Source organism: Culicoides brevitarsis, chromosome 2 (assembly GCF_036172545.1).
Source record: "Culicoides brevitarsis isolate CSIRO-B50_1 chromosome 2, AGI_CSIRO_Cbre_v1, whole genome shotgun sequence".
NCBI classification, from domain to species: Eukaryota; Metazoa; Arthropoda; class Insecta; order Diptera; family Ceratopogonidae; genus Culicoides; species Culicoides brevitarsis.
The window spans coordinates 32,586,217-32,725,801 of record NC_087086.1 but is presented as its reverse complement, the minus strand read 5'-3'; the positions used below and the strand labels follow the sequence as shown (position 1 = coordinate 32,725,801).

Genomic DNA, 139,585 nt, shown 5'->3' with positions numbered 1-139,585 from the left:
AGTGTTTACGGCGAATTTTGCTCAAATCATCGATCGGCGCTGAACGTCTTCAAGTGCTACCTGACGGAAGACGGCAGTTTTGCCGACTGGTATAAACATTGCCAACAAAACCCTTTGCTCAAGAAGAAAGGCATTCCCGAGTGTATTCTTTTCGTGACGCAGCGTCTCACCAAGTATCCGTTGCTCATTGATCCGTTGCTGAAGTCGTCGCGCGAAGACAAAATCGAACAGGAGAAACTACAAAAAGCAATGTCTTTAGTTAAGGAAATACTCGTTGAGGTTGATGCGCGGGTCGCAGACAAGGAAAAGGAAGACCGGCAATTGGAGATTTTCAAGAGAATTGATGCCAAATCGTACGCCGTTTACAAAAAGGAGAAATTTAAGAAGTCGGATATCATTTCGAGTAACAGGAAATTGAAGTAAGACCAGAAATTTTAATTTTTCGAAAGTTTTTTGATGAATTTCTTTTTTAGATTCGAGGGAGTTGCAACTTTAATGCAGGGACGTTCAAAAATGCAAACCGTTATGGTTGTCGTGCTGTCGGATTGTTTGTTTTTCTTGCAAGAAAGCAATCAGAAATATACATTTTTCACACCAGAAAATAAGGTAAGAGTTTTTTTCGTTAAGTTTTTATTAAAAATTTAGAAAATTTGTCGTCAAACGAAGAATTTTAATTTTAAACCACGTGACCAATGAAAATTTTTATATATTAACCCAGTTTACATTTTTAACTTTTGACCCAATGCACATTTTAATTTTTTTATCCCAATATAAATTTTAAGTTTTTGTCCCAAAGAATTTTTTAAATTGTTGTTTTGATTGAGTTTTTGAAATTTTTAACCACGTGACCAATTTTTTTTTCAAAATTAAATAAAAATCATATTTTTAGGAAAAAATTATCAAATTTTTGTATGAAACCTATTTATAAATCCAAAAAAGTAAATTTAAATAAAAAATAAATGCAAATTTTGTGATTTTTCGAAAATTTTTTCCATCAAAATATTAATTTTTAACACTTTAAACTTGGAAAATTGATCACGTGGTTAAAATTTATTTTGAACAACAGAATGTATATTTTAAATTTTTGACCCAGTGAACATTTTGAGTTTTTTATAATGCAAATTTTGAAAATTTTCAACCACGTGACCAATTATTCTTTTCAAAATTCAATCGAAATGATATTTTTAACGAAAATTTCAAAAAAATTTTAATTTAATGTTTTTTAAAAATGCAAAAAAAAAATCATTTTATCAAAATTTTGTGAAATTAATCAATTTTTTCTCATAAAATTATAAATTTTTAACCACGTGACCAATTCTAACTACAAAATGTAGTAAAATCATATTTTTAAGGATTTAAATTAAAAATTTTTTAAAAAAATTAAATAATTTTTTTTTATTTTTAACTTTTGATGCCAAAATTATAGAAAAATTTAAGATTTCATAAAAATAAACAAACCATGTGACAAACTTTCCTTCAAAATTTGAAGAAAAATATTTTTTTTTTTTGATATATTTCTTTTATAATTTTAAATGAAATCAGAGAAATTTTTGATAAAATTTCATATAAAATTTAAAAATTTTCGAAATTTCGACATAAAAAATGTTTATGAACTAAATTTTATATTATTTTTTAATCAATTTTCTTTACAGGCCGGTGTCGTTTCACTACAAAAACTCCTGATCCGCGAGAAAGCAGGCACGGAATCTCGTGGCATTTACATTATCTCATCAAATCCTGCGTATCCCGAGATGTTTGAATTGAAAGTACAAAGTCCCAAGGACAAAAATGTTTGGATTCAGTCAATTAGGTAACGATTTTTATCTAAAACTTTCTTTTCAATCCCTTAACTTTAAAATTTTCTTCAGGAATGCCGTTGTGGATTGTCCTTCCTTCGAATTTGAACTCGAAGATCAATTATCCGCTGAAGAAAGACAAAAACTTTTAGAACAGAAACATCAAACGATGCGAGAAATCATAAGTAAGTAATTTTTCAAGCGTTTTTGCTTCGCTTTTTTAACCCAAAATTAAGAAAAAACTGAAATTGGCGCTTTTTAACACAAAATTTTGTATTTAATTGCTTATCGCTATTCAGCAGCTAGTGGAACTAGTGAGCTAGAAGGTAAATTAATGCAGTAGAAGAGCTTTTGACTAACGAAAAATTTATTTTTGAACGTTTTTTGATGAAATTAAATTTTTTTTGTAGGCAAGATGCGTATCAAGGACTTTGAACAGGCGATTTTGTTGGAAGAGAAGATCGCGTTGCAGCTGAATTTACTGCTGGAGCATCGTGCCAACAGCGGAAACACCGCAACACCCATAAATGTCGACACTTTGCTCGAAAGTTTCGGCACTTATCGTGATCTCGTGACAGACGATTGTGATACGGTCGAGATTTGGCGTCGTGTCTTGACGACAATTCACGATGTGCAGATGCTTGCCTCCTCGCTTTACACCGCAGCAACAGGTTTGCAATTCGCACGTTCCTTCAGTTCGGTCGGGGAACGTCAAAGTGAGCTTTATGTGTCGCCGACGCTTCCGAAACGCGCCGAAACGTTTGGCGGCTTCGACGAAAGACGGTCTCGGTTGTCGCGCGACGCCGTTTTAACCAATATTTCGTCGAATCCGTATCAAACGTTGGTCGCCCGGAGCGATCACGACAGTGCTCTGGACTCGTATTCGTTGAGTTCGACACGCACGAGCAACGACACGATCAACCAGGAGATGATTAAGGATCAGAATTATGCGGCGTTGCAAGTTTCGCATCATTTGCAGACACTTTTGTGCATAATTTCGCAGCAAATGACGACAATTGGGAGTTTGCAGACGCAACTTACGACGTATCGGGAGAACCCGAAGAGCATTTATCGGCACAATGATCAGTTGGAGGAGTTGCGGAACTTGCAGGATAAGTTGACGGAGGAGAAGGCGGAGTGGTTGAAGCAGCGCGAAGAGCAACAACGCGAATTAGACGAGCAACGATTACAACAGAAGCAATTACAGGAGCATTTGAGGAAGGATCAGGAGGATATCAAGGAGCAACGAGAGCAGTTGTACCGCAAAATGGAGTTGCTGTCGAATCAAGGACTCCTGATCTCACCTAATGTAAGAAAATTTTAGATTTTTTATCGATTTTGCCTCATTTTGAGACTTTTTCTTGAAATTTTTAGTTTAATGTCGGAATTTTGTTAAGAAAATTTTCAACTTCTTTAAAAAAATATTTAAATTTTTTCAAATTTTCTCATTTATAAATTTTTTCTTAAAAATTTTGATTTTTTTAAATAATTTTTTTTTTTAATCTTTGATTATTTTTTTTGATTGAACTTGAACCTGTTAATTTAAAAAAAATTCTGAAAAATTTTAAAAATAATTTTATTTTTATTTTAAATAATTTTCTCACATTTTTTAAAATTTAAATTAAATTAATTTTTTTTTTAATTTAAAACTTTTGTCTCTTTTGAACATTTTTTTGTGAATTTTTAAGATTTTTTTTGACTATATTATATTAAAATGAATTTTTTATTATTTTTTTTAGAAATTTTCTTTTATTAAATTTTTTAAAATTTTTATTTTTTATCAAAAAAAGTGGAAATTTTTTATAATATAATTTGCTATTTTCGAAAATATTTTTATAAATTCAAAATTATTTTAATTGTTTTATATTTTAGATTTTTGCTTAAAATTTTCTTAACTTTTTCAAATTTTTTCTAAAAATTTTTGAATTTCTTAAGAATTTTTTTTTTCATTTTTAAAAAATTTTTACAATTTCTTAAAATTTCTTCCATTTTAGACTCAACTTCCCGTACAAAGCAACGCAAACATCACTCAAACCGACGATTCTCAGCACGGGCATGACGAATCTCATACGGATTCTGCCGCATCTCACGTCATGGATCGTCGAAAGGAGAAATGGAGAAGTGCGAGTGGTAAGAAATTTTTTTTTCTCATAATTTTTTACTAATTTCATGTTTTTCAGTTCCCAAAACTCCTCCTGTGAATCTAATTAGCGCAACAAATGCGCCAAAAGTGACTCCCGGTCAAATTCCCAAACAAACGATACCGTTGAAGTTGAGTTCTTCTTCAAGGTTGGTCATAAAAATTATTTTTTTTTAGATTTTTTTTGATAATTTTTAACATTTTTAGTACGAAATCCAATAGTAGTGGCTCTGCTAGTAGTATTCTATCTCCAATATCTGCTGTTTCGCAAATGTTACCTTATAAGCTTGCTGACAATAAAAAGGTATGAGTGCTTGATGCTTTTTTAATCCCATTTTTGTCCCTAAAAAAATTTTTTTAAAATTAAAATTTATTAAAAAAAATATTTTTTTAGGGTTCTTCGTCAAACCAGCCAACAATAATTCCGCATCATTCGCGAACGGGCAGCAGTCCTGCTGTAATTCAACAGCCCGCGCCGCCTCTGAATCCGGCAACAAGGTAAATTTTTAAAATTTTTACAAAAATTACAAATTTTCAAAAAAAAAATTTTTTTTTAGGACAAACACTTACCCAAAACTCCCGGAACGTTATCGCCTACGCAGCTCCGACGGATACCCGACATCGTCGAGCAACATGCCTAACGCTCATGCACACGAAAAACGAAGTGCATCGGTTGTCGGTCAACTTCCCGTCGATATACGGCAAATAACGGAACACAATACGGCAGCGAATGCAGCAACAACAACAACCGTGACAGTAAACAAAGGAGCTAATGTGACTGCGACAAATAATAAGCAACCGCCAACGTCGGAGGAAGAAGAGGTGATTTTCTTTTGATGACCTCCGAATGTCGAGATACAAATTTAAACACATCAAAAAAATCATGAAAGGACAATCCAACTACTATATTTACTGTTAAGATTAGAGAAAAAACACACACAAGTCTTTTACAAAAACCATTTGCTAAAATTAAACAAACAAAAAATGTTGTTGTAGAAAATGTAACCTCAAGGAAAAAAAGGAAGATTTCTGTTTTTAAAACTAGTCCGCGAAATATTTTTTTAAATAATTTTAATTTTTTTTGTATTGTAATTTTTTTTTAATACGTCCAATGAGTACTTATGATTTACTAAAAGTATTTATTTTTTAAACGAATTTTTTTTAGGTAATTTTTTTATGATAATCAGCTTGAAGCAATATGGAAAAATGTTTCAAAAAAATAATTTTTGAATATTTAAAAAAAATAATTTTTTTTTTATTTATTTTTTAACGGTCAGTTTTTGAATTGACAATTACAAAATTTGTATTAAATTTGTCAAATTATTTTTTTTTTATTTAAATTAAATTGTAAAATTTCTCATGATTTTTATTAAAAAATTAAAAATAATTATTTTGAATTTTCAAAAATTAATTTTAAATAATTAATTAATTTAAAAAAATAATATTAAAATTAATTAATTAAAAAAAAATAATTTTAAATAATTAATTTATTTAAAAAAATAATTAAAAATAAATATTTAATCCAAAAAAATTATTTAAACAATTATTTATAATAATTAATTATAATAATAATTATTTAAAAAATTATTTAAATAATTTTTAAAAAAAATAATTATTTTTTTTTTAAATTATTAAATTAAATCTGAAACATTTTTCCTAATTGCATTGACCTTAAAAATAAAAAAAATATTTAAACAATTTTTACTCAACTTTTCTTTAGTTTTTAATTTTATCACGTGCTCCTGTAATCAAACTAAAGGTAGGCCAAACAAATTGTAAATAAAAAACTATTTAAAACAAATGTTACTTCAAACAAAAAAATATATATTTAAATAAAAAAGAAGAAGAAAAGGAAAAATAAATAAACTAGTTTACAGAATACAAAAAAATAATAAATAAAACAAAAAAACTACTAAACACTGTGACTTGTCAGGTCGTTGTTTTGACCTCATATTAAACAATAAATAATTCTAGAACGTAAAAAAATATTTAAAAGTGGAGATTTAAAACAGACAAAAAATATTTATTAATAATTAATTAAAAAAAACTATTTAAAAGGAAAAAAAACAGAAGAAAGACAAAAAACCTGATTAACTGTTAAAAATTTAAGAATTATTTGAAGTGAGATTATTAACTCCCTTCAAGAACTATCGTGATACTATCTTTAAATAATTAAATAAAAAAAATAATAAACATAATAATTGTTACTTAAAACTAACAGTTACTCGATTTAATTCTGAAGAAAAAAAATAAATAAATAAAAAAGAAAAGACTACACTCTATTTTTAGTGCTTAGTTTATGAGAAAACTATTAGAGAGTTGTTACTTACTATTAAGTGTGTACTTAAAAAAAAACAAAATAAAAATTAAATTAAACAGAACAAATAATAAAAAAAAATCATTAAAAATTAAATAATATCAACTTTAAAAAAATAAATACATTAAATTATATATTTGTATTATTAAAAAAAAAAATAATAATTAAAAAATATATATTAAAGAAAAAAAAACTGAAAACTGATTGTAAACTATTTTACTGAATAATTACTTAAAATGTTGAAAAACTGTTGATATATTTAAAGAAAAACGTGCAGTTAATAATATTTAATATATAATTAATAATATTAAAGTTAAAAAGTAATAATTATTAATTTAAAAAAAAATCATAAATAAATAATTATTCGAAAAAAATGTATTTATCCATCACTCAATTTTATTCAACTTTTCTCCAAATTTAAAAAAAAAATAAAAATTAAATTAAAATTCCCTCAAAAAATTATTTAATTTAAAAATTGAAACCTAAAAGTTGAAAAAAAAATCTTGTTATTAAATATTTATTAATTGTAAAAAAAAAATAAAATTGAAAGAAAGAAAAAAAAATAAAAAAATATTTAGAGCTTGATGTAAAATGTTAAAAACATTTTTTTTTTATTTTTTCAAATTTTTAACAGCTCCCATGAACAACGGGGTCTCAACGCCTTCCGCTACAATGGCGAACATAAATGGGCGATCTGCTTCCAATTTCACACTTGGACTTGCCATGCTTGATCCTAACATAAGAATAGCTGTTGCTGCCCCGGCTTCCGTTCCATACTCGTCAACTTTGATAAAAGCTTCGTGAATGACGTCAGAAATTGGCACTTTTTCCTTTGTCACAAACATTTTCGAGAAATCAGCATCACCCGATAAGGCTGTTGGCATTCCAATTTTCTTCAACATTTTACCGAGATCCAATTTTGTCTTGAACTCGAACTTGGGCATCGCAAAATCGATGAAAGTTGATTCCAATTTTTCGTTGAGCTCCAAAAATTTGATGGGAGTTTGTTCGATTTTGGCAAGTCCTTGTTTCTCGTCGGGAATTATCACGAACATGGACATGTTTGTGGAATATTTGTACGGAATTTTGACGATGCTGGCGGATAATTTGGCGTCATGAGTGTAGGGGAGGTGAAGACTCTTTCGGATCCATGGGACTTGATTTACGGTTTGATCGTGATTTGTAAAGTCGTGAGGTTGGGCGTCGTAGAACTCAGTTGCCCAGTTGGCTTTGAAGTAAACGGCGTTGATTAAAATGAGATTTGTGAGTTCATCGATCATGTTTGGTTGGATCATGTCTTGGATCTTGTTGTTGGTGTGTTCTTCGACCCAGGCGCTCATTTGACGGGCAGCGGATTTTTTGTCGGCGAAATTGATCGATTCGATGCTGGATTTGAGGAGATTTTTGACACTCGTTTCGTATTCCGGGCTCAATTGACTGCCGGTTTTGACGTAAACTTTATTGGCGACTTGAAGAACTTTTAATGCTTCGAAGTCTTCGAGTAATTTTGCGAGACTTTCGTGATTGAAATGACTCGAGTAACCAATTACGTTGGCAAGTTCGTCGGCAGTCACTCCTGAGGCACCCAAATGAGCGAGAGCGAGACATGCTTGGATCGAAAATGGTGAGTAGATGATGTTGTCTTCGGCGTTTTTGGCAACAATTTCCTGTTTAAAAAATTAAAAATTCATGATTTTTGTGAAATTTTGGCAAAAAAAAAATGACAAACCTGATACAAATTGTTATGTAAGCCCTTATCAGTGGCCTCTGACACCAAAAGTGCACAAAGAGTGATCAAGAGAATTTTTGTCAATGGTCCGTTCATGATGATTTTTTTCGAAGAACTGATCTCATTTGTAGTTTTTTTGTGTTTTATATACAGAAATTTCTAATCTTTGTGAAATTTCGAAGAATTTCTTATCAAAGTTTGACCAATGATGATTTTTTTTGCATTAATTTTTGTTTTCTTATTTTTTTTATTAATATAATATAATTTTTTTTGTAAAATTTTAGGTTTGAAATTAGTTAAAAAATGACTTACGAAAAACCATCAAAAATTATAAATTTTCAAAACACCATATAAAATTTAAAAATTTTGCCAAAACACCAAATAAAAATTTTTCAATGGTGTTTTTAATTTTTTTTGTTTCATCAAATATCGACCTAATATGAACAGAAATCAACTTTAGAATGAATATTTATTCAATTTTAGGCTTAAAACTGGTCAAAAAATGAATTTTCTAAATTTTAGTTTGCGCAAATTGTATTTCTTGACCAAACAACTTTAATTTCTTTATTTTATCTTTTTCTTTCCTTGATTTTGTAAATCTAACTGCTACAGTTTAAAACTTCCAAACGCTGATTTTTTTGTTTCGTCAAATATCGACCCAATATGAACAAAAATTATCTTTAGAATGAATATTTATTCAATTTTAGGCTTAAAACTGGTCAAAAAATGACATGTAAAAAAATCAGCGTTTTTACTTCCAAACGCTGATTTTTTTGTTTCGTCAAATATCGACCCAATATGAACAGAAATCAACTTTAGAATGAATATTTATTCAATTTTAGGCTTAAAACTGGTCAAAAAATGACATGTAAAAAAATCAGCGTTTTTACTTCCAAACGCTGATTTTTTTGTTTCGTCAAATATCGACCCAATATGAACAAAAATCAACTTAAGAATGAATATTTATTCAATTTTAGGCTTAAAACTGGTCAAAAAATGACATGTAAAAAAATCAGCGTTTTTACTTCCAAACGCTGATTTTTTTGTTTCGTCAAATATCGAGATGAACAAAAATCAAAAAATGATTTTTTAAGAATCCGTTATTTCCAAAACTTTAGGGACATTTATTTATGAACAAAAAATCTTTAGAATGAATATTTATTCAATTTTAGGCTTAAAACTGGTCAAAAAATGACATGTAAAAAAATCAGCGTTTTTACTTCCAAACGCTGATTTTTTTGTTTCGTCAAATATCGACCCAATATGAACAGAAATCAACTTTAGAATGAATATTTATTCAATTTTAGGCTTAAAACTGGTCAAAAAATGACATGTAAAAAAATCAGCGTTTTTACTTCCAAACGCTGATTTTTTTGTTTCGTCAAATATCGACCCAATATGAACAGAAATCAACTTTAGAATGAATATTTATTCAATTTTAGGCTTAAAACTGGTCAAAAAATGACATGTAAAAAAATCAGCGTTTTTACTTCCAAACGCTGATTTTTTTGTTTCGTCAAATATCGACCCAATATGAACAGAAATCATCTTTAGAATGAATATTTATTCAATTTTAGGCTTAAAACTGGTCAAAAAATGACATGTAAAAAAATCAGCGTTTTTACTTCCAAACGCTGATTTTTTTGTTTCGTCAAATATCGACCCAATATGAACAGAAATCATCTTTAGAATGAATATTTATTCAATTTTAGGCTTAAAACTGGTCAAAAAATGACATGTAAAAAAATCAGCGTTTTTACTTCCAAACGCTGATTTTTTTGTTTCGTCAAATATCGACCCAATATGAACAGAAATCAACTTTAGAATGAATATTTATTCAATTTTAGGCTTAAAACTGGTCAAAAAATGACATGTAAAAAAATCAGCGTTTTTACTTCCAAACGCTGATTTTTTTGTTTCGTCAAATATCGACCCAATATGAACAGAAATCAACTTTAGAATGAATATTTATTCAATTTTAGGCTTAAAACTGGTCAAAAAATGACATGTAAAAAAATCAGCGTTTTTACTTCCAAACGCTGATTTTTTTGTTTCGTCAAATATCGACCCAATATGAACAGAAATCAACTTTAGAATTTAGGCTTAAAACTGGTCAAAAAATGACATGTAAAAAAATCAGCGTTTTTACTTCCAAACGCTGATTTTTTTGTTTCGTCAAATATCGACCCAATATGAACAGAAATCACCTTTAGAATGAATATTTATTCAATTTTAGGCTTAAAACTGGTAACATGTAAAAAAAATCAGCGTTTTTACTTCCAAACGCTGATTTTTTTGTTTCGTCAAATATCGACCCAATATGAACAGAAATCAACTTTAGAATGAATATTTATTCAATTTTAGGCTTAAAACTGGTCAAAAAATGACATGTAAAAAAATCAGCGTTTTTACTTCCAAACGCTGATTTTTTTGTTTCGTCAAATATCGACCTAATATGAACAGAAATGAGCTTTAGAATGAATATTTATTCAATTTTAGGCTTAAAACTGGTCAAAAAATGACATGTAAAAAAATCAGCGTTTTTACTTCCAAACGCTGATTTTTTTGTTTCGTCAAATATCGACCCAATATGAACAGAAATCATCTTTAGAATGAATATTTATTCAATTTTAGGCTTAAAACTGGTCAAAAAATGACATGTAAAAAAATCAGCGTTTTTACTTCCAAACGCTGATTTTTTTGTTTCGTCAAATATCGACCCAATATGAACAAAAATCATCTTTAGAATGAATATTTATTCAATTTTAGGCTTAAAAGTGATCAAAAAATGACTTGTAAAAAAATCAGCGTTTTTACTTCCAAACGCTGATTTTTTTGTTTCGTCAAATATCGACCCAATATGAACAGAAATCAACTTTAGAATGAATATTTATTCAATTTTAGGCTTAAAACTGGTCAAAAAATGACATGTAAAAAAATCAGCGTTTTTACTTCCAAACGCTGATTTTTTTGTTTCGTCAAATATCGACCCAATATGAACAAAAATCATCTTTAGAATGAATATTTATTCAATTTTAGGCTTAAAACTGGTCAAAAAATGACATGTAAAAAAATCAGCGTTTTTACTTCCAAACGCTGATTTTTTTGTTTCGTCAAATATCGACCCAATATGAACAGAAATCATCTTTAGAATGAATATTTATTCAATTTTAGGCTTAAAACTGGTCAAAAAATGACATGTAAAAAAATCAGCGTTTTTACTTCCAAACGCTGATTTTTTTGTTTCGTCAAATATCGACCCAATATGAACAGAAATCAACTTTAGAATGAATATTTATTCAATTTTAGGCTTAAAACTGGTCAAAAAATGACATGTAAAAAAATTTTTTTGTTTCGTCAAATATCGACCCAATATGAACAGAAATCAACTTTAGAATGAATATTTATTCAATTTTAGGCTTAAAACTGGTCAAAAAATGACATGTAAAAAAATCAGCGTTTTTACTTCCAAACGCTGATTTTTTTGTTTCGTCAAATATCGACCCAATATGAACAGAAATCAACTTTAGAATGAATATTTATTCAATTTTAGGCTTAAAACTGGTCAAAAAATGACATGTAAAAAAATCAGCGTTTTTACTTCCAAACGCTGATTTTTTTGTTTCGTCAAATATCGACCCAATATGAACAGAAATCATCTTTAGAATGAATATTTATTCAATTTTAGGCTTAAAACTGGTCAAAAAATGACATGTAAAAAAATCAGCGTTTTTACTTCCAAACGCTGATTTTTTTGTTTCGTCAAATATCGACCCAATATGAACAGAAATCAACTTTAGAATGAATATTTATTCAATTTTAGGCTTAAAACTGGTCAAAAAATGACATGTAAAAAAATCAGCGTTTTTACTTCCAAAAAATCGACCCAATATGCTTTAGAATGAATATTTATTTTTTAGGCTGGTCAAAAAATGACATGTAAAAAAATCAGCGTTTTTACTTCCAAACGCTGATTTTTTTTGTTTCGTCAAATATCGACCCAATATGAACAAAAATTATCTTTAGAATGAATATTTATTCAATTTTAGGCTTAAAACTGGTCAAAAAATGACTTGCAAAAAGAATCAGCGTTTTTACTTCCAAACGCTGATTTTTTTGTTTCGTCAAATATCGACCCAATATGAACAAAAATCATCTTTAGAATGAATATAAATCCAATTTTTATCTCCGTTTTTTAATTAATAATTAATAAAAATTATTAATAAAAATTCTTAATAAATTTAAATTATTAAATTTAATAAATTAAATTTAATTAATAAAAATTCTTAATAAAAATTTTAATATTAGAAAAAATAACATAATTTAAATAAAAATTAAATAAATTAAAATTCAATTCAATTTAATTTATTTATTTAAATTTAATAAAATAAAAATAAAATTTTAATTAATAAATTTGTATAATTTTTTAATTTGAATGAATTAAGTTATTTTTTTTTTATAAAAATTTAAAAAATAATATTATTCATTATTTTTTTTAATACCTAAATAAATGTATAAAAATTAAAAGAATTTAAATTTTTTCTTTAAAAAATTAATTCAAATATTTTTTTGGCGAGAACTTTTCTTCTTTATTCTATAAAATATTTTTAAAAATTCGTTTTGAAAAAAGAAAATAATAATTTTTAGCTAATTGTAATATTTCACTAACCAGTCGTCTCCATTTTCCCCCCGAACTTCAGGTATTCCTGCCTAAAGGATACAAAAACAACCAAAAACAAGGAGCGATTCTGCGCAGTAACGATCCTTGCTCTCTCCTTCGTCAACGCTACGCTACAGCGCCATACAGACGCCTTAAAAGTCTCTCTACCGCCACAAAAACATCACAAATTGTAATAAGATTGTACTGATTGGCGATATCACAAGTTAGTAGCAAAGTGTCGAGACAATTGAGTGTACCTCGTGTAACGCTAAGCTTATTATCCTTGAAATTTATCTTTTGAAATAATTCACTTTTTTGCGTTTTCACACGAGAAAATTCGCAAAGAAAAGGCAATTTTGCGTGAAATTACGCGGAAAAATCGACGTCGAATTCAATGAAATTCGAAAAATGAGTCATAAAACGATGGGAAAATCAGTGCTACTGCTCCTACTACAAATTTTCATATTTACACAGAAGGATTTCTGTCATGCGAAAAATGTAAGTACCTACGAAGAATGCAAAATAATGTTTTAAAAAAAACGAGGAAAAAAATGCGAACAAGATTAGTGAAGTCGTTAGCGTTAAATGATGTTAAGCAGCATCGCCTAATGATGAGTTAATGATGATAATGGGTGTTTGTGGTGAGTTAGTAAGGCAAAATTAAACCATCATTAGGCGGATGTCGAACGAATATTAATGATGTTCGTCTTTTTTTTCTTCTTTTTGTGGCAAACGGACAATAAATTTTAATTTCCTGTCTTTCGTCGCAGATCAACATTACCAATTCATGGACATTGCCAGGTCTCGGGTATCCCGTGTTCTATCGATATTTCCGCGACAAAATAACGTGGTACGAGGCAGATGCAGTTTGTCAATTTCATCATGCCAATCTGGCGACAGGTAAAGCCAATTTTCGTCTCTTTGCCTTAAATTTGCTGCGACGCGTGCATTTCCAGTGAATTCTAATTATAAACGACGAACGACGACGACGACAACGAGAAATGAAGCAAAGTAAAGGTAGAGTCGTTGTCGTTGCTAATTAGTCAAGGACGTGTATGTTGGTTGGGTGTGTTGCGAATGCTCCATTATGTCTGTTACAGACACAAAAGTTGCCGTTGCTACTGCTCGTCAAATAAATGAAAAAGTTGTGTTGTTGTGAAAACTTTTTTTTTTTGCAAGGGAACACTCTGTTAGTTAGATGTGAAATGGGGGATTTTGACGGATTATGTAACGAAATTTTGCTTTGAAGAATTTTTTGTTTAAAATTTTGTCTTAAAAATTTAAAAAAAGACTAACTTTAGGTATTCATGAACCCAAACACTTTCAGAAAAATTTTTTGTTGACAAATTGAAGAAATTTAAAAAATATAAAATATTTTCGATTTCATAGATCTTCAAAATATAAAAAAAAGAAAAGTTTATCGAATATCAAAAATTACAATTTTTAATAGAATTTATTAAGATTTTGGTTATATTTGTAAATTTACCAATATAAAAAAATATCATGAGGAATGAATATTTTTCATTATAAAAATTGAACATTTTTCACAATAATTTTAAAATAAATGAAAATATTGAATTTTGAACTGATTTTAACGAAATTTTTGAACTTATTCAAAATTTTGTTAAAATTAGTTCAAATTTCAATATTTTTAACTTTTTTAAATTTTGAGAGAAAAATGATCAATTTTGCAAAGAAAAATATTTACCTAATCCTCTTGATTAAAAAATAATGTATAAAATCTTAAGTAATTCTAAAAAAAATCAATTTTAATATTCGATATGAACAAGAAATAACCGCTTAAAAACTTAAATTTTCCCATTTAAAGAATTTTTATAATGTTAAAAGTCACAATTTTAAAGAGAATTCCTCACTTTGAGAGAAACAACAGACATATTAAGACGTATTTCTTTTATTTTCTCAAAATTAGGTACATGAAAAACAGAAACTTTGTGACTTCAAATTAAAATTCTAAAATTATTTCTACATTAAATCAGGCTCCAACTTGTATTTTTTGGAATTATCAATCATCTTTGACATCCCCCATTGTATCCACGATTTCTTCTATCTAATATTTGAAAGGTCTATCTACGAAATCAAAAGCATTTTTAATTTTTCTAATTCCTTATTGATGGAAAGTTATTCAATTTCATCTTTAAATATTTCATAATTTTTTATTTTTCTCTTTCTAACTGTTTCTGAAATTTTGCTTGAATAGCTTCAAAAAATGTTTAGACTTCAAGTAACATTTTGAACATTTTTTAAGTCATGAACAAAAGCTTTGAAATATATTTTTTAATTTTTTTTAAATATTTAATTAAAATTAAACTTCGGAGAAAAAAGTTAAATATTTTTTAAAAATAATGAATTTAAATAAAATATTTCAAAGCTTCTGTTCATGACTTAAAAAATATTTAAATTAATACACTTAAAGTCTAAACATATTTCGAAGCATATTCAAAGTTACGTCATCCCTTTCCGCCTCAACATAAAAATTCCTCTTTGTGTAAACGAAATTCCATTATAATTATAATGGCAGACATACCACTCCGGCAAGCAAAACACCTTTTGCTCTACATCGCAAAAATCCAGTTGCCACAAACAACAAATACACAATCGCAAACAAACGAACGAGAATTTTTCATGCAAAAAATTAGATTTTGGCTTGATGATTGTGTTGTAAATAAAATAAAATTTATGGAATTATGAAAGAGAGAGAGAGAAACGATGCCAGATGAAGAAGGATCTAATGAATTTATGATTAAGGTTTCACATTTCGGTTTGCATGGCAATGATGTGTGTGCTTTGAAACTTTTTTTTCCTCATCTCTTTGCCTTTTTTTTTGTATGATGAATAATGTCCCAAATTAGGTCCTTTTTATGGATTCATGATTGTTTTGAAAAATGTCATGAACGAAAAAAAAAATGAGAAAGATTGATTTCCGGGATTTGCTATGTTAACCGACATTGACAAATTTACTCAGATTTTTCTTTTATGGAAAATTTTTCGAAATTTTTCACGTTTTTCGGATTTTCCTTTTATATGACTTCATTGTCACTCAAACTCAAAGGAATTGGCTTAAAAACCTTTTTCCGTGACCCGTGTAATCGACTTAAATGTCGTAAAAAGGTGGAAAACGAACCTTTTTGCATTGAAAAAGTTGAAAGTGATCCGAAAAAACACCCGTTAAGGAGCTTAACAATTCATGAAATGAAGCTTATTGTCGATGTTCAGGCATCCGCAAAAAGTCATTCACACAAGTTAAAAACCCCTCAAGGTAAAATATGTATAAATTTCTAATTTTTCCTTCGATAAGATCGCAATTTAAATTTATTTCGGTACCTTATGGCCCGAGAAAAACTTTAAAAACCCCTTTTTTGCTTGTAAGCAAATAAAATCTTTCGATCAAATAAACACGACATCGACAAATCCTCATTTTATACGGAGGAAATCCACGGGAAATATAGTATTACACACATGAATAAACATTCAATTTTCCAGAAGCGAAAAAAAAAGTGAACAAACCTCGCTTCTGGCTCTTATGCAGAAACTCTTCATAACGCTTGAGCGCAATTTTTTAATTAGAATTCCTTCTGAAACCACAAGCATGTTGTTTCCCAAAATGGCGAAAAAAAATTCGCGATTCCTTTTTAAACATTCAAAGCCTGCCAACAAAAAAAATCTTCATCTAAGTTCATACCTCACCTTTTTTCGCGTTGTTGTATGTCTTCGTTATTTTTTCATGATTTCCATTTAACGTGCGGAACATCTGTCGTCGTCATTTAGAAATATTCCGAAACACCTTTGTTGCTGGAATGCGGATCGTTTTACTAGCGAGCAACATGCAAGGTAGAGCAAAAAAAAAACAGGAGAAATTGACAACCATATAAAAAAAAAGTACACAACACAAGAAGCTAAAGTGGCAATAAAATGACAAAGATGACAAAATATGTGTGTTGTGTTCGGTTACAACATTTTCCGCCTCTGCCTCCTCGTTCATCGTTTGTCGAGCGCCGCTCATTTAATATGATAGATATTTGTCTTTGCCATTGGGTGTGTGTCGTTCTTCGTTTTTTTTTCGTGCAACGCATTTTGATAAATTTTTGATTAAAATTTGCTCCACGAAGTATTCAAGGTCTGTCTGTTGAGTTTTTAGTTTTACTAAGATTATTTGAAGTTTTAATAATTTGGTAGTTTTATTAAGATTATTTAAAATTTTAATAATTTGGTCAAAGAGTCTTCTGAGTTTAAAATAAGTAGGAATTCACAATATCAACTTTTCAAATTGTATGTCAGTTCAGCAGTTTGAAGCAAATAGTTTTCAAATTTCCCTATTGGTAGAGTATCAACTGTTAAAATGTTCTAATGTTTTCTTGATGGTCATAATTGATTGTTACTCCTTAATGAATAGGGCTGAACATCTCCGACATGTGCTATGTTGACTCTTAGATAATCAGGCAAGAGACCTTTAATACATTGGAATAATAATTTCAATGACTTCAATTCTTAAGTCAATTCGCACTTAACTGCTTCCTAATTTCTATAACAACTAAATTTTTTTAACTGGATGGATACCAAAAATAAACTGGATCTTTAGGACAAAATTCATTTCTTGGCAGCTGAACTTTTTATGATACAGGATTGTTTCTATCTAATGCGAAATTTTTGTTGCATATTTTTATTTCCTCCAATTTTTGTCTAATGGAACCTTCTTTGACAACTTGTTGTGAAGAATAAAGGCGATCGATAGTTTAAAAGAAAGTAATAATTCTGAAGTGGTATCATCATATTGGACAAAGAATTCATTATTTTTATAGTAATTAGATCAACCAGAAGTGGGTAGTATAGAATCATTAAAATTCAGGTCGAGCTGATTTCATTGGTCCTTGGTATCGGTAGTTGAGTAAAATTATTCATACAATGTCTATCGCCTTTTAGATGTACCTATAAAGTATTTTTGTGGTAATTTTATTTGAACACCTGTTTAAGCTTATTTGAACTAAGTTCTAAACAAGTAAGTTCAGAACAACCTGAAATAAAATTTTTACTTTTTAATTGAAAAAATTAATTAATTAGTTAAAATTAAGAAAGTCTAAAAACTTACCTGAACATTTTTTAAAATTAGAAATACGCTCAAGTCTCTTAACTCATGACAGTTACTTTAATTTCCATTTGCCATCCTTTGAGTGAATAAATATCCAACACATTTCCTAACTACCTAATGATATGTCGAGAATATGCCGAGAAAGAAGGTTGGCAGCATTTTTCTTGTCTTCCTTTTGTGCCTCATTTTCTCATTTATTATCCATTAACTTGTAAACTTGAACTACATTTTTTTTTGCTTCTGTTTTTATGTTTTGTGTGTCTTGACTCTCGCACTCTTCGGGGAGCAGCACACTGTTGTCTGTTTTGTTATTACATCAAGTATTTTGTTGTTTTATTTGCACAATTATTTGTTGTCGGAAAAACGGAGAAAGGGTTGTATTGCAGCTGTTGATTAATGTCTGTTGTCTGTTTATTCCGAGACTTTGGAGAGTTTTTGTGACGTGACGTAAGATTTATTTTTATTTTTTTTTTTTATTTTATTCATACGATCATTTTGCTGTGAGTAGAAGTGTGTCTGACAAAACAAATTCAATCAGAAAATGCTTTCAAATTTAATCGTCCATTAGCTAAACATCTCCTTCCTTCCGATCGATTCAATTCGATTCGCATCCATTATTATTGCACGACGTCGACTGCACGAATTTTGCTCTATGAGGAGAAAAATCTGCTCAAATATTGATGTTACGTAACGGGGTAATAAAATGAGTGAACGAGTAACAACAAAACTGCTGCGATGCATAATAAATGCAGGAAGATAAACGTCAGCAATGTTTGCAAGGTAGATGCAAGCATTTTTTTTTGTTTCGCCATAAATATTCGCAAAAACCGATAGAAACAAAAATTTTTCACAAAATGAATATTTAAAATCAATTTGAAATAAATTTTACCTTTTATCTTGGGGGAATTCATTGGAAAATGCCGAAATTTTTTGTGATCGCCTTTTGTTAATTCAAGTTTTTTTCTGGTTCTAGTCAACAATGGTGCGCAATTCGATGCTGTTCATGCATTACTAAAAGAGATTGATGTCAGTACAAATACGTGGATTGGACTCACTCGCCCGGAAGGTAGTGAAAGATTTAAATGGACGTAAGTTTTACCTTTTTTTGTTGGATTTTTCCATCAAATTTGATGTTTATGCATATTTTCAGGAATCATAAAGAATCCAGCTTGAGTACTCCATATTGGGCTGAAGCATTGCCAGTTGGAGGGGGATCCTTGTGTGCTGCAATCGATCCTGCTCAAGACTTCCGATGGCATGCGATGCATTGTGGAGGACCCTCAGCAGCGAGTTTTTTGTGTGAAATGAAAGGTAAGGTTTAAAATTTTTTTTTTAACGAAAATATTTTTTTAATTTTTTTTTGTGAAATTAGTTACGCAAATTTTTACCCAAATTTGACGTAAATTTAAAAAAAATTATAAACGTCAATTCAAAAAAGTCCGTTAAAAATTTGAAAATCGCATTTTTTGCTAATTCAAATAAAAATTAAGGAATGAATTTCAAAGAAAATAAAAATTTCGAAAAATTTGTCAATTTTCATAAGATTTTAATTGGATTTTAATCAAAACTTTGTAAATGTAACTTTAAAAAAAATAAAAATTTGAAAATCGCAATTTTGCCAATTCAAATAGAAAATTAGGGAATAAATTTCAAAGATCATAGAATTTAAAAAATTGTCAATTTTCGTAAGATTTTAAATGGATTTTAATTAAAAATTTGTAAATGTCACTTCAAAAAACAAATTTCGTTAAAATTTGAAAATCGCAATTTTGCTAATTCAAGTCATAAATTCTTAAGTTAATAAAAAAATTTTAACCAAAAAAAAAATTAAAAAATTAAAAAAAAATAAAAATGAAAATTTTTATCAAAAAATTTTATGAAATTTTTTTTTTCAAAATTGGTTCAAAAAAATTGTTTCAAATTTTCTCTTTCCTAAATTTAAAGAAAAAAAATATGAAATTTATCAAAAAATTCTAAATGTCAATTCAAAAAAAAATTTCCGTTAAAAATTTGAAAATCGCATTTTTGCTAATTCAAGCAAATTTTAAGTCAATTTTATTCAAAATTTTAATTCTTACCTTTCCAGTTCCTGATTGGGCCTTTAAATGCACCACAAATTCTCTTTCGACAACGACATATTACGACACGGAAAGCGGCAAAATCCACTTAACTCACATGTGTGACAAGGACACGATGAAAATGGCGGCTTGCACAAGCGAAACGAAAGCTGCCACGATTGAACGCGAACTTAACTGCGATGCCATTGAAGAAAGTCCGTTAAGTCCTGAACTAGCTGCTGAATTCAAGGAATTTTACGAAGGAAAACCCAAGAAAAAGACTTCGTGGAAAAAAGTTTCGGTAGCTGACAAAAAATATTCCAAAATTCCCAAATTCGTGAGTCAATTGATCGATGACGACGAGATGATGCAAGGAGACGAACCGATCAAATCGCAAGACGCGACAACCGAAAGCGCTTCCACAACTGAAGGAATTTCAACTTCCACAGAACCTTTTTCGAGTTCTTCCTTTTCTGGATCTTCCGATGGCGACACGGATTCGTCTGCCGCTTATTACACGGATTTCACCGAAGATTCTTCCTTTGATGATCGCACGAAACGCGAAACGGTTCCCGAATCTTCCACAGTCTCGATGATGCTCCCGAATGGCGTGAAGAAACACTCGAGCAGCAAACACGGCTTCAGCACAAATGACTTTGCCAAGCATCGAGGACGTAAATTGGGCAAATCCAATCCGCAATTATTCTCGCCGCAAGTGATGCGAAAGGAATTTGATCGTCCCCGCATCTCGAACATCACGACGCAAAAGAGCGACAACAAGAAACAACAAACGGGTGACATGTTTGTGCCTCCAATGTTGCTTGTCAAGTCGAATTTCCCGCATCACACGATCGAAAATCGCCCAATTGCCACGACAGAACCCACTTCGCATCACTCCACGGAACAAGGTTTCACGGATTTTGATAATTTCAACGAGACTTTTGACTCGGAAGTTGTCACGGACGACATTTTGCTCGAAAATTTCACTCACAGCACGGAATCGCCGAGCATCGAGACCACAATTGGCACTGCGATGAATACCACACGCAATAATACCGCCGTTTCTGACGGGGTTTCGCCCGCTCCGACGACTCCCGCGCCAATTACGGTGCCCGAAAAGATGAAACCCCACACGGAAGCATTGAAATCGCACGAAGTGACACGAAAACCAGGCAGCGAAGAGTCCTCGGCGGAAAATCATCTCGAGAATCACGAAAATAACGGGCTAAATGGCGAAGATGCGGAACCTTACAAGCCAAATAGACATCGCGTTTTGACCGAAGGACCGAGTAATAATTACATCAAGAAGGTTTTGGGTTAGAAAAGTAGATTTTTTTCAAAGAAAGCGAAATTCGAATTTACTAAAAACTGGGAAAAATCAAAAGAATAAATTTTGTAAACCTCTGTGGGAGGTCTTTTAAATCGTCGAACTCGTGCAATTTGCGAGGAAAAACATGCTTAACCTTAAAAAACTTGAACAAAACATATGATAGAGTTAATCCAAGCCATCCAATATTTATTAAAATTAATTAATAATTGCAATTGTGAACGTGATTTTGTCACGTAATGATTATATTATGGTAGATCGAATAGCAAAAAACCGATCAATTTTTAATGAAGTATGCCTAAAAATGTCTAAAAATCTATTTCTGTAGAGCAGGATCCTGATATTTTCTGCTAAACTTAACGAAATGAGCACGTAAATTAATTTAAATATATTAAAAATTAATTACTTATTTAAATAATTTAAAATTAAATTTATTTAAATAATTAATTAATTTAATTTAAACAAATAATTAATAAACTTTAATTAATTTTTCATATAAAATTTTATTTAAAAAATTACGAAATTAATATAAATTTAAAAAAATAAATTTAATTAATTTTTAAAAATTTTATTATCCATTTACCCCGTAAATTAATTTAAATATATTAAAAATTAAATTTTTTATTTAAATAATTTAAAATTAAATTTATTTAAATAATAAATTAATTTAATTTAAACAAATAATAAATACTGATAAACTTTTTTTTTTAAATAATTTTTTTTTAATTAAAGATTTGCCAAAATTTAATTAAAAATAAAATTGAGTTATAAAATGTTGTTCAAAAAAAAATTTTAATTAAAAAATTAAAATTAAATAATAAATTTTAAATTAATAAATAATTTATATAATAAAATTTAATTAAATATTTATTAAAAATAAATTAATAATTAAATAAATATTTTAAAATATTTTTAAATTAATATTAAATTTTAATTATTTAATAAATTTTAATTGTTTTTAAAATTATTGTAAAAAAATAATTAATTAAAAAATTATTAAATTAAATTAAAATAATAATTAAAAAATTATTAAATTAAATTTTAAAAAATAATTAAAAAATTATTTTAAATTAAATTAAAATAATTAATTAAAAATTATTTTTTTTAAGTACTTTATTAATTTTTTTTAATCAATAATTTTTACGTGCTCCATTAGAAGTAAAAAAAAATTGTAGAAAACAAAACTTGTAAATGTCTATCCCTATAATACAAAAGTATTCTACTCAACAGATCGTAGTATTTATCAGTATTTCCAACTTCTAATAAACCTTTGCAGCAATTTTGTTCCCCAATAACCGCGTACAAGTCAATTATGCGTCCTCTACAAATTAAAACATGTCAAAAAATATTTTTCAAAAAATATTTGCACAATAAACAATCAAGTTCCTTTTTTATTATCATTAAACATCGCACTATTTTCTAATTTTTTATCAAATATTTTAAGCATAAAAATCCAATTTTAATAAAAAAAAATAAAATAATAAAAAATACCTTTAAAAAATAAAAATAAATAAAATTTTAAAAAGTGTTAAGAAAAAAAAATAATTTGGAATTATTTATATTTTATGATTAATGAAAATATTACCAAAAATGAAAGTTATAGACAAAAAAAATGTATATTAGTCAAAAAATAAACCTGAATAAGTATGAAAAATAATTTTTTTTTTTTTTTTTGAAGCCAAATTTACAAAATACCAGACGTCTCCACACCAAAAATTAAATAAAACTGCAAAATTTATTGACTCAAAAGGCATCTTTTGCTATATTTCATCTCATGAATTACATAAAATATTTAGATTAGGACAAAGTTTGTGCTTTCATACTTAAAAACGATAAGTACTGGTCATAATTTGCGAAGAAACATCAACAAGGAGAGTTTTCTTACAGGCTAAAAAATAATATTTACGATAAAAAAAATACTTTTAAGTATCTTTAAAAGTCTCTTAAAGCTAAATTTCTTCTTCTTGGAACATTAAATAATCGAATTCACATGTTTTCTCAAAAAAAATATTTCTCTTCCGTTCAACCAAGTCCAACATCAAGGCACATCATCACGACGAATCCGAGAATGCATCCCCAAGTCGCTAACAGGCCATTTCCTCTGAAAATTTCATCAAAAATTAATTTTTTCACAATAAAAATTAAAAATTTTTCTTACTCTGCATGAGCTTCCGGCAAAATATCGTCGGCAACGATGTAAATCATCGCGCCAGCAGCAAATGAGAGCGCATAAGGGAGAATCACGGTCGCTATTGTGACAGCTACTGCTCCTAAAATCCCAAAAATAGGCTCAACCATGCCCGATAACTGTCCGTACCAGAATGCCTTGCCAAGACTGAAGCCCGCAGCATGCAGAGGCAAACTCACAGCGAGTCCTTCGGGGAAATTTTGGATCCCGATGCCAACGGCGAGGTTTCTGGCAGCTTCAAAAGTCGCTGTGGGGGTTTTTCCGATGGCGCCGAATGAGACTCCGACTGCTAAGCCTAAAATTTTATTTTTTTTTTTAAGAAATTTTATTATTTTTAGTGAAAAAATTTTTTACCTTCTGGAATGTTATGCACCGTAATCGCGATAACGAGCAACATTATCCGCTTCCATTGCGAAATTTGATGTTCGGCACGCGTTTGTGTCGCATCTGTGTACGTATTTCCGTCCTTTGAGTGATCCGTGCTGCCTCTCCTTCGTTTTTTCGCTACCGTTGTGTGTTGCGTCGTCAAACAATCCGCAAAACTGTTCATTTCTACTGCAAGTCCTTCTGCGCTTCCGTTTTTTTCGTCGCCATTTGCTACAAAAAATTAAATTTTTCAATATTTTTCATTAAATTTCGCTCAAATTTTCTCACTTTTTCCATGTTCCGCCAAATTTTGGTCATCCAGTGCGATTTCTGCCTTGTCCTTACTTTGCGTCGTCAGCTGGATCATCATCGAAGACGTGTTGATGCCCAAAAAACTGATTAATTTGTCGCAGCCAAAGACGAAAATCGCTCCTAGCAAAAAGCCGGCAGCAATGGGAATAAAGGCAAATTCACCTTTGTTGCCATACGTTCCGGAATCTTCCGCTAGTTCGATTGCCGGCGCCAAGAGAGACCAAAATGAGGCAGCTATCATGACGCCAGCAGCGAATCCTAACGCTGTATCGAGTGTTTTGCGTTGATTGCCGTTAATGAAGACAACGAGACCGGCGCCGAGTGCCGTTAAGCCCCACGTGAGAAGTGTTCCGAGTAGTGCTTGTGTGACGGGACCATATCCTTGGATCATTTTGAACGAAATTTAGAGGAAATCTGAAAAAATAATAATTAAATTTAAAAATTTTATTTAAAAAAATTAAAACTTACGTCAGAAATTGTTAAAAAATTAAAAAATTTTTTTTTCTGGAATTTCGTGCAAAATTTTGTCAAATCTGAAATAAATAAAATAAAAAATGAATTAAAAAAATATTTTTTTTATCTTACGTCAACTTCATCAATAAAAAAACTTCAAAAACGTCTGTTTCTTATCAAAACCCGGCAACGAAATAATTTTCCCCTACCAATTGTTAAGTTTTCAAAGCCACACGAAGCAATGTCAACAATTTCAAGCCATTTAAGTTCAAATTTATTATTTAATACTAATATCAGGCATGAACGAACACAAAAAAAAAATCTTTATCTTTATGACACTTGGCATCGCACTGTTTTCTGCACTAAATTATCGCTGAACTTAAAAAATATTTTTGTTGTTTGCTCAGTGAGAAGAAACGCAAACAAGGATTTTGGTTTAAATTTAAGGCTGAAGTGAGATGGATCTTGATGGCTTGACGAATGGTTAATAAAAAATACTTTGTAATTTAATTTTTAAATACATTTCGATAAAAAAATAATTTCAAGGAGAAATTTTTTTTCTGTGTTGAAAGAATTTTTAAAAAATATACGAAAATATTTAAAAAAAAAATTAGATTTTTATTTAACAACTTGAATTCTGAAATTTTTATTTAAAAATTTTAATTTAAATTAAAAATAATAAATTAATTTAAATTAAATAATTTATTTAAATTTAATTTAATATTTTTAATTAATTAATTTTAATTTAAAAAATATTTCAATAATTTAGAAACACACCATTTAATTAATAAAAATTTTAAATAAATTTTAAATATTTTGAAAAAAAGCAAAAATTGAATAAAAATATGTAAAAATTAAATAATTTGAAAGCAAAAATTAAAAAAGAAATATATATTTTTTTTAATAAATTAAAAAAAAATATTTTGAAAAATTAATAATTACATATTAAAAATAATTTATTTGAATCAAAAAAATACAAAAAAATCAAAAAGGAAAAATTTTAAAAAAAAATTTTTAAATTAAAAAAAATATAAAAAAAATTATTTAATTAATTATTAAAAATTATTTAATTAATTATTTTTTTATTTAAATTAAGGAAATAAAAAATAAATTAAATTTGTTTATTTAAATTTTTAAATTTTATTTTAATTTAATTTTTTAATTAATTTATTTATTAAAAACTACAAAAAAAGCGCTCAAGCCATTTCATATTAAAAAAAAAAAATTTTGTCTGAATGATTGAACTTCATCACAAATTTCTTCAATGCAAAAAGTTCCGTATGATTAAATGCGACAGCTGCGAACAAATAAACGCGACATGGGTAAATATCTCAGCTGTTTACTATTTTGTCATGAAATCAACTGATAACAAATTGCGTTGATAAAAAAAAATAATTTTTTGAGCACAACGCGATATTACGACGTCCCTTTTTTTACAAAATCTCATTCTCGGCAAATTTTAAAATTCCCTTATTCACTAACCTTGAAAAAAATTTTTTTTGTGAGTTGAAAAAACTCATTAAAATTTTGTTAGCATCTAAAAATCTTAAGAATTGATTTTTTTTCTAAATTTTTTGCTTGCACTTTGAATTTGGCGTGACTCATCTGCTCAAAACTAAACAAAAGGTAGAAAGCAAGGCCATTAGCAACATAAGAAGAGGCATCATCCGAGTATCATCAGAACAGCATAGCACGACGACGACGACGATAAATAACTGGTTTGACTGGAAATCTTCTTTTTTCATTCATTCATCGATTTTTATCGCGACTTCAATACGATTCAGATGCAAATTAAAACAAAAAAAATTGTAAAAATGTCAAAAATTCAAGTAATTGAACTCACTTTTGCAAACAATCATCAATTGACTTAATCAATTCAATTTAATCTTTAAATTCTTATCACTCACTTGTTACGAAATATTTTTCCTGTCGCGATTTTTTTTTGTTGCTTTCCTTTGTTCAACTTTTAATTTTTGATTTTTTTCACTATTTCACAAGTCACGATCATGCAAAATGAGTTTCAACATCTGTCGTGTTCTACTCACCCGGTATTTTTGCTGTTCTATGCACTTTTTTGCATAAATTTACTTGAGGAAGTTAATTAAGCACCCACACAGTCCAGAAAAAATCTGAGTTTTCTCAATGAATTTTGATAATTTTGTTTTTAGCACCGTTAACAGCTCTTTTCACGTCGTCCGAAGAGCTTTTTAAAACTTTATTTGTCTCATGTTTGCTGAAAATTCGATAAAAAGTCGGAAAGACACGTCTTTGTATTGAGATTTCTTGCTTTGGAATGAAAACGTAAACAAAAGCAACTTGAATTAGCGTGAAGGCAAAAGATGATAACCGGAAATGCGGCGAGTAGCTGAACTAATGAAAAGAAAAGGCGTTGCTCCAAATGGATATGTCATATGTCAGATATGTCAGAGGGCTCTAATTTATCATTTTTAATCATTTTATAACTCAAAACTGCCAAAAAAAATTTAAATTGAAAAAAAAATTTTTTCTTTTACATAGTTTTGTTTTGAAAACTAAATCAAGAGCAAAACTGTGTCAAAAACTATGTCAAAAACTGTGTCAAAGCAATTTTTGTCAAATCTTGCTCCAAATGGATAAAAATTTGTCAGAGTGCCCTAATTTATCATTTTTAATCATTTTGCAACTCAAAACTGCCAAAAAATTTAAATTGAAAAAAAAAAAAAAGTTTTGATTTGAAAACCAAAAAAATTGAAACTGTCAAAAAAAAAATTTTTTTTTTCTTTGACATAGTTTTGATTTGAAAACTAAATCAAGAGCAAAACTGTGTCAAAAACTATGTCAAAAACTGTGTCAAAGCAATTTTTGTCAAATCTTGCTCCAAATGGATAAAAATTTGTCAAAGGGCTCTAATTTATCATTTTTAATCATTTTATAACTCAAAACTGCCAAAAAATTGAAACTGAAAAAAATTTTTTTCTTTGACACAGTTTTGATTTGAAAACTAAATCAAGAGCAAAACTGTGTCAAAAACTATGTCAAAAACTGTGTCAAAGCAATTTTTGTCAAATCTTGCTCCAAAAAGATAAAAATTTGTCAGAGGGCTCTAATTTATCATTTTTAATCATTTTATAACTCAAAACTGCCAAAAAATTGAAACTGAATTTTTTTTTTTCTTTGACACAGTTTTGATTTGAAAACTAAATCAAGAGCAAAACTGTGTCAAAAACTATGTCAAAAACTGTGTCAAAGCAATTTTTGTCAAATCTTGCTCCAAATGGATAAAAATTTGTCAGAGGGCTCTAATTTATCATTTTTAATCATTTTATAACTCAAAACTGCCAAAAAATTGAAACTGAAAAAAAAATTTTTTTCTTTGACACAGTTTTGATTTGAAAACTAAATCAAGAGCAAAACTATGTCAAAAACTGTGTCAAAGCAATTTTTGTCAAATCTTGCTCCAAATGGATAAAAATTTGTCAGAGGGCTCTAATTTATCATTTTTACTCATTTTATAACTCAAAACTGCCAAAAAATTGAAACTGAAAAAAAAATTTTTCTTTGACACAGTTTTGATTTGTCAAATCAAAAACTGTGTCAAAAACTGTGTCAAAGCAATTTATGAAAAATCTTGCTCCAAATGGATAAAAATTTGTCAGAGGGCTCTAATTTATCATTTTTAATCATTTTATAACTCAAAACTGCCAAAAAATTGAAACTGAAAAAAAATTTTTTCTTTGACACAGTTTTGATTTGAAAACTAAATCAAGAGCAAAACATAGTTTTGTGAAAACTAAACTCAAGAGAATTTTTTTTCTGTGTCAAAAACTGTGTCAAAAAAAAACTGTGTCAAAACCATTTTTGTCAAATCTTGCTCCAAATGGAAAAAAAAAATTTGTCAGAGGGCTCTAATTTATCATTTTTAATCATTTTACAACTCAAAACTGCCAAAAAATTGAAACTGAAAAAAAAATTTTTCTTTGACACAGTTTTGATTTGAAAACTAAATCAAGAGCAAAACTGTGTCAAAAACTGTGTCAAAAACCGTGTCAAAGCAATTTTTGTCAAATCTTGCTCCAAATGGATAAAAATTTGTCAGAGGGCTCTAATTTATCATTTTTAATCATTTTATAACTCAAAACTGCCAAAAAATTGAAACTGAAAAAAAAAATTTTTCTTTGACACAGTTTTGATTTGAAAATAAAATCAAGAGCAAAACTGTGTCAAAAACTGTGTCAAAAACCGTGTCAAAGCAATTTTTGTCAAATCTTGCTCCAAATGGATAAAAATTTGTCAGAGGGCTCTAATTTATCATTTTTAATCATTTTATAACTCAAAACTGCCAAAAAATTGAAACTGAAAAAAAACTTTTTCTTTGACATAGTTTTGATTTGAAAACTAAATCAAGAGCAAAACTGTGTCAAAAACTGTGTCAAAAACCGTGTCAAAGCAATTTTTGTCAAATCTTGCTCCAAATGGATAAAAATTTGTCAGAGGGCTCTAATTTATCATTTTTAATCATTTTATAACTCAAAACTGCCAAAAAATTGAAACTGAAAAAAAAATTTTTCTTTGACATAGTTTTGATTTGAAAACTAAATCAAGAGCAAAACTGTGTCAAAAACTGTGTCAAAAACTGTGTCAAAGCCATTTTTGTCAAATCTTGCTCCAAATGGATAAAAATTTGTCAGAGGGCTCTAATTTATCATTTTTAATCATTTTATAACTCAAAACTGCTAAAAAATTGAAATACGAAACAAATTTCCTCCCCCCCCTTTTGACGAAATCCATCGTACTTGACGCCACTAATGAACGACGCCTAAATAATTATCACTTTCATTCGTCTCATTTGTTGAATCAGCATGAAAGCAAATTATTAAAATCAACCGTTGAACCAAAATAAACCGCAATTTCTGCAAAAAATGTCAGCAAACGAGACAATTTTAGTAGATGAAGCCGAAATTCTTGATCTCATCAACGAAGCTAACACCGCTGTGGACAAAGTAAGTCATAAATTTCATGAAATTCTCGAAAAAAATCAATTTTCATAATTTTTCAGTTAAATTTCGTCACTCTCACGGAAGACTACGAGAAAAAATGTCAAATAATTTTCGCGGAACTCGACAAAGACCTCACAAATTGGAGCAAAAACATCACAAAATACATCGAAAAATTGCGGGAAGCGCAACAACTCGAGGAAGGAGTAAAATATGACTTGATTCAACGTTTAAGTTTGAATTCCGGATCAATTTCCGACGAAATCAAAACATTCGAAGGTCGCTTGAAGCAACTCGAAACAATTTTACGGGAAAATGGAAAAGTCGTTTGTGGCGAACTCGTTTCGAACGAAGAACTGGCGCTCGTTCAGAAGCTCGAAGATGAAGTAGATTTAATTAACGATCTGTTGACAGATACAAACAAGGATTTTTCCGAAGTTGCCGGCGAATACAAAGAAGGCGTAAAATGCGCCAAAGTCTTGGGACGAGCTCAAAAGTTGCTCGACGGAATTGATGGACTCGAATCGCAACTGAACAAAATTCAGCGAAAAATCATCAAAAATGGCGTGAAAAAAATTCAAATTGAGGAAATTTAAACAAAAAAAAAATTTCCCAGTGATTTTTTTTATTGATAACGTGCAAAAATATCCTTAAAATTATTAGTTTTTTGTTGAAATAAATTAACGTTCCTTAAAAAAAATCCTACTTAAAGCTACTTCAATCACATTTCGCGGCGGCGGCGGATAACTTCTCACTAGAAGACGTCTTATTTGGTGCTCGGTAGTTCAGCAACTTGCAATACGGCATCTCAAAGGACACGGAGAACAGCAACGAGAGCGCATATGTGACAAAACAAACACCCAGCGTGACAATAATCTAAAGAAAAAAACGAAAAAAATGTTTGTGTTATACAAGTTTCCGGTAAATATTTTTTTAGAAGGTCAAATTTTACAACTTTTTAAAAAAATATTTGTTTATTTATTTTTTTTTTTTGTTTTTGGTGAATCACCAAAAAGTTGTAATATTTTCGCACGAAATAATAATTTTTGGCATTGAAACTTACTCCCATCGCCGTATCAGAATGCGTTCCAGCGTCGGCAAGACCATAAATCATCGAGATGAGTAGCGGGTTGATCAAGTAGAAGCTGTACGTTGTACGACTGAAGTAAATGAAATATTTGTGGGATAAGAACCGCGTGAACCAATCTATTGAAAAATTGAGAAACAAAAAAAAAAATTAAAAACAGGAAGAGGAAATCTGCATAAAATTTGTGCTTTAGATTATCGTTAAAATCGTAAAAAAATATTTTATTTTTAAATTTTGGGTTTTTTTAGGCTGAAGCAATGTTGGAAAGTGTTTCAAGTCACAAAGAATTTTTTAAATTTTTTTTTCTGAATTTTTCTAAATTTTAAACAATATTTTAATATTTTTAAATTCTTACTTTTTGAAAGCTTTTCACTTTTAATTTTAAAAATTTAAGTTTTTTTTCAAATAAGTCTTTAAATTTTTAAATTATTAAAAAAATTATTTTGGATGAAAATTTTAAACTTTTTTTTTTAAATTGACATTTTATTTTACAAAATTTTTCAATCTTTTTAATATCAAATTTGAAAAAAAAAATAAGTTTTTAAAATTTTTCTGATATTTTGTAAATAAGATGTTAAGCCAAATTAAATTAATTAAATTTAAAAAATTCTGTTTTAAATTCCACAATTTTTAATTTTCCAACTGTCATTTTTTGAACTGACATTTTACAAATTTTAGGAAAAATGTCAAATTTGACAAAAAAAAAATCAAAAATTATGATAAAATTTTAATAATTTTAAGCTTTTTGTGAGTTTTAAGGCCAAAATTTATCTTATTTAATCATTTTCTGTTAAAATTTTGCAAAAAAAAAATCATTTTCAAATTTTTAACGGTCAATTTTTGAATTGACATTTCATAAATTTTTGATCTAAATCTTTCAAAAAATAATTAATTATTCGAAATTTTTTGATTTTCAAACATTTTTAAAAGTTTTTAAACAATTTTTCACAAATAAAACTAAAAAATTAATTTTTTGAATGTAAAATTAAATGAAACTTGAAACATTTTTGACATTTGCATCAGCCTAACAAAACAAAAGAATACAATTTACTCACTTCCATATCCCAAACTGCTTGCTATTAGCACCCATGCATTTGCAAAGGCGAACAACCAACGTGCAAAGACCAACGTTAATATGGAAATAAATTCCCCTGGTCTCCGGAACGTCGTTGAATGCATACAAAGAACAAATGTGAGAACAGCGAGGCACCAAACGATTTGTGATTGTGACTAAAAATAGAAAAAAATTCAATTAATTTCGATTTTTGGCTCAAACCTAATAAAAAATTTACCTTATTAAATATTTGATTGTTTCGATAGAACATCACAATGTACCCTGACATGATTCCGACGAAATATGGAGCTGCCCGTGTCAACGACGAAATGTAGAGATCCGTGCCCGAAGCGTAAAGAACATCAAAAGACGGTTGAAAATTATGTTTAATTGTGAAATAACTCGCAGTAGCGAGGGCTGAACCAGCAGCAAGGAAGAAAATGCTCTTTCCGACTTTGGGATTTCTGAAATTTTATGTCAAAATTTAGTTTAAAATTATTTTTTATGAATTTTCAAGGAACTCACTTTGCATAAATGAAGTAAATAAGCGTAAAAAAGACAAAATATTGCATTTCGCATGCCGTGCTCCATGTCCAATTAGCACAAAGCTCCTCGTGCGGAAAGAAATTCTGAATGTACAACATGTTTCGCCACCAAAACCGTTGGCAGGTGAGATCCGTGCGTTCGTGAATGCGAAAAATGCTGACGTCAGCCACATACGAAGTGCCAATTTCCGTGAGGAACATGACAATCAGGTAGACTGGCGTCAAGCGAACGTAGCGTTTTGCCACGAGTTTCAGGAACATTTTTACGTTTTGGAAGAAAGAATTTTCACGTATTTGCGCATTTTGTTTGGCATTTTTGAGGTAATTGTAGCCCAGCAGGAAGCCACTGATGACGAAGAAGAAATCGACCAAAAGTGGGGCATTGGCGATCCATTGATAATGCACTTGTTCCGCGTTATGGAAGAAGATGTAACTGAAAAAATTGTAAAATTATGAAAAAATTAAGTTTTGGCGGGAAATTGATATTAATGGCGGAAAAATCTAATTTTTGGCGGGAAATTTGAATTTTTGAATAAAACTTGATAAAAAAAGGGCGAAATTGACGAATTTAAAGGAAATAAATTAAAAGGTAAGAATTTTGCTTTTTAAAACTTAGAACTCTATATTTAAAAAAAAAATCAATTTTTGGCGGGAAATTAAAATTTTTGAAGAAAAATCGATTAATAGGTAAGAAAAAATTTGAAGAAATTTGAAAGAGTTTGAAGTTTGAAGAGTTTGATAATAATGGCGAAAAAATCTAATTTTTGGCGGGAAATTCATATTTTTAATGAAACTTGAGGAAAATGGCGAAATTGACAAATTTAAAGGATCTTTTATAAAAGGTAAGAAATTATTTGACTTAAAAAATCTAATTTTCACGAAATTCTTGAAGTAAAATAACAAAATCATCTAAAAATATAATTTAAATATCTCAAATCATAAAAAAATCCTGAAAAACGCATTTGAAGGTTAAGTTACCATTTTAGATCACGTCGTTTAATTTATTCTGATTTTAAAAAAATTATCAGACGATCGTTTGAATTGTTGTCTATGAACAAAAAAAAAGTAAAGAACAACCAAGTTTGATTTTTTAAATATTTTGAGTAGGGTTGGGTAACTCGTTTCATCCAAAAAATTCCACATTTCCTGCAATTCTCCGGAAATTGCGATACTTACGGATTGTCTAATGTGAAAAATTTGAACCACTGAACGTGAAACACGACAATTACCAGACTGCAAATCGTTCTGTTTATCGGAGATAAATCGTAAGTTAATTTGTTATTTTTTTTGTCACGCAATTAGATCGCTAATAGTACTCACTTAAGTCCCCCAATGACGGGAAATGTTTCGCGCTCCAAATTGCTATTGAAAATTGTTTCGAGATTTTTCTCGATATTGAATGACGTCAAAATCCGCTCTTTACGTGATGTTTGTGCCAATATCCTCTCATCGTGCTTACTTTCGGCGAAAATGTCCATGTTATCCTTCAACAAGTACGACAAGTAATGCAAAAGTGCCGTCACACCGAGAATTGTCAAAAGCATCACGACACTTCGTTTCCACATGAAATTCTCCCGAACCTCCAAATCTTTGACTTCGAGGACATCAACTGCCATTTCGTAGAAAATTTGAAAGTCATCTTGGCGCGCATCGAAATACGTTTGAGTTAGATTAAAAATTTCATGTTTTTCGCAAGAAATCGGCAAACAAAGTCCTAATTGCAAAATATTCTCTTCCAGAAATTTCACTTCGAATTGCCATGGACTCTGATGTTTCGCATGAACGACAAAATATTTCATCGGAAATGGCGCAACGGCATCTTTCAACGTGGATTTAGTGATCCTTGGAAAATGTGACGCCAAAGTCAACGAAAGAGGCTTATTAAGACTCTCACATCCTTTCTGCGAGCCAAACCAGAAGTTGTTGCCCCAGATGAAGCCTGAACTGGGTTTTGCGGAGGCGTCAATAGCTAAAAAAAAAATTAAAAGGAGAGAAAAAAAACTTGAATCAGAGAAAACAGGTTTCGTAGGTTTTTTATTTATTTATTTGGTAGTTTTTATGCACCGGCATGAACGGATTGATTGTTGTCTTTGTTCGGACGCGTGTCGTAAAACATGATCTCGTGACATTGACCAACTAAAAAGGTAACAAGAGTTTAATGATTTTTGTCTTTACTCATTTTTTTTGCTGTGCAGCTGTTTTGTAATCTTTTAATTTTTTTTTCAGTTTTTGCTGCTGCTAGATTTAGACAAAAGTTATGGCGCCAGAGTAACTAAAGGTAATTTCTCTTGTAAAAAAACATCAAATCCGTCTTTCAAGGTTTATTTTGACCTTTTTTGAGGATTATATTGCTAGACGAACTTTTTTTATACAAAAATTAACATTGAATTTTAATTTTGGTAAATTTTTGTAAAAATTCATTTCTCATCTTTTTTTTATCATTTTACAAAAATATTTTTTTTTTACAAAATTTACAAAAAATTATGTAACCGAAATTATTAACTTTTCAATAAAATCACACCCTCACGATCCCAAATTAAGAAACATTCAGAGAATGGTCACAAATAATGCAGTTATTCGATTTTTTTATAAATTGACTTGGTGGCAAGAAACCATTCATTAAATATCCTTTCTCATATAAAACAATTAAATTTTTCTCAAAACTCATAATTAAGATTAATTATTTCGATTTATTTTTATTACATGTCAATTTTAACTGTTATCTGAATTCTTTTTATTTTAACGCAAAAAACGAAAAATCATCACTTTTCAAAAATATTTTTTTAATTATTTTTTTTTTGTTCGAGAAAGGGTGTCAAGGTAAACATCGCGTTACTCCAAAAAGACATCGTTCGCAAGAAAGAGAAACCCCGTTAAAAAAATATGATTTTGAACTTGAAAAGTGTTTTAAATTTAGCTTTTTGATTGTCATGTTGCATAAAATAAATACAGTTATATTTTTATTCGTAATTTTTTTTTTAAATATTTTTTTAAATAATTATCGAAAGAATTTAAATGTATTTTTTTCATTAACGAGTCAGTCTCTTCAATAAAATTTATTTTATTTAAATTTTTATTTTTTTTTTACAATCTCTTGCATCTTTTTTGTCTTTCGCAGAATTACGGCAGAAAGAGAACGGGAGGAAATCCACTAGCTAGATGGACAACTTGATTGAGAAGCAACAAAAAAAATTTATTACAAAATAGGAAAGACGTCATGCCATTACAGCAGCATATCCAAGGACCTTAAGGTAAGTTCATTCCAGTCCATTCGAGCCCTTTCTAAAAAGCACGGACATTCATGAACGATAAAAAAAAACTTATTTTATTACTATTGGCATTGACAATGACAACAAATAATCTCGAATGCATAAATTTTTTCTCAAGAAATTTTTTTGTCGGGTTTTTATCCGAATTTTTGAGTGTTAAACGTTAATTTATGTATGATTTGTTTTTACGAAATAGATGCAAATTTTTTCGAGTCAATGGTCCATTGTCACAAGCTCGATTTTTAGCAAAACTTGTGTAAACAACAACTTTTTGGAAATATGTTTATATTTGATCAATCGCGAGTTATGCAATCGAGTTCAAGTTGTGAAGTTGTTAAAGTGACAAAAAACTGACTAAAATAAGGTAAAGACAAGAAGTAAAATTGTTTCATGTTTCGTCCCACAGATTTTTTTTAAATCTTTTACGTGGGAATAAGGAACAACTTAATTTTTTTTCTAAAAATATTTTTTTTAATTCTAATTTTTTTTCAGATAACAAATGGTCAACTTTATATAACTTTTGCAGGAAGAATCCAATCTCTTCAAAATGAGAACTAATTAAAAACTTAAAATATTAATCTGGAAGAAGATCTGCTGAAAGATACAGAAAAAATATTAGTCGTGGTTGAGTGAAATTAAATTTGAAAGACTTCAAAGATTATGTGATAAAGAGTAATAACTTTTTATTTATTAATCGTTTACAATTAATTATGACTCATGAATCACTAATTATCGAATATCTAAAACGATACATATTCCGGAAGCAAAATAGTGATAGAACACTTCCCAACCTTCATTATGGAGAGGTTAACTATCGCAATGGAGTACTTTTAACAAGGTTACATTTAAATGGGATTTACTTGCTAATGATTTCTTAAGAAGCTGAACTGATATGAGTTCAAAGAAAACATTCAAGATGCACAAGGATAGATGTATAAAAAGTCAAATTTATTGCGATAGTGTTTATTCACTCCAATGTTAAATATTAAGGAAAACATATTTTTACGTCAATATCTCATTGATTCAAACTTAAGTAACTCAACAAAACTTAAAAATGTAACATGAAACACTTTCCCTCATTGCCCCAACCTAAGAACTGAAACATTCGATTTGAGTCGGTATACTTTTTATGCTGCAACTCGTCACTTGATTAGCTTTAAATAGGGCATGACATATCCAAAAAAATATGTTGAACAAAAAAAAATGTAGGAGAGAGATATTTATTAGTTCCATTAAGTATCACACACAATACAATGGAATGCGATATTGTGACATCTTTCACTTTTCATGAGATCAATTGAAGTTGTGGCTTGCACGTGTTAGTCACGTTAACACTTTTTTCGCATGTTCAGGTCGATTAGCTTAAATCGATTCTACGGTATTTTATTAAGAAATTACATTGTATTTTTTTTTTCGCAGTATTTTTCCTGTGCGAAATTGGTCAATAATCTCGGTTTGAAATGCATGAAAAATGACATTGTAAGTAAGTGATTGCTGCTGAAAAAAACACGCAAATATGGTAATTTAATATTTTTTAATAAAAAGGGCATTAAAATAAAAAATTAACTAATGATTGATTGACTTGGTGCGTAATTACTTTTTATTACTTGTTAATTTATTTTTATTTTTTTCTTAATTTTTTTTTCGGGTGTATTTATAAAAAATTAAGTAAATCGGGATCAAATTTCCCATGATTTTTTTAATTCGTTTTTTTATTAAATAATAAAAAAGATAATTTTTTAAAATTTTTTTAACGAAAAAATTTTTATGACTTCAGTTTTAAATGATATTTATTAATTTAAAATGCTACAAAGTCATCAAAAATTTGCGGAATTAAGATTCGCATCTTATAAATATCTCATGAACCGTAAATTCGGCAAAGAAAAAAAAAGTTTATTCTTATTTATGAATTAATGGGTTACTAATTAAAGTTTAATTACAACCCAGAAAGTAGTTTATAGCTCTTTCTAATAAACAAAAAATCTTTTAGCTGACATGAAGTCATCGTCATGGTATCAAGCGTTATTTATGAGTTTCTTGGCGTATCGGACAAGAGTTAAAATTATCTCAGCCAGTTGATAAATTGTCCTTTGGATATTTCTTTTATTCAATTCCTGTCGCAAAATTGCATGTCGATAAATTAAGTAGTAACCTCTGCGTTATGAGTTAAATAACCTTGCAAGGTTTTAACGGTCGTTCACTTATTCACATAATTTTTCACTTTTTTTATTTCTTTTCAATTAAATCTCATAAAAAAATTAATTGATATCCCGAAACTGATTAAAACTCATAAAAAAGTCACATTGTATCAGATTTGCGACACTGATAAACTTTTCCCACAAATAAATTTTTACAAGATTTCTTACCTTTCACGGCCCAAATCTCCTTGGTATTAACACCATGTTGAATCATTTCCAATTCATTGTGACACTGCTCGTTTACGTCAGAATCTCCTGCGACATTTATAAGCGCATAGAGCACGGATAACTTTCGATAATCGCTGAGCGAGATACTTTTTGCACGATTTTCGTCGTTTTTGATGCGAGGTAACGGACTGACAATTATGTCGTCCGTGTCTTCGAAACACGTTGGTCGCTTGCAGATGCGTTGCGATTGATTGAGTCGCTGGTAAAATGCTTCATTGGATTTGTTTCTTTCACTGGTAACACTGCTGGACTTTACGGTATTTTGTATATTTTGCCCGATGAGAAGGCAGAAAAATAACACTTTTTGGAGCAGTAACGACATTTTTATTTATTTATTTATTTTTTTATAACACAAATTATTTTTTTTAAACTGGATTTTTTTTTCGTCACTTTTTATTGCATTTTTTTCTCAATATTTTCTATTATTTTTTTTTTTGTGACACACTGCACCAAAAATATTTCAGTCAATTAACATTGATTAACGTTTAGAAAGCCCTTTCATTCATTTATTATTTTTTTTTTGGGTTTACACTTCCAATACACAAAAAAAATCCAACGCATTAATTTAAATAAATCCAATAAATTTTTTTTTTTCGGGTGCCGCTCCGCGTTGATGTCGACCTGTCGCTGTCTCGATGACTTCTGTAAAACAAAACGAATGCTGCGTTGAGAGTGGTTTATATTTTATTAAAATATAAAAATATTTTTATGTGTGTGACGAAAACAAAAAATCTTTCATAGGGCAACGTACATATGTAAATGCATTTTGCCATACTGTAACATGCTAGAAAAATACTCAAAAAATAGTGACGTCGTTGTTCGTGTATCTCGAAAAAAAATTTATGTAAAATTATTGTTGGAGGAATGGCTTGAGCGCATTTAATTTTTTTTTCTTTAGATTTACGTAATTTTTATTTTATTTTTTTTAAGAAAATTAATTCTTTTAAATTTTTTAATTATTTGATTAATTAAATTAATTATTTTTTTTAAAATAAAATATTTTATTTTTTTTATTAAAAATAATTTAAGAAAAATAATTTAAAAAAAAATTTCCATAAGAATTTTTCTATTAAATTTTTTTTAATTTATAATTATTAAATTATTAATTAATTAAATTAAATTATTAATTAATTAATTAAATTAATAATTATTACTTATTAAATTAATTTTAAATTATTTTTTTGATCAGATAATTTTGTTAAATTAAAAAATAATTCTTAAATTAAAAAAAATTTATTTAATTTTTTGTTGAAATAAATAATTTATTTTTAATTTTTGTTTTAAATAAAATTAATTATTTTTGATGAAATAATTATTTTTAATTTAATTTATTTTATTTAATTTTTTTTAAAAATAAAATTAATTTTAAAATTTTTTAATACAATTTTCGTTAATTTTGAATAAAAGAAAGACATCAAAAATCGACCCAAAAAACGAGTTTTCTTCTAAAATTCATCAACATATTGTAAGAAAACCATTTTTTCTCGCATTTGTTTAATTTTTTGGTTGCCGTTAGAGATCGTGCGCGTGTTAGTGGTCAATGTTCGTTAAATAGATTTCATTTTTACTATTAGAATGACGTTAACTGTGGTAGGAAAAAACCCAGGTTCACTATCAACAAAAAATCAGTAAAATTAGAAATTTATGCGAAACTTTTTTTTTTGCCTCTTCAGCTGCTGGGGAGATTGGCTCGAAGGTCGACAGTTACTCGAATGAAAGTTAAATAATTAGTTTTTTATGTGTCTTAATTGATTGATTAATTAATGGAGTGAGCAATCTCTGCTAAAATCGGAACAGAAAGGAAGTTGAAGTTTTTTGAGAGTTTGAAACTCGTTAAACGAGGTCTTTTGTTTCATCTTCCTTATGTTTTGTATTTTTTTTTTTGTTCACGTGACTCATGTTTTAATCTAAATATTTCAAGTTCATCCAATATTTTTTAAATTTTTGGCTTAAAAAATTATTTTTAATTAATTTTTTCATAAAAATTTGGATGAAAATTGAGAAAATTATCGAAATTTTTGTCAAAACAATAATTTTTGATGGAAATTTTTAAAAAAAAAATTTTTTTTTTTTTATAAATTAATTTTTTTAATAGAAATTTAAATAAAAATTGAAAAATTTCGGTAAAAAAAAAATTTCATGAAAATTTGGTTCAAATTCAAAGAATTTTTTAAAAATTTGTTTATTTTCTCAATAAAATTTTAACAAAAATTGAGGAAAATTTTAAAAATATCATCCAAAAACGATAAATTTTTATATAAATGCTTCATTTATTCCATATTATCATTAAATTTATAAATATTTTGGTGTATTTGTGATTTTTTTACATTTCATTTCGTTTGCAGTTCATCAATTTCATTACAAAATCTAATTATAGTACGCGAAAAATTTCAATTTTATCATAAAAAAAGCTCCTAGAGCTCAAAGTACTTCATTTTAAACTAAAACTAATCAATATTGGTAACAAAAGTGGAAGAATTTCATGCGTCAACGCATTCCAGGATGACTTCCGACGACAAGAGATCAATTTTATCGAAATCCACGTGCGGTTTTCTCACAGCATCCAGTTTCGGCATCGCATTTTCGTGAATTTCATTCGTCGTTGGCGACTCTGGATGCCCATTCGGTACCAAATCTGTCGAAATTTCATCTTCTTTCGTCTCTTCCAGCAGCACTTTGAGATCTTCGGCGACTTTGTCTGTCGTATCGGAGGCAGTATCGTCATTATCTTCCGTTTCCAGCAGCAAATCTTTGGATTTTTCCTCATTTTCCGCATTTTCCAGCAAATCCTGTTCGATTTTCTCCTCATCCTGGTCTTGCAACGTCAATTCCGTGGCAGAAGTCGAAGGCACTTCATCCTTTACCGCCGCCGGCGATGGAGATTTCACCAAATCTTGCCGGTGAACTGTCACTGTTGTTCGTACTTTGCGAAAATAAACGGGATTTGACTCGGGACTTTCGTCCCTTTTTTGTCTTTTAACTTCGACGACGCAATTTCCGTCCCACGGATCCTCGTCGTCGTGCTTTTTAGCCGCATTTTTGAGCGAATTCTGCCCGTAGTCATCCGCAATGCATCCGAATTCGTCAACGCAGATGCCAAATTTCTCGAAATTTTCCTCGTCTATTTGCCGTTTTCGGCTGCGGGTCATCCGTTGTGACATTGCTTCCGGAAATTTGAAGGAATTTCAGTCAATTTCGGGGAGGAAATTGACAAAAAATGCAATTTTGTGCTGTTTGTGTATCAAAAAAGCAGGTTTGACGTGTGTTGGTGCGATTTGACGTTCGTTTGACAGGTTTTTGTTTACCAAAATAAATCAGTTTTGCAGCGAGAAATCGTCTTGTGGCACGAAAATCATTGAATTAATTTCGCCAAATGGTCCCTGCGCCAGTTGTAACCGGATTATCACCCAAAGAAGGTCCGTATTTCTTGATTTTTATGCAAATTTTATTTTTTCTCGCATTTTCGAGGCATAAAAATCGATTCTTTTTGAATTTTGTTACGCCCCAATTAATTTTTTTCTCTCGTTTTAGGGCCTCCTGGCACAAAAGTGACGATCCGCGGTGAATTTTTGGGCACAAAACCTCAGGATATTGTCGGACTCGAGATTTGCGGCATCGATTGCTTGCTTTCGGCGGAATGGAAGAGCCCGAATAAGATAATCGCTCGTACGGGAGCCGCTAAAGGCAAAGGTGACATCATCGTAACAACACGTCTCGGCGGAAGAGGAACGTCAACCGTTCAATTTCGGGCGTATCACGAAACAATCGGCCCGTTGAAGGAATCTGCGGTTTGGGTTGAGGAAACGAGCCCGACAATCGCATGGGGACGACGTGTCTTGACCCCCAACACGAGTGACGATCCGCTGGGACTCTCAATTGAGGGCGATAAAAAAATCCCCGACGATTTGAGGGAAATTTTTCCTGATGGCACGGGCGACTTGACACAAGAAAATTTCAATCCTGCCTGGTTTTTGCTTGAAAATCACCTAAACACGAGTTTTGAAGACCTAAAAGCTGGATTGTTGCACTTGAAACGCAAAATTGACTCACAAACACAGGGAAAAATTTACTTTTTGAAGGAAAATTCGGGCGCTGTCATCGATCAACTTGACACTCTGATGACTTTACGCGAAAAATTCCAGCAAGACGTGAAGGAAGTCGGTTTGGAACAAACAAAAACCTTGGAACAAGCGATTCAAAATACAATTTCCTCGAGTCACACGTTATTTAGTGACGTTTTAGCACGTCGCGAAAAGGCGGATGCCACAAGAGCGGCTCTCGCAGCGTTATCGCGGCATAAATTCCTGTTCTGTCTCCCGAATTCGATCGAAAGATGCGTCAAAAGTAACGATTTTGACATAATTTGCAACGATTATGCCCGAGCAAGGAACCTTTTTGGCAAAACTGACGTTCCTATATTCAAACAAGTGTTGCAAGAAGTCGATAATCGCATCGTAAGCGTACGGAAAGTGTTACACGAGAAGATTCGTGAAATGCCTCAAGGCGTGGAAAATCAGAAAAAACTCGTAAAAGCCCTAATTAACTTGGAAAATCAACAAAAAGAGCTCCCGGGGATGCTCGAAGGGTACAAAGTTGAAGATCCGGCATGGGATGCGATCGAAGCACGTGCAAAATATTTGGAAAAAACCTTCAAAGAGACCTATGAGGGGTACATGGCACGAGAAACCCCTCAAAACACCTCAAGAAGCACAAATAAAGAGACAACTCCCAATCGTCTGCTGTTCTGTGAGGAAATGAACGAGATCGGCACGGGTCAATTCCCGGATTTATGGCGTCTTGGACAAGCTTACTTCTCTGGGGAGCTTCGTGGCATGAGCGAACCCAAAGCGAAAAACTTCAAAACGTACATTTTAAGTACAATTGAGCTTTTTTGCTCGTATTTGAAGTGTGCCCTCCTGCCAAATGCTAAAAATCACGACATTCCAGCGTGGCCTTCGACGGCTTCGAGCAACAATTTGTTCGCGATTTGGATTCCGCAGTGCTTGAGATACGTGCGAGTGACATACGCGACGCTAATTCGACTGGATCTCCCGAACGAAGCACTTGATATTGTCTCGAAACTCATAAATGACCTTCGACTTTACTCGTTATCGACGATTTTTAAGAAGACGAATGAAAAAGTCAAGAAATTGGTTGAGAGGGAAATGTGGGAGATTAAAGTGATGGAATTTCCGGGAGCGACATTGTTGCCGTCGAAGTTGGAGGAGTTGTTGAATGAAGCGTTGGAGGAAGCGCAAACGGTTTGTTTGACGCCAGAGATGAGGGAAACAGTGCTCATTGAACCGCAGAGTGATGGGCAGAGGGAAATTGCGAAACGGGTTCAGGATATTTTGAATACTTTTTGTGGAGTTGTTGAAACGCTGGCGATGCAACGGACTGATGAGGAGTCACAAGCGGCGCCAACGGTGTCACAATTGATAGGTAAAATTTGCTATTTTGATAGAATTTTTTGTTTGAATTAACAAAAAGGCGATTTTCAAATTTTTAACAGTTAATTTTTGAATTGACATTTACAAAATTTTGGTCAATTTTTTTTTAATGATTAATTTTGATCAATTTTTTTAAATTTAATATAATTTTTTATAATTTTTGAGGTAAAGTAAAAAATTTTTAATTATTTTGACTTGAATTAGCAGAAAAGCGAATTCCAAATTTTATATTTTCATTTTTTTGGGTTGAAATTTTTGAAAAAAGTATAAATTTTTATTAATTTTTTGAGTTTCAAAAAAATTTTTATTGGATTTTGAGATAAATTTAATATTTAAAAAAAAAAATTTAGTTGAATTAGCGGAAAAGTTAATTCCAAATTTTTAACAGTAATTTTTTGAAATTGACATTTACGAATTTTTATTAAATCTTCTATAAAAAAAAATTAAATTAGAATTTTATGAACAATTTTTAATCATATTGAACTAAATTAAGTAATTTTTTAAATTAAACAGCAAATTAAAAAGAAAATCAGGCTTGAATTAGCAAAAAGTAAATTTTCCAATTTTTGAACTGTCAAATTTTAAACTGACAATTACGAATTTTTTAATAAAAATTCAAATTTTTATAAGAATTTTAAATTTTTATAAAACTTTAAATTTTTTGAAAAAATAAATAAAAATTTGGAAATCGCTTTTTGCTAATTCAGCTTTAAAAATAATTTTGAAATTATAGAAAATCTTTTAAAAATTAATTTTTTAATAAATTTTAATATTTTTTCATCTCAAATAATAGGTTTTCCATCAGAAATGCAAGCATACGAAAGTGTCACTGGCATGTCTGACACAAACTGGGCTGACTTTTTGACGTGGGAACAGCGACTTTTGTGTTGTTTAGCTAATTGTGCGTATTGCAACAAAGAAATGTTCCCGAAAATTGATCAAACATTCGCAAAATACGGACTAAATCACGTAAAATTAGCGATCGAAAGCGGAAGAAGCAACATTAACCAACTTTTTTCGAGCCTACTTGAGATTTACGTCGAACACAAAAGTGATCCGTTAGTTGGAACAATCGAGCCTTCGATGTATATCGGGCACTTTCAATGGGATCAAGTCGAGGAAATTGGAAAATTGAGTCCTTATGCGCACGAATGTTGCGACAATTTGGTTGGAGTTTATTCGGAAATTTTCTCGATTTCGCCATTTTTGTTGAGACCAGTATTAGAGCCAATTGTGCAAACTGTGGCGGAGGAACTTGCACGATTGATGACTTGTGTGCAGAAATTCAGTGAAATGGGAGCGATGCAAGCGTACGTGGATATTAAAGTTATTCAAGATGCTCTCAAAGTTTATAGTAATTCCGTGGCGAAGTAAGTTGTATTGATTTTTGGAAAAATTTCTCATCTTGAATTAGCAGAAATGCGATTTTAAAATTTTTTAACGGACATTTTTTGAATTGACATTTACGAATTTTATTGTCAAAAATTCAATTTTTGATTAAAAATTTAAATTTTTATAGAATTTTTGATAAATTTTGTTTAATTTTTATTCAAAAAAAGAAAACTTTCTTTAAAAAAAATAATTTTTTGTTTTAATAAAAATTTAAACTTTTTTTTCAGAACATTTTTCAACGAGGCCTTGGAAGCAATTCCAACATTAAGTCCCACAGATCGCAAAGCATCCGAAGTCGTTATCGAAGATGTCAAGAAAAAAATGCGATTGCAGGTCATTTGCTTGTCTGTCGTGGATTATTAAGAAAAAAAAATTGTTAAAAATAAACTAAAAATTACTCAAAATCACTTTTTTACGTTTTTTTTTATTGTTTCTCGTTAACCACACGTGTCTCTTTCAAGATAAAAGTAAAAACGCAACGCACGAAGAAAGAAAGAGAAAAAGAAAGAAGAAAAAAGTCGTTGGCATTATTGCATAATATTCAATATTTTACGACGTTATTTCTTTTTTTAAAGTAGGAAAGTAATGCGAACTGCAAAAAAATCATCACCAAATTATGTTATTGAGGTTAATTAAATGGTAATTTTCTCGTGTGTGTCTTTCTTTCGTGTTTAACGTGCAAAAAATGCGAAGAAAGGAGGATACGAGAAAAAAATAAACAACGAAGAAATTCGATTTTTACGAAATTTTGCGTCATTGATGTCTGGTTTGCATGTCAAGGCATGTCACATTCGTCGTTGACGGATTGTTTCGTTTTTTTTTGACGAAATTTTTAAGAAATCAATTGAACAAGCAATTATGGGGTTAATTTAATTCTGTTACATGATTCAATAAAGATGGAACACGAAACTCTATTTTAAGAGAATTTAAAAAAAAATTATAAAAATTATTTAAATATTAAATAAATTATACAAAAATGCAGTTAATTTTTTTTTGTTATAAAATATTTTAAATGGGCCTAAAAAAGAAAAAATAAAAATTAACTTAAAAATATTTAAATAAAAATCATAAAAAAATAATTCGGCAATAAAATTGACACATTGTCTCTAATTTTTTAAAAATATTTAAAAACTCATTAGTTGCAAATTTTATGAGAAATTGGGTCAAATATTTATATTTCCCATATTAAAAAAAAATTAAATAAAAATTAAAAAAAAATAAGTTTAATTTAATTTTAATAGAACCCTAGAACAAAAAAAAATCAATAGTAGAAATTTTTCAAAAAATAAAAAAATATATTTTTAATAAAAAAAATAAAGTTTTAAATAGCTTTTTAATAAATTTTAATTATTTTTAATAAAATATGTATTTTCAAAAATTTAAATTATATAAATTAATATTTTTTTTTTAATTAATAATAAAATTTATTAATTTTTTTTTTTTAATAATTTTATAATTAATTATTTTTTTTAATTATTTTTTAATTAATAATTAATTATTAAACTATTTATTTTTATTAATATAATTTTTTTTAAAATTAAAATTATTTTTTTTACCATAAAAAAATCGTTTAATTAATTTGAATAATCAAAAATCAATTTAACATTAATTGCAATTTTTTTTAATTAATTAAATTTTTTTTTTAATTAAAAAAATATTTTTTTATTTTTTGAAAATTTTAATTAAATTAATTAATTAAAAAATGTCTTAAAATTTTTAATATTTTTTTTTTAATTTTTATTTTAAATTTAATTTTTTAAATAATTTCTAATTATTAAATAATTCAAATTACTCAAAAAAATTTTAGTAAAAATTTTAAAATCACATTAAAACCGTTAATGATATCAATCATAACAAAATGAACTTAATGACGTTGCAATTTCAGTTCATAAACAAAAAACGTCGCAAAAAAAAGAGCTTTCATCAAGCGCCAATTATTTTCCTTCCGGGTCTGATTCACGCTGTTTTTGACTTTCTCTGCGTTCCGCGACACTTTTGACCTTTTTTCGTGGTGTGACGTGACTTTTTGTTATTTTTGGTCATTTAATTGGGGGATCATTCACGTGTCGCAAACAAACGCTATTTTTACATCAGACGCATTTTTAAACGAATTATTTCCGCCCCTATCTCTCCAAATCTATCGCGCGATGTGATAACTCGCGCATTGTTGCGTATTATCGACTCTTGTTATGTTTTTAACAATGTTACAACATAATTTTTTTCGTATCATCTGACGTCGAGATTAATTTTTGTTTGTTTGAAATTGTAACAATGACACATTACATTTATGAAAATTTTCCGTTTTTTGATATTTTGTCACATTTTTAATTTTTTTTTATTAAAAAATTTACATAAAAATATTTTTTAACCTTTTTACTGACCGATATTGGTTAAAAATCACCAAAAAAATTTAAATTTTTTCAACAAATCTTAAGACGCGGATTTTTCAAGATAATTTTTCGACCGTTTTAACTCGAGACACCAGCATCAACTGATCCGATCGCATAACAAAATTTTATCACAAACCCAAAATTTTTTTTTCGGTTTTTTCGGCGGCCACACAGCTTTACCTGAGCTCAGCATGTAAAGCCATATTGCACACGATAACTGCAAGTTCCATTCGTCGTCATCTCTCGCGTATGATCTCGCAGATGATGATGAACATGTTTACACGTCGTCGCTTGTGAACGAATGAATGAAAAAAATAAATAAAAAAAAAATTGCATAATAAGTAAAAGTTTTTTTTTTTTTAATTTTTTTCTGTTTGCTCTCGTGTCGTTTTTTGAGATTTTTTGACATGCGTATGTTATATGCGTGTCTCTCTGTAAAAAAAATAAATCTCTGAAAAAAAAATTTTTTTTGAACGCATAAAGTGTCAAGTGGCGTTCAAGAGATAATTGAAAGTGAAAATTCAAATAGAAAAGATCGATTTTTTAAAGAGAGAGATGAACTTTTTGATGTCGATTTAAAAGAAAAAAAGGTAAGGCAACGACTTTTTTTTATGTTTTGTTGATAGAAAGAGATTTTTGGCAAACATTTTTTTGTTTTTGATTTTTGTTCGTTGTTTTGACAAAAAATCAATTTTAGAGAAAGTCACTTAAATTGATGTAGAGACAGCAATTGAAGGTTTTGAGAGGCTCTTGTCTTAGTAAATAATTAAAAGTAAATTAATGATTTTTTTTGTAGAAAATTAAAAAAAAAATATGATTTTTAACGGAAATCAGCCAAATATTTTTTATTGTTTTTTTTTTAATTAATTTTTTTAATTTAAATTTTAATTAATTCAATAATTTTTAATAAATAAATTTTAAATAATAATAATTTTAATTATTAATTAAATTTAAATTAAATTAAATAAATTACAAATAAATCAATTAATTAAATTTTATTTAAAATAATAAATAAATAAAAAATAAATAAAAATGTGGCAAATTTCCGTTGAAAATCATAATTTTTTATTAACAAAAATAAAAGAAAATTAAATAAATGTATTTTTTTTAAATAATTAATAAATTATTTTATTTTAATTTATTTTTTTTATTTTAATTTATTTTAATTTAATTTATTTTTATTTTAATTTTTTTAAATTATTTTTTTTAATTAAATATTTTTCTTTTGAATTTAAAAATTTATTTCTGATAAATAATTTCACAAAAATTTTTAAATATTTTAATTTTATTTATTTATTTTTTTTTGAACAAAACTACCAATTTATTTATTTTATTTTAACTTGTTAATTTTGAAAATTAAAAAAAAAATTAATTTTGTCTTAAATTTTATTAAAAAATTATTTTTAAACTAATTTTCCTTGAAAATTAAAAAAAAAAATATGATGAAATAAATTCTTTTTGAGCCAAAATTCGCTTAAAATTTTGACAAAACGACTCAAAAACCAATAAAATGTTTGCCAAATACATAAAAAACAGCTGAGGCCGACTTTCCCATAATAAGAAAAAAAATCATGAAACTTCCGTACAAGTCAAGTGTTCACGACACGTAAAGTACTTTTTTTTTTGAATGGTTTATTTATTTATATTTTTTACTGATAACGCACAATCTCTGCCGATGCGATGACACGTCGTCGTCGTCGTCGACCATGCCGCGTTCAAAATATTTACATTTGCTGTATCCGTTGCGTCTATAAAAGTGATTATATCTCTCTCCTCATCGTAATTATAAATTTTATTATTATTTTAAACAAACGGGTGATTAATTTTCTATTCAAGTTACGATTTTTTTTCAATGCGATCCATATGTGAACCGCTTCACAGTGAACCAAAAATTGAATTTCTTATCTTTTATTTCATGAAATCGGAAGAAAATTATATTGACGCACTGTCCACAGCTTGATTTGTGTGTCTATGACAAACATATGCATCGTAGGTAGAAAAATAATAATTTTAAAAACTGTACAGTAAAAAAATTGATACAAGTTTAGTCATCTATTTGCCGTTGTCTCAAACACACTCGCAAAAAAAATAATTTTGTTATCAATTTTTAAGTGTTTACGAAGCAATTGTCGGAATAAAAACAACAAAAAGCAGAAAGCACGTCAACTTTGACATCAATTTCAGACAATAAAGTGTTAGAAAAATGAATGGCTGGCTGATTTTTATCATAATTATCTCAATTTTGTGTGCTCTTTGTGCTTTTGTAAGAAATTTATCAAAAATTCTTTGAAAAATTCATTCAAAAACTTCAAATTTTTGTTTTAGTTTTATTGCTGCACAATCCGGCAATTCATGCCGACACGCGGAACAGTCGAGGATTACTATAGAAAAAGCGTAAATGGATCAAAAACGATGAAAAATGGCAAAAAAGATGCAGAAATTCAAATGGAGGAGACCAAAGCAGAGAAAAAACATGAAAGTAAGGAAATGGCCGCGAATTATAATTGAAAAATAATTTTGTGATATTTTTAGCACATACAACGAAACATTATTCGGATAAAGTTGAAATAGTTTGAGGAGGTAGAAGAAGAAGAAATGTTCAAAAAGAGGAATGAGACTGTGATATTTTGAAGTTTTCGGAGAAAAAATTTCAAGGCCAACGAGAGTAGAGTAGCAAAAAGGAGTTGTTTTTATCATGAGAGACAAACAGGAGATCTCGTACAAGTACAATTTTGAAAAAAAAATTAAAAAAATGTGAAAAAGTTAAATAAAAAAAAAATACAATTTTTTATGCAAAGAAGTGTCAAAAAATTAATAAAATTTTTTCTTAATTTTTTCTTAATTTTTGCGTCATAAAAAATTATTTTTTAAATTAAAATTTATGATTTATTCAAAATTTTTAGACAATAAATTTTTTAAAAAATTCCTATTTTTTTTATTTTATTACGTTTTAATTAATTGATAATAATTGATTAAAAAACTTTTTTTTAAATTTAAAATGATTTTATTAATTTATTTTTCAAAAATTTATTTTTTTTTAAAATTCGTTGAAAATTTTTGTCAGTTCAAGAGTCTTGTCAAATAAAAAAATTGAAAATGAAAGTTTCATTGAAAAAAAAATGTTTAAAAACGATGATGAATTTGAAAAAATAATTTTTAAATAAATAAAGTCAAAAATCCTTTGAAAATTGAAAAAAATAAAACTTAATTAATTAATACAATATTTTTGAATTGTTAATTTAAATTTTTAAAATTTTAATAAATTTGAATTTTTTTTTACTATTATTTTTATTTTTGAAAAAATTTAACTTTTTTTATTTTAAAGGTTTATTTCTAATTTAAAAATAACCTTTTTATCATTTTTTAATAAAAAAATTATTTTCTTCAATTTTATTTTTTTTTTTCAAAAAAATCAAAAATTGCACATGTGCGAGACATCAATTCAACAACTTATAAATGTAATGTAGATTGCATACATTTTGAATTTTTTAAAAATTTTTTCCAATATTTATTTATTAAAACGAAATTTTCTGAAAGAAATTTAAAAATATAGACTTAATTAAAAAATGTAAATAAAAAACTAAAAAATTGTGTAAATCATTCAATTATTGCTTATTATTATCCATTAAATCGCTTAGTTAATACAAGTACATGTTAAATAAATAAATTAATAAATGCTTTAATAAGTTTTTTTCTTCTCTAAAGGCGCTTAAGGCTATTATTTCGAGTTAAATCACGATCGAGTTAAAGTAATTCCTAATGAAGATCCGTTCCGCGTGTCTCGTAAGGCAACAGCAAACACGCGAAACAAGCTAATACCGCAAAAACGCCATAAACTGACACTGCACTCAATACCGACGACTGGAAAAGTACTTGACCGATGTAAGGAGTCGCCATTGCTCCGACACGGGCAAGAGCTGAACATCCCCCAACTCCAATAGATCGCAATGCTGTTGGATAAACTTCGGGCGTGTAAACGTAAGCTGCTTGGAAAAGTCCCGCAATCATTCCGCGAGCGAGGAAAAGGATCAATGTGAGTAAAACGCGACTAAAAAATAAATTTTTTGTTAATTTTTTGATGAAATTTAGATTTTTTTTGACTTACTCTTGCGTTGTTGTGATAAGAATGACACATCCAGCGTACAAAAGAAACTGAAAAGCCATCGTTTTCTTACGTCCGAAACGTTCAATTATATAAATTGTGGCGAAAATCCCCGGAAATTCAGCTAAAGTGGTCCAAAGTAGATCCATATAGTCCGTCGTTGACAGCGGATGACAATCGGGAACATCTCCCGGCGACACAGTTTTATTATCGCCGCCAAAAAGTTCAGTTGACATCAAAACGAGACCATAATAGCAAAAAGCACATGCCATCCTACAACGAAAAATTTCTTAAAATCATCAAAAAATTTAAATTTTTCAAATTTTACCAAATAAACCACAACAACAAAGTCGTTCGTCGCAGCGACGGATTCAAAAGTGCTTTAAAACTCCCGCGACTCGTCACAGGATTCTCAACTACGAGTCTTCCGAGCAACATGGGACGTCGATTATCCTTTGCAATTTGCTCTAACGTTGCAAGAGCTTTGTCACTTTGACCACTTGTGACGTGATATCTCGCAGATTCGGGCAACCATGGAGTGATGGCGGCAAAAACGAATAACGGAAGTGCTGATAAGCCTAAAAGCCATCGCCAACCGAGATTTGGAGCGATCGCTAATGCCAAGGCGACTTCAAAACAGGCACCAAGGGCCCAGAAACACTGAAAAAAGGTAAATTTTTAATTAATTTTAAATAAATATTTCTGTGTAAATTAAGAAAAAATAAATTTTCTTTAAAATTTTTGGAAATTTTTTAAGAATTTTGACAAATTTTGTAAAATATAACAAATTTTAATAAATTTACGAAATTTTTAAAAAATTCTATGAATTAAAAAAAAAATTCATGATTTTTGAAAATTTTTCGTAAATTTTTTATGTACAACTTTCACATTTTTTTTAATTTTTTCTTAAATTTCGTAAATTTTTTTTATTAAAAATTGATTTTTATGTGAAAATAATAGAAGAATTTTTAAACTTTTATTATTTTTAACCCAAAAAATCAATTTTTCATTTAAAAAAAAATTTTTGAACTCTTAAAAAATGAATTTTTAGCTCCAAAAAAGTACAAATTTTTTACCAAATCCCTTAAAAATTATCAAAAAAATTTTTTTTTTAACAAAAACTTACATCCAACAACACGACACACTTCGCCCGTTGCTTCGTTGGAAGAAATTCGGCATACAAAGTCACTCTAAAAACAAAAAAATCATTAAAAACCACAAAAATTTTAATTTCATCCAACTTACGACTGCGGCACACATCCAATCGCAAACCCAACTAACCCTCTCAGCAACAAAAGCCACGTAAAACTTGGCGCCACGGCACTTAGCAACCCATACAAGAACAGCAAAACGCCACAAAGTGTCAATGCTGGCTTCCTTCCATACCGATCACTCAAATGCCCCCAAAATGTCGCCGACAACATCATCCCAAGGAACACAACTGTCGTAACAAGCGCCTGCTGATACCTCGTGATGCCCCAATCGCAATGCAAGGCCGGACCCAAAACACTCAAAATTGTCATTTCCATGCTGTCTGCCATCCAACAAAGGCCCACGCAGAGCGACAACTTGACTTGAAACCATCCGAAGCCTAAGGCGTTTACAGCTTGAGTGACAGTGAAAGTATCTAAAAAGAAAAAAAATTAAGAAAATTTTTTTAATTAATTTTTTTTTTTTAATTTTTACCATCAGGCACCACACTAACGGATGCCAATTCAAATTCTGATGAGGGAAGTGAAGGATGTCCCGATCCAATAAGACTATTTGGGGCGCTGCCATTTCCACTGCTACTCCCGAGCGACTGATGCGGAATGTTATTTCCTTCCATTTCTTCATAACCGGGCGCGGCAGCCAATTTACGGATGCCACTTTTTAGATCTTTTTTCATTTTTTATGGATTTTTCAATTCACAGGTGAGAAAAAATTAATTTTAAATGTCTTTAATTATTACTTTTAGGAATTGATGACATTTTCGGTCATTGCCCGTTTTTGCTGAATTTTTTATTTATTTTTTTTTTGTACCGTTATTTGAGTTATTTCACTAATTTTTTAGCATTTTCAATGAATTTTTTCGATATTTTTAATGGATTTTCGCGAAAATTACGAAAAATTGTCGTAACACGTCTTCAAGTTTTGTTTTCATTCACAATTACGACGTTTCATTTATTATTTTTTTTTTCGTAATATATTGACTCATATACGGTAGTTTTTTAGTTTACTTTCAAATTCTTTCTCGTACACAGCTATGAAGAAAGAATAAACACACGCGAAAGACAATGCGTAGGTCTGTCGATGCTCGGGCCTTAAGTACGTCGCGCATGAAGTCAGCAAAATGCGCACCTCTTCATGCAAAGGTGTTTGGAAGACGACTGAGCACAAAGTCACTGGAAATGTTGTAGTAAAGTCTCGAGTAGTGAAAGAATTCCATGGAAGGGCGTGAACAGAAACAGATGTTTTTCGTTGTTTATGTTTTGGTTTTGTGGAGTGAATAGCCGGTTTAGTGAGCGGGATTCATTTAACGGGTAAGTTTTTGAAAACTTGAAATTTGTTGTTTTGTTATTTAATTCAGAATTCAGAAAATTTTGAGAAGTTTTCTCTTATTAGCAATGCCCTTTTTTTGGTTCACGCCATATTAATTGAAATAAACTTTTGGAAGTCTTTTCTTTATTTTTAAGAAATTGATCAGAATTGTGTTGGATGAATGCTTTTTTAAAATCTATATGAAAATTTCTCATCCAAAATGATTTTTATCAATTTTAAAGCTTAAAATGAAAGAAAAGATTTTCAAAAAAGAAGAAAAAGTGACAAAAATAGGCCGTTCCAAATTTTTTTCGATGTTTTTGTCCCAAAACACTTTTAGCAAAATAAAAGAAAAATTTTGAAATACTTTTTCATCGTTTTCATACAAAATTTAAGCTATTGTTGGTTCTTAACGAATTTTCTAATTAATTTTTGGTATCTAAATTAAGAATTGATGATTTAAAATTGATCTCAGAGTACTAAAAAGAGCTAAAAATTAAAAGAAAAAAATTTCATAAAAAAATTATCAAAAAATTTTGAAAAATAATTTTTTTGAAATTAATTTAAGAGTAGAAAATTCATGTTAAATTCTATTTTCAACACTAAAATTCTTGAAAATTGAAAATATTTTTAAAAAAAAATTAAGAACTTCTTGAAAAAATATGGTGCAATGCAAAAAAATTTTTAATTAAGGCCTAAAATTTTTTTGAACTTTTTGTCCCATGCCCCATTTCAAAAGCCGAAAATCCAATGGGGCAAAATAAAAAAAAAAGTTAAAAATTTCATCAAAAATAACTAATTTTTCAAGGAATTTTTAAAAAATTTTTAATTTTTATTATTTTTTAAAAACTTTTGTATTGAAAATGATATTTTTACACGAATTTTTCTTCTCTAAATTTTTTTTTTCGAAAATCATTAAATTTATGTTTTTAAACTTTTTTTTTATGAATTTTTTTTTTCAATTTTTAAGTTGAAAAAATCAATTTTAAATAAGTTTATGTCAATTAGCTTCAAAATATTGATTAATAACAAAAAACTGTTAAAATTTTGTCATTTTGTATGAAAATATTTCAAATTTAATTTTTTTTTTGTTGCCCCCATTTTGAAAAAAAGTTTTTGGGACAAAAAGTTCGAAAAAAAATTTGGAGCGGCCTAATTTAATAAAGAAAAATAAAACAAATAATAATATGAAAATTTTTTTCTATAAATGCATTAAAGCACAAATTTACAAAATTTTCTTCAAAACCACTCAAAGATGAAACCAAAACTCAAATATTGTTGTCTTGTTATTCAATTCAGAATTCAGAAAAGAAAAAACTAAGAATTTTCCGCGATATTGGTCCTAATCCAATCATGGTAGTACGAGACTCGAGCATGAGCATCCGGAAATCCTCTTCCGCACGGAATTCCCCAATTTACAACTCCAACCAACTTTCCGTTGAATATCAAAGGACCTCCAGAATCGCCATTACATGCTCCTTCGCCTGCCTTTGTAAAGGTACACAAATGCCCAATATCGACAGTATCGCTGTCTCCATGTCGTCTTTTGCATTCTTCGTAAGGAACGTGCCGTAAGTCGATTGTTTGAAGTTGTGAAGGAATTTTACCGCCAGCCTAAAAATTTGAAAGATGTAAAATCGGAGGTTCGTATGAAAAATTACTCACCGATAATCGACCCCATCCAGTAAGTGTTAAAGTTGCATTCGCAGGGACTTCGTGTTCGGAAAAGTCGATAGCTTTGACACGATTATTGAATTTCACAGCTTTTTTCAAACGTACGAGGCCGATGTCATTGTGGTATGAGGGACGATTGTACCTTTTGTGAATTAATAATAAATCGGGCTCGTAATACTCTCCTCCGGATTTTAAATCATTTGAGCCTGCCATGACTTTGTAATCAGATGCTGAATAACTTTAAACGAAAAATTTTAAAATTTAATAGAATTTTTTAAAATTTTAAAATTTCACCCTTTTAAACAATGAGCAGCTGTAACAATCCATCGCTCATTAACAATTGCCCCTCCACAATTGTGAGAATTTTTGGATTGCAAGGAAATTTGGTACGGAGCAACTCCATCAGCAGCTGCAGTTCCTCCAACAATTCGTTCGCCATCCTCGTTATCAACTGGATTTCCATCAACTTTGATGCCAATTAGTCCAAAAATCAACAAAAAATACAAAATTTCCATGTTAAGTCAAAAGCTTATTGAAAACTGACACAAAATTTCCTTTCACTTCATATTTAAGCAAATTTCCAGACATTGACAAGAAATGGCAAACAATAAAAGGTCAAGCTCCTACTGTGTATTCGATAAGGATTTAGGTCAAAGTTAGACTCAAACAGCGAATCGTTCGATAAAAATGAAATTACAAGTCACAGTAATGATTTGGCGGGTTTTTGACATTTTATAACAATTATGTCTTAATCTAGATCATCTTAATCTTGATGGCTAAATTGCAGTAACTTTTATCAGTGATGATAAGATGACACAATGAAAAATATTTACAATCGGTCAGATTAGAAGTTGATTGAATTTGAACTGAAAAAACCCAGAGTAATTCGGATTTGCAGAAAATTGTGTTCGTAAGGACAGGAAGTTTGAGGAATTTGCTTAAATCTCGGCTTACAATTTATTTGAAGAGGATTATGTGATCAAAGATAAGATAAGGATTGAAGAACATTTTCATCCATAAAACGACTAAAGTGGGTTTTTGATTTTAAACCACGTGACCCAATGCACATTTTGAATTTTCATCCCAATGCATATTTTTAAATTTCATCAATTTCGGACTTTTTCAAATTTTCGAAAACTTAAAAATGTCTGAAAATTCATTTCCTGTGAAGTTGTTGACATTCCGTAATTCAAAATTTCCTTATCAATTAGCTATAAACAATCACGTACAATTGTTTGATAACATTTTGCGAAACGATATAAAAGCACTCCACGCACCTCATTGTGCTCCAATAGTATTCTATAAGTTATCGTGGAATCATCATGAAGTTGCTCATCGTCCTCCTGTGTGTCGGTTTGACGTTCGCCGCAAAGGCTCGTTTCGACAATTATCGCGTGATGCGAGTAACTGTCGAAAACGAGGCTCAACTCAACGTTTTGCGAGAACTCGAAAACCAAAATAGTGGCTACATGTTTTGGGAAACGCCCGACGCCGTTGGTCGTAACGTAGACTTCGTCGTACCTCCTCACAAATTGGATGAAGCTGAAAGTATTTTCGCTAAAATTGGTTTGAAACCAACCACGTTAGCTGGAAATTTGCAGAGCTTGATCGACAATGAAGGTGTTGCTCGTAAACGTGCTGCTTTCGATTGGTCAGAGTATCACGATTTGACTACAATGTACAAATGGATGGATGACATTGCAGCTCAATACCCAAATGTCGTGACGAAATTCAACGTTGGTAAAACTTACGAAGGACGTGACATCAAAGGATTGAAGGTTTCGTACAAAGCTGGCAATCCAGGTCTTTTCTTGGAAAGTAACATCCATGCTCGTGAATGGGTTACAAGTGCAAGTTCTACATGGATCTTGAATCAACTTCTTACCTCAACTGATGCCAACATTCGTGATATTGCTGAAAACATCGATTGGTACTTTGTTCCAGTTGCTAATCCCGATGGCTTTGAATATACTCATACATCAAACCGCATGTGGCGTAAGACTCGCAAACCTTCGAGCAGTTTGTGCTATGGCGCTGATCCAAACCGTAACTTTGGCTACAAATGGATGACAGGAGGATCTTCAAGCATTGCTTGCAGTGACACCTATGCTGGATCTTCAGAATTCTCTGAGCCAGAAACTGCTGCATTAGCTGCTTTCTATTCCACGATTGCCAAGAATATCACTGCTTACATCGATTTCCATTCGTACAGTCAACTTTTGATGTAAGTTTCTTCCTAAATATAATATTTTGAAGTCTTTGAAAATTTATATCTAACAATTTTTTCTCATAGGTATCCTTATGGAACAACAGTTGCTGGATCAATTTCCAACGAAGATGAACACATCAAAGTCGGAAAAGAGATGCAAAAGAAAATTGCTGAACGTTATGGCACACAATACGAATTCGGAGATATTGTTACGACAATTTACGTTGCATCTGGAGGCAGCATTGATTGGGTTAAGGGAGTTCATGACACACCATTTGTCTTTGTCTATGAGATGAGAGATACAGGACGTTATGGTTTCATTTTGCCCGCTGAACAAATCGTACCAAATGCTGAAGAGACCTTGGATTCATTGGTGACAATGGTTCAAGAAGCTCGTAAACTTGGATATTTCAAGCAACTCAGAAACTAAAAATTTAGTAATTAGAAATTTTCTTAAGAGATTATCAACTTTTTGTAATAAAACCTCAAATTTTAAGTCATCGCCTTTTTGAGCAATTCGTAGGTTTCATATCTCAATGTTACTTTTCTAACAAAATTCTTTTGAAATTTCATAATCGATAATCCATTAAAAATTTGCTTCGAATAATCGATTACTGTGCGATAACTTTTCCGAAAGATATATAACTACTCAATGCACCTTTTTGATTTCTATTAGTATTCTAGTTTTCGTAAAATTATCATGAAATCGATCATTGTTCTTTTGTGCATTGGTTTGACGTTCGCTGTTAAGGCTCGTTACGACAATTACCACGTTTTTCGAGTTATTCCCGAAGACTTGACTCAACTCAATGTTTTGCGAGAGCTCGAAAACCAAAATAGCGGCTACATATTTTGGGAAACGCCCAACTTTATTGGTCGTTTCGCTGATTTTGTCGTGCCTCCTCACAAATTGGCAGAAATTGATATAATTTTAGCTAAATTTGGTATGGAATACACAACATTGACAACTAACTTACAGGAGTGGATCGACAATGAAGGTATTGCTCCTCGTAAACGTGCCGCTTTCGATTGGAATGAATATCACAATTTACCTACAATGTACAAATGGATGGATGACATTGCAGCGCAATATCCGAATATCGTGACGAAATTCAATGTTGGCAAAACGTACGAAGGACGAGACATCTTAGGATTGAAGATTTCGTATAAAGATGGAAATGAAGGAATTTTTGTGAAGGGTAATATTCATGCACGTGAATGGATTACAAGCGCCACTGCTACTTGGATTTTGAATGAACTTCTTACCTCAACTGATCCCAACGTTCGTGATATTGCTGAAAATATCGATTGGTATATTGTTCCAGTTGTAAATCCGGATGGTTTTCAATACAGTCACACGTCAGATCGCATGTGGCGTAAAAATCGTAAACCTTCGAGTAGTTTTTGCCATGGGGCTGACATAAATCGCAATTTTGGCTTCAAATGGATGGCCATGGGAGCTTCGGGTAATCCTTGTCATGAAGCCTACGCTGGATCTTCAGAATTCTCTGAGCCAGAAACTGTAGCATTAGCTGCTTTCTACTCTTCGATTGCTGAGAATATTACTGCTTATATCGATTTTCATTCGTTTGGTCAATTTTTGATGTAAGTTTATTTTTCTTAACTCAATTGAATTAAAATAATTTCTTTCGTAGGTATCCTTATGGAACATCTGGAGCTGGAGATATTTCAAATAGAAAGGAACACATTAAGGTTGGTAAGGCAATGCAAAATAAAATTGCTGAACGTTATGGAACAAAATACGTATTTGGAAACTTGGCGGAAACACTCTACGAAGCATCAGGTTGTGCCATTGATTGGGTAAAGGGAGTTTATGATACACCTTTTGTCTTTGTCATTGAAATGAGAGATACAGGAACTTATGGTTTTATGTTGCCTGCTGACCAAATCGTACCCAATGCTGAAGAAATTTTGGATTCATTGGTGACAATGGTTCAAGAAGCCCGCAAACTTGGATATTTTGATCAAAATAATAACTAAAAGTTTAGTAGGTTATTAGCAATTTTCTCAAAATATTTTTCATATAAATAAACCTTAAATGTTATGCTCTTGCTTTATCATGTCGGCACCTTTTTCAGCAATCATCATTGCCGGAGCAGCTGTATGCCCGGAATTTACATTTCTCATTACCGAAACATCAATTACTCGTAGCTTTCGTATTCCAATTACCTTTAAATCTGGCGTAACAACTGCTGTTGGATCACTTTTTTCACCCATGCGACAAGTTCCTGACATGTGATACATTGACGTTGTCAAATATTCCATCACACATTCCCAGTGCGCATCAGCATCGATAACAAATTTTGAACATCCCGGAATGCGCAAACCATAAAGTTGAGGATTGTATTTATTCCATGGTCCTGAGTTAAAAATCTTTTGAGCAGCACGAATTCCGCACAAAATTGTCTTTTTATCCTGTTTTGCTGCTTCCGGATCTGCAAAGGTGTTGGAATAAATGAGAGGCTTTGAAAATGGATTTGTATCACGAAGTGTCACGTAACCACGTGCTTTTGGATGAAGTAACAAAACAATGGCAGAAATGCTGTCATTTGCCATTCTTTGTAATGGACTATAGACTTGATCGTAGAAATTTTTAGTCATTCGATGGTTTCGGCGCTGATACAAGCCAAGATCTGTTACGTATGATGCTGGCGAAAAAATTAATTCAAAGTCAGGGACGCCTTCTGGTTTTGAGGAACCTTCACATTTGCCAAAAACGAGAGCTTCCATCGAATATGGGATACTTAATTGTGTTCCGCCTTGCGTTGTCCATTTAGCAGTTACTAAAGGATCAAAAGAAGCCAAAAACTGTATAGCTTTACCACTGAAACGCGTAGTGAAAGTCGTAGAAAGGGCTGGATGATCTTGCAAATTCTTTCCCACAGGCAAATCTCGTAAAACGGGAATTTTCAAAGCATTTAAAGTTGAAGCAGGTCCTATTCCGCTCAACATGAGTATTTGAGGAGTATTTATCGAGCCAGCAGATAAGATTAGTTCTCGTGTTATATAAGCGACATACGTGAGATTTCCTTTGTCAAAAAGAACTCCTTTTGCTGTATTGCCATCAAAAAGTACTTTTGTAACGTGCGAATTATAAGTCACGTAAAAGTTAGGTCTATTTTTCGCAATTTTCGTGACAAATTCTGTTCCTGTATCAACACGTCGACTATTGTGAGTACTCGCAAGTAAATACGACACTCCCAGCTGTCGTTCAGAGTTATAATCAACATGTGACATTCCCAGCGATATCCCAGCTTGCACGAACGTTTGTGAGTATTCTGTGCGAAAACGCGGGAACTCTGTAAACATTGGTCCATTGTAACCATGAGAATCTGGATCAATCATTCCTGGTTGTCCAGATTGCGTAAAATGTTCAGATTTTTTAAAATACTTTAAAATTGAGGCATAATCCCATCCGGTACATCCCTCAGCTGCCCACGAATCATAATCGTTTGGATTACCGCGAACATACATCATAGCGTTAATTTGTGACGAACCGCCGAGTCCTTTGCCGCGAGGGTAGTTACAACGTTGATCTTCCATAGCCAAGCATTCGTTGCCTTGTTTCTCATTTGTGTAGTTCCAATTGTATTCCGCATTGTTTTGCAATTTAACAGCTGCTAAAGGGACATCTTGTAAAAATTGAAGAGAATCGCCGCCAGCTTCGATAAGCAAGACTCGAATTTCAGGATTGGCGGAAAGACGTTCAGCAACGATACATCCTGCAGATCCTGCTCCAACGATGATGAAGTCAAAGTAACCATCAGCAGGTTTACAGGTAATGTTTTCTAAAATTTTTTGAAATCAAAAATTGAGTTTTCATCTCTCACAGCAGAAAAACTACTTACCAAATTTTAATAGAAAAAGCAGTAAAATAATTATAGGAAAAGCCATATTTTTTGTTGAAAATTATTTTCAGAACTGAATTTTGTTTCAGCTGTTGCACCAAATTTATACCACGAAATGAAATTTCTTTCAATATTTGCATTCATTTTGCATCTTTGTGGAATTTGGCATTGTTTATTCACAAATTAGCAGAATTTTTTTTATAGCCACGAGTTTTTTTCTTGATACAAAGTTCAATAATCGACCAAAAACTTTTATTTTTAAAATATTTTTTTTACAGGAGAATAAGGTAAATTTTAAGATTTTTAGTTTGGTTTAACATTAAAGTAATAGAATGTCTTAAATGTCTTGTTTTTAATTACCATAAATTTCCGAAATCATTTTTGATTAATTGGAATCCTTTTTCCGCCATCATCATGGTATGACATGCGACATGTCCTGTTGGAACATGTCTGATTGCTGAACTGTCAATAACTCTCAACGAATAGACGCCCATCACGTGGAAGTTACGATTTACAACAGCATTTCCATCATCGATTCCCATGCGACAAGTTCCTACTTGATGATAAATGTTTGTTGCCATATACTTAAAAAGACATTTCCAATGCGCATCACTATTTAAAGAATAGCTTGAACATCCCGCTATATTCGGTATATGTTGCTGTGGATCATACTTTTTCATGGAATTCGATTCGAAAATTTGCTGAGCCTTCCTGATGCAACTCAGCATAACATCAGCATCAGCTGGATTAGTAAACATCTTTGAATAGATTTTGGGTGAACTTTTTGGATTAGTATCGCGTAATTGTATCTCTCCAACAGATTTGGTATTGAGTACCATGCATATAACAGCCATAGAATCATTTGACTTGCTTGCTATCGGTCCAAAAGCTTCATTGAAGAAGGAGTCTTTCATACGATGGTTTTTACGTTGAAGAATTCCGCCCAGCGAGGCATAAGAGGCGGCTGTAAAAATCATTTCGTAATCCGGATAGCCGGGTTTTTGAGTTGAAGTACTTGAACGACCAAAAGCAAGAAGATCGACAGCCATGGGAAGACTTAGTTTCGTACCGCCACCTATTAACCATGAAAACCAATCAGATACAAGATCATCGGGGTTGACACTTTTGCCCGTGGTATTTGTGACATATATTGGCGCGTAAATACTTGGATGATCTTCCATGTATTTGCCAACTGGGGCATTTTTAACTACTGGGATGTTGAGACTGTTTAAATGTGCTTGAGGTCCAATGCCACTTAACATCAAAAGTTTTGGGGAATTGAAGACGCCAGCACTTACTATGATTTCATTTTTCACAGGAGCATAATACAATTGGTCATCTTTAATAAAATTAACACCTATCGCAACTTTGTTAGAGTTAAATACGATTTTGGTGACCAAAGCTTCGTACACAATAGTCAAATTCGGGTAGTTTTTCGCTACTGTATTGATATAAGTACTGCACGTTTCTTCACGTCTTCCGTATTTCGTGTAGGATTGCAACCATGACACAATATTCGGATTCGTATTATCTTTTGAATTATAATCCGCATGAGTCAAACCCTTTTCTATAGCACCTTGCATGAAAGCATTTGCAAACTCCGTGCGATATCTTGCAAATTCAACTGTCATTGGACCGCTTGTACCGTGACTTGCTCCATGCACAATTGTCGGCGTTCCTCCAGCTGAACTAAATTTCTCGAATTTTTTGTAATACTGAAAATCGTTATCGTAATTCCAGTTTTGAATATTCGCTTCTTGTAAACGTTCAAAGTCATTTCGTTTCGAGCAAACGTGCATCATGGCATTCAAACAAGTACTGCCGCCGCAACCTTTTCCTCGAGGAAATGAACATTGTTGATTTTCCATGCCGAGACATATGTTGGGTTCAACTTCGTTCACATAGCCCCAATTGTAATCCTCATGTTTTTGCAGTAGCAAAGAACCCAATGGCTTATCTGCGAAAGCTTGTAATGTATGTTTACCAGCTTCAAGTGCGAGAACTTTCAGTTTGGGATTTTCGCCAAGACGAGTAGCAAGAATTGCTCCAGCAGCTCCCAAACCGATTACACAGAAATCCCATTCAGGTTTTCCATCAGGAACGAAATTGGTTTGGGCAGTAATGAATTCTATGAAAATTTAAAAAAAAAATTTATAAAAATTATTAAAATAATTTTATTAAGCTTAAAAACCTTACCAACTAACAGCAACGTTAGAAAAACACTTGATTGAAATTTTAATCTCATTTTTAAATTCACTTTAAATTTTTCAAAGATTTTTTTTTAGGTCTTTACTTCTTAAAGACTTTTTCACAATTGATCTCCCTCAGAGATACTTCGATCAGTCTCTTTATATCAGACTCTTTTGTTTAAAGAAACTGTTCAAAGTCAAATATTTTTCAACGTCTTCTCGAAAGGTAACAATAACAAAACAGGCGGACACGAAATATTTCTTAATCTCTTTGTTTTTTTTTTATTTTTTTTTCTTAATTTCTTATAATTATTTTTTTTTTCAGAAAAGTCATAATAATGGATAGGGCCAAAAACAATAAGGTAAGTTCTTAAAATCTGAATTTTAAGTTTCAGAAATCAATTCTAATTAATTCAAACCAAGCATATAAACTTAACAGTGTCTTCTGCTTTAAAGAGTCTCCGAGATACAAAATAATTTGAAGTATTGTATCGGCCTGCAATGTTGTTTTTCCCAAAATGATCGAAAATAAATAAAAATATATTACGTCTGAATTTAAAAACAACTGTTTAAAAGTCCACAACACGAAAATAATAAATTTGTTACCAACTGATCCTTTTTGCCTTTTAAATAACTTAAAAATTACTCACCCATGCCTTCATTTAGTAATGAGCCTGTAAAATCTTTAAATTGACGAAAATAACAACTTTAAAGGGTTTCGAAGCAGAGATATTTAATAAAAAAGAAAATTCTGAGATAGTTACTGGGTTCAATTTTTTTATCAGGTCAAAGACTTTACGATTCTCAGAAATAAAAAAGTTTTTTATATTTGTTCTGAATAAACTCGAAGATCAAACAATGAACGATAAAAATGAAATTCGTCATTTTTATTTTCTGCTGAATAAACTCAGACATCAATGTCAAACAGCATCTTAAAAAAATGAAATATTTAAGTAATAAAATTTTTTTTAATTGAACAAGTGTAATTTTAATAAATGTTTCAAATTTCATTCTATCAATTTTTTTTTTGAAAATCACAATTAAAAAATTTTTGAGTGTTAAAAATAAAGTTTTAAATTTCCATAAAAAAATTAATTTATAAAGCTTCAAATTTATTTCGAAAGTTTTTAAATACCTTTACATTCAAAATGACAAACTTAAAATTTTTTTTTGTTCAATATTTTCATTTTTTTTTTGTTCATTATTTTAAATCAATATTTTTTTTTATCTACTTTAAGATTTTATCTTATCAGAACATTTCAAGTTAAATTAAAATTATTAATTGAAAATAAGAATTTTATGAAAAATATGAAAATTTTCAAGTCAAAAATTATAAAAATATTTTAATTTAAATTTTCAAAGTAATACTGTTTCAAAATTTGTAAAATTGTTCGATTTTTTCCCGATTCCTTGGAAAAACGTATCCATTTCCCTTTCTTTACGATAAGCGGGACCATAAAGCTTCTTCATATCATCCGCTACTTTCTTCGCCATCATCATAATTGTTGCTTCCGACGGACCTGAAACGTGACTTCGCATCACAGAAGCATCAACAACTCTCAATTTTTCCACACCAATGACTTTACAACTGGGATCCACAACTGCCGTTTTATCCGACGGAGGTCCCATTTTGCATGTACCAACGCCATTTACTGCTGGCATCGCTAGATACTTAAAGCAGCAATACCAATACGGATCAGAGTCAAAGCCTTGGGCATTGCATTCTGGAATGTTCAAGGGATACAGAGTTGGAGCGTATTTTTTCATTGGTTCTGACTTGAAAATCGCTTTAGCTTTTTTGATGCAAGCCAAGAGTGTTTCCATATCTTCGGCCACGTCAAATATTTTCGGGGAGATATAAGGATCTGTGGTTGGTTTTTTCTCTCTGATCCAGAGACTTCCCTTGGATTTTGGATGGAGAAGGGTGCAAGTACAGGATAGAGCGTCTTTTCCCTTCAAAGGTCCAAAAACAGTTTCAAAAAATTGTTCGGTTATACGATGATTTTTCCGCAGATATTTTCCCCCGTCAGTGGCATAATGTGAAGCTGTGAAAGTTATCTGGTAATCCGGAATGCCAGCAGGTAGTTTTGATTTTGGAGATCGACCAAAGGCAATGACTTCTTTGCCTTCTGGTATCGCAAGAATGTTTAGTTCATTTTCAGCCCAAGCTCCGATACTATCGTAAACTTCGTCGTAATCGATACATTCGTCTACTGTGTTGGTTGTATAAATCAGAGCATGGAAATTGACTTGATCAGACAAAAATTCGCCCACAGGCAAATCTTTAACCACAGGAATTTTATACGCATCCAATATGCTTTTCGGTCCAATTCCGCTCAACATCAGAATTTGTGGAGACTTGACGACGCCTGCACTTAAAATAACCTCTCTTCGGGCAGCTGCTTGATAAACTTTTCCATTTTGAGTGAAATGAACACCGGCGAGTTGCCCATTTTGAAAAACTAACTTATTAACGTTGGCGTTAAGGGCAGCCTCTATAACAAAATCACTTTTTATCAACAAATCCGCTGCCACATTTTGACGTTTTCCTTCATTAGTGTTTTGCTGAATGAAAGAAATCACGTCGGGTTCCCTGTTTTTCTCATTGTAATCCGCGTGTTTACATCCCTGCGAAACACCGCCGGTAATAAAGTCACGTGCGAAATTTGAATGTTCACAAAATTCCGTTACATAAATGCCATTTTCGCCGTGATCGGAATCTTCAATGGGACTCGGACGCGTTGGTGCTGGTGCGACAAGTTTCTCCAAGTTTTTAAAATGCGGCAAAACTGATTCGTAATCCCATCCAGTGCATCCCTCAGCTGCCCATGCATTAAAATCACCCGGGACTCCGCGTGAATAAATCATTGAGCTAATTTGCGATGAGCCGCCGCTGCCTTTGCCGCACGTGTAAGCACATTTGGATTCTTCCATAGCGCGACATACTCCATTCCATGGTTCACTTTTGAATTTCCAATTATATTCTTCGTCTTCTTGTTGACGAAGTGATAACAGAGGAGCATCTTGAATTAAGCACACTCCTCGCCCGGTATATGCATTTGGTCCTGCTTCGATGAGTAAAATTTGCCATTTAGGAAAATTTCGGGCAAGTTCGTGGCACATTACGGAGCCTCCATATCCTGATCCAATGACGATGACGTCCCAAGTGCAGGAAAATAATTCTAATGAACAAGAAAAAAATTATTTTTTTTTTAATTTTTCATTAAATTTCAATCACTTACTAGTTTTATTTAACAGCAGCAACAACCACAGCAAGAGTCGTTGAGACATTTTTTTGCATCTGTTTTGGTAAGAAGTATTTTAAGAACTGATTAATTTTATTCCCTTTGCACCAAATTTATACGTCGCGAGAGCACCTACACAGAAATTACTTTCATTTTGCATAACTTATGCAATTTTGCCAAATTCTGCACAACATGTGATGTTCTCATGGTTCATTGACCTTTATTGAACTTTGTTTATCGATAGAATTTATTTGGATGTTGCATTAAAATTCTTTTAATTTGGTTTGTTTAAGTAATAAAACAGTGATTTTAAAATTTTTAAAAATTTTTCTTGAAAAACTTCGAATTTTCGAAAATTTGTCTAATTGAACTTCGAATTTTCGAAAATTTTTCTTAATGAACTTCAAATTTTCGAAAGTTTGTCTCAATTAACTTCGAATTCAAAAAAAAAAAATCTTAATAATCTTCGAATTTTCGAAAATTTCTCTTTTTGAACTTCGAATTATCGAAAATTTGTCTTAATGAACCTAAAATTTTCGAAAATTTGTTTAAATTAAATTTAAATTTAATTTTTTAAAATGTACTTCGAATTTTTGAAATTTTTCGAAAACCTAATTGAACTCATACGTTGAGGGTCTCTTAAAATAAAAAAAAATCAAAGTAGGCCAATTTTTAAATTTGAAATTAATTTTTAAATCAACAGTAACTGAAAGAAAACACAAAAAAAATCTAAATTCTCGTAATGGGTCTCCAAAAATGTTCATCTCTTCTCGTATTAAGCGACAGTTTCGAAGCTCTCGATACCGTTATTCGTCCTGTAACTGCTGAACTTGAGCTTGGTGCAAAAATAAGACGAAATTCAACGCCACGAAATTCATCTCAATCCATCAAACCTTTGTTCGTTCAACGAAAAATCAAAAAATCTCCCAAAATTTTATGGAAAACTGAATTTCCTGCTGATCCAATACCTCCAAAGTGCCGCCATTATGACAACTTAATATTAGATCGTGACATTTTTACGCGAGACGAACATAGAAAATTCCTTTCTGTGCCAAAAAAATCCTTCGACACGAGATCAAAAGCACAAAAACAGCCGAAAAAAGTTCCTCGTTGCATTCCGCCAATGACGATTCGTCTTCAGATGCTCGCTCAACCACGAAAACGTGACGTCCTTCAGACTTGGCAAAAACATTCGCGGATCTTGGATGGCAAACAAATCGATAAATTTCATAAAATTTTGGCGGAATGTTCAAACAACGTTATGGACACGAAAAAAGCTGCACGATTTATGAGGCAATGCAAGAAAGACGAGAAATTGAGACGAAAATGTAAAAAGGAGGAAAAGAAAAGATTACAGAAGGAAATTGAAGAAATTCAGTTTAATGAGATACGAGCGTTGATATTGAGAATTTTCAGTGAAGCACGAGAATTTTTAATGGAGATACCAACAAGACACGAATTGAGCCCAGAAATGAAAGATTTTTCGGAAAAAGTTTATCAGAAAATTCGAAAAATGTTGGAAACTGAAGTAATTGAGGAGAAAAATGAAATTTTAAAGGAAAAAGCGATGAAATTATTGGCTGACAAGGTTGCTGTATGGGCTCAAGGATTCTTGAAAGCAGTACACTGTGCCAATTCTGAAGAAAAAAGTGACTCAGAGTTCAAAGGATATGCTATCGATGACTTTATGCTTGAAGGAGACGAAAGTTTTCATGAAGAAATTGGCCAAATTTCAAAGGAAAGTGAAGCTGAAAAGGAAATTGAAGACGAAATCGTTCTCGATTTGGAAGTTGAAACTCTTGCAAACGGCTTGATAGACAGCATTTTGAAAATTACGATGCCAAGTAATGTTGAATTGATATCCAGCAGCGTTGAAACGTCTCCAAGAAGTGCTGAATTGATTTCAAGCAACATTAAAACGAGTCTGAGAAGTGCTGAATTGACCCCCAGCAAAGTTGAAACAAATTCGAAGAGTGCTGAATTGAGCAAAGAATCCAGCAAAGTTGAATCAAATTCCAAAGCTTCTGAATTGACTTCGAGTAAGGTTGAAATCAATTCGAAGAGTGCTGAATTGAGCAAAGAATCCAGCAAAGTTGAAATCAATTCGAAGAGTGCTGAATTGAGCAAAGAATCCAGCAAATTTCACACTAAATCCAAAAGCGCTGAATTGAGCAAAGAATCCAGCAAAGCTAAAACAAATTCAAAAATTGCTGAATTGGCATCCAACAAATCTTCTGAAGCTTCAGGATTGGAAAAAGATGAAAAAATAAAAGAAAATAATTGAAATTTCTTCATGACTCCCAACTTTTTTTCAAATAAAAACTTTTAAACTTAATTTTTTTTCTTCAAGCAGCGATCGTTCCTTGATCACTTCTCGGCATAAATCCTCCCGAATATTCTGCGACATTAGATCTTATCCAATCATGGTAGTACGAAACTCTTGCATGAGCATCTGGATATCCTCTTCCGCATGGAATTCCCCAATTAACGACACCAACTAATTTTCCTTCGTACGTCAAGGGGCCTCCCGAATCGCCATTACATGCTCCTTCGCCTGCTTTTGTAAAAGTACACAAATGACCGATATCGACAGATGAGTCGTTGCTATGAAGCTTGTAACATTCCTCATAAGGTACGTATTTCAAGTCGATCGTTTGTAATTGATCGGGAATTTTTCCGCCAGCCTGAAAATGAATTTTTAATGAAAAATCGAAAAAAATTAAAAAAATTACTTACCGATAATCTTCCCCATCCAGTCAACGTAATGACAGCTCCTGCAGGAACCTCATGTTCGGAATATTTGATCGGCTTGACTTTATCATTGAATAAAATCGGAGTTTTAAGACGAATTAATCCAATGTCGTTATGGAATGAAGGTTGGTTATACCGATGATGATAAATAAGAAGATCTGGATTGTACTTTGTGCCTCCTTTTTTCAAGTCATTTGTACCCACGAGTACTGTATACATGTTTGGTTGATACCCGCGGATACAATGGGCAGCTGTGACAATCCATCGAGGGTTAATTATCGCGCCACTGAACAAAAATTTATGAAAAATTCTTTTAAAAAACCTAAAGAAAAATTCTTACCCGCAATTATGTCCGAAAAATCCTTGAAGCGAAACTTGGAAAGGAGCTGCGCCATCAGCAGCATCTGTGCCTCCAATTATTCGTAAGCCATCGAGACGATTAAAGGAATTTTCAAAAGCTTGCGAAATCCCGAAAATAATGAAAAATATAAAAATTTGTGTTAAAAACATGTTTAGACGTTTTGCGGTGCGCGAAATAATTAACTGGCGCTTTGAAATTTCTCTTCTAATTTATACTCTTATCGCTTATCGTAAAAAGACAGATTTTAAGTGGCTCTTAGAGATTAGCTTTGAACTACTTTGCGATTAGACATCAAGCGTAGAATGTCGAGACCTGGAAAAGTTTTTATCTTGCAAACAATGGAAACTTGTCTTGGATTCGATTTTGAAGCGTGTGCCGGTTTCATTTTCTGCTGTTATTGTAATAAAAATCTAAAAATAGAAAATGTTGAATTTAATTAGAATTCCTTTAAATAAAAAAATATAAAAAATAAAATAAAATATTTAATTCTAAAAATTAAAAAAAAAAATAAATAAAATAAAAAAAATCTCATTAAATTTAAAAGACAAAAAATTCCTAAAAACCTAAATAATTTTATAAAAATTTAAATAAAAAATAAAAGTTAACCTCAAAATTTATAAAATAATTAGAAAAAATAAAAAATAATATTTTTTCCTTTAAATTCAAGAAAATTAAATGAATAATTTAAAAAAAACATTTTAAACAAAAAATAAATTAATAAAAATAATTAAATAAAAAAAAATTAAAAGACAAAAAAATCTAACCTTAAAATTTGAAGAAATTTTCTAATCTCAAAATCTTGAATAAAAACAAAGAAAAAAAAATTAGGTAATTTAGGTAATAATTTATGATTAAAAATTTGATAAATTTTTTATATATTATTAAATGACTTATGAAAACTAATTATTTACAAAATATACTAAATTTTATCCAAATTTAAAGAAATTCGGTAAAAAATAATTAAAAACTTAATTAATTTAACTAAAAAAAAAAAATACAATAAAATTATAACGTTAAAACTTGAAGATATTTTTTAAAATTCTAAGTAAAAATTAAAATAAAAAAAGTAAAATTTGAATAAAAAATTCTTAAATATCTGAAGCACTTACATACTTATATATTTTAAAGAAAAAAAATTAAAGCCTGAAATTACCTAATTTTTTTTAAAATAAATTTTAAGAAAATAAATTAAATAAAATTGAAATAAAATGATAAAAATTCAATAAATTTATAAAAATTATTTAAAATTTTTTATCATATATTTTTAAAATTAAATAACATTTTTTTTTATCACTTTAGTTGTAAATCCCTGAAAGTCAACGCACCTTGTTCCCGAAGGCATGAATATTGATCAAAACAAAAGACGTCGAAGAATTACACTTTCAAGGTAACAAAACGCAACGTGCCTTCCTTAACACAAAAGCACACATCAATGAACGAAAGAAAGACAAAGAGTACAACAAAAAACAACAACATAAAGAAGAGAACGGCAACTCATCTTTATAATTTTTATCAATGACCAGTTCTCGCTTAGCCTTGATCATGAACGCATCTGTTTTAAATTATTTTATCTAAATATTGATAAAAAAAATTAAAAAAAAAACGCAAAATCAGTTAAACAAATATTTGTGAAATTAAAATATTAGAGAATTATTCAGACAAAAAGTAAATATTTTTAAACTAATTTCCAGCTGTTAAAATAAAATTTTTAATTTAAAAAAATTCAGTGAATAAAATTAACCTGATTAGATTTTTTGTCACGTACAGTTGACCTAATTTTAAAATTTATCCACAAAAAAATTTTTTGAAAAATTGTCACACGTTGCGGGTCACTAACCTTAGGCACGGTGTCTTCCGTTAACAAAGTGTTTTATCGCAGTCAATAAAAAAAATTACCAAAAAAAAAGTTATTTTGTACCTACAAGAAATTAACAAGAAAAAAAATGTGTTAACTTCTTAATCAAACAAAAAAATTTTTGAAAATTAATTTACATTTTTTACGTTTTTTTGATATAATTTCTCTTTCTTCTCTCACTTCATTTAAATAATATCTCGCAGAAGAGCATCATTAGTCATCGTCGCAGTCACCAATTTACCGCTAGAAGCATTCGACGCGTGATTCTGATACAAATTCATCACTTTTTTGTTCAAAGTCGTAGGGAATTAGCAGCGCGATGTTAACTCCATCATCGAGGAATGTCATAATCGTCGCAGCGATAATTCTCGCTGTGGTTCATCAATCATGCGGATTCTTCTTTCTAAAGTCACTGTTGCTGGATTATGCGGCGCGTGAATACAACAAACAAAACAAACAAAGTCCCGTTACTGCATCGTATAATCATTATAACAGTAAGTAAGGTGCATTGAATTGCAATGGGAATGGCGTGCCGGCAAAAAAATAATAAATAAAAAGTGAATTCTTAATGAGATTTTTGCGAGTTTATTTGAAATATTTGATATTAATGTGTTTTTTGATCTTAATTTAAGGCGCTCGAGGATTTTTTGTGGGTTTAAAAAAGATTATGAGGTTAATGACTTTTTTGCCCTTAAAAATAACTTAAGGCGAAATTTCATAAATATTTTATAAGCAAGAATAATGACAAATTTTAAAGGAAATTCATAAAATATTTTAAAAAATCGGATTCAAATCTAAAAAAATTTTTAAAAATAAAAGAATTTTTTTTCAAAAATAAAAAATCAAAAAATAAATTTAAATTGAAATTAAAAAAATAAAAAAAAAGTTAAAAATTCTTTTTTAAATAATATTGAATAAAATTTGAATAACAAAAAAATTAAAAATTTTATGTATTTAAAAGTTAAAAGAAAATTTAAAAAAAATAAAAAATGGTTGAAATTCAAAAAAAATTCAATAAATAATTCAAATTCAAAAAAAAATGAAAAAAAAAAAATTAAACAAAAATAAAAAAAATTAAAAAATAAATTTGAAAAATTGCTAAAAAAATTGTAATTTTTATTAAAAAAAAAAAAAAAAAAATTTAAAATTTTGAACAAAATATAAAAAAAATAATTAAAATTCACATAATAATAATTCTAAAAAATTTTGCAAAATTGTTGGTCTTCAGAGTTTGCCAATTAGCTTCAAAAATGCGTTAATTTGAAGAAAAAATAAATAATTAAGAATTTAAAAATTTCTTCAATTAATGTTAAAAAAAATTTTTTAAAATTCTAAAAAAATAAATAAAAATAATGAATTTAAAAAAAATTAAGAAAATAATTTTAAATATTTAATTAAAAATCATAAAAAAATAATTTAAAAAAATTAATTAAAATTTTTGAAAAAAAAAATAAAAATAATTAATTTAAATAATTTTATTTAAAATTTTAGAAATTAAAAAAAATTGAAAAAAATTAAAACTCAATAATTATTTTAAAAATTATATATACCTCGAATTAATTCTTGAATAAATATTTGATAAAAAATTGAAAAAAAAATATTTAATAAATTTAAAAAAATTAAAAGGTTAAAAAATTATAATTTTAATGAAAATTAAAATAATAGAAAAATAAATAATTGAAATTCACAAAATAAAAGTTCTAACAAATTTTAATATTTAAAAATTAATTAAAAAAAAAATTACGAAAAAATATTTTTAAAAAATTTTACCTCTTATTTCAGGTTTCGGCACATGGTCCCTGCTCAACTCATACGACTTCATTGTCGTTGGCGCCGGCACGAGCGGTTGCGTCTTAGCCTCTCGCCTCTCCGAAAACCCCAATCACAAAGTTCTCCTCATCGAGGCAGGCAAACAGGAAAACTTCCCGAACGACATTCCAATTTTCGCCGCTTACCTTCAAAGCACTTCGTTCAACTGGAATTACGTCACGGAACCGCAAGAGGGCGCTTGTCTCGGCATGGAAGATCAACGTTGCGCTTTTCCACGCGGCAAGGGCGTCGGCGGCTCATCTCTGATCAACTACATGATTTACAATCGCGGAAATCGCCATGATTTCGATCAATGGGCTGCGATGGGCAACAAAGGCTGGAGTTACAACGAAATTTTGCCGTATTTCAAGAAAAGTGAGAGAAATTCTTTAAGAGGTTTGGAAAATAGCACTTTTCACGGCAAAAATGGCCCAATGAACACGGAATTTGTGCGACATCGCACGAAATACGCAAAAGCTTGGATGCAGGCGCAAAAAATATTGGGAATTAAACGAACAGATTACAACGGAGAAGATCAACTTGGGACGAGTTACGTTCAAGCAACGACTTTAAATGGGCATCGTCGAAGCACAGCAGCAGCTTTTATCGACCCGATTTTGTGGGAACGTCCAAATTTGCATATTTTGACGGAAGCGAGAGTGACTAAGGTGCTTATTGATCCTGACACGAAGGAAGCTTACGGTGTCGAGTACGTGCGATTCCGAAAACGGGGAAATGTCTTCGCCGCAAAGGAAGTTATTCTCTCCGCAGGTGCTTTTAGCTCCCCGCAATTGTTGATGTTGAGTGGCGTGGGTCCCGCACACGATTTACGACGCATTGGAGTGCCTCTGATTCACGAATTGCCGGTCGGGAAGATGATGTATGATCACTTGAGTCACTTTGGACCCACTTTTACCGTCAATACGAGTGGAATTTCGATCTCGTCGGATAGAGTTCTCTTCCCTCACGTCTTGAAAGATTATTTTACGACCGGCGGATCGACTCTCGGCATCGTTGGAGGCGTCGAAACATTAACTTTCCTCAAAACGCCGAACTCCAAGTACCCCCGAAGTGTTCCCGACATCGAATTACTCTTCATTCCGGGCGCTTATAGCTCCGATCAAGGCACCGGCATCAAACGTGGCATGCGAATCACGGACGAAATTTACAATTCCGTTTATCGCGAACTCGATAAACCGCATCAAGACGTCTTTTCGATCATGGTAATGCAATTCCATCCCAAATCCGTTGGTTATCTCGAACTAAAGGACAGAAATCCCTTCCATTGGCCTCGTTTCTACCCGAATTACTTCAAAGAACCATCCGATATCGAAGATATTTTGTTTGGCATCAAAGAAGCTATTCGTATCGTCAATACGCCGCCTTTTGAGAAATTTAATGCGAAAATTCACGCAACTCCGCTGCCAAATTGTAAATCGCATGGATTTGGTACTGATGATTATTGGAGATGCTCAATAAGGACACTTTCGGCATCGTTACATCATCAAGTGGCAACGACGAAAATGGGTCCGGAAAGCGATCGCACAGCAGTTGTGTCGCCTGAGCTGAAAGTGCATGGCATGAAAAAGTTACGCGTTGTCGATATTGGGGTTGTGCCGTTACCGCCAACGTGTCACACGGCAGCGATTGCGATGATGATCGGGGAAAAGGCGGCGGATTTGATAAAAGCGGAATATCAATAAAATATTTATTTTATTTTTCTTTAGTAGATAGTGCTCTTTTTATTCATTTTTTTTTTTAGAATACACTTACGATTAATTTTTCTTTTATTTTTTTTATTATTTTCATTAAGTATAGACTTTAAATATAATTAATAATAATTATATTTTATATTTATTTTTTAAGACAGTAGTCAATATACTTTGCATTTATTAATTTTTAACATTTATTAAATTTATTTATTTTTTTTATAATTTTATTTTATTTATCTTTTTGTGTTGTAAGGAATTTCATTGATGATCAAAAATATGTGAAAAATAAAAAAAATATTTAATAAATAAAAATTAAATTATTGTAATTATCTTTACTGTTATTTCCTGGCGCTTAATAAATATCTGTTATAAATTTTATACGTAAGTAAATGGCGTTAAAGTCGCGTGTCAAGAACGCGAAAGGAAATAAGATAAAAAATTTTATTATATATTTTGCTGTGAAGGTTAATGATAAATTATTATAACTTTAATGTTAGTTTATAAATAATTATAATATATATGTATTTTTAAAAAATATAAATTTTAACTTTTTATTATTATCTTCATCAAAAATTTAAAATTTTACATTCAAAGAATTTAAATTTTAATTTTGTAAAAATAAATAGATTTTTTTAAATACATCTTTTAATTTAATTACTTAGTTAAACAAAAAATAATATAAAATTTAAAAAAATTATAAAATATATTTTTTTTATTATTTAACATAGCTTTAAATATGTTCAAAAAATTTAATTTATTAATTTTAAAATAAAAAAAAAATAATTAGTAATTTCATTATTTCATAATTTCATTTGCCTTCATTAATTATATAATTTTTTTACAATTAAAATAACAAAAATAAAAAAAAATATAAAAAATTGTAAAAATAATAAAAAGTAAAAAAAATCTAAAATAAATATTTCAATTGAAATTTTACTTTTTATAATAATTAAAAATTGACGATAATCATTTCTTGTTTAATTTTTTTTATTTATTTTTAATAGAGAATTTTTTTTCTTTTGTAAAATATATTTTTTGTTATTCAACACTTGCAACATTAAATTAGTTCGATTTTAATTATCTTTAATAAATATAATTAAATAATTTACAAAAATTAACTTTCAACAATTCATAATTTTTTTTTTAAACATTTGACATATTCAACAAAATAAATCAAAAAATACATAAAAATATATATTTTTTATGAATATTCGGAAAAATAGTTTTTTTAAGTATATTATTTTATTTGTTATTTGCTCATAAATTTATTTTATTAGGAATCTTCACATAACATTTTGTTTCAATTTTATTTTACTTATAATTGTATATATTTTTAATTGATTTATTTTTATTATTTATCATATATTTTATAATTTTATTTCATATATTTTTGGTACTTTCTCAATATATATAATTCCATATTGAATATTTTATTTATAATTTTAGGTAATATAACATTTATCAGGATAATGTTTTTTTTATTATTAATTTTTAGGTTTAGAAGTCAATAGGTGCATTTTGGATAAAAAGAAGATTTCTACTAGGCATTTAGAGGTGATTTTACTTTTTTCCATGATTTTTTTGCTTGGCTCGGGTCTCCATCTATCTATACAGTTTATCACACAGGTTTAATTTTTATTTTTTTTTTTATTATTATTTTAAGATATTTTAAGTTAATTTAAGGGGGATACGAGCAAGGTTTGTACAGTTTTACAGATTTTTTTACATTTATTTTTTTTTATATCAGCACGTGTCCTGTATTTTTGTTATTTTTTATAAGGTTATAAGCAATTATTCATATACTTTATTTATGTTTAAGTTCCCTAAAATTTTTCCCTATCTAGATATTTTTTAATAATAATTAATTAATGAAAGAGCAAGCAAAATAAAAGTTAAAGTTTTAATACAATTACAAGAAAAATGATCGATTTTTTTCGTATTTCGATACATTTTCTTGTATTTTATTTAAATTTAAGCGATTTTAGGAGCGTTTCATGCTTTTTTTGTTAGGTAAGTTTTATATGTATAAAATATTCCCTCTTTGATTATTTTTAGTTTTTAATGTAAATTTGTATAGATTTAGTTTAGTAGCTTAATTAAGATAATTTTCAAGATTATTTTTTATATTTATATTTATAAATAAATGCCACAATTAACACATTTATTAGTCATTTTAGTTCACACAATATTTTTTTATGTATTAATTAATTATTTATTAGTAATTATTTTTTTTTATTTGATTGCCGTTATGAAATTGGCCATTTATTTTATTTTTGTGTGTTATGTGCTGTTTACTGTGTGTGTGAATGAAATGTATGAAAGTCCCTAATTAAGTTCTTTAATTCATATGTGTATGTTATTTGTAATTAGCTCTCACATGACATTGAAGGCAGATTATTTTTTGTGTTTTTTTTTTGGTTTAAACATTTATTTATAGTTTGATATTTTTTTAAATTTTTTTATAAGATGTGGAAGCATTTTTCTTAAATATTGTAGTGTATAATAGCTGTCTGGACCCATTTTTCGGTCTTTTCGTGTCATTTTGTGTCATAAATTTTATTTTTTTTAATTTTTTTTTCATAGATTAATTTTGACTTTGACAGATGTCATAAGCTTTTTAATAAATTATAAAAAATAATTATTTTTTTTTTTAATTTTTATTTATTTAATTATTTAATTTTTTAAATAATTAAATAATTTAAACATTTTTTTGAATAATTTTTAGAAAATTTATTTTTTTAATATTTTTCAATACCTAAATTTTTATAAAAAAATTGAAAATAAATTTAAAAAATTTTAAAATGTCATTATTTTGACTTTTAAAATGTGACCTGGGATGAAAAAATTAAAATTTGCATTGGGATAAAATTTTCAAAATGTGTATTGGGTCATTTAAAGTGGTTCAAAATTAAAATTTATTAATTTTTAAAAATATTTCGAAAAAATTTATTCAAAAATTTTATTAAATAAAATAAAATTATCAAAAAAATTGACACCTGTCACTTTATGAACTGTCAAAATAATTCTATAAACTGAAATTTTAAATTTTGATGAATGAGAAAATTCTTGTATGTAATTTTTGTGCAAGTTACTTGTATAGTAGCTCATTTTTCTTTTGATTTTTTGTGTTTTACGATATTTTTTGTTATCAGAAGTTGTGAATGTAGAAAAATACTGTCAAGTTCCGTTTAATTTTTAATTGTGCTTGAATATATATTTACAAAAGTTCAACCTTCAAGTTTCGGATTGTCTCTCTTTTTGCCTTTAATGTTCGTTTTTTTTCGTTAGAAACGTGAATATTTCTTCTAAAAAATTAAATTGAGGTGAAAAAGGACGAAAAGTTGTCTAATTTTCTCGCAAAACCATCCTTTAATCATTCAAAAGACAAAATTTTGCCCAATAGAACCTTATCCATTGTGGTTTTGTCTCGTCGTACATCACGTAAGTCTTCTTTGCACAAATAGATGGAAATTTGTGGTTTTCTCACACAAACCAACTCCAATTACATTCATTTCGAACAAAAGCATTGCACAAAAAAAAAATCGTCTGGTAACTAACATTGTCATGCCAGAAGTGAACTTTTTGAATCTGATTTTGAACAAAGTAATAATTAAGTCATTATTTTCCTATTCTATTCAATTCCAGTTTAATTTCGCTCCATATGATGACTATCTTCGTGTTTTGCATTGAGGGAGAGGTACGGGAGAACGATTAAAAGATAATTTTTCATTGTTCCATGTGGTTTGACACATTTTAGGATGTCATTCGTGCCTTTTGCTTGCGTACGAAATCCATCGCTTGTTTGTCGTTGATACGGGATTCGAGAATTTGCAGAATTGGATGAACTAAAAAAAATTATTTTAGTAAAGATTTCTTTTTTAGATGGAAAAAACTCACATTTGTCCTTTTGATGCATTAATGGCAAGTCAATTTGTTTCAAACCGTGGAAATTTTCGACGCTCGTTGAGTAATCCGCAACTCCTGGGATGTTATTGAGACCTAAAAAGGCTTCGCCAGCAAAATCGTTGGCTGTGAGAACGTCATGGTCCATTACGGTGAAGGCGATCATCGCTGCTTCGTGTTGACATTGCTCGAGGGTGACGGAAAATTCAAAGCATTCGTCGAAAATTGGATGTAATGTTTTCTGAAAAAAATATTAATTTTTAGTTTTGGGTAAGTTTCAGAATTTTTTAACCTAAATTTTTGATTTTTTGAATTTTTATTATTTTTTCACGATTTTTTTAACAAAAATTTTTATTTTTTTAAAAATGAAATTTAATATTTTTCTTTGAATTTTTAATATTTTTTCGAATTTTTTTACTTTATTTTTTCAAATCTGAGCTTATTTATTTAAATTATGAATTTTTAATAAATTTTAAATATTCTTAAAAAATATTTTAAAATTTTCAAAGTAATTTTTGATCATTTTCAGAAAAATTTTCTTTAATATTTATGTATTTTCTTGTAAATGCAATAATTTTTTTCATATTTTTTTTTCTTAAAATTAAATTTTTATGATTTGTTTGAATTTTATTTTTTTTAAATGAAATTCAAAAATATGAAAAATAATTTTTTGAACAAATCTAAAGGAAAAAAAAAATTAAAAATCAGTAAAAAATAAATAAAATATTTAAATTAAATTAAAATCTTCAAAAAAAATTTTAAATTTGTAATTTAAGGTAAAAAAAAATTTAAAATTTAAATTAAATAAATAAATTGAATTTAATTTTTTTTAATTTAATTTATTTTTTAATTTTTATTTTTTTTTATCTATTTTAATTTTTATTTATTTAATTTTTTTTATTTTAATTTTATTTTAAATTATTTTTTTTGTTAATTCACAAATTTTTTAAAAATTTTTATTTAATTAATCCTATTTTTATTTATTTTTTCGGAATTTTATTTTTTTTTCCTTAAAATTTACTCAAAAAATTGTTTTCCGTACTAAATTATTTTTTTTTTCGAATTTTGTTTTTATAAATTTTTGATAATTTTATTACTTTTTTGTCATATTTTTCTTAAAATTAAAAAAAAAATATATTTAAGAAAAATTTACCTTCTGAACATTCGTTTGCTGGTCACTACAATGCGAAAACAACCTCTTTGGCAGCAACTCAATTATCACAAACGGATCACTAAATCCATTCGGATCCAGCGGAATGACGTCTCTCGCATGCAAAATCTCCACACAAAGCGAGTCATGATTAAAATACGCTCGAACTGCCAACAACCCGTATCCGCTTGGCGCTCCCAACGAACATTGTTCCTGCAATCGTTGAATGTAAAAAAGGTCAATTAGCCGTTCCGTGTCCGTTTTATGGTACTGCAATCGTTGTTCGACGCGCCAATAACTTTCGCATCGCAAAACTTCGTTCGGCAGCCCGTGCCCTTCAGCATTGAAAAAGTCCACGAGCAAATGAAGCGCCTCGTAAAGTCTTTCATGGAAGTTCGTTGGTCGTTCGCTGTCATTTCCCGTGTCCATTTGGAAGGCAAGTTCATTCAAAACTGCGATCCAGATCAATTGCAACGCTCGGGTGAAGTTTTTCGGCAACAACGCTGTATTCAACGCACTCAAATGGACATCCAAGTACTCCAACAACGGAATTATCGCTTGATTCGCTGGCAACGAATCCGGAGACCAAGCAAGATGAAAAACTGCTTTGTGCAAGGGCGCCTGCATCGACAAATTTACTTTGCTTAAAACGCGTTCGGCGCGTTGTTCGAGCTGCAATAACGTCGATTCGAGTAAATTTTCCGCTCCCGTCGGCAAATTCGTGTTATCGGGACGAAATTCGACCAGAGCTCGTCTCACGTACTCCAAATTATTCACACTGACACACATGTCGTCGGAAGTCCTGAACGGGCCCTGCTGATCGAAATATCCGCTATCCATGAGGTTTTGATGCAGCAAATCCGCATATTGGATCGCCGCTTGACACACAACGTCAATTATTTGCGCCTCGATGTTTGCGACGACTTGCGGATCGGGCCACGCGAGTAAACGCCAAAATTCGCGCAACTGGTAGAAACACGAGGCAGAGTCGATGGACGATGTTGAGTGGCGGGGAATTTTTTCGCCTTCGACAATTTTGTCATTGGCAATTGCTGATTTCACGCGTTGATAGGCCTTTTGTTTGGATACCGTGAGCCATCGATGCAAGATACTTTCGAACCATTCGTGGTAGTTTTGCAGCCCGAGTGGTTTTTCTGGCGGTTGAGGTTGCACGGAGAGATGCTGTTTGTAGTTGGAGAATTCCTGTAGCGCGAGGAAGATTTCAAAAGGACGCGTATCGGGGACTTCACGATCTCCTTCGAGTACGGTCCAGTGATTGTTGATGTACAACCCAGGGATTTGACCTGTTTCGATGCGACTGTAGACCTCTTCGGCGAGCATGCTGTCGAATTGTTTGTAAATTATGCTGAAATATTGGATGCCGTTGGTGCTGAAATGGATAAAAAATTAATTAAAAATTTGATTTTTATGGAAATTTTCAAAGACTTGAATGATTTTCGAAAATTCAAAGACTTTCTTGAACATTTTTCGAAAATTTGAAGATTTTCTTGAACATTTTTCGAAAATATGAAGACTTTCTTGAATAATTTTCGAAAATTTGAAGACTTTCTTGAACAAATTTCGAAAATTTGAAGACTTTCTTGAATAAATTTCGAAAATTCGAAGATCGTTATGAACCATTTTCGAAAATTTGAAGACTTTCTTGAACAATTTTCGAAAATTTGAAGACTTTCTTGAACAAATTTCGAAAATTCGAAGACTTTCTTGAATAATTTTCGAAAATTTGAAGACTTTCTTGAAAAAATTTCGAAAATGTGAAGACTTTCTTTAACAAATTTCGAAAATGTGAAGACTTTCTTGAACAAATTTCGAAAATTCGAAGACTTTCTTGAATAATTATCGAAAATTTGAAGACTTTCTTGAACAATTTTCGAAAATTCGTAAATTAAGTAGAACTTACTTGTCAAAAAGTGAGTGATAATACGTCAATCCAAGCTGCAAATCCGCCACAAGCGTTGTCGTATACTGCACCACGGGATTCGGCGATCGTTGTGCCTCTCTTAGCTGTAATTGTGCCCATTGTATCGATCCTTTCCTCAAATATCCAACAATTTCGCCTCTCACTCCCTTACTGAACGGACAAACTTGTCTAAAAGCTCTCATTGATCCCAAAAGCCCCAAACTTCGCAGCAAAAATTCCAATCGCACCAACGATGGCGGATGCAAAGCCGGAAAAATCTCTCGATGTCGCCGAATTTGATTCAAACTTTTGTCGACATATCCGTTCATTTGATCCGCCAGCCATTGTTCGAGATCGCGACTTAGGGGTTCCGTGTTGTGCGCCCATTGTCGATCCACGTCGATGAGAAGTCGATGAATGAACTTCGGATCGAGTGGCGTGCGTTTATTAATTCGAGCAGCGGCGACGAATTTCGCCAGAGCACATTGGAGATCCGTCAAGTCGCTTTGAACTGCCATTTGATGGAGAATCGTGAGTGCAGGACCCGGAATGTCGCCGTTCCATGTCCATGTTGGTTCGTGCGTCATCAGCTCGTGCGACATGAAAACCATGTTGAGATGCTCGAATTTGCGGACTCCCGCGCAATTTTCCTCTTCGGAGAAGCCGTGATCTTCGCGTGTTGAGAGCCAGAGTTTTAAGCGGATGCGACCTTGAACGGTGCTGCGGGAGCTACGGGCTTCGAGTTTGAACCAACCTTCTAAGCCGGTCGAGGGAATATCCTGAAATTGTAAAAAAAATATTTATAAAGATTTAAAAAAAAAAAAAAAAAAAAAAAAAAAAAAAATTTAATTAAATTAGGTAATAATTTATTAATTAATTATTTTTTTTAAATTTTATTTTCTAAATTCAGAGAAAATTTTAATTAATTTTAATAAAAAAAAACTTTAAAATTTATTTTTTTTACAATTTTTTTTTTAAATTTAAAAATTTTCTCGAATTTAAGTCAAAATTTGAAAAATTGGTAAAAAAAATTGAAATTCGTGGAAAAATATTAATCTAAAAAAATTACATGATTTTTCAAGTAATTTAATCTAATTTATAATAAAAAAAAATTAATTCAAAAATATTCAACAATTTTTATTAAATTTTAACCTAAGATTTTAACTAATTTTTATAGATTAAATTTTTTGGAGAAATTTTATTTTTTTTAATTCTCATGATTTTTTATCTTTAATTTTTTCAATTTAAAAAAAAAACAATAATGTTTTAAGACGAAAATTAAAATTATTGACTAATTTTCATAAATTTTTATCAAAATTTAAAATTTTCAATGAAATTTTTGTTTCCATTATTATGATGAAAATTTTTGATTCTTATAATTTTCTATTGAAAATTATTAATTTTCTTATGATCTTTCACGAATTATCAGAAAAAAATATATTTTTTTTTTATTTTGAATTTTTGTTATTTTTTTTTTATTTTTGCTTATTTTTTTTTAATTACATATCTTAAATTTAATATTTTTTAAAAAATTAATTTTAAAATTGCAACTTACACAAAGAGGAATGTTAACACAACCTAAGAAGTCATCTTGCGATCCTTGTCTCGCGCTCTGACAAACCTGTTTAAAAAATCTACCTAAACCACGTACGCCACGAACTTCATTCAAGCGCGACACGGCATCCATTACGGAACTTTCATCATCGTGGTCCCAAATATCCAAATGCAGAATATCCGTGTTAATGTCGTCAATGTCACTGAAAAAAAAAACAAGAAAAAAATTACTTTTCACGTCCTCCAAAATTAATTTTCCCACTTTTACTCACAACTTAAACTTCTCATTCCACTTCGGTGTCAGCGTGTGCGGTCTCACACTTGTCGCCTTGATAAATTTCGCCGGCACAGGTCCGACACTATCGCGATGTTCGCGTCTTCCGCCATCTTTTCGCTTGAAACTCAGTCGAAAGCTGTGATGTTTCCGCAATTTTCCCTGATGTTCAGGCGAATCGAGACACAGCGTATCCATTCCAGCATCGGAAAGCGTTCGCGGCGTCATCGGAGGCGGCAACGGAGACGATGGACCTCCCGCTGGTTGTATTCCCAACATGCAATACGGATCGCTAAATCCTAGAATTCATTAAAAACGTATTTTCTTTTAAATTAAAGCAGATTTTGTACTTTTGTTACATGCAGAAAATTCATTTTAATGAAAAGTGTGTGTTTGGTGCGGAGAGAAAGAGGCAAAAGTAACAAAATGTGCATTAAAAGCTGTTTTATACGATCACAGCAACGCAATAATTACAGTAGTCTACAAAAACGAGCTAACATGCTTCTAACATTACGAAAGGCGGTGGTTTTTGCAAAATCTGATGAGTTACATGTGATTTTTGGGAGAAAACAAAAGGGTTGAGAATTGAATGGTTTTACAAATTTTTTACATTGTTTGATTAATTTTTGTTTAAAGTAGCTTTTTGCTTTCATTTTTTCAAAAATTTTAATGTTTTAGGGCAATTTTTAGAATTTTGCCTTTTTATTGCCCATTTGATGCCCATCTGACATTTTTTTCGTTTTAGATACAATTTTGAAAATTTTGTGCATTCTTGTCCATCTTTTAATGAAAAATTATTGTTTATGGACAATTTTTTGCCCATTTTCTACCTTTTGTTCATAAGTTTTCGTTTTCAAAGAAAATTTGCCCATTTGTTGCCCATATAATAAAAAAACATTTTAAAGGGCAATTTCATAAATGTTGGGCTTTATGAAGTTTTTTTGCCCATTTCCTGCCCTTTGGTCAAAATCTTTCGTTTTTAAGATAACTTTGAAAAATTAAGACCTTGGGAATTTATTTTTGCCCATCTGCTGCCCATTTAATGAAAATCTAATTTTTATGGGAAGTTTTTTATGAGAAACTGATGCAATTGCCCATTTACTACCCTTCTTTCAAAATTTTTCGGTTTCAAAGGAAATTTTTTACTCGAAGATTATTATTTGCTTATTTAGCAAGAAGCTTTTATTTTCAAAGGGCAATTATGAAGATATTTTGCCCATTTGTTAAAATTATTGGTTTTTGTATAATCTTTTAAGAATTTTGAGCTCTGGAAAGATATTCTGGCCCATTTGCTGCCATTTTCTGAAAAGTATTGATTTCAAAAAGAAATTTCGAGAATTACGGTAAACATATGTTTTGCCCATTTGTTGCCCTTTTTTCAAAAATTTCCGTTTTCAATGGAGATTTTTAAGAATTTTGGGCTGTAAGAAGCTTTTATGCCCTTTGAACATAAAAAACCCCAAATTTATATAAGAAAATTCGAAAATCTTGGGGTTTAAGAAATTAAAAAAAATTGCCCATTAATTGCCCTTTTATCAAAAACATCAAATATTTTAGAAAAATTTTTATATAAAAATATATTTTGGTAGAACTTTCATATTTTTCATTAAAATTTTTTCATCAACTTTTTCCATAATAACTAAAAATTTTCCATTGCAATATGAGATATTTTCAAGAGCCCTTGGAAAAACTTTTCTAAACAACCTGAATGAGATTTCCGAGAAAATCTCCAACTATCTCCGTCCTTTATTCTCATTTGTGCAACGCAAACACTCGTCAATTTCACCAGAACAATATAATAAAATTTTGTAATTACAAAGTACTTCAATAATGTTTGTGGTGAATCAACAATTATAAATTTCCTTTGTTTTCTCTGTGTGTGTGTGTCTCTGTCGGCTCGAACTTATGCTGCAAATTTTGTGCACCTGATGTTTCATGCACACGCAAACACCGACAATTACTTCACATTTCAAAAATATGAGTGCAAAAGTTAAAAGTGGTATTTAATTGTTTCATATTTGTCGAGAATTTCATAATAACGCAAAATTTCCGGAATGTCTGAGAAATGTCAATAACGAGCCTCGGAGCGAAAATACTCGACCTTCACCTTTTGACTTGTTGCAACTTGCGTGAACTTGTGGGATGCTGCAGAGCAAAAAAAAATCATACATGAGCAAAAATATATAAAATCATATGGTGCCAATTAAGACATAGTTGCATTCATTGCCAGACAAGTTTCTGAATTAATAAGGTTTCCTCCGTAGACTCTTTTTTTTTGTTGCTTTCGACATGAACAGCATCGGAGCGGCAACACAAAATGAGCAGCAACTCGGGTGTACGTGCGAGTGCATAACTAATTAATAACTTCCCATTTGCATTATTATTACTGTGGTTTCCATGCTGACATTAGTTCCCACAATTTTTCTTTGTGCAACAACAACTCTCGGTGCATGTTTTGTGGGATTTCTATGAAAATCTCTTTGGGAAATTTTCTTTTTGGAATGTACTTTGAATTATAAAGGAAAGATTATGAAAAATTTCACATTCCGCACTGGGTTTAAAATTTAAAATATGCATTGGGTCAAAAATTTAAAATTTTCATTAGGTTAAAATTTTAAAATGTGCATAGGGCAAAAATTTTCAATGTTTATTGAGAGATTTTTTTCAAAGATGCCTTGGGGAGAAATTATGAAATGTGCATTAGAAAAATAATTTAAAATGTAAACTGGGCGAATTTTTGAAATTTGCATTGAGCAGACATTTCACAATGTGCACTGGGTTAAGTCACGTGGTAAAATTGCTCGAATTTAATTCTTTTTCATCCAAAAGGCTAAAAAACAGGTAGATTGACAACAGCAAAACTTTTCATTTCAAAAAAAGTAAAAAAAAATCTAATTATAACTCAACTTTATTTTCGCTTCTTTTTAATTATTTTTTTCCCATTCTGTCATCGCAAGTTTTAGTCTCCAAAGAGGCTTGTAAAGAAAAACTAAAAATTTACTTTGTGAGAAAATTCAATAATTTTTTGTTGTAGATTATCCGTTTCTCACTTGATAAATAACGAAGCTGTAAAGTTTTTTGGTTAAACTGAAGCAGGCGGAAAAAAGTTGAACTACTTATGTGATAAATGTTACAAATTTCGTATTTAATGACAGAATGAACTTTTTATACGAGATTTTTGACCCGTGAAATTCGGTTCAAAAATTACACGTTTGAGGGGGTGTGCGATTATTAAATAATTTTTTTTTGTCAAACTGAAAATTTTTTGTAATTTTTTTTATAGATTCAAGGTTTTATTAAAAAATTAATATTTTTTAATTTTTTATCAAAAAAAAATTTTTTTTTTTTAAATTTCATGATTTTTAAAAATTTAGAATTTCATGAAACGTCAAAAATTTTAAATGTCAAATGTCAGTTTAAAAAAAAAATTTTTTTAAATTCCAATTTTTGTAAAAATTTTAAAGAAATTATAAATTTTGCCCTAAATTTCGACAAAATTTAAGATTTTTTCTGAATTTGACATTTAAATGACAGATGTCAAAATTTTTATTAAAATTGTTACAAAATCCATGTTCGACCCCAAAAATAAACAAAAAAACATGCTCATGCAAATAACTCACGAAAAAAAGCAACATCAAGCATAGATTGGAGTAAAAATCATTAAAATTATCTAAAAATTTACTAAAAAATTTTGGATGACTCAAAGAATTAACGAGACACTAATAATATAAAGAAGTAGATATAAAAAAGCAATATAATAAAAAAAGAATTTAAAAAAAAACTTTTTTTAAACGTAATTAATTAAAAAAGTTGAAAATGTTATGTTACCTTGAAGAAAAGTTTTTCTACAACAGAAGTAGAGTAGTAGTACATGTTGTTGATTGTAGTAGTAGTAAAAGTAGTAGAGAGAAGTAAAAAAAAAAAAAAAGTGAACATAGAGTTCATGTCTTGTCTGTTTATTATTGTAAAATGTTGTGTATTTAATTTTAATTTATTTTTTTTCGTCGCGTTGTGGAGAGATTTTTTCGTTTCAAAAATTTTCTCGTAAAAAACATAAAAAAAGTAAAAACTTTTATGATGGATATAGTTTTCATTTTCTTCTGAAGCTTCATAAAAAATTTTGCTATGAAAAATGTGTTTCTCGTCATTGCAAGGAACTTCGTGATGTGGAATAAGAAACAAATAAAATAGAAAATAATAATATAAAGTATATCAAGCAACACACAGAATTTTTTCTTATATATTTATAGGTTTGCAGGTACAGTGATGGTGCACATAGCTAAGATACGTGGGCGGGGAAAGAGGGGGAAGCGTGAATGACATAAAAAGGATAAAACAAGAAAAAAAAATTATTTTTATATATTTTTACAGACTTGCTTGCAGGGAAAATTAAGTAAGTGGAAGTGCAGTTATTGCATTATTTTATTTTTGTTAGATAAATTTACACAGAAAAAAAAATAAAAATGTGTGTTGGGCTGATGCAATGAGGATTTTTATTTCATGTTTTATCTTATTTTTTTTTTTGAAAAATATTTTATTTTTTTTAAAGAAATTTTATTGAAATTTTACTAAAAATTTTAATTAATTTTTATTTGATTTTTAATTAATTTAATTTAATTTATTTACAATATTTAATTTAATTTTTAATTAAAAATTCATAAATGTCAATTCAAAAAAATTATTGTTAAAATTTGGCAATGGGTTTTAGCTAATTCAAATTTTTTATTTTAATTTTTTTATTTTTGGTTAAAAATTTTTTAAAATTTTTTTCTTAAGATTTTAAGAAATTCGTTCATATAATATCAATTTTTGAAGAATTTCAACAAATTTGGAAATTTTGTATGACATTGTCAAAAAAAAAAATTAAAAATAATTTCTTAAAAAAAATTAACTCCAACCTTGGCTCAAAAAACTTAAAAAATTGTAAAAAAAATAAAATTTATTTAAAACTTTTAATTTTTTAGCATTTAAAAAAATATTAAATATCAATTTAAAATATTACCATTGAAAATTTGTAAATCGCCTCATCGTTAATTCAAAAATTTTATGTTTTCTTAAAAAATAAAAAATGTTATTTTTGGTTCATAAAAAATATACACTAAAATTTGAAAATGACATTTCGAAAATTTGAAAATCGCCTTTTTGCAAATTCAAACATAAATTATAAAATATTTTTTCATTCAGAAAATTTTTTCTCATTGCATCAACCAACTCATCATGATTACAATAATTTAAAAGAAAAATATTGGACATTTATTTAGACATTTATCGCCGACGAGATGTCGATGCATCCAATAAAAAATCATGTTATGTGTGGCACATCAACCATCATTTTTGCATTACACGTGAAAAAACAAACACAGCGTTAAACTCACCATTGGCATCCTTCGCTTCTAATCCATCGGCTTCCTGCACCACGACAGACAACACAATAATCTTTGGTTTTTCCTCCGCTGCCATGTGCAACAGCCGATAATGCCGATCAGCTGACACGCTAAATGCTCGTTGCGCCTGCAGAAACATCTCCTCTTTGTAATGTGCAAACTGTGCAAAAGTAGAAAAATAGGTAATAATGTGAGAAAAATGTGTCAATATTTTTTTTTTGCTTTTCAGAAATTTTTCATGTAAGCACTAAATGATTGCGACATCGAACATTGTTAATATTTTTGTATCATTCAAGTGAACACATATTCCAGGTGCACGATGAAGGTAAGAAGAAACGTCTTGTCATAAAATATTTATAATTTTTATCGATCTTTTTTTCATAAATTTGTAGCTTTGACAAAGGAACGTGAGACACAAAAGTGTGCCGCTGCTGCTGCTGAAGCGAGGAGAATTGGAAAAGTGTGACAAATGCAAGGAATCGAGAAATGTCATGTAAGTATGGAAAAGGAAACAATGGGATCTCAAGGACTTTTTTCATTCAGTCAACTGTGAAAAGTAACGTCGCTCGTCGTTAGCTTTGCTTTGCGCTCGCATTCATGTGACGACAATCGTATTTGATGTGCTGAATTATTGATGCAGAAATATCATTCGATGGAATATTCAACAACTGAGGACTCTTAAGACGGGAAAAATGGCGTGCTTGAGGGAGTCATTTGATGAATGTTTAACAAATGACGCGATATTTGACTTTGAAATTGGGTTTTAAGAGAAAATTTGTCATTCAATGAGAAGTTTTGATCACTTTTTTGGTCAAAATTCATAAACTTAAATGAACAAAATTTTCTAAAAATTCATTTTGAATGAAAAATAAAATTCTTAAAATTCATTTTTAATGAACTTGAATGAACAAAATTTGACAAAAATTTATTTTGAATGAACAATTTTTTTTTTAAATTCATTTTTAATGAACAAAATTTTCTTAAAATTTATTTCTAATGAACTTGAATGAACAAAATTTTCTAAAAATTAATTTTGAATGAACAACATTTTTTAAAAATTCATTTTGAATGAACAAAATTTTTTTAAAAATTATTTTGAATGAACAAAATTTTTTTAAAATTCATTTTGAGTGAACAAAATTTTTTTGAAGAAAGAAAATTTTCTTTAAATTCATTTCTAATGAACTTGAATGAACAAAATTTTCTTAAAATTAATTCTTGATGAACTTGAATGAATAAAATCTTCTTAAAATTCATTCTTGATGAACTTGAATGAACAAAATTTAACTAAAATTAATTTCTAATGAACTTGAATGAACAAAATTTAACTAAAATTCATTGAGAATGAACTTGAATAAACAAAATTTAACTTTAATTCATTTTGAATGAACAAAAATTTTTTTAAAATTAATTTTTAATGAACTTGAATGAACACTAAATGACTCGAATTCATCTATGATCAAGAAAACTTCATTAAGAACCACTTCAACAGCAGAATCTATAAGAAAACGATTCTAAAACTTAGGTAAGTGAGTAAATTTTCCTCAAATTTCAACTTAAAATCCACTTACCAACCCATTTTGATCCAATTCCATCCCCTTCCTATTGCAAAGCCAAGAAAAACTCTCACGTTTATTATTTTTTTCGCTATAATCCTGAACCTTTCTAACACGTTGTCGGACCAAAAAACGATAAAAAATTCAATACCGTCCATTTTGTATAAAAACAATCTCGAATTTCATTTCTATTTTTCAATTTTCTTCTTATTTTTTTCTTTTTTTTTTTTTGCCGCAAAACAGACACACAGCTCAATTTACTAATAATGAGACTAATTGAGCGCCCTATTTTCTTGCCATTTAAAAATGACGACGCAGGAAAAAATCAATGAACTTTTCTATTTATTTAATTAAAAGATAGAAGACGCAAAGAAAAATTATCAATTTCACGTGAAACGGAGAAGCGCATTCATTTCATTCAGTGACGAAAACGACGACGCGTTCATTCATAAACGAACAGTTGATGGCATTTGATGATGGAAAATTGATAAGAACGATTCTTCCTTTTTTTGCGTTTTTTTTTATCGAACGAGAATCGTAAATAAATGAAGAAGACATAAAACGAGCAACGACAAGAGATAGAGACGAACGGAAATTGATTTGAATAGCAAAGTTGACATTTTGAGTTGTGAGTGTTCCATGTGCACCTTTAAAGCTAGATTGCAACACGCGACAGGCGAGGATTTTACGTGTCTCATATGCATATTTCTAATGTCTAACTTAATTACATTTTTCGTTGTCCTCGTAGCGGAATGTGCGACACGGTAAAGGATACAAAGCGACACAATGTAAAGAGGGATAAATTAAGTTTTAATGTGCGAAATGTGTGTGTGCCTGTCTCGCATTCTCATGACAAGAACGATAAATTAATGAGAGAATTCGCTTTAATTTTGTGCCGACTTGCCAAAAGGAGGAATTTGTGTTTTCATAGAAAATGCCATCCACGAACATGTGTCCGCCTTTGGAAATGTCTTCTTGGATTTAGTGACAATTTTCGGCAAATAATTTATGGACTGAGTAAACTAGCTAGAAATATGGCTTTAATATAGTTTTTGGGAAGAATTTCACATTTATGTACTCCTCGTGGCAATTTATTTGTCCATATTTAACATTTTTGTACTCCTCAGACTCCAAAAAAAGTAATTTTTGAATATGAGGAGTACAAAATTGAGAAAGAGGAGTACGGAAATGTGAAATTTGTATGGTTTAACGTGAATATTTTCTAAGTATTGAGGAGTATCGAATTGTAAAATCAGTTGTTTTCACAATTCGATACTCCTCAAATTTTTTAGAAAATATTCACAACTAAACATACAAATTTCTCATTTCCGTACTCCTCTTTCTCAATTTTGTACTCCTCATTATTAAAAATTACTTTTTTGGAGTCTGAGGAATTCCTGAAGTTTATAACTTCTCTAATCTCCATAAGATCTAGTCACGCTTCATCAATTAATCATACAAAGTTGAACACAACACCTGCTTCTTAATTTATACGAAATTCCTTATCAATGATTTCGCAATTTGTTATTTTAATGACCCACATTTGTCGTGCAACGACTGATCTGATAAGGAAACGTAACTTTATCAAAACAATAGAAATTGTATAAATTCAATCACTTTCTTTCGTAATTCGTCAGTTCATGACACACGACGAGGATGACAATGAACCTGAAATGGTGTGTTGTTTTTGCGGCGATCGTTGTTCTCGGTCAAAATACTTTGAGTTCTAAATTGAAATCAAACAACGATAAAAGAGAAAGACGAAGCTTTTTGCCTGGATTTTCCTGTCCTTTTAGTAACTTGCGATTTCGTGGAAGGCCTGACATTAAATTTATCTTGCATAACCACAACTTTTCCGAAGGAGTTGATATAAGTGAAGATCTTGGAGTTGGAAAGTTAATCCCGAATGCGCCAATTAAAGTTTTAATTCATGGATTTCTGAACAACGCATCATCTTTGATGCCATCGTTGATAACAAACGCCTTTATGCAACGTTATCCTGAACTATTCAACGTCATCATAGTCGATTGGAGTATCGGAGCTGGCGAAGATTATCTCGACTACTATACTTGTCACATTCCCAAACGAATTGTTCCTTTAGTAGCTGAAGGTGCGTTTGACTTTCTTCAAGACATGATAAAGTCCCAGAACATCAATCCAATGTACATTGGTCTAATCGGACATAGTTTGGGAGCTCAAATCAGTGCACGTATCGGCAAGAAGTTCATTCAACTTGGCACGAAACTTCCCATTATTGTAGGACTTGATCCTGCGAAATCCGATTCGCCAAATCCTACAGAAGATGAACGTTTAACAGCGAATGATGCGGAATACGTTGAAGTTATTCACACAAACCCGCAGGATTTGGGAATGTTTCGACCTTTGGGAACAGCGGACTTTTATCCAAACTATCGAAGGGATAAGCAGCAACCAGGATGTGAGTTTGATTCAACGTGTTCTCATTCAAGAGCTTATCAATACTATGCGGAATCAGTGGCAAATCCAACAGCTTTTGAAAGTGTCAAATGTTTGGATTTGGAAGCTTTGAAGGAGAACCAATGTGAAGGGGGTTTTGGTAATGTAAGAGTTTTTATGGGAGGTCCTGGAGTTTCATCGCAAGGAAAAGGTTCAGGAATCTTCTATTTGAAGACAAACTCCAAACCTCCTTATGGTCAATACTGAATAGCTGTTTCAGGTAAGTTCTTGTTTAACTCTGATAGGTCAATAAATCCTTTGAAAGTTTATAAAATTTTGTTTTGTAACTTAAGTAACAATAGCGATCAAAATAGGTCTTCGGACCGCGGTGATGCATTCTCAAACCTAACCTAACCTAAATATAATCAATTCATGTAAATTATTTCGATGGAATAAAACATTATTGTATTGTATTGGTCCGATCATGGCTCAGCAGCATCATAAGGAGTCCTATTGTACTTCATATTGTGAAATCGTAAGCATCCTCAGTAAATGCCGAGAATGGATCTCAACCTTTTAAGCTGTCATACAAAACAAGCGCCTTCAGAGTTATTTCAGCTCTTCAAGAAAGTCTTAAAGGGTTTCTAAAAGATCTTAGTAAATTTTAAGCACGATTGGAGTCAGAAAAGTTTTTCATGATTCGGGTCTCAAATCGATGATTTTCATCAAATTTCAAGGCAACATAAGGGCTTCGGTCAGATCCATGTCAATGTCCTTCCTTATCTATTAAACAATCAATTTTGAAACGTGTTTCATTCAAAAAATCAACATAGTTTGATCTTTTGAATCAAACACGTTACAAAATTGATTATTGTTGCGATTTCATCACGTGATAAGTAAACAAAGAAACTTTCGACTATAAATTTCGTTGTCTACTTTTCACAAATTATCACTTCACTTCCTACCTTCAACGAAGCAAGATGTGTTTCTTGTTCAAGCTATCTTCAATTCTCTTACTTGCTGGAGTCTACGCAGATTCAGTAGAGTATTTTCCAGCATACGGAATAGTTGGGGAGAATCCTCTTGGAAATCTCGATGACTTGGATTCCGTTGTACGAGATGAATCTTCATTAAATGCACTTTCCGGGCAATCTTTGAATTTGATGAGTCAAAAAACTTGCTCCAGATCACTGTTGACCAGAGGTCGTGAAGATGTCAAGTTCATGCTTTACAACAAAAACTATCCCTTCGGTTTTGACATCAGCGACGACTTGGGTGAAGGAAAGTTGCTTCCTCGTACCCCCATCAAATTCCTCATTCACGGATTCTTGAACGGAAAAAACTCGGAAATGGAAAAGACCGTTAAAGATGCTTACATGGCACGATCTGAAGACTACAATGTCATTGCTGTTGATTGGACCAAAGGAAGTGGTAGATGGATCTCGGACAGTTACGATTGTCTTGTTACAGCTCGTGTTACTTCTAAAGTAGCTGATGCTGTTGCCTCTTTCATTTTTGATCTTCTCAGCCGCCAAGGTGTCAATATCTTGTACGTTAATGTCATTGGTCATGGTTTGGGTGCACAAATTGCCGGAGTTGCTGGCAAAAAGCTCAGACAATTGGGACAAACTCTTCCAATCATCGTTGGACTTGATCCTGTCTTGCCTGGCTTCCGTGATGTGTCTCCCATGGATCGTCTTTCCTTCACTGATGCCGAATACGTTGAGGTTATTCACTCAAGTCCTGGCGATTTGGGCTTCGAAACTCCCATTGGAACAGCAGATTTCTATCCAAACTACAACATGCAACGTGGAAATCGTCAACCAGGTTGCTCCATGCCAGCTTGTAGCCATGCACGTGCCTTCGAACTCTTTGCTGAATCTATCATGAATCCAACTGCCTTTGAAGCTAAAAAATGCTCGAATTACGAAGCATTGAAACAAGGCGAATGTCGTGAGAACACAAGATCAGTCTACATGGGCGGCAACGATATGCGCGTTGGCAAGCAAAGTGGCGTCTTCAAGATCGAAACTAACAACTATTCGCCCTATGGAAAAAGTTTCCGCATGTAGACACTATGTCCACGAAGATGAAAGTAACAAATCAAATTAAAACAAAGTTCATTATTTATTTAGACTTTTTTTTCTCTCGTTTGTCTTTCGGATGATCAGAGAGAAAAGTATATGAAAAATAAATGAAATTCTGCGAAATCGTATTAATTGGTGTCTGACATTTACCAAGTTTTTTTGCGTAATTTTTAGGTAGATCTCGATGGAAAACCGTAAATTTACTACAATGGACGATAATTCGATTTCTCAACTTAATTCAAAACACATTAGGTTCATCTGTCTTCATTACTTTTCTTTTTTTTTTGTCCTTCGTCAATGACTCGTTTGTCCTATTTTGGCATTTTTAGGATGTGGGAAAGTACTTTTGGCATTTCGTGAAATTTTCATTAAAAGGTAGGTAAGCAAATTTGTGACAGTTTCAGTGAAAGATGTCAAAAAGTTTTATTTTGAAATTTTCAAGTTTAAAAAGTCTTTTGAAAATTAAAAATTTTCAATTAAAATAAAAAAATTAATTAAATAAAAAATATTTTTTTAGAATTTCATCAAGAGGTAAATTATCAATAACTTTAAAATTAAAAAAAAATTAAATAAAATTGAATATTTTTGCAAAAACTTTGATTTTTTTATTTTTCTATTTTTAAATCCATAACTTTAAAATTTTTTACAATTTTTTTGTAAATATTTATAGCTCTAAAATTTATTATAATTAATAATAATTAATTTAATTTAATTATTTTAATAATCTTTATTTTTCTAATTTTATTTTAAAAATTTTAACAATTAATTAATTATATAAAATTAAATTAAATTTAAATAATTAATTAATTAATTAATAATTAATAATAAATAATTACTTAATTTTAACAAATAAAAATTAATTAAAAAAAATATAAATAATTATAATAAAATATAAAATTAAATTAAATCTTTTTAAAATTTAAATTAAAATTTTAATTTTTTTCTCATTATTATTAAAAAATTATTTATTAAATTATTTTTTATAATTATTTATATTTTTTTGTAATTATTTTTTATTTATAAAAATTAAGTAAATATTTAATTAATTAATTGTTAAAATTATTAGAATAAAATTAAAAAATTTATTTAAATAATTACAGTTGTAAAAAAAAATTTATGAAGCTTTTTCGTTCAATTTTTTAAGAAAATTATTTAAAATATTATTTCTTATCTTCAAACTCTAAAATATTCCAAAAATTGCGCCATTTCATGCGTATTCTCATTTATTATTCAAATGACATTTATCTGTCGAGTTATCAACGCAAACTTTTTTCGCGTTAAAGGTGAAACAGATATGAAAAAAGTTTAATAATAAAACGCAAAAAAAACATGTACTTGTGTCAATTTGAATCAATTGAAGTTGTTTTTAGACGAGAAATTGAACAAAGAGACGCAAAAAAGTTTATTACTTTTCACAATGTTGTTCAACGCAAAAAAAAAATGGAATTTTTCTGCGACAAACTATTGAATGATAATAATAATAGTCGAGAGTTCAATCAATAGACATAGCGAAAAAAAAAATATGAGAGAAAAAAATTCTCATATATTTAAAAGCTTCGAGTCCCGAGGGAAATTTAAACCCATTCATTTCATTTTTTTTCGCAATGTCTCTTCGTTTCGCTTCGCTTTGAATCAACGAAACTTTTTTCCTTCTTTTAGTGCAATGATGCGTGCGAAATTTCCGATGTTTCATAGAAAAAAGAAGAAAAAAAATGGATTTTCTTACCTGTCCTCCGGGAGCAGGCGCCCCCACAGTGTTCGTGATCGTGTGCAAGACATCCATGTAAAGTTGATCCCGTTGTTCGGGATTGTCGAAGGCATCGTCCTCGTTCACGTGCACTCCCTGCCCAGGCGGTTCCTTTTCGTTTTCAGGGACAATTTCCGCACGAGCTTCTGCCGCGCGAATTGCCGACATTCGTCGATTCTCCCGTTTCCACGAAAGTGCCGTGAATGACTCGAAATAGCTGCCATCGCTTTCTTGCACGCTGAAAATAGAGAAAAAAAAAAGATTTTCATTTTGCGCGGCAAAACAAAAGCCATTATCGCCTAATAACGAGAACGAACCACTTTTCCTCACAATATTTTCATTAAATAACTGTAAAAAAATAGCTGATGGCAAAAGTATGACGACAACGACGACAAAGGAAGTAAAAGACAAAGATATAGACAAGCAGGCAAAAGACCAAAAGTAAATGACGATAAGTGACTTTTTGTGTGTGAAATGAGGCCGAAAGAGCAAATTTATTGCTGCGACGTGCGTGTCTCGTTAAATTGTGTGGAAATTGTGTGACGAATGAGAGAGGAAAATGGCAATACTTAAAAAGTGTTAAGTTAGTTGTCGACTGTTGTTTTGTCATGAAGCGTGCTTGCCATAAGATGATGATGAGCAAAGTTAAAATTGGAATTCAAAAGCGGCGAATTTGTCACATAATTTACAGTTTATTGGAAAATTATGAAAAGTTATTAGGCGATAATTTGTGATTTTGTGAACGATTTGAGAGGATAAATATGTTCCACAATTTGAGGGAGTGAAATTTATCAGTTTGAAAGTAATTTTTAAGTTCTACAACGATAAAATTTGATGAAATCATTTCCACAAAATTTTATTTAGAACAAAATTTGATAAACATTTTCTTTAATTTATGTTTCAATTTTTTATTAATTGAAAATTATTTTAACTTTAATTTAATTAAGAAATTTTAACTTTATAAGTTGAATTAAAATAAGTCCCACACTTTAAAAAATTACGAATTTCGTTCCACAAATAAAAATTTCAAAGGTGCGTTAAAAACTTAAATTCTACATTATTTAATATTTGTGGTAGATTCATCAGAAAATGTCAAAATAAACTGAAAATTCGTTCCACATGATAAAAATTTATGTTCAACAAATTACATTTTTAGCATTTTTTGCTAATTTGTTTATGTTTTAAGTATTATATTTTAGTTAATTAAAAAAATTCTATATAAATTTCAATGAAAATTGTTCAATAATACGTTCCACGAAAAAAAAATTGATTTCCGCAAATTAAATTTTTAACATGTTCACATAACATGATTACACAAACCAAAATTTTTAATGGAATTTTTCAAGTTTAATGTTATTGAACTTAATTTTTATCCAATTAAACAGATATTTGCTAAAAAATATGTGCCACAAAGAAAAATTACTTTCCACAGATGAAATTTTCAAAATTTTTCATAAGATGATTCAAAAAATATGATTTTTTGAATAAAATTTTACTAATTTAATGTTAATGAACTTAATTTTTTTAGTAAAATAAATTGAAATTCGCTTAATAACACGTTCTACAAAGAAAAAATAATTTCCACAGATGAAACTTTTAACATTTTTACATACAATGATTCAAAAAATACGGATTTTTTAATCAAATTTTAGTAATTTAATGTTAAAAATTATAATTTATCAAATTAAATTCAAATTTGGCCAAAAATACGTTCCAAAAGAAAAAAAAATTACTTTCCACAAATGAGATTTTTCATTTTTTTATAATTTTTCCTTTAAAAAATCAAGTTCTCATCAAATTTTGTTAATAAATTGAGCTAAAAATCGTTTAAAAAATTATTGAACAAAAATAAAAACAAAAAAACTAATAATGTCGTCAATCCTCTTTCATCACCGCCACTTCAACAAATTAATATTCAAGTCATTTTCTATTTTCGTGTGTGTTAAATGTTTACTTATGTGTCATGTGCGAGCGACGATGTTGTTATTGGAAAGGTAATGGACGACCTTAAAACCAAAATTACAAACAACATCCATTTACCGATACAATATTTGTGTCATGTCATGCGAGTTATTTGCTTATTTAAAATACATCACATGTTTATTTACACACATTCAAAGTTTTTTTTTTCGGTGTCCTATGCAAACAAATTAAGCTTATTTGCGATATTTTTTGTGTTTTTGTTGCGAAAAATCATTTAAAATTCATTTCGACACATTTTAGCTTTTACGGCTATTAAATCAGTTTTGGGAAAAACGATGAAAAAGTGAAGTTTTTTATGAGTGTTCATAGATTTTTAATGGGATTGATCGTAAAATGAGATTAAAAACGTTCGTAGAATGAAAAGCTTAACTGCATTTTAATGAAGTTTTTGTATGATTTTTCACTGTTTTCCATAAAAGTTTAAAAAAGTCATAAGTTTTTAGGAAAAATTGTAAAAAAGCTCAATAAAATGTGGAAATTTAAGAAGAATTCTGAAAATTTAAAAAAATTGTAAGAAAAATCATAAATTTAGAATATTTTAAAAAATTGATAAGAGTTTGAAAAAAAATTTTTTTTAATTATTTTTTTTAGAAGTTAATTTTTTAAATTAAATTTTTTTAGATTCAATAATTTTTTACAAAAGACAAGAATAAATTTTCTGGAAAATTTAAAAAAATTAATAAAGATTAAAAAAAATTTCTAATGTTTAAAAAATAAATTTTCTAAAAAAATCTATTTTTTTTCACGTTTTTTAATTTTTTTTTTAAATTTCCTCAAGATTTTCCGGAAAATTCAAAAATTTTCACAATTTTCTCCAATTTTTCACATTTAAATTTTTTTTCTACAAGAGCCAAAGCTGTATACTTTTCAAAATTTTCATTTATAATGCGTTAAAAAGCAATAAAAAGTGGATTTTTTCCACTTGAAATGAAAAATTGATTGAAGTTCCCTTAATTGCTTCGCGAAAATTTATTACTTTTCATTAAAATTTGCAAATCCTTTGCATAAGTCACTCGAAATTGGGTCATTTTGCGATGAATGATGTCCTAATGCCACATTAATACCTCTTGTTTCTGTATTGATGGTTGACGGTTGGTGATTATTTATCGCTGTGTGTGTGTCTTTCGAACTTTTATTGGATCAACAAACGCAAGCGAGGGACGTGACAGTCATTATTTCTCAATTAACTTGTCTCTAATGGGATTTGACTGTTAATATTTTTTCCACACTCAATTTTCGTCTTGGCTCGTTTTCATTTTTTTCGAGGCATAATTGATCAAAAAGGGCAATAAAATGGGATTTTTACGAGTTCACAAATCATGAAAAGCATAAAAAAATTACCTTGGTGTCGATTTCATGTCGACTTCGGGCCATGATTGTCGTCGTTTGTAGAAAAACGGGCCTCGTTCGGGTGGATTTGGGTTCACAGGCGAATTCCGTTGTCGAAAGGAGCCTTGACGAGGCGGTGCAAGACCATCCAAGTTTCGCGTTGATGGACGTCGAATGGAGCCTTGAGGCGTTGGAAGTGTCGATGGCGATGTTTGCAGGGGGATTGTTGCATTCGGTGATGGCAAAACTTTGGGAAAACCTGAAAAAAAATAAAGAAAAAAAACGTGAAGAAAATGCAAATGAATCTAATTCCGCGACAAAGCCGGAGAAAATTAATGTTTACCGAGCATTTTATTTACTTTGCAATGCAATATTTTACTCATTTATCGTTTTTTTCTCATCTTTTCAGAAAATGTACAAAAAAAAAAAAACGAAGAAGCACATTAAAAATCTTCGCATGAATGCAAAAGGAAGGCTGTTGCTGCCCACATAAATTAACTTTTTTTCTTGCGTTCCATCATCATCTGTTTAGATAAGTGGTCGTTTATGCACTTCGCGCAGTGTGACGCAACAACATTATTATGATGGCGAACAAAAGAGAGAAAAATGAGGCAAAAATGGAAAAAAAAGTTAAACAGAAAAATGGAAAACTAACAATTTTTTCTGCATCGTTGCTTGAGCGACGTTCATGTTTTGTGTTTGCATTCACAGTAAATGATTATTTTTCTTTTCAAATTATTTTTTACTGCATTTTGGGAGTTGGGAAAAGATTTATTTTGCACGTTTAGATGTCATTCCAAAGGGAATTAAAGAAAAAAAAATAATTAAAAAATTTTAAAAATAAATAAAATTATTTTTGGACTTAAATAATTTTTTTTTAATCAAAATAAATTTAATTTTAATTAAAAATAATAATTTTTAATTTAAAACATAGAAATCATAAGTAATTGAGAAAAAATTAAAATAAAAAAACAAATTATTACAATTTAAAAAAAAAATAAATAATAAGAAGTTAATTAAATTTAAAATTAAATATTTTTTTTTAATAATAAAAAATTTGAAAAATTTGAAAATTAAAAAAAAATTAAGGAAAGTTTTTAAATGATGAAAAAAAATTTTTTTTTTTCATTGAAAAAATAATAAATATTTAAAAAAATAAATATCCAAATATTTATAGGTACATGAAAATTTTTCAAAGGAAATCTTAAAACATTAGAAATTATAAAAATTTAAAAAAATAAATTAACGTAAATTTCAATAAATCTTTAATTTCTTATGATTTTGCAAGTTATAAAAAAACTTAATGATTAAAAAATTAAAATAAAAAAATCTATTTCAAAAATATGAAAAAAATTTTTTTTTTTAATTTGCTTCTAAAACGTCAGAAATAAATAAATTAAATTCATTAAAATTTTTAAGTTAATTATTTGATTAAAATTTAAAAAAAATAAAAATCGCATTGAAAGAGACTCAAGTCAATTGAAAAAAAACTTTAAAATCTCAATTTATGATTTTTTTACTCAGGAGCTCAACATCGTATAAAAAACAAATAAAAGTCGGTCATAATTTCTCGCATCAACAGAGAAAAAAAAATAAATAACTAAAAAAACAAGAAGTGCGAAATTAGTTTGGAGATATTTGCTTTTCATTGAAGATTTTTATCATTTTTTTTTTCATTTTCAAAAAATAAAAAATAACTCACCATGAACCGGCGTACTACTGATCGGCTTTTGTCCAGACACTGTTTCGCCTCCGATCTGCACATTTGGCACTCCCGGTGCTGCATTTATCAACTGTTGCTGCGACGCTTCCTGCGAACCTTGTCTCGGGAGGGAAATCCTTCGCGGACTTAATCCCAAACCCGCCACGCCATTTGTCACATAATTTTGCAGGGATGTAAAAAAACTCATGACTACGAATTACTTTTTTGTTTGTTTGCTACTTTTTTTTGCGTTTTTTTTTGTGTCTCGTCTAAGTAACGTTGAGATTTATTATGAACACGTCACTCATGTGAATTTTTTTTTCTCGTTCGTTGTGTCACACGATATTATTGTCTCACACAAAAAAATGTTTATTTTTGGTTTTATTTACATCACTCTTTGCTTTACTTTTTTTCCCACTTTTTCCTGGCAAATAATAAATTTTATTAATATTTGTGAGATTTTTTTTTATTTCGTCTGTGCAGCGTTCTGTATAACGACAAGGATCACTGCCGACTTAACATTCGCAATATTTCATATTTATGGGATTAATTTGATTCTTTTTCATTTTGTCTTTCGTCTTTTTTTTTTTCGCTATTCCATTATCATTGTTGTAATAATATTTTGAGGAAACTTTTCTTCATTTCTTGTGCGGCTTTATTTTTGTTTGCTGCGGTATCGACTAAATTAGAGAAAAGCTTTTTACTTTTTATGCGAAGGCGGATTTTTTGTTTTGTTTTTGTTTGTGCGTATTAAATGATGGATGGAAACTCATGAAAAAAGGTCAGTTTTTGTATCGTATGGAGAATTTGTTGAAAGGTAACTAAGACAACTATAAGCAGATTATCGTTTGTTTGCTAAGCTGGGAAGAAAAGAGGTTTGGCTTAAAAATTGCTAACAAAATATAAAAATTTTTAAGCTTTATAGCTCAAGTTTTGATCAAATATTTCATTTCAAAAAAAGCTGAGAAAGAATTTTTAGTACAAAAAATTTCATTTCAAGAGCTAAGAAAGAATTTTTAGTACAAAAAATTTCATTTCAAGAGCTAAGAAAGAATTTTTAGTACTAAAAATTTTATTTTAAGAGCTGAGAATAAAATTTTTAGTACTAAAAATTTCATTTCAAGAGCTGAGAATAAAATTTTAGTACTAAAAATTTAATTTCAAGAGCTAAGAATAAAATTTTTAGTACTAAAAATTAATTTCAAGAGCTAAGAAAGAATTTTTAGTACTAAAAATTTCATTTCAAGAGCTGAGAATGAATTTTTAGTACTAAAAATTTCATTTCAAGAGCTGAGAATAAAATTTTTAGTACTAAAAATTTCATTTCAAGAGCTGAGAATAAAATTTTTAGTACTAAAAATTAATTAATTTCAATTAATTAAGCTAAGAAAGAATTTTTAGTACTAAAAATTTCATTTCAAGAGCTAAGAAACAATTTTTAGTACTAAAAAATTTATTTCAAGAGCTGAGAATAAAATTTTTAGTACTAAAAATTATTTCAAGAGCTAAGGAAGAATTTTGAATACTAAAAATTTCATTTCAAGAGCTGAGAATGAGTTTTTAGTACTAAAAATTTCGTTTCAAGAGCTGAGAATAAAATTTTTAGTACTAAAAATTTCATTTTAAGAGCTGAGAATAAAATTTTAGTACTAAAAATTTCATTTCAAGAGCTGAGAAAGAATTTTTAGTACTAAAAATTTTATTTCAAGAGCTGAAAATGAGTTTTTAGTACTAAAAATTTCGTTTCAAGAGCTGAGAATAAAATTTTTAGTGCTAAAAATTATTTCAAGAGCTAAGGAAGAATTTTTAGTACTAAAAATTTCATTTCAAGAGCTGAGAATGAATATTTAGTACTAAAAATTTCATTTCAAGAGCTAAGAAAGAATTTTTAGTACTAAAAATTAATTTCAAGAGCTGAGAAGAATTTTTAGTACTAAAAATTTCATTTCAAGAGTTAAAAAAGAATTTTTAGTACTAAAAATTTCATTTCAAGAGCTAAAAATAAATTTTTTAGTACTAAAAATTAATTTCAAGAGCTGAGAATAAAATTTTTAATATTAAAAATTTCATTTCAAGAGCTAAAAAAAAATTTTTTAGTACTAAAAAATTAATTTTAAGAGCTGAGAAAAAATTTTTAGTACTAAAAAATGAATTTTTCTTGTACTAATTTTTTTTCAAGAGATTAAAAGTGTCTTCGAACAACTTCATAAATCATAAGAACTGCTCTCTTTAATACCAAAGTGCCAAAAACTTCTTCAAACAAAAATGTCAACGACTTTCCTCGCAACCCACGACAAAAACTCACAAAATATAAATAAATAATTGCACTTTCCAGACCAATTTCTGTGATTTGACAATCGTCTCGTTATTTCTGTCCTCTTTTGCACAAAAAAAAATTTTTTTCAACAATCGTCGCAAATTATCAATTTAAATGCATTGCTGCGACGTCGTCTGTTGAGTGGAGTTGAAGAACCGCTTTAAATGAGATTTATGATGAAAAAAATTTATTATGACGGTCATGATTTTCATTTTGTTCCCTTTCCTCCTCTCTTTTTCTCTGTCTCGGCAAATATTATCCACTCGCATGCTGCTGATGATTTAATTCACTCTCATCGTCTCGTGTTTACTTTTTTTTTCTTCTTTCATCTTTCGGTGATTTATTGTTCCTGTAATGAGAAAAGAAGAGAGAGAAGCGGATTAGTATTAAAGTCAAATAAATAAAAAATAAAATAAAAATAAAGAAAAAATGCTTTAACAGGAAGAAATTTTATCGTCATCATCATCATTATCGTCGACACAATTCACGTTTATCCGTAATTTTTATCGTAACAACTCAATTTGTAAGCGTTTCACCTTCGCGCGCACAGAAAAGACAATAAAATTTATATTTTTTTTTCTTCGTCTAACAAATTTGATAATAATAATATTAAATCGCAGTTGGTGGCAAAAAATATTTACGCACGCACTTTCTTCGCTTTTCACTATTTTCGCTCGGTCTCGGTTCTCTTATTGCGATCATTTTATTATTACGATTGCGGTAATGTTATTATCCTTCGGTGTTATTTCTGCGGCGGCGGCAGCGGCGGAAAAACGTGAAATCGAGGCGCGCGATATAGAAGCCAATAAAATTATCATCATCTATTATTTTTTACACTTAGCTTTTATGCGCGAGGATTTTATAGTCACTCTGTTGTTGAGTGATTTTTGCATGTTTTCCATTTATTATCATTTTTATTTGTCTCGGTGGTGCGTGTATGACGACAATATTTTTCTTTCTCTTTTTTTTTGTTTTAGTGAAAAACTTGATTTCATTCGTTATGAATGTCTTCCGTTGAGAGTTTTAGTTTTAAAAGAATTTTAGGATTTAAATGTGACTTGAGTGTATTTTCTTAGATTTTTTCAAAATTAAATAATTTTTTTTATTTTTTTAACATTTTTTTCTATTTTAATAGAAATTATTTAAAATTATTATTTTAAAAAAAATATAAAATTATAAAAATAAAATTATTTTTTGAAATTAAAAAAAAAAAAAATAAAATAAAATAAATTAATTAATAAAAACATTAATAAAATATTTTTGTAAAATATTAAAGAAAATTAAATATGTATTACAAAAATAATTTTTCAATTTAATAAAATTTAAAAAATTATCTTAAAATAATTTTTTAGACATAAATTTATTTTCTTTTAAATAATAAATTAATTACATAAATAAAAATATAATTTAATTTAAATAAATTTTAATTAAACAGATTTTTTTGTGAAAATAAAAAGACAAAAATATTAAAGGAAACTTATTAAAAAAATATAAATATTTTTAAATAAAAATTTTCTAAAAAAGTTCTAAAAACAGTTATTTTTGTTAAAAAATAAAAAAAAATGAGATTAATTAAATTTCTTTTTTAATATCAACATTTTTTAAAGATTTTAAAAAAAATTTTTTTTCATTAAAATAATTTTAAAAAAATTAACATTAAAATTTAGATTTAAAATAATTAATTTGAAATTTTTAAAATTATTTTTAACAAAAAAAAATAATTTTTAATTTTAAAAATTTAAATTAATAATTTTAAAAATTTAAATTAATAATTTTAAAACTGTAAAAATTGATAAAAAAAAATTTTTTTTATATGAAAATCCATCACAGAGCTATTAATTTTTTTTCCGAAAAAATGCCTTAAAACAGAGAAAAACCTTTCAGACGTGCCATCTATGCTCTTCATATTTTACCGGATTCCTGTCATACTTTCTGCTATCTTGCGTCTTCCATCGCCATTGCCATTCCCCACTGTTTGTTGTTGTTACTGCCATCATCATTGTCAGTATAAATTTCTTCTTTCATCCATTCACTCTCTGTGCGAAACGGCAACGAACGACGGAGAAAACTTGGGTAATTTGCATATCGCATACCAACATGACTAACATTTCTACATAAACTTGATTTCATTTTAGTTTCGCATTTTTATCCGTTCTCGCACTATGACGAGGTGACAGAAGCAAGAAATGTTTAATTCCATTTTCATTTGCTTTGTAATTCGACGAGCTATTTGATTTATGTTCGGAATGAAATCGTGATGATGATGATGATTGTGTGTCTCTTTTATTATTATTAGCACATGATATGATCTGCCTTCCTGTTCTACTTTCTATTCCTGCCGAAATTTGTGTGTGTGTGTGTTTTTGGGGTGTCGTCTCATAAGCAATTCAGAACGTGTACCATTCCTCAATTTAGATGTTCAGACATTTCTCAAGTGCCCCATACAATTGCCTTGCTTTTTAGTTGTGTTTTACAAGTAAAAGCAATCAAATCTACCTGGAATTAATTTTGTGCGCAAACATCGGAACGAAATTTAATTCCAGCTTTATCCCGAGATGGATTCAATTGAAGAAGAGGCGGAAGTATCGAGCGAACTTAAAAAGTGACGGTAAACATCGGGAAAATTAAATAAATTTTAAATTCCATTATTATTGCTTGTGTTTTGTGCTGCTGTTTGCTTCGTCACTGTGGAAAATTCATGTTTCGAAAGTAAAATTTTTTAACTTTAAATTTTTTTCAGTTTTAATTTTTAATATTTTAAAATCCTGAAGTTTTTCCATTTTTTTTAAACTTTTCAAATTTTTTTTTTTGAAATCCTGAAACTTTTCAGTTTTATGAAATCCTGAAACTTTTCAGTTTTTTGAAATCCTGAAACTTTTCAGTTTTTTGAATTTCTGAAACTTTTTAGTTTTATGAAATCCTGAAATTTTTGAGTTTTTTGAAATCCTGAAACTTTTCAGTTTTTTGAAATCCTGAAACTTTTCAGTTTTATGAAATCCTGAAACTTTTCAGTTTTATGAAATCCTGAAACTTTTCAATTTATTGAAATCCTGAAACTTTTCAGTTTTTTGAAATCCTGAAACTTTTCAATTTTTTTCTTGAAATCCTGAAACTTTTCAATTTTTTTTTTGAAATCCTGAAACTTTTCATTTTTTTTTTTTGAAATCCTGAAACTTTTTGAAATTCTGAAACTTTTCAATTTTTTTTTTGAAATCCTGAAACTTTTCAATTTATTGAAATTTTGAAACTTTTCAGTTTTTGTTAAAATCCTGAAACTTTTCAATTTCTTTAAAATTTGAAGCTTGTAGATTTTTAAGTTTTAATATTCACCAAAATTTTCACAATTTCCGATATTAGTCAAATACAAAAATTGTATCATAGCCTATCCTTTGAACCGCAAAATACAATTAGTAACAGTCACTTGTTCGTAATTTGCCGCAATATTTTTCTGCCATTTGAACTGCATCTGGGTTAAAATGCTGATAAAAATTTATTGCAAAAACGATGCCGGATATTAAAAGTTCGCGAGTTAGTTTGCACCTCACATCACATTTATTTCAATAAATCCAGTCGCATTTTTCTATCTCTACTGCTTTTTTTTATCGCATCGAATTCTGAAGAAAATTTGCTTTTTAAGTGGTTTGAAGTCTTTCTTTAAAAAATTTGAAGCAAAGACAAAGGATTTTCAGGTAAATTTTTGATATTGATATTGAACTTGAAAAATCACTCAAAAACACGCTCAAGTCATTTTGAATCAAAAAAAAGCCCTTTTCTACCTTTCTTTGTTACTTTTTTGCACAGACGTAATCTCTCATACTTCAAATAAACGTAAAACGAAATGAAACATTCCTTTTAGTATTATTGCCGAGCCAATCCTTTTCCACAACGACGACGACGTTCCCTCGTTTCTTCTATACTGAAGCTAAACTAAGATTAAGTGAGAAATACAGAAGGGAAAGAAGAAGAAAGAATTGCAGTTATAAGTAGAGGTGAAAGATAAAAATTAACTCGAGTTTTAGTTTCTTTTTTTGTGCGCGCCTCAATTTTTACCGTCGTGCTCTATTTGTTGGCGAAAAAAATGAAAATGAAGGTAAATAAAGTAAAGAAGAGTAAAAAGTAGGTAAATTGTGCAAAATGAGTTACAAAATTGAGAGAAAATTACAGAGACCAGACGGTGTGTGTGCAATAAAAAGATAAAGAGAAATATTTTATGGAGTCTCGCTGGGGAGTATTTTCAGTTCGTTCACACGAAAATCTGCATTTTAAATCGATTTCTTGAAGATTTTTCTGTGTTTATCTCTGATAACATTCAAAAGAAAGATTTAAGGAATTTAAATTTGTTTTCTTCACGAATTTTAAAGCAGTAGTTCATTCAAAAATGGCTTTAAAAGGTCACGTGGTTAACAATTTCTAAATTTGACTGAAAATTTAGAATTTGTATTGGGATTGTATTGAAAAATGTGTCATGGAGTGTGATTTTTGATAGTGCAATAGGACAAAAGTTTAAAATTTTAGCTGGTTTAAGAATTTTCAGCTTTTACTGATTCACATGGTCACGTGGTTTGAAATTTGAAAAGCAGTTTTATCGTAGATTTTTCTTCTGGCGATAACTTTTTGAACTTTTTCATTGAATTTCTCACCAAATTTACAACGCGCAGTCATTGCCTTTTGCCACAACGTAAACCCTTTAGCACGAACATGATAATCAACTTTAATTTTGACACGTACGAAACCCCTAAATATCTGTCTCGATATCTCCCTTTCCATTCATTGCCAAACCGAAAAGTAAACTTTTATCAGACCACAATTTTTAATCAATTTCCAAGATTTCTTCGGGTCATCCAACTTGGAAATGTTTTTTTTTTTTTTTTTTGAAAAGTGAGGCGAAAAGTTTTTCTTTCTCGCACTTTTGCCTTTGAAACGAGGCAAAAGTAAATCTTTTAATTGGATGAACACACACTTTTTTAAGTCAATTATGGCATCAAGTACTCGAACAGATACAAGCCAACAATAATAATCAATTTCAATGGTGCCCAAGCGGTGCGGTTTCGAGAGTAAACAAAACATAATTCAAGTGGTTTGTTCGACACGACGACTCGACGATGGTACTTCTACTCTCCTCGGTCGACACACGAGAGAGAAATTGCTGTTTAATCTTTATTAAGTGGAGGGAAAGTCTTCAACAGGCAAAAAAAGGGTAAACTTTTTACTTTTACTTTGTGTTTGTTCGGTTTTTTTTTCTTTTTAGCTTGAAGATGATTTCTTTAGAAACATTTTTTTTAACCGCATTATGAAAATTTTGAAAAATTTGGTAATATCGTTTGTCTGTCCTTCCATATGACTTTCAAATTTGCCTTTTCTAATTCAATTTTCATTTTAGTACTTTTGAGTTTGAAAGATGAATTTTTCTCCAAATTTTCATGATTTTTTCGAAAATGTTTTAATTTTTCAAAATTTTACACTAAAAAAATTTCTCAAAAAAATTTGAAAAAAACTTTCAATAGAAAGAAAAATTTTAAAAATTCATAAAAGAATTTAATAAAAAATCTAAAATTAATTAATTCATAGTTTTTCCAATACTTTTCTTTATTAATTTTCATAAAATTCGTGAAAAATTTTAAAAATTGATATAAACACTTGAAAAAATTAAATAAGGTACAAAATATTTTTTTTTAAATTAATAAATTTTTTAGAAAATTATTAAAAATTATAAAAAAAATAATTTGAAAAATATTTTCGAATAAAATTAAAATTAAATTAATAAAAATTTCTGAAATTTATTAAAATTAAAAAAAAATAATTTAAAAAAAAAATTTCTTAAATTAAATTAATATAAAAAAATTTTTTTTTTGAAAAATTTTATTTAATAAAAAAATATTGAAATGCGATTAAAATATTAATTCAACGAAAACTTTTAATTCTAATTTTTCCTTATTCCTCGAGGAGGCAAGTGACCTAAAATCACAATTTACGTCTCCCTCGACAGGAAGATTTTAGTTAATCGCTGTTTTAAACAACTTTATTGTGATAAATAGTTTTTTTCCATTCCTGAATTCTTCTAAAATGCAAGTAAAAAGGTACAAAGAAAAGTTTTGTATGTGTTCTCCTGATGATTCAATTAAAACTTTTCCACGTTCCTCTAACAAGACACAAAAAAAATTGTTTTTAGTATAATTTTTGTGAAAAAGTGTGAAACTTGCACAAAAAGCTCAAAAACTTTTTTTGTGTGTGGTTTTGTTCCTTTTGTCTTTTTCAAAAAACCATCATGAATGAGTTTTTCCGACACAAGAAAACTTTTTTAAGCATCTTGTTCGGTGTTCTGAAGCGACTAATGTGTGGTATTCGATCTTTGTTTTCGATAAGGAAAAAAAAAATTTTTTTTTCTCCCACGTTGCAACGCACGACGACAAAATAAACCTTTTTGAGTAATTTATGGGCCATTTGCAGCATTTTCTTTGATATTAATTTACCTTGTGGCAATCTCACAAAAGACCGTTTCTTGTATTGAAAGGAGGATGTCAAACGCAAGACATAACGCCAGGTGAGATAAAGAAAAAGGAGGAAGAAAATGCTTTAATATCAATTTTTGTCTTGTTTTGATATAAATTTTGTCTTTCGCAGCATTAAAGTCGCATTTGGGAGAGAGATGCAGTGAAATTTTGGTAAATCTGATCACGTTTTATCTGTTTGGAGAATATTTTTGTCTTGTTGTTGTGAAAGATGTTTCTGCTGTCCTTTTATCGTTATTACGATTTAAAAGAGATATCAAGAGATGGAAAAAGAAGATCCATTTTTCAATCCTTTTTGTATAAATTTTTTTTCATGTGTTTTGTTAGAAATATTGAGAGTTGCAAAAAATAAGAAAAATTTTTACGTGAGCAAACGTTTTTGATTACTTGAGATGGAAAAAAAGTACAAATGCAAGAAAAATTGAAGTCTCAGAGGTTTTGTTGAAGGAAATGTGAAGTGAGTGTATTTTTTTAATTTTTTAAAATCTTATTTAATTTTTTTTTTTTTGCAATTTTTAATTTTTTTTATATTAAAAATAATAAATTTTATTATTAAAAATAATATTTTATTAATTTTTTACGAATTTTTAATTTATTTAAAAAAATAATTTAATTAATTATTTATTTAAAATTATTTTTTACTAACTTATTTTTTAATAATGAATTAATTTTTTAATTAGATTATTAAAATATTAAATTTAAATAAAAAAAATTATTTTTTTAAATACAATATTTAAAATTTTGACTTTTAAGATTTTTGACGAATTTTATAAATTTTTATTAATTTTAGTTTATTTTTATTGAATTAAATTAAATTTAATTATTTTATTTTTTTTAATTAAATTTATTAATTCTTTTGAATTATTTATTAATTTAATTTTTAATTGAATAAAAATTATTTTTTTTTAAATATTTTTTGAATTTTTTTAATAAAAATAATAATTTTTAAGATTTATTTTTCTAATTTTTGCCGGATTTTATTAAATACTTTTAATAGATAGTTTTATTAAATTTATTTTTTTTTATTTCATTATTTAATTTATTTTTTTTTATTTTTTATTTTATTTTAATTAAATTATTTTAATTTATTATTTTTTTTTAATTCTTAGTTAATTTAATTTATTTCAGTTTTTATTTAAATAAAAATTTATTATTTTTATTTAATTTTTTTAAAACCTAAATAGTAACTTTTAGATTTTTTTTCTAATTTTTGGCGAATTTCGTTCTAAATTTTTTTTTTTTTTATAAAATTAAATTATTTTTGTTTAAAATAGTTTAAATTTTCTAAAAAAAATAAAAAGAAAAGTCTCTTTGGTTCATAAAAAAATAAAAAAAAAACTTTTTTGTGAGGAAAACAATTTTTTCAGTAAAATTTTTCAAGCGAAATGCTAAAATTGAAATTTTCTTAAAAGACATCATGACACAAAAGGTCCTTCAAGCAATTGCAAACGTCTTCAAATGACAATGCCTCACATTGAAGTGCAGAAAAAACTTCCTCCGTAAGCAATTCGGACATCATATTTTTCTAAAAATACTTTTTTTTTCACTGAAAATCTTTCAAGTCGCAACAAATGGAAAGTAAACATTATTATCGAGCACATAAATGCTTACGTGAACAACAATTTCTTCCATAGGATGACCACTTAATCGAATTTTCCCTCGGTAATTTAATCAAAAAAAAAAAGCTGGATACCTGCGATTATTTCTCTCTCTTCATTTACTTGCCTCAATAACTTTTGACCTAATTCCCTTTTTATTGTCTCCTTTCCACTCCTCGTTCTCGTCCCACTCATTTAGTATCCCACACACGCAACGCAACTCAATCAAGAAGACGGAAAAATAGGCAAACAACAAAAAAGAAGCAAAAAAACGGATAAGCCGACTATTACTATCGTCTGTCGTCGTCGCCGCATTCACTCCATTTACTTTCGATATTTACTCTCGATCAAGCGAACTTTGTTTGGGCGGAAAATGGGATTTTCCATCGCGCATTATTGCACCCGACTCGACTTCTCACATCGCCAAAAAAAATGTATTCAAGAGCACGATTGAGTCGTTTTTTATTTTTGGCGACGCCGCCGTCAAATTTGATAAAATTAAGATAAAAATCGGAAAAAGGGTGCGTCATGTTCGTTTGATTATTATTATTTAACGCGCACGAAAATGATAAGCAAATGCCGCTGCTGCTGCGATACGACACCAATTTTGACATTCAAGCTTTTTGCGTTAATTAAAGGGATTTGGGTTGCACGAGCGAACGAACGACAGACAGACGGAAGGATGACAAGGGACTGATGATGATGATGACGATGGGCCCAAGACAACAAAAGAACACTTTTTTTTTCGGCGTGTGCTTAAAATCGAATTTGAGACACCTTTTCTTGCTTCGTTCTCCATTTGGTGCGGATTAAAATATTTCGCTCACTTGACTGACTTTTGATTTCGTTTCCGAGATTTTTTTTATTGTTTGTGCTGCTCTCAGCTGAATTTTGTTCAATTATGAGGAAGAATGAGAGAGAGAAAAATCGTAAATGTTAATTTCGGGGAAATTTTTATCGGATTAAGAGTATTCGCGGAAAATCTTTTTATTTTTATTGAAAAAAAAATTAAATTTATGAGGAAAATTTAAAAAAAAAAATAATGAATATTGTATAAAAAAAAAATATCAAAAAATGTTTTCAGTAAAAAAAAAAATTTTTTTTTCAAAAGATTTTTTATGACTGTCATTTATTTTGAATTAAAAAATTTATATTTATTTAAATATACCTAATAAATATTTATTTTTTAAGTTATTTTTTTTCTTAATTTTTGCATTTATTAAAATTAAATATCTTGCGATATATTTTAAAATTATTAAAAAAAAATAATTAATAAAATAAATTTTAATAAATTAAAATTAATTAATTAATAATTATTTTTAATAAATTTATTTATTTTTAAAAAATTAATTTAATTTAATTTAAATAAATATTTTTATTTAATTCATTTTAATTTAATCATTTTTTTGTAATTTTTTAATTGAAAAAGTATGCAATAAATACTTTTTTAATAAAAAAAAATTATTTCATGTCTCAGTAGGTTATGCAATATACATTACATCAGATTTTCGTATTTTTCTACGAACTTTTCATACATTTTCTAGTTTTTCCTGCACAAAAACCTCTTAAAAATCATTAAAAACTTATAACAGAAACTTCTAAAGAGATTCGCGAAGTAAAATTCAAGTTATTGCATTTCAAAGTTTTCGATGTCAATAACTGTCAAAATTTGTAAATTAAATATTTTTTTTTAATTAAAAAATAAAATAAATTAAATTAAATTAAATAAATAAAAATTAATTTAAAAAATAATTTTTTTTTTGTTTAATTTAAAATCTTAAAATCTGACCAAACACCGTGAAAAATAACAAAAATTTAATTCGCAAATATTTTCGCTAAAATCCTAAAAATTTCTCATCTAAATTCCACACTGACAAAATCTCAATATATTTCATCTTAATAACGAGCAAATAAAGCATTCATTACGGAATTTTGCCAAAATATATTTGGGAATAACAAACTGTTGATGTTTGCATGTTTATTCAATCTATTTTTAAGAGTAAATAATGGTTTTGAATCCTTTTTTCGACATAATCGCATACCAACGTAGCAAGAAATATTTCATCCCCTTTTTTTCTTGGATAATTTGATAAGCGAGCAAAACAAACTTTCGAGTGTTATTTGCTCGAAAAAACATTTTTTTTTTCAATAACTTGGAAAAAAACTTCCATCTATTTATCGAGAGGAAAAATTTCGTCCTTGAACTTTTTTTTTGGAGGGACTTTCGAGAGGGTCGTTTCCACTTCCGCTCAATTTGAATGTCAAAATATGCAAAATCACGTCCTTTCGTAAGACATAAGCAGCTTAAACTTTTTCCTTGTTCTCTTGAGGGAGGCACGGAAATGTCGGAGACTTGCGTCGTTATGACGAGTAATGACAATAAAATATCGTCTAATTGGGCTGAGAAGCTGTGTAAACAACCTTTTTCTCGAGAAAAATCTGTTGAAACATGTTCCAGTAACCTAAAAAGCATTTTTTTTTATAAAATAATATTTATTGACAAATTGTCTCGTTCACATCCCCTCCCTGCGTCGTCTGTCATGTCGTCGTCGTTACAAGTTGTTGTTTACCTTTGCGGAGTTACGCGATGATTTAATTCATTTAACGTCGTTTTTTATTAGCGTTCGTCGTGGATTACGAGATTACGTGGCACGACTGAATGGTCCCATTGAGAAAATATTTCTTCGCTTTGTTCGAGCAATTTAGAAATGGAGTTGTCAGGTACTTTGTTTCGAATGCTCAATAACACACGAGGATCTCTGGAGTCGCATTTTGCTCGTAATAACACAATAAATATAAGCGCCTTAAACTGACAGCACGAGAAAAATGTATAAATAAAAATCTGAGCTTTAACACAAAAACAGCACAAAAAAGCAACAAAAACGAAAATCCCTTAAGTATCACTTTTCATCACGTCATTTCCCGCAAATAAACACAAATAAAAAAAATCGCTCATGAAAGATTGCCCGAAATGTTTGTCTCACGGAGCAAGAGTCTCGTCTCGTAAAAGGTCTCGTCGACGCGACACATTTGCGAAAAAAAAACAAAAAAAAACTAGATAAATCCGAGGAGATCAAGAGTTGAGCGACGACAAACAAATCCAATCCTCTTTTCTTAATGACGTCACGAAATCCATGCCCCGACTTCGAGGAAACGACGTGAGATTACTCTTCAAAGGAGATCACATTCACATGTCTCAAAGTTGTCGAGGGAGTCTGTTGCTGCATTGTTAATGTTAACAGTTTTTTGTTGTTCGAGAGAAAAAGGAAAGGAATCCTTTAGTATGGAAATCTGATTGTGGCACGAAAAAAAGAACGAAAGAACCCTGAGAACAAAAGTAAACAAAAAAGTGTATTCATTCGTCATTTTTTTTGTTATTTATTTTTCTAAAATGGTTCGAAAGTTGTAAGATTTCGTGCGATAAAAAGAGGCGTAGAAAAGAAGAATTGATATAGAAGGAATCGAATGAGAGAAAAGAAAAGAAATGAAGAAAAAAAAACGGAAAATTACCCTCACACACAATTTATTTGCTTGCGAATAAACAAAGAAAATGGAACAATGTTGCTCAAGAAAAAAGGTGTTCAAGGTAGATGGAAGTTGCTACAAAAGGTGTCCGTGGAAAGGTTTTTACAAAAAGAATTATAATTCGGTTGATTTTTAAGCCCAGAACAAGTTTAAAATTTTCGGCCCAGTGCGCATTTTAAAGATATTTTTATCGTTTTAGATTAAAGTTAATTCAAAAAAATGATAGAAAAGCAGATCTCTTTAAATTTCTATACGTTCTATCTATAAATTCAACCCAGAGCAAATTTTGAATTTTTGGTCCAATGCACATTTTAAAATATTATCCCAATGCACATTTCAAATTCAACCCAGAGCAAATTTTGTATTTTTGACCCAAAGAACATTTTAAAATTTTATCCCAGTGTACATTTTGTATTGTTTTTTTTTTATCCCAATGCACTTTTTAAATTCAACCCATAGCAAATTTTGCATTTCTGGCCCAATGTACAATTTTAAATTTAATCCCAGTGTACATTTTGTATTATTTTTTTATCCCAATGCACATTTTAAATTCAACCCAGAGCAAATTTTGAATATTTGACCCAAAGAACATTTTAAAATTTAATCCCAGTGTACATTTTGTATTATTTTTTTTATCCCAATGCACTTTTTAAATTCAACCCATAGCAAATTTTGCATTTCTGGCCCAATGTACAATTTTAAATTTAATCCCAGTGTACATTTTGTATTATTTTTTTTTATCCCAATGCACTTTTCAAATTCAACTCTGAGCAAATTTTGAATTTTTGGCATTAATGCACATTTTAAAATTGAAGCACAGTACATATTTTAAACTTTTGACTTAATTTACATTTGAATATTTTAAGTCAGAGTATATTTGAATTTTTAATAAAATTTTCATCTTCTTCAAATAGAATTTTCTTTTCTAAAACTTTTTAAACAAGAACGTGAAATAGTAAAAAAAGAATCTGTAATTAAAAAAAATAAATAAAATTAAAAAAAAATAAATTTTCATTAACTTGTCTTTATAAAAAAGCGCTCCCATCCAATTAAAAAAACTCATCAAGTCTTTGAAACTTTCCTCTTTCGCATCATTCTGGCTTCCCAGAAACGCTTTTCAATATGAAATGAATTCTCACGAAATTTGCTCTCCCGCTTTTTTTTTTGTATCACATCCTCTTCGTTATTTGCATCGAAATTATATTTTACGTTCTTCGTCTTTTTTTTTTACGTTTTAATGCTCTTGAGATTTGTGAGCGAGCGACGTGCGTTGTGCGATGTGTGATAATAAAAGTTTATCGTATCCGATTATGTTATTAAATTTTAGGGCAAACATTTTCCGTGCGTCGTCAATTCGTAACAAAACACGAGAAAAATCGGATAAAATATTTATCTGGGAAACGTTAGATTGTGACGACGACGACGACGATTATTAGGATGTTTGGTTGACAAGCAATTTTCACGTCTTTTGACTTTTCAACCGGGCGTTTCCATTTTTTTTTCTTCATTTTGACAAATCAATCGATAAAAAACTTTTTGCCCCAAAAAGAGAAATTTCTTTCATTTATTTATGTTTTTGATATGTTTCCGACACTTTCTTCCCTCGCAAACAGATAAATAGCGATAATGATAAAGATAAATACGATATTTTATTTCGTACGGCATGGCAACGATTCCAAGTCAATTTCTGTCACTGGCAAAGAAAAAAAACGCCAAATTTTTCGATATAGGTGACTTTTAGTTGTGATGACAACAGTTTCCGCGCGTCTAAAAAAAGCGAGGGGATGAAAAGGATTGAATGTTACAACGAGTGCTCTCGAAAAGTTGCGCAAAAATCAAAGCGATTTCCGGGAAATTTAATTTTGAAATCGCTGCTCGTCAAAGTTCAAACAAGTTTTCCCGCCTTTTTGAGCAGGCACGAGTTCGTATGTCGTGAATGTTTGTTTAAAAAGTAGATTTACGACTATTAGGTAGAAAGTTGTTCTCTTTTTTTCCTGCTTGAAGTTGAATCGAGTGTTGAATTACTTTTTCTTACATAAAAAAAAGTACTCGAAACTCCGTCATGATAGAGATATAACGAAAATAGATGAATGAAAAGTTAATTTGACGTACATTTTGGGCTAATACGTTCCAGCAACAACTGACCTGATTTCCAGGAAGAAAAAGGCAACAAATTTGGTATTAAATTTTTCGTGAATTTAAGGACTCGAGCGGTTTTTTTTAATTTTTTTATTTTTTTTTTAAATTCTTGGAATTAATTTCTGATTTTCTTTATTTTATAATTTAATAAAAAAATTATTTAAAAAATAAAATGAATTATTTAAAATAAAATTAAAAAATAAATAAATTTACGTAAATAATTAATTAATCAAAATAAATTTATAATTATTAAAACATTTAAAGAAATTTTTTTTTATTTTTTTTCGCAATTTTTTTCAGATATCAATTATTTTTTAAAATTTTTAATAAAAATTCATTACTTAAAATAATTTAATTTAAAATTAATTTTGAAAACCATTGAAAAAAAAAATAATTTAATGAATTAGAATAAATTTAATCTTAAAAAAAAACTTTTTTTTTAAATTCTTTTAAATTTTTATTAATTTTTATTTTTAAATAATTTAAATTTAATTTTTTAAATTTTATAAATTTTTTTTAATTGTTTAAAATTTTTCCTTAATTTTTAAAAAATTATATTGATGATAATTAAAAAAAAAAATAAATAAAAAAAACTCCTAAAAAACAATTTTTTTCATATAAATAATAAAAAAATTAATTAAAAATAAATAAATTAAAATTAATTTTTATCTTATAAAAAAGTATTTTTTTAAATTAAAAATTATTTTTTTTTTTGAAATTTTTTCCTCAATGTTCAAACAGATATCTTCACAGACATGTCTCAACATAATTTTTTCAAAATAATTTAAGAAAACGCGATAAAAAATAATAAATAATCAGAGTTTGTTTGCTCGAAGCTCTCTTGATTTCCAGCAGCTGTCTGTCTCGTTCTTCTCATTACTCGTCAATCATGTGCGTTCCATATACAAGAATTTCTTCACATTTCTTCTTCTTTTTTTTTATTTTTTTTATAGAGATAATTAAATTTTATATATTTTTTTATCTATTTTTATCAAACTTTTCAAAGTACTGCGAGTGGGAGGAAAAAATGTGGGATAAAAGTCAAATGTGGGTTTTAACAGGTGAACAAATAGCGAAACGTAAGGAAAAAAAAAATAAATTAAATTTTTGTTTATTATTTATGTTTGTTTGCCTGGGAAGCAAAACAGATTACGAACGAAAAGATTTTTTTTTTTGAAATCAATCATTTTATTAAGCACTTTCTTCGTAACGTTGTTTATCCAATTATATCGAAAAAAAAAATTTTTTAGAAGTTTCACGAGAAACGTCAGAGAAGAGCACAAGGGAAGAAGAGACAGAAGATGATAATTTCATTGAGTTTAAATGCGAAAGAGAAGATAAGGGTTTGAAGTCTTTTGACAAGTGGAAATTTTTCCGTTTCGTTTTTAGTATTTCTTCAGTGAATGTTTCGAAAAATGTTCCATACATATGTGTGCTTTTAATATTTTAATGGAAAGGAAATGTGGCACTGTTGATGTTTATTTGACATGATCGAATTAAAGTTTTGTGTTTTGCAGCATTAGAGCAAAGTTAGAGGAAAAGTGTTTTGCTGTGTTTAAAGCGATTTAATGCTCACGTTAATCTTTTTAGTGTATTAAAAGCTTTTAGTTTAATTTTTTTAAAAATAAAATTTTCTTTTTCCATTAAGTTTTGATAGTTTTTTTTAAACCATTTAATTTTTTATGACACAAAACTTAATTTTTTTTCCTTATTTTTGTATTTTTATTTAATAAATTTATTAGTTTAAATTTAGAAATAAATAAATAAAATAAAAAAAAAGGAAAAAAAAATAAAAAAAAATAAAATAAAATAAATAAATAATAAAAAATAAAAAAAATAAAATAAAATAAAAAATTAAATAAAAAAAATAAAATAAAAAAAATTAAAATAAAATAAAATAAAATAAAATAAAATAAAATAAAATAAAATAAAATAAAATAAAATAAAATAAAATAAAATAAAATAAAATAAAATAAAATAAAATAAAATAAAATAAAATAAAATAAAATAAAATAAAATAAAATAAAATAAAATAAAATAAAATAAAATAAAATAAAATAAAATAAAATAAAATAAAATAAAATAAAATAAAATAAAATAAAATAAAATAAAATAAAATAAAATAAAATAAATAAAATTTAAAATAAAATATCAATTTTAATTTAAATTTTTAATCAATTTAAAATAAATTAAAATAAAATTTAAAATAAAATAAAATAAAATAAAATTATAAAATAAAATAAAATAAAATAAAATAAAATAAAATAAAATAAAATAAAATAAATTAAAATAAAATAAAATAAAATAATAATAAAATAAAATAAAATAAAATTTTAATAAAATAAAATAAAATTAAAATTTAAAATAAAATAATTTTTATTTAATTTGTTTAAAAAATTTTCCAACATTTTTCACTTTTGCACAAAAATTTTAAAATAAAATAAAAATATTTGCCTAATTAAAAAGTAAAAATTTATTTTATAAAAAAAAGTTTCACTAATTTTCTCATTGAAATTTTGTTAAAATAATAAAATACATACTTGCCAAATTAAAGAAAAAAAAATTTTTTTTTCATTCATATTTTATTATTTTTTCAAAATTCCTTCTTTAAATTTATTTTTCTACAGAAGAAAGACAATATTTTTTAATTCATTTGGCCTGAATTGGACAAAAGGAAAAAAATCTTTAATTCATGACGAATAAAAACGACGAAACTTTAACACAATATCATGTCAAAAGGTGCTAAATCATCAACATCATCATGATACCCATGAACAACGACGGTTCTCTTTTGCCGTTATCTTAATTGTTATTATCATTTGTCTCCTTCAGTAACTTTAGCCCGAACGACATTGACATCGCATCTTTATGCCTCGTTTGCCACGATCTCAAATGTGAAATCGATAGTTTTATTTTTTTCCTTTCGTCTTTTTTCTGCAGATCATGTTTGTTATTGCTTTGAACCTCGTCCTCTCATGTCTCGATGCGCAACACATGTGACAGACGACCTTTGTGTCGTTCAGAAAACTAGCAAATCATCAGTTTTCTGATTAAATAATTGAATTTTTTGTAAGCTGATATATTCGGAGGGATGGCGAGTAATCAAATAAGTCAATCACAAATGACATGCAGTTCCCGAGAAAAAAAGTCGAGAAAGGGTGAAAAAACGTTTTTTGAGGCCATAAAAATGAATGAAAGCGAAAAATGATGACATGGGCAGATAAGAGAAAATTGTTTTAACTCTGGGTCGTTTTTGTGCGATTTTCGGTGTCAGTTACATCAAAAGGTTTGTATCGCGATTAAAAAGTCGCAGTGTTAATGACAAGTGACTTTTGTTCGATTTTTAATTAAATTTTTCAATAGAGATTTTATCGGCAACTTTTTGTTTTTTTGAATTGGTCAACTCCCAATTTGATCGTCAATTTTTCATCCATAAACGAGAAAAGAAGATAAAACTAGTCAAAAAATATCCACTTGGGCACAATTTTGTTTGATTTATGTGGGATTTATTTGTCTTTGACAAATTTTAATGTTAAGGCTTTATCGGGAAATTTATTTGCTGCTCGGCAGATGCGTTCGACACAGAAATTTTCCCAAAATTGAATGTCTCGTGCATGCAAATGACCGAAAATTTAAATGCAAACTTTTCGTGTGTGTGGTTTTAATTTTGTTCAAACGAGGATTTTTGTGTTTTTTAATTTAGTCAACAAAACAAAAATTTCTATTTTTTCTGGGAAAACTTTTGTTTATCGGGACATTTTTGTACAAAAATAATGTCAAAGTCCGTCAAAAACAAAAAAATAAATTTGACAGAAAAATGTCAGTCCCAAGTGAGTTTGACATAAAAATATTTACTTCTGAATAACATGCGAGCTTGAAATATTTTTTTGAAGTGTTGATGACTTTTTTTTTTGAACAATTGCTTGTTTTTAATATTTTTATTTAATTTTTTCTAAACATGAAATAATATTTTTTTAAATTTATTTCGAAACTTTACAAAAAAAAAAAAAAATACTAAATAAAAAATTAAACTTTTTTAAAATTAGTTTTATTAAAAATAAATTTAAATTAAATTAGATCAATTGTTTTTAACAAATTATTGAGTTAAATGTTGTGAAAAAAATTGATTTTTTTCATTTAAGTATTCAAAAATTTGAAAGAAATTTAATTTGTTTGGATTTAAAAAAAAATTAAAATAAATATTAAATTAAAATTAAAAATATTTTAAAAATTTGATAAAAAGAATTAAATTCGTTTATTTAATAATTTATTTAATTTAATTAAAATTGATTTTATAATAATTTAAAATTATTAGTTATTTTTTAATTTTTTTTCAATATTTTTGAAAACTATTGCACGAAAATTTTATTTAAAATTTTTATTTAAAATTATTTAATTAAATTTTATTTTAAATTCATTAAAAATTATTTTATTATTTATTTATTAATTTTAATAATTAAATTTCAATTAATTTTTTGTTAAATATAACTTTTAACTTATTTTTAAATTTATTTATTTTTTTTTAAATTCACAGATATCAAATTGTTAAAAATAAATTTTAATAAAAAATTTGAAATTAAATGTACTAATTTAAATTTATTTTAGTTAAATTTTAATTAGCTTTTTATTTATTTTAAAAAATAAATTTAAATAATTTTTTTCAATTTAATTTTTTACTTTTTTTAAATTTATTTAAGTTAAATTTATTTATTTTTATTTTTTTTTTAATTATTAGAATATTATTTGATAATTTTTTTTTACTTATATAATTGTTTTTAATTTTATTACTAATTAATTTTTCACCTCACAAAAAAAATATCGATTTCTCTCAAATCAATTTGAACAATTGCTCAATATAATAGTTTCAACATTCGAAATCGAACATTTTTCACACCCTTCAATTATCTCTCGAAATCATCGTCGATTGTATCTGCTGTCGTCAGTCATGCATAGTTACTCACATGCCGATCACCATAACAGACCATCAACCAAAAAACTGACGTTTAATGAGTAGCTCGGAGGTATTGCACACAAAATATCAAATGTCACACAAATCCATCGAGTGCGTTCGTTAGATGGGTATCTGTCATCAAAGTCCTGTTTTCCATGTTATTTGTCGTCGTGAATAATTACAGAGCACGGAGGACACTGACGACGACTGAGTGAAAGACCTAAATTAACCAGATAAATATTTTGAGTGAAATTATGGCATAAAATAACAATTATTACGCGATGCTTCCCCGTCTGTCGGAATAAATGAATGAAAAATGAATATTTTCCGCCATTAATTCCATTTTCTTTTGTTTTTCCATCTTTTATTATTTTTTTCTTCGTTTCTTGTGTTTTGGTTTGTTGTTGCGAGCAAGGCACAAAAAATGAATAACTTATAAAATGTTCTCTTCCTTCGCCGCGTTTCTTCTTTGGTTTGGAGGTAGTTGCAGGCGCACGACGAGAAAAAGCAACTGAATAAACAACGGAAGGATTAAAATGTACTAAAAACAAACTTTTGTATTCCTGTTTTACGTAAAACGTTCGTAAATTGTGGTTTTTATTATTTTATAACTTTTATTACTTTCCTATTGCTGTTGTTGGTTGGAGCGAGCGATTTTTTTTCATCCCATGTTCCTTCCTCAACAAGTACATAATTTGTATTGTTTTTGACGTAATTAGATATTGTTTGGTATTTAGCTCGTTATTAAGTACTTTTTAAGATGTTTGTGACGAGAAAAATATGCGAGTTGGAAGATTTTACGTTCTGATAAGCTCGAAGATGTGTTCAAGAAGTTATAAAATTTATTTTTTTGGCGCTTTTAAAAGTTTGTTTTTATGTCAAGTGAAGTTTTTGGGTGAAAAATTCATGAAAAATTGTCAAAAAAATTTAAATTTTACATAAAAAAAATATTTTTAGTTAACAATTTTTACAAATTTTCATTTAAAATTTTTTTTTTATATTTAATTATTAAAAATTTGATTAAAAATTTAATTATTTCTATTAAATTAAGATTAATTATTAAATTAAATTAAATTTTTTTTAATTAAAAAAATAAATAAATAAAATTACATAAATATCATAAAATTTTGTAAAAAATATTATGAGTAAAAAAAATCAATTTTTTTAAATTTTTATTTAAATGTAGGTATTAATTAATTATTAATTAAATAATTAAAAAACTAAAATAATTCAATTAAAAAATATAAATTAATTATTCAAATTAAATTGTGTTAATTAATAAAAAATAAGTTTGAAAAATTAATAAATAGTTTATAAATTAAATATTAATATTTTTTATTTTTAAAAATTAATATTATTAAAAAATACGTTATAAATTAATAAACTTTTTATTTTTTTTTTAATAAAAAATTTTATTTAATTTAATAATTATTCTTAATTTTTTAATTGTTGTTAATTTATTTTAATAATTTTATTTAAAAAAAATAAATTTTATAAAATAAACAGAAAAAAAATAATTTTAAATCTTTTTATTTTTTTCTGGCTAGACTTTTTTCCTCCTGCCCAAAAATTAAAAGGAATCAATATTTAAAACGTCAAAAATGACAATTTATCTTAAAAATAAACATCTCCCTTCTTGAACTTGCGAATTAATGTTTTTAACCTTTAAAGTATGATTTATTTTATTTTTCTCGATTTTTTTCCCTCAGAAAAAAATTTGTTTATAGAAAGAAACGAACAAAAAACTCACAGACGCTATTAAAATCATCATCTACCAACGAACGGTCGACACTCACAAAAAAAAACGTAAATTTGTTATCCCCCTGTTATTGTAAGGTGTTGCTCTCCTCAAAGTACAACGATCCATCTCATTAAAATTCCTCACCGGATGTCCACAATTCTACTCAAAAAAAAAACTACGGTCGGCACAAAAAAAAAATAATAAATGTGTTTTTTTTTTCTTTGGTTGTGTAACTTTTTTTTCTTTTTTTTTATTATATTCTTTGATTATCTCTCACCTCACCTTTTTTCACCCTCCTCCGTTGGTACTCTTCAGATTTTTTTCGTTGTTGTATTTTATTACTACTATTATTATTATGATTCGATGTCTGCCTTCAATATGGACCTGTCTATGGCGTGTCGGTCGCTCATCTGTCACACAGATGTAAATAATGGAATTAATTTAAAATTTTTATCTAGATCTGTCGTTGTCCATGCTGGTTTTTTATTTTGCCACGTTTTAGAAAGGGAAATTGTGGCTTATGGGTTTTAATAATGTTTGTCTTTGAGAGTAATGAAAAATTTAAATTATTTCAGGAAAAATCATGGGAAATTCGGAAAATTTTTTAAAATGTTGGGAAACTCGTGGAAAATTTCGGAAAACTTTAATTGAATTTTTCATTTGCCAAAAATGGATTTAAACTAAAAAATTGTTTATCATTATAAAAAAAATTAATTTAAAAACAAATTAGAAAGATTTCGAAAAATTAAAAAAAAAATGGAAAATTTAAAGAAAAGTCGGAAAATTTATGGATTTAGGAAAATTTTATTAAAGAAAATATTTTGAATCATTTTTAAAAAAATTATTTTTTAAATTTTATCTTAAAACTTTAAGAAAGATTTTTTTGAAAAAAATTGAAAACCTGGAAAATTTAGGAAAAGTCGGAAAATCTTGGAAAATATTTATTTAAAAAAAATTATTTTCAACTTTAAAATTTTATTTATTTTAATTAATTTTAATAAAAAAAAAATTAAAAACTCGAAAAATTAGGAAAACATTCTCAAGAAAATCAGGAAAATTCGTAAAATTTCCACAGAAAAAAGAAATTGTGCTCAAATCCTTAATTTCATGACATTTTTTTTTGCTTTGCGTCAAGAGTTTACCCTAAGAGGCGACTTTTGTTCGTACTTTATGCGAATTTTAATTCGTCGCGTCGATGATTTCTGTTCCGCTCCGAAATTTTCCCCTTGCGCGCAGCAAATGCTAATCAGGTCTCCTTGGAAATGCAAAATTTCCATGCCGTCGCTCCCTCTTTCGTAGTTCTGTCAGTCACAGACGGCGCGCATAAATTTAATTAATTAAATGTTTTGCGTTTTCTTGGAAAAAAAATGTAACAATTGTCGTCGTTAAAAACATTAAAGGTGAGACGCTTCCGACGGTATGGCAACAATTACGGACAAAGAAAAGAGAGAAACAAAAAAAAAACGAAGAATGAGACACAAAAATAAATAAAAAATTCACAAGAAAAACGTAACTCAGACGATTAATGATGGTTAAGTAAAGCAGAAAAAGGTGATTTGCATTATTTTTTGTTGTCTCGCAAAAATAAAAAAATACCAGGCGTCACCACATTAATTGCTCCAATACAACCCAAATCCGCTAATTTCTACTCTTTTGTCTGAATTTCGTAATAATGATCATAAAAATGCAAAAAAAAAGTTTCTCATAAATTTTCTCTCCTGACACTTTTTTTCATGCCGCGCACACATCTGGCGTTAAAGTTGTCTCCGTTCACGTGTGTTATTGAAGCACCACGCGCGAAACGAGAGTGCGAAGAGTGGAATTATGAGGATTATATTTTTTCCTCTTTTTCCCTCGTAACCTACTTTTGCATGGAGACGACGGGTGTGTCAAGTCATAAAAATGGATTAAACGGGAAGATAAACCCGCAGAATTAGGTCAGAAAAAAAAGAGCGGGATTCATTCGTGGAATATCAATTTCTAAACGGGGAACGGAAATGAAGGTTATTAAAGTTCTCGTTTCCCAAATTTACATTCGGCACGCTAAAAATGCCGCTTCGTTACGGTGCCTAAAAAATTTATCAACTTTTTATCGCACACACATTCGCATAAACATGATCGTATCTCGCAGCAGAGCGTCAGCAGTGGAAGGGAACAGACACTATACCGCAGAAGAAATATAAAAACAACAAAATACAGGCATAAATCATGAAGTAAATGTCGTCGGGGAGGTGACTTGTTCAGTGTGATGAATTTTTGTTTCGCAATGGAAAATTTTTGCGAAATTTTTAAATTTTCATGAGTTTTAATTGAAAATTAATTTTTAATTTTTTTAGTTAAAATTTCTTAAAATAATTTAAATAAAAATAATTAAGTTAAAATATTTAAGTTAAAATAATTTAAAAAAATTAAATAAAAATTAAAATACTTGAAAAAAAATTCTGAAACTTTAAAATTATTTAAAAAATATAATTTTATAATTTTTTTTCAATTTTTTTACCTAATTAAATTTTATAAGAATTTTTATTTATTTATTAATTTTTATTAATTTAAAATTTTTTCCTATTTTTTTTATTTTATCTAAAAATGAGTAGTTTTTTTTGATTTAATTTAAATTTTTAAAAATATTATTTTCTGTCTAAATTAATTTAAATTTATAAATTATTTTAAATTATTAATTCTGATTTAATTTTTTAATTCAAAATTAATTTAATTATTATTGATTTATTTATTATTATTTAAAATTTAATATTTTCTCGAATATATAAAAAAAATAAAAGATTTATTTTTTTCTAAAATTCTAATTAATGAAATTAATTAATTAAATTTTAGGTAATTTAGTGACTTAAATGTACAAAATTTTTTATATTAAAATTATTTGTCAAAAAGAAAAAAAATTAAATAAAATCAGTCAAAATATTTAATTTTTTTTTACTTTCATGAATATTTTTCATGAATATAACTTTTAAAAAAATATATATAAAATAATAAAACTTTTTTAGGTACAAAAAATTTAAATTAATTAATTATTTTTTTTAATTAAAATTATTTTTTAATTATATAGAGAGAATTTTTAATAATTTAAATATTATTATCATTTAAATATTTTTTTTTTTTAATATTTTTATTTATTTTTTAAAATATTTTTCAAGTTAAGCTGCGAAACTTTAATTTTTCACAATTCTCATATTAAATATTCGGAACGTCCTTGACTGACGTCTCTCTTTTTTTTTTACTTTATCGTTTTGTTTGTCAAATATGTGGTTTTTTTTTTGTTTAACTTTATGCCAATTTTTCACGGAATGTCCCTAATTAGGGGCACTTTATTTGTATATACATTTTTATTTTACTTTTATTAATATTACAAACGTCCCTTTTTGTCCTTACAGTTTTTTTTGTTCGTGTGCGTTAATTGATGTGATAACTTTTATTTTTTATTTCAAGTGAAAAAAATTATAATTTCGATGAAAAAATAAAAAAAAAATGAAAATTACTCACCTTGCTACAAACGAAAATTTCCAAGGACACCCATCTATCCAGAGACGCGTAAGTAATCGTTTAAAATTATTTCCTTTACTTTTTGTCTGTTATTATTATTTTTCCTTTTGTTTCACTTCCGTTTACTGTTTTCCCTGTTTTTACGTCCTCCTCGTTGCAGGTGCGTTCTCATTATTTCTGCCATTGACGAACTTAATCCCACGGACTTGCTGTTTCCATTTGTTACTTCTGCTTCGTTACGTTTTTTTTTGTTATTTAAAAAATTTGAATTCGGGAAGCCCAATAATAATTTATTGTATCTCTTTTCTGGTTTTATTGTTTTATTCAGTGAGGCAGAAGAGGCGTTTTTGCTCCGAAAAATGATAAATTTTTAATAAATAACTCGTAAAAGCCCCACAACTGTCGTAAAATTCGTCGGTTATTATTGCATTTAAATTTTTTTGTTTTGCCGACATTTCCTTATCACGGAGCTGCAACGTTCGTTATGTCATTCAAAGTAGATTTTAATTCGTTCAGGCATGAGTGGAGACGAGGCACAACAAACAGCAACAATGGAAATTGTTTTATGAATGGAAAAATGAAACCTTTTCTCTTCCTTTCTTCTGTCTAGCGAGCTTTACATAACGAACGAAGAGAATAGAAAACGCTCTGTTATAAAGAATGACAAAAGCAAAGTTTTGTAAATTATTATTATAAAAAAAATATAAAAAAAAATAGAAAATGAAGGGGAAATATTAATTTTTCAGAACATCATTGAAGGCATCGTCAAAGGAGGAAAAACGAGGAAGTTTTTAATCTGTTGAATCAGTTTTTCAAGGTTTTTGTAACGAAATTTAATCTGCTTATGGGTTGAGGCTGCTCGAATGAAGGCAATTTTATGACTTTTGATCTTTCACAGACAACGTCAAGATGAATTTTTTAACAGATTTTCTTGGGATTTCTTGAGTTTATGTTACAAAAATTTTTTTTTGTTGTAAAATTAATAATTATTCGTTTTAATTTCAAAGTTTTATACAAGAAAAAGTCTTCAAAGTCTTCTAAAGGAAAATAATATTGAAGAAATTTGATCTTATTGAAGTTTTTTCTTGTCTCTCGAGTCGTTTTTGTACTCAAAAACAGGAATTTGTAAGAAAATGACGATGTTATAATTTAATTATAAATTTTTAAAGCTAAAAATAAAATTTTTATACATTCATTGTGGTATATTTTTGAAAATTTTGTTTTAAAAAGTGATTTTTAGAAATGTTTGAACTATAAAAATTAAAATATTTTTTTGTTTAGATTTTCAAAAAATATTTGAAATTTTATTTTTAAAACAGATTTTATTTAAATTTTTAACTAAAAATTAAAAAAAAAAATCTAAAATTAATTTAAAAAAATTTTGACTTTTTTTAAATTATTTAAATTTTTGATAAAAAAAAATATATTAAAATGTTTTAAATTTAATTAAATAAATTTTAATGAATAATTATTTTTAATTAAAATTTATTTTAATAAAATTTAAAAGTTTTTATACAAGAAATGTTAAAAATTATTTTTTTAAAAACAAAATTGAATTTAATTTTTATTAAATTTTTAAATAAAGAAAAATCGAGCGAACAACCAAATTAGAGAAAAATGATTAATAAATTGCGAAGATATAAATATAAAAATTATTTTATGATAAAAAATGAACAATTTTGTAAAAAAAAACTTGTTTAAAAGATAAAAATCAAAAATTTTTATTTTAAGCCAAAATCACAAAAAAATTAAATTTATTTAAAATTTTCGCAACTTCAAGCCTTTTTTCCTATAAAATTTAATGTAAAAACTGATAACTTTTCCAACCTCTTTTAACAGCAAAATCACGTATTTGCAATCAATTTTCCCAAAAAAATTTTCTTGATCCAATCGAAATTTATGTCAGTTTCGACCGCAACCTCATTACATCACTCTTATCGAATAATCCTCGCCCGAAATTCTGGAAGCGCAACAGCTTCAGCCTCTTTTTTCTTTGTTTTTACATAACATTTTGTAACAACAAGAGCACTCCATGCGGTGACATAATAACTAGTTTGTATGGCAAAACAAGAACAAAAACACTCAAATACTCGGTATTTCATGACAAGCCCATTGTTATCTTGTCTTCATGATAATCATAACTCTCTGTCTCTCTTTAGGCTTTAGGATTCGAAAATGAAACTCGAGATAGAAACATGAAAAGGGAAAAACACATACACACATGACAACAATTCACGGTGAAAAAATATTAGAATGCAGATTGTCTCAAAAAATGGCTTTTTGTTTGCAGCTGACAAGTGAATTTAGATTTTTTTTTATTTTTCCACAAATCGGGAATAATAAAAAAAATATTGCACAAACAAAACAATAAACGGATTTTCCTGCAAAACAAAAAAATAAATATTTAGAAAGTTATCGTCAATTAAATAAAAAGCATTTTTTAAACAAATTATTAAAATTTGACCCAGTGCACATTTAATTTTTTTTTTATCCCAATGTACATTTTAAATTTTTCACCTTGTGCATTTTGTGAAATTTTTAACATTATGAATATTTTTAAACGTTTAAAAATATGTGATTTAAAAATCCAATGAACATTTTTCAAGTTTTGCCCCAATGCACATTTTAAAAATTTTCCCAATGCATATTTAAATTAATTTCTGTCCCAGTTTATTTTATTTTTGTCCCCTGTGCGTAATTCAAAATTTCAGTCCATTCCATATTTTAATTTTACTACAATTCACAGATAAATTTTTCAACCCCAATGCACATTTAGATATTTTTTCATTTTTTTTTCGAAATGCGATAAAAAAAATTCCCACTGCGCGATAAAATTAGTTTGTTTGAATTTTTCGCCTACATTCCGCTTTGAGGTTTATTGTTTCATTTTGTTTTGTTTTAAGCTCTCTCCATTCATCAAGGCTTCTATTTATAAAAAAAAATCTAAAACAGAACATATTTGAATAACGACGGATTATATTCGAATCAGGAATAAAATTCCAATCATGTATCCAAGCTATTTTTAATCCAGTAAAATTTTTTTATATTTACAACCAGCAAAATTTATTTTTTTTATTTTTTTGGTCATCACTCATTTGTAGAAAAAAAAATCCTCGAGAAAAACAGATATAAAAGTGGTTTGGCCCAACTTTCAAAACAAACATCAGACGAAAAACCAACAACTTGTTTTTTTTTTGTACAGTCTAACTGAAAAATATCATTTTATTTTTAATTTGAAACGAATTATTTTAATTCCATTTGTAAGAGAAAAAAAAAAGTTTTAGTTTGTTTTTTTTTGTAAGCAAAGCAACATCAAGGTAACAAACATGAACGAACGAAACACGGAAGAGGCGGAGGGAGAAAAGAATTTTTGATAAAAGCAGATAAAAGTGTGTGTTAAAAGCAATAGTTAAAGAGGGAAAAGCGAGAAACGTCACACGTTGGTGCTTTATTTAAATATTATGTTTTAATGCTTTAATCGTGATGTTGAACAAAAAAAGTATAAAATGTTATAAAAATTGTATAAAAATCAAGATATATATGAAGAGCAAGTTTTCGTGTTTTTCACGCGTTTCGAGGGATTATTTTTGCCTGTCTGAAAATTTGGTAAAAAAAAATATCTAATGTAAGATTTATGAACATTATGTTGAATTTATTATTTTTTGTTAAAGGTAAAAATGGGGACGACTGGTTTTTTGTTTTGAATATTTTTTATCCAAATATTTTAATTTTGTAAATAATGTGTAATGTTGTATAAAATTATGAATAATAAAAGTTATTTGTATTTATAATGAAAGTAATAATTATTTTAATTACAATTGTAATATAAATAATAAAAACAAACAATATCAAATATTATTTGAACAAAAGTTACTTTGAAATAAAATATATAATTCATAAACTGAAACTTTGTAAAAAAAATAAATAATATCACATAATATTATTTTGAGTTTAATATTTTATTTTAATATTTGTTTAAAAGATAAAAAAGTTTAATTTATTTTTTCATTATACATTATAATGCTTATGAAATTAGTTAAAAAATTTATTTATTCCAAAAATTAAAAAAAATATTGTTAAAAATTTTTTAAATTTGTTAATTAAATTTAAATTGAAATATAATTTTAAATATTTAATTATTTATAAAATGTATTAAATATAAAAAATAAAAATTAATTGTAAAAATTTTAATTTAATACATATTATCATTATTATTTTAATTAATAATTTTTAATAATTAATTTAATTGAAAATATTTTTTTTGTTATTATTATTTATTATAAATTAATTAAAAAATTTTTTTTTTTAAATTTTAAAATGTAAAATATGTGTAAATTAATAATGATGCTGCCAGAATTTGGCATTGAATAAATAAAAAAAAAATAAATAAAAATAATACAAATTAGATGAAGCTAATTAAAACAATAACGAATATATATATTTTTGAATAAAAAATAAATAAAACAAATATTTTTACATTTTACTACTTTTTTCCCTCCAAGAGACACAAAAACTTAATTTTTCATGAATTTTAATTTTTATAATGTTATTATATTTAATTTTATGAACCACATAAACATCATTTAATATTATCACAAACATTATTTTCATACATTTTTTTTATTAACTTTCATATAAAAAAAATATATATTTTTAAACCTTTATTATAATATTTTTAATAAATCAATAAATTTATTTTATAAAATTTTTTCCTTGTATTTTTTTTTTATTAAATTAACGTAATTTATTATTCATTCAATTAATTATACAATACTATTTTTATCCATTCACATATATTTTTTTTTATTTTTTTCCGCGAAACGACGTTGATTTAATTCATTAAAATTTATTTTGTGAATTTATTTAATTATTTATTTTTTTATGCTGGTATATTTGCTTATTTATTTATTGACAAACTTTTTTTTTCTTCACTCACTTTTTATTTTTAATTCACTCTCGAAGGAATTTCTTTTGAAAAAACTTTTTTTTTACATTTCTGGGGGCTTCGCTGTTTCTCTCACATTAATTAACTTTTATCAATTTTTGCGTGAATGAACGAGCAAGTGTGTGTTTTTTCCCAAGTTTAATCATTTATCATCATTATTCCGCAACTTTTGATTGCATTCGAGCGCGTTTTAAGTACAACAATCGAACGTTTCTGGGAATTTTCTTTTAATATTTTTATTTTTAAATATTTTTTTTTTCGATTTTTTTTACGAGAATTTCCCTTTTTGAGTGTTATCACGACCGTTGCTCACTTATGACTGAAATACGAAAAGTGAGTCTCTTGTCGTTTTTACATTTTTTTTCGTGTGTTGTTGTTTGATTTTGTACGGCACGTTATTAACGGAATGTTCCGAAAATTTTGTACGCACGCTGTCTTATCATTTTCCCATGGTTTCTCTTATCAATCAACGTGTACAGCGAGCATGCTGTCGTTATCGTGTTGCTTCTTGCCTGTGTGTGTGTGTTATCATCAGGTGTTGTTTGTTGCTTCCATACGGAGGAAAATCTGAGAGAAAATTTCTCTCGTGAGAGAGAGAGAGAGAGAAAAAAAGAGAGAATTGGAGAAATTTTTCGTTAAAATTTGAATAAAGGAGAAATTTTTGAAGGGGAAAATTCGTCAGATCCTTAAAAACTTCATTAACAATCCCGACGAGAGGTCATAAAAGTTAAAATCTTCACTAATTCTCATCTCGTAAAATTTACGATCTCATTGTCCCAATTTGACAGGCAAGTTACTTTATTGCCTTCTTGCAAATTTTATCGGAGATATTTACCGAAACTACCAAACAACTGTCTGTCTGGATGGTCTGTTGTCTCATAAAAGGACGTAAAACTCGACTAATTTATTTATTTTTATGTCATTTCTGAGTGACTAAATAGCCAGTTTCATCCGACATGCTGTACTCTTCGTCTGATGCCATGCCACTATGTTGCTCGTTGTGTAATAAAACAAACATCTGTGGCATGTTGTTTTTGTTTATTTTTACTTTTTTACTGCGTTCCGGGTGAAAAATGGGATTTTATGCGGGTCTTTCAATTTTAAATTGGGGAAAAATTGAGAAAAAATTATGGAAAAAATGAGAAAAATAAAATTAGTTTAAAATTAGTTTAAAATTAAATTAAAATTAAATTAAAAAATTAAATTAAAAATAAATTAAAATAATTAAATAAAATTAAAATAAAATTAAATTAAAATTAAATTAAAATTAAATTAAAATTAAATTAAAATTAAATTAAAATTAAATTAAAATTAAATTGAAAATAAATTAAAATTAAATTTAAATTTTTAAATTAAATTGAAAATTAAATTAAAATTAAATTAAAAAAATTAAATTAAAAAAATTAAAATTAAATTAAAATTAAAAAAAAAATAAATTAAAATTAAATTAAAATTAAATTAAAATTAAATTAAAATTAAATTAAAATTAAATTAAAATTAAATTAAAATTAAATTAAAATTAAATTAAAATTAAATTAAAATTAAATTAAAATTAAATTAAAATTAAATTAAAATTAAATTAAAATTAAATTAAAATTAAATTAAAATTAAATTAAAATTAAATTAAAATTAAATTAAAATTAAATTAAAATTAAATTAAAATTAAATTAAAATTAAATTAAAATTAAATTAAAATTAAATTAAAATTAAATTAAAATTAAATTAAAATTAAATTAAAATTAAATTAAAATTAAATTAAAATTAAATTAAAATTAAATTAAAATTAAATTAAAATTAAATTAAAATTAAATTAAAATTAAATTAAAATTAAATTAAAATTAAATTAAAATTAAATTAAAATTAAATTAAAATTAAATTAAAATTAAATTAAAATTAAATTAAAATTAAATTAAAATTAAATTAAAATTAAATTAAAATTAAATTAAAATTAAATTAAAATTAAATTAAAATTAAATTAAAATTAAATTAAAATTAAATTAAAATTAAATTAAAATTAAATTAAAATTAAATTAAAATTAAATTAAAATTAAATTAAAATTAAATTAAAAATAAATTAAAATTTAATTAAAATTAAATTGAAAATAAAAATTAAATTAAAATTAAATTAAAAAATTATTTAAAATGAATGAATTAATTATTTAATTAAATTCATTAATTTTTAATTAAATTTTACACTTAAAAAAGTCAAGGAAATTTCTTAAAACCTAAAAAAATTTAAAAATTATTCAAAATACGCTAAAATTCCTTTTCCGCATGACAACCCTAAAAATTTTCTCCATACAACGACAATTTCGTCTTCTTCCGTTATTTACGACTCGTCTGCAAGTGAATGAAAATTTTGCGCAAAAGAGCATAACATAAAGTACAATTATCTCGTTACCCGTCGCTGCCTTACGTTTATTCACGATGAAAAATTTTCACGACTATTTTTATTTTTATTACAATACACCGCAACATTATTCGGAGAAAAACAACACATTTTATGACCAACAACTGGTTAGTTTGTGTACATGAAGCAACAGGCGCATCAATTTTTTCTCTCGGTTTATCATGTGGGCGACTCGGAGTGTCAAAAAATGACCCAAATTGGATTTAAAACGTTTTAAAAACCCTTTAGTGGACAATTTCCATTCGAATTGAAGGAAAAATCGCCTAGAGGATTAAAACACGTTTTTTACTGTCCCTTTTCTCGGAAAAAAAGAGAAGAAAATCGTCACGATAAGAAAAACAATGAATATGCAATTGTTCGTGCCCCCAAGGACTTTTCGTCGTGTTCTTGTAGAAAAAAAATCGGCATTACTTGTCCCATAAGGAAACGAAATTCAAATTGACGACCTTCTTTCACTCGTGCTACAATTTACTTCTTACCTGCAGCGATATTTGCCTCCCACCCTCTCCCTCGGATATCTTTTGTTATTCTGGCATTGCAACAAATGTTCCGCCGGTTGTCGTCACGCTTGTCTTGTTTCTTGTATTTTTCAATATTATAGAGGTACATTTATTGTTGTGTTGTGTTAGGCTTGTTGTTGTGTTAAGCTACAGAGAAAAAAAAATGCGAATAAAGGAAAAAAAATATAAATAACAACAACAGCTTTTCATGTAAAACAGGTTGCTTTTTCTTCTGATTAACCATCGAGAATACAATTTTTTCTCAATTTGTTTTTTTTTTCTTTTCATGTCGATTGTTTGATTTTTTTCCTGATTTTTTTTTTGTTTGAAAAATAGTGAGAAAATTACTTTTCAATAGGTGACGTATAGAGATAAAAAGTTCATTTTATGAATTTTTGAAATTAATTAATTCACATTTTTTTCTTTTTTTTTTAGATCATTTTGTCTCTTGAGGTTTTCTCATCATCATCATAGTCCTTTTGAGAGTATTGCTGACCGACTTTATTAATAATGATGAAGAAGAAGAAAAAAAAATAGATGATGGTGTAAATTAATTTAATTTTTCATTAAATTGCTTCTGTTTGAATTACTGAGTTATTGAACGAAAATTGAGGTTAACTAAAGAAAAAGGAAAATAAATTTCTGAAAAATTTTTAAAATAAATAAAATTAAACAATTTTTGACTTAAAGTAAAGTCATAATGTTAAAAAATATTTTTATTAGTATTTTAATTAAGACAAAATTTTAGCATAATTTTCAAAAAAAAATTTTTTTTTCAACGGTTCATTAACTTTTTTAAAAATATGCATTGGGGAAAATTGGAAAAGTCGTTTAATTTTATGCTTTTTATCGAAATTTTACTCACGCTTTTAGTTACATATTGAGAATTCAGATGGCGCTGTAAATTTTTATCGCATTAGGTAGTTAATTTCACAATGTACATTGGCTTAATGACTCAAAATGTGCATTGGGACAAAGTTTTAAAAGTGCATTGAGGAAAAATTTTAGAATATGAATTCTTTCTTTATTTACAAATATGTAAAATTTCTATAAGCTTCTATGAAGTTTCTCGAACTTTCTATGAAAACTCACATTCTGAAATTTTGCCCCAATACACAATCTAAAACTTTGTCCCAATGCACATTTTAAGTCTTTAAGCCAATGTACATTGTGAAATTAACATTTTCACTACCTAATGCGATAAAAATTTACAGCGCCATCTGAATTCTCAATGTGTAACTTAGAGTGTGACAAAATGACAGAATCCATTAGAATTTCCATAAAAAGCATAAAATTGATCGACTTTTCCATTTACTCAAACTAATGTCTAAAGCTTTTAATATTAATTTATTTTTTTTACGCAAAATATAAATTCAACTCGATTTTTCAAATATTTTTTTTTTTTGGTCCTGAAATAAAAGTTATTTAATTACAAAAATTAATAACGTAGATATCTAATAAAATTTGAGACGATCGTACTGATTATCCACAGATTCCAAATTTTCAACTCTTGAACCATCATTTGATGTTTGAGGCTCATTTTTGGCAGTAGAACTTTCAAGACACTCGTCAATGTCAAGGTAATTGTTTTCATCTAATTTATGATTTGGCGGGATATTTGGATCATCAGTGACATTTTCTGGATATCCATAATACATATAGTAAGCATAATAAGATGCAGGGTTCCCTTTGCATTTGGAATGTATGAATTTAACAACGAATAAGATACCAATAGCAACAAATAAACCGAGGATCGAATAAATGATAATGAACATTTTGGAATTTTTGGCAGTTGGGACATTTTCGTAATTTTCTTCTTCCAAGCCTGCACTTGAATCATTAGATTGTTCACCATATTCGTCCCAATTTTGTTTATACATCACGTATCTTATGCATCTTGACAAATATATATCATGCCATATTTCAAAGTCGTTTAGAACTTCTATCATTCGACTCTGTGCACTACAATGAAATCTATTATATTTTATACGAATCCATTTAAGATTAGGACATTCTGTGATCATTTCCTCCATTAAAAAGTCTAAAATCTCGTTATGGTCCAAATAAAGGTGTGTTAAACTTTCCATTCCCTTTATAAAATTAGCACGTTTTAATCGATTCATCGTAAGTTTTAATTCAATTAACTTTTTATTGTTAATGAATAAATTTTCGTCAAGTTCAATAATACTGTTATACGATAGAAAAATTTTTTCTAAATTTACATTCGAATAAAACACTATTGATGGGAGTGTTTTTATGTTATTGTTTTCTAAAAAAACAATAAGCAAAGCAATACATTTTTCGAACGCGTTTTCATCTACAAAATAAATGCCAGTTTTTGAGGCGTAATAATATTCTAGATTTTGAAATGTTTCACACACATCGTTAGTTAGCACTTCCACAGAGGAACTATTAAACGAGAACGACTTTACATCTTCTTCATCTAAGTCAGAGGTAATGTTGAAATGCTTATTTGAAGCTGTTGTATGAATATTTTTCAAGGCACAAAAACTTCCAGCAGTAGTCTTAAAATTGATGCAGTGGTAAGTCAAGTTTTGGTTTTTGATCACTTTTATGAAAAAAAGTATTACAATTAACAAATTTAAAATCCAGGTATTGAATTTCATCTTGACTAGTTCAAAACTTATTCACAAATGAGGAAATTCTCACTTTTATTTGAAGTTTTATTCGTTAATAAAATTTCTGTCCTTGTGATAACTTTCGGTTGATGTCTGACTGACTTCCTTTAAAAGTTGTTTTGCTCCGTAAGCTTTATCACTTAAAAAAGACTAACGGAAACATATCAGACATTTCCTTTAAAAATCGTTTCAAAGTCAAATTACTGAGATCTTTTAGAAATCCTTTGGGACCTTCTGGGAGAGCTGAGTGAATTTTGGGGGCGCCTGCTTGGGATGACAGGTAAAAAGCTAAGACCCGGCGTTTACTGAGAAAGCTTACGATTTCAAAGTATGAAGTACAATAGGACTCTTTAGAGACCGCGGTGCGAGCCATAATAGACCCTAAAACGGGATCTAGTGAACCCTGCACTACTCTGCGATAACTTTCAGTTGATGTCTGTCTGACTTCCTTAAAAAATTGTTGGTACTCCATAAGCT

General features: G+C 28.5%; 18 protein-coding genes and 1 long non-coding RNA gene across 24 annotated transcripts in view; 10 read left to right on the top strand and 9 right to left on the bottom strand.

Annotated features, from left to right (window-relative positions):
* The window catches only part of LOC134831104 (rho guanine nucleotide exchange factor 18), an 18,629-nt gene extending 13,602 nt beyond the window's left edge, over positions 1-5,027 (top strand). For 3 of the 5 annotated variants that reach the window (XM_063844756.1, XM_063844755.1, XM_063844752.1), the window contains 11 exons: positions 1-419; positions 474-606; positions 1,653-1,810; positions 1,869-1,981; positions 2,096-2,122; positions 2,207-3,105; positions 3,791-3,926; positions 3,977-4,085; positions 4,144-4,240; positions 4,331-4,434; positions 4,494-5,027. The exon at positions 1-419 is cut by the window's left edge and continues 106 nt beyond it. In XM_063844756.1, the coding sequence (XP_063700826.1) occupies positions 1-419; positions 474-606; positions 1,653-1,810; positions 1,869-1,981; positions 2,096-2,122; positions 2,207-3,105; positions 3,791-3,926; positions 3,977-4,085; positions 4,144-4,240; positions 4,331-4,434; positions 4,494-4,773 (2,475 nt within the window). In that variant the 3' untranslated portion in view covers positions 4,774-5,027. The remainder of the gene's footprint in view (positions 420-473; positions 607-1,652; positions 1,811-1,868; positions 1,982-2,095; positions 2,123-2,206; positions 3,106-3,790; positions 3,927-3,976; positions 4,086-4,143; positions 4,241-4,330; positions 4,435-4,493) is intronic. The other 2 variants (XM_063844753.1, XM_063844754.1) reach the window with 2 other exon arrangements.
* Positions 5,028-6,668: 1,641 nt separating this feature from the next.
* LOC134830462 (antichymotrypsin-2-like) lies at positions 6,669-8,092 on the bottom strand. The gene is made up of 2 exons (XM_063843961.1): positions 7,983-8,092; positions 6,669-7,920 (listed from the first exon to the last, which is right to left on the bottom strand). The coding sequence occupies exons 1-2, from the start codon at positions 8,076-8,078 to the stop codon at positions 6,865-6,867; spliced, it is 1,152 nt and encodes a 383-aa protein (XP_063700031.1). The 5' UTR covers positions 8,079-8,092; the 3' UTR covers positions 6,669-6,864.
* Positions 8,093-12,888: 4,796 nt separating this feature from the next.
* Positions 12,889-21,497, top strand: LOC134830918 (uncharacterized). Its single transcript, XM_063844533.1, has 5 exons — positions 12,889-13,140; positions 13,413-13,542; positions 18,720-18,834; positions 18,897-19,057; positions 19,833-21,497. The coding sequence occupies exons 1-5, from the start codon at positions 13,051-13,053 to the stop codon at positions 21,122-21,124; spliced, it is 1,788 nt and encodes a 595-aa protein (XP_063700603.1). The 5' UTR covers positions 12,889-13,050; the 3' UTR covers positions 21,125-21,497.
* Positions 21,498-22,878: 1,381 nt separating this feature from the next.
* Positions 22,879-26,728, bottom strand: LOC134830458 (zinc transporter ZIP11). Of its 2 annotated transcripts, none has more exons than XM_063843956.1 (6): positions 26,495-26,728; positions 24,465-24,529; positions 23,973-24,410; positions 23,673-23,915; positions 23,289-23,613; positions 22,879-23,231 (listed from the first exon to the last, which is right to left on the bottom strand). In XM_063843956.1, exons 3-6 carry the CDS (start codon positions 24,385-24,387, stop codon positions 23,153-23,155), a joined length of 1,062 nt encoding a protein of 353 aa, XP_063700026.1. In that variant the 5' UTR covers positions 24,388-24,410; positions 24,465-24,529; positions 26,495-26,728; the 3' UTR covers positions 22,879-23,152. The 2 variants fall into 2 exon arrangements, with proteins under 2 accessions (XP_063700026.1, XP_063700027.1); XM_063843957.1 differs by lacking the exon at positions 26,495-26,728 and adding an exon at positions 26,357-26,400.
* A 2,584-nt stretch (positions 26,729-29,312) lies between these two features.
* On the top strand, positions 29,313-30,112 carry LOC134831807 (uncharacterized). The gene is made up of 2 exons (XM_063845627.1): positions 29,313-29,428; positions 29,485-30,112. Exons 1-2 carry the CDS (start codon positions 29,348-29,350, stop codon positions 30,016-30,018), a joined length of 615 nt encoding a protein of 204 aa, XP_063701697.1. The 5' UTR covers positions 29,313-29,347; the 3' UTR covers positions 30,019-30,112.
* Positions 30,113-30,139: 27 nt separating this feature from the next.
* LOC134828981 (nose resistant to fluoxetine protein 6-like) lies at positions 30,140-38,125 on the bottom strand. The gene is made up of 9 exons (XM_063841973.1): positions 37,744-38,125; positions 34,173-34,244; positions 33,429-34,077; positions 33,285-33,353; positions 32,089-32,541; positions 31,802-32,027; positions 31,565-31,739; positions 30,486-30,628; positions 30,140-30,298 (listed from the first exon to the last, which is right to left on the bottom strand). The coding sequence occupies exons 1-9, from the start codon at positions 38,123-38,125 to the stop codon at positions 30,140-30,142; spliced, it is 2,328 nt and encodes a 775-aa protein (XP_063698043.1).
* A 2,985-nt stretch (positions 38,126-41,110) lies between these two features.
* Positions 41,111-45,037, top strand: LOC134829914 (exocyst complex component 2). Its single transcript, XM_063843207.1, has 4 exons — positions 41,111-41,219; positions 41,335-43,245; positions 44,047-44,623; positions 44,873-45,037. Exons 1-4 carry the CDS (start codon positions 41,177-41,179, stop codon positions 45,006-45,008), a joined length of 2,667 nt encoding a protein of 888 aa, XP_063699277.1. The 5' UTR covers positions 41,111-41,176; the 3' UTR covers positions 45,009-45,037.
* Positions 45,038-49,109: 4,072 nt separating this feature from the next.
* Positions 49,110-49,837, top strand: LOC134831958 (uncharacterized). The gene is made up of 3 exons (XR_010162030.1): positions 49,110-49,298; positions 49,361-49,514; positions 49,568-49,837. It is a non-coding gene; the product is annotated as an uncharacterized LOC134831958 (long non-coding RNA).
* Positions 49,838-50,791: 954 nt separating this feature from the next.
* LOC134828980 (synaptic vesicle 2-related protein) lies at positions 50,792-53,025 on the bottom strand. The gene is made up of 6 exons (XM_063841972.1): positions 52,824-53,025; positions 52,383-52,764; positions 52,264-52,327; positions 51,466-51,797; positions 51,141-51,410; positions 50,792-51,083 (listed from the first exon to the last, which is right to left on the bottom strand). The coding sequence occupies exons 1-6, from the start codon at positions 53,023-53,025 to the stop codon at positions 50,792-50,794; spliced, it is 1,542 nt and encodes a 513-aa protein (XP_063698042.1).
* A 1,949-nt stretch (positions 53,026-54,974) lies between these two features.
* Positions 54,975-55,846, bottom strand: LOC134828979 (chymotrypsin-2-like). Its single transcript, XM_063841971.1, has 3 exons — positions 55,626-55,846; positions 55,323-55,569; positions 54,975-55,271 (listed from the first exon to the last, which is right to left on the bottom strand). The coding sequence occupies exons 1-3, from the start codon at positions 55,844-55,846 to the stop codon at positions 54,975-54,977; spliced, it is 765 nt and encodes a 254-aa protein (XP_063698041.1).
* Positions 55,847-56,638: 792 nt separating this feature from the next.
* Positions 56,639-58,034, top strand: LOC134828359 (zinc carboxypeptidase-like). Its single transcript, XM_063841303.1, has 2 exons — positions 56,639-57,555; positions 57,625-58,034. Exons 1-2 carry the CDS (start codon positions 56,654-56,656, stop codon positions 57,968-57,970), a joined length of 1,248 nt encoding a protein of 415 aa, XP_063697373.1. The 5' UTR covers positions 56,639-56,653; the 3' UTR covers positions 57,971-58,034.
* Positions 58,035-58,240: 206 nt separating this feature from the next.
* LOC134828978 (zinc carboxypeptidase-like) lies at positions 58,241-59,541 on the top strand. The gene is made up of 2 exons (XM_063841970.1): positions 58,241-59,145; positions 59,196-59,541. Exons 1-2 carry the CDS (start codon positions 58,241-58,243, stop codon positions 59,539-59,541), a joined length of 1,251 nt encoding a protein of 416 aa, XP_063698040.1.
* A 54-nt stretch (positions 59,542-59,595) lies between these two features.
* Positions 59,596-61,455, bottom strand: LOC134828977 (glucose dehydrogenase [FAD, quinone]-like). Its single transcript, XM_063841969.1, has 2 exons — positions 61,410-61,455; positions 59,596-61,349 (listed from the first exon to the last, which is right to left on the bottom strand). Exons 1-2 carry the CDS (start codon positions 61,453-61,455, stop codon positions 59,596-59,598), a joined length of 1,800 nt encoding a protein of 599 aa, XP_063698039.1.
* Positions 61,456-61,765: 310 nt separating this feature from the next.
* On the bottom strand, positions 61,766-66,889 carry LOC134828976 (uncharacterized). Its single transcript, XM_063841968.1, has 3 exons — positions 66,841-66,889; positions 65,041-66,780; positions 61,766-63,537 (listed from the first exon to the last, which is right to left on the bottom strand). The coding sequence occupies exons 1-3, from the start codon at positions 66,887-66,889 to the stop codon at positions 61,766-61,768; spliced, it is 3,561 nt and encodes a 1,186-aa protein (XP_063698038.1).
* A 2,234-nt stretch (positions 66,890-69,123) lies between these two features.
* Positions 69,124-70,119, bottom strand: LOC134828360 (chymotrypsin-2-like). Its single transcript, XM_063841304.1, has 3 exons — positions 69,935-70,119; positions 69,580-69,880; positions 69,124-69,527 (listed from the first exon to the last, which is right to left on the bottom strand). Exons 1-3 carry the CDS (start codon positions 70,102-70,104, stop codon positions 69,189-69,191), a joined length of 810 nt encoding a protein of 269 aa, XP_063697374.1. The 5' UTR covers positions 70,105-70,119; the 3' UTR covers positions 69,124-69,188.
* A 2,010-nt stretch (positions 70,120-72,129) lies between these two features.
* LOC134828975 (glucose dehydrogenase [FAD, quinone]-like) lies at positions 72,130-75,322 on the top strand. The gene is made up of 2 exons (XM_063841966.1): positions 72,130-72,304; positions 73,593-75,322. Exons 1-2 carry the CDS (start codon positions 72,130-72,132, stop codon positions 75,320-75,322), a joined length of 1,905 nt encoding a protein of 634 aa, XP_063698036.1.
* A 3,284-nt stretch (positions 75,323-78,606) lies between these two features.
* LOC134829484 (BAI1-associated protein 3) lies at positions 78,607-102,544 on the bottom strand. Its single transcript, XM_063842564.1, has 10 exons — positions 102,337-102,544; positions 100,647-100,893; positions 97,302-97,560; positions 89,509-89,677; positions 84,132-84,432; positions 83,861-84,062; positions 82,306-83,084; positions 80,388-81,774; positions 79,229-79,475; positions 78,607-79,176 (listed from the first exon to the last, which is right to left on the bottom strand). Exons 1-10 carry the CDS (start codon positions 102,542-102,544, stop codon positions 79,085-79,087), a joined length of 3,891 nt encoding a protein of 1,296 aa, XP_063698634.1. The 3' UTR covers positions 78,607-79,084.
* Positions 92,736-93,898, top strand: LOC134832408 (phospholipase A1 2-like). Its single transcript, XM_063846422.1, has one exon. It carries the CDS (start codon positions 92,736-92,738, stop codon positions 93,753-93,755), a length of 1,020 nt encoding a protein of 339 aa, XP_063702492.1. The 3' UTR covers positions 93,756-93,898.
* On the top strand, positions 94,461-95,669 carry LOC134829485 (phospholipase A1-like). Its single transcript, XM_063842565.1, has one exon. The coding sequence runs from the start codon at positions 94,469-94,471 to the stop codon at positions 95,558-95,560; it is 1,092 nt and encodes a 363-aa protein (XP_063698635.1). The 5' UTR covers positions 94,461-94,468; the 3' UTR covers positions 95,561-95,669.
* Positions 102,545-139,585: the final 37,041 nt, after the last annotated feature.

What these genes read in the sequence shown, in the direction of transcription:
- LOC134828360 (XM_063841304.1), bottom strand. Translation starts at nt 70,104, where the DNA reads ATGTTTTTAACACAAATTTTTATATTTTTCATTATTTTCGGGATTTCG. An exon ending in TTTTTCGGACATAATTGCGG is followed by an intron (nt 69,881 to 69,934) that starts GTAAGAATTTTT and finishes ATTTTTGTTCAG; the next exon opens with TGGCGCGATAATTAACCCTC. An exon ending in CTGGATGGGGAAGATTATCG is followed by an intron (nt 69,528 to 69,579) that starts GTAAGTAATTTT and finishes ATTCATTTTCAG; the next exon opens with GCTGGCGGAAAAATTCCCGA.
- LOC134830462 (XM_063843961.1), bottom strand. Translation starts at nt 8,078, where the DNA reads ATGAACGGACCATTGACAAAAATTCTCTTGATCACTCTTTGTGCACTT. An exon ending in TACATAACAATTTGTATCAG is followed by an intron (nt 7,921 to 7,982) that starts GTTTGTCATTTT and finishes TTTTTTAAACAG; the next exon opens with GAAATTGTTGCCAAAAACGC.
- LOC134829485 (XM_063842565.1), top strand. Translation starts at nt 94,469, where the DNA reads ATGTGTTTCTTGTTCAAGCTATCTTCAATTCTCTTACTTGCTGGAGTC.
- LOC134829484 (XM_063842564.1), bottom strand. Translation starts at nt 102,544, where the DNA reads ATGAGTTTTTTTACATCCCTGCAAAATTATGTGACAAATGGCGTGGCG. An exon ending in CAGTAGTACGCCGGTTCATG is followed by an intron (nt 100,894 to 102,336) that starts GTGAGTTATTTT and finishes ATTTTTTTTCAG; the next exon opens with GTTTTCCCAAAGTTTTGCCA. An exon ending in CGCCTGCTCCCGGAGGACAG is followed by an intron (nt 89,678 to 97,301) that starts GTAAGAAAATCC and finishes ACTTTTGCACAG; the next exon opens with TTTGCACATTACAAAGAGGA.
- LOC134828975 (XM_063841966.1), top strand. Translation starts at nt 72,130, where the DNA reads ATGTTAACTCCATCATCGAGGAATGTCATAATCGTCGCAGCGATAATT. An exon ending in ATCGTATAATCATTATAACA is followed by an intron (nt 72,305 to 73,592) that starts GTAAGTAAGGTG and finishes CTCTTATTTCAG; the next exon opens with GTTTCGGCACATGGTCCCTG.
- LOC134829914 (XM_063843207.1), top strand. Translation starts at nt 41,177, where the DNA reads ATGGTCCCTGCGCCAGTTGTAACCGGATTATCACCCAAAGAAG. An exon ending in CGGATTATCACCCAAAGAAG is followed by an intron (nt 41,220 to 41,334) that starts GTCCGTATTTCT and finishes CTCTCGTTTTAG; the next exon opens with GGCCTCCTGGCACAAAAGTG. An exon ending in TATAGTAATTCCGTGGCGAA is followed by an intron (nt 44,624 to 44,872) that starts GTAAGTTGTATT and finishes CTTTTTTTTCAG; the next exon opens with AACATTTTTCAACGAGGCCT.
- LOC134828977 (XM_063841969.1), bottom strand. Translation starts at nt 61,455, where the DNA reads ATGGCTTTTCCTATAATTATTTTACTGCTTTTTCTATTAAAATTTG. An exon ending in GCTTTTTCTATTAAAATTTG is followed by an intron (nt 61,350 to 61,409) that starts GTAAGTAGTTTT and finishes AAAAAATTTTAG; the next exon opens with AAAACATTACCTGTAAACCT.
- LOC134828978 (XM_063841970.1), top strand. Translation starts at nt 58,241, where the DNA reads ATGAAATCGATCATTGTTCTTTTGTGCATTGGTTTGACGTTCGCTGTT. An exon ending in TCGTTTGGTCAATTTTTGAT is followed by an intron (nt 59,146 to 59,195) that starts GTAAGTTTATTT and finishes TTTCTTTCGTAG; the next exon opens with GTATCCTTATGGAACATCTG.
- LOC134828976 (XM_063841968.1), bottom strand. Translation starts at nt 66,889, where the DNA reads ATGTCTCAACGACTCTTGCTGTGGTTGTTGCTGCTGTTAAATAAAACT. An exon ending in GCTGCTGTTAAATAAAACTA is followed by an intron (nt 66,781 to 66,840) that starts GTAAGTGATTGA and finishes CTTGTTCATTAG; the next exon opens with AATTATTTTCCTGCACTTGG. An exon ending in GCTTTATGGTCCCGCTTATC is followed by an intron (nt 63,538 to 65,040) that starts GTAAAGAAAGGG and finishes AAATTTTCATAG; the next exon opens with AATTCATTACTGCCCAAACC.
- LOC134830918 (XM_063844533.1), top strand. Translation starts at nt 13,051, where the DNA reads ATGAGTCATAAAACGATGGGAAAATCAGTGCTACTGCTCCTACTACAA. An exon ending in AGTGAAAGATTTAAATGGAC is followed by an intron (nt 18,835 to 18,896) that starts GTAAGTTTTACC and finishes GCATATTTTCAG; the next exon opens with GAATCATAAAGAATCCAGCT. An exon ending in TTTTTTGTGTGAAATGAAAG is followed by an intron (nt 19,058 to 19,832) that starts GTAAGGTTTAAA and finishes TTACCTTTCCAG; the next exon opens with TTCCTGATTGGGCCTTTAAA.
- LOC134828981 (XM_063841973.1), bottom strand. Translation starts at nt 38,125, where the DNA reads ATGTCGTTACTGCTCCAAAAAGTGTTATTTTTCTGCCTTCTCATCGGG. An exon ending in GGAGATTTGGGCCGTGAAAG is followed by an intron (nt 34,245 to 37,743) that starts GTAAGAAATCTT and finishes TTACCTTTTTAG; the next exon opens with TTGGTCAATGTCACGAGATC. An exon ending in TTTTTCACATTAGACAATCC is followed by an intron (nt 32,542 to 33,284) that starts GTAAGTATCGCA and finishes CAATTTTTTCAG; the next exon opens with TTACATCTTCTTCCATAACG.
- LOC134830458 (XM_063843956.1), bottom strand. Translation starts at nt 24,387, where the DNA reads ATGATCCAAGGATATGGTCCCGTCACACAAGCACTACTCGGAACACTT. An exon ending in GGTGCATAACATTCCAGAAG is followed by an intron (nt 23,614 to 23,672) that starts GTAAAAAATTTT and finishes ATAAAATTTTAG; the next exon opens with GCTTAGCAGTCGGAGTCTCA. An exon ending in TTGCCGGAAGCTCATGCAGA is followed by an intron (nt 23,232 to 23,288) that starts GTAAGAAAAATT and finishes TGAAATTTTCAG; the next exon opens with AGGAAATGGCCTGTTAGCGA.
- LOC134828359 (XM_063841303.1), top strand. Translation starts at nt 56,654, where the DNA reads ATGAAGTTGCTCATCGTCCTCCTGTGTGTCGGTTTGACGTTCGCCGCA. An exon ending in TCGTACAGTCAACTTTTGAT is followed by an intron (nt 57,556 to 57,624) that starts GTAAGTTTCTTC and finishes TTTTTCTCATAG; the next exon opens with GTATCCTTATGGAACAACAG.
- LOC134831807 (XM_063845627.1), top strand. Translation starts at nt 29,348, where the DNA reads ATGTCAGCAAACGAGACAATTTTAGTAGATGAAGCCGAAATTCTTGAT. An exon ending in CTAACACCGCTGTGGACAAA is followed by an intron (nt 29,429 to 29,484) that starts GTAAGTCATAAA and finishes ATAATTTTTCAG; the next exon opens with TTAAATTTCGTCACTCTCAC.
- LOC134832408 (XM_063846422.1), top strand. Translation starts at nt 92,736, where the DNA reads ATGAACCTGAAATGGTGTGTTGTTTTTGCGGCGATCGTTGTTCTCGGT.
- LOC134828979 (XM_063841971.1), bottom strand. Translation starts at nt 55,846, where the DNA reads ATGGAAATTTTGTATTTTTTGTTGATTTTTGGACTAATTGGCATCAAA. An exon ending in GCTGCTCATTGTTTAAAAGG is followed by an intron (nt 55,570 to 55,625) that starts GTGAAATTTTAA and finishes TTTCGTTTAAAG; the next exon opens with TTATTCAGCATCTGATTACA. An exon ending in CTGGATGGGGTCGATTATCG is followed by an intron (nt 55,272 to 55,322) that starts GTGAGTAATTTT and finishes TCAAATTTTTAG; the next exon opens with GCTGGCGGTAAAATTCCTTC.
- LOC134828980 (XM_063841972.1), bottom strand. Translation starts at nt 53,025, where the DNA reads ATGAAAAAAGATCTAAAAAGTGGCATCCGTAAATTGGCTGCCGCGCCC. An exon ending in ATTGGATGTGTGCCGCAGTC is followed by an intron (nt 52,328 to 52,382) that starts GTAAGTTGGATG and finishes TTTTGTTTTTAG; the next exon opens with AGTGACTTTGTATGCCGAAT. An exon ending in AGTGTGTCGTGTTGTTGGAT is followed by an intron (nt 51,798 to 52,263) that starts GTAAGTTTTTGT and finishes ACCTTTTTTCAG; the next exon opens with TGTTTCTGGGCCCTTGGTGC.